Genomic DNA, 144,179 nt, shown 5'->3' on the forward strand with positions numbered 1-144,179 from the left:
TTTAAGCAAGCTGGTCTAGTGGAAGGTGTCCCTGTCCATGGCAGGGATCTTGGAACAAGATAACCTTTCAGATCCCTTCCAACCTGGGCAGTTCTATGACTCTATGATAACACTAGTGAAGCTGCCACTCACAACAGCTTGGGCTGTGTTCTTTGTCCAAAAGCTCCATCCCCCAAACGTAAGACAATTCATAACAATCTTTTGCTAATTACCTGCTGCCAGCAATGTGCAGCAAAAGGCACTGTGCCAGGCTGTGCTGCCAGCTCTGTGAGTGCTGCAGCTGTGGATGCTGGGCCCGTGGGAGAGAGGGAATGGCTGTGGGGAGCTGGTCTGGCAGAACTCAACCAACAGGTCCTCCTCTTGCTGCTGCTGGAGCCACACTGCTGGAGCCACACTGCTGGAGCCACACTGCTGGGCTAAACTGGCCCTTGCTCTGGCACAGAAGGGCACTCCTAAGGTGCTTCTGTCTCCGGGCAGAGTAGCTGGAGCACACCAGCAGTCAAGTGATAACCCTGTTTGCTGCTGACTGCTGCCATTTTTCTCTCTTCTCTCCCTCCCTTCCTAAAAAAGAAATTGTAGAAATTCCTTCTGCCTTCAAAAAAAATCTTTTTGTAGAATTACAACTGTTGGAGGAAAAAAACCAAAAAAAAAAAAAAACAAAAAAACCAAACAAAGAAACAAATGAAACAAAAAAACCCCCAAACAAAACCCCCCAAAAAATAAATGGGGAGAGGAGAGAGGGGAGGGCAGGGGAGGAGAGGAGAAAGCTCTAAAAAGTACTTATTCCAATCATGGGAGAGATGCACTCACCTATATCCCTAACAAGCAGGCGGGTCAAACTCATCCCCCCATTAGCCTGAAATCCTCCTGTATATTTTTTTTCAGCAGCAAATGAACACTTTTTTATTTTTTTAAGTATGCATTTGAAGCTTTCCTTTACAGCAGTTCCATCCAAGCTGCTTTCTCAAAAATTGTGTTTTCATAATCAACTCTTGAGAAGGAGGTTAATTTTTGAAGGCATTATAGTACTGGTGCTTTATATTGACAGCCAAAAAACAGGAAGGAAAAAGCATGGCCTTTTTTTGTTTGGCTTAGCTTTTTTAAAAAAGGTAAGAATTCTCACAGCAGTAACTAACAGGTGGTCATGCCCTCAGAGGAGGCAGTCAGCATGCATTCCCACGAGACACAGGCTGGCCTTCAGAGAGCCTCTGTCAGCATCAGCTGCCTCTAACACTTCACCCTGAGATGAGGGAGATGAGGACGAGTGGAAGGAAGTTGGATCTTTTCCAGCCCCCACCTCACCTCCAAGTTAAGCTGTATTTCTGTGGTTTGAGATAGCTCCATCTGGACCCCAAGAGCTGGGTTTGTGAGCTGTCGGCATGGGACTGGCTCCCTCCTGCCTCTGCTCCCATCAGAGGAGGGCTGACATTGGCCTTGTCCTTGTACTGTCTCACAGCACCCATCGCCTGCCCTTGGGCTCACCAGGGATGGGCCTGGGGGCAAAGAAGAACAGCCTGTACCAAGGGTGTGTTTTTCTGCTGGATCAGTGACCTACAGCAGAGCTGGCAAAAGGCCTTCAGCTCAGCCACAGAGACAAGCTCTCCCTGTTGCTCATGAACAATTGCCATTGTTTTCCTTCATTGTGACAAATGACCAGGGTTGTTGGCTTGTGCTTGTTTTTGTACTTGTTAAAATAACACGGCACTTAAAGAGGAATTCAAGTTTTGGCATATGGGTCAAAGAAAGATGGATCCAAACGGAAAAGAAGACCAGCTATTACTGCCAGTATGCAACAGTGTCCTGCAGTGCCAAAAATATAAAACTAGTCACCAGATGCTTTCATCCATTCTCTTACCCTTGCACCATCCTATTCAACCACAACAAATCTGTTAATTAACTGAATTGATCAAAATGAACTGCCTAATGTTTAAAATAATCATTTTAGTGTTCGATGCTGCATCATGGTTAAGGTAATCTCTTTGCTAGCTCTGGTTTTGTTCTGTATGTTTCTTAACAGATGAGTTTTTCAACATAGGAAAAGTCATAAGACATTTTTACTCAGTAATAGCATTTATGTGTAAATAAACACCTGTATGTCTCTGAATCTTAATCACTAGTGTATTCATTGTTCTGTCTGGCCAACATGCTTTAAAACAGTTCCAGCAGTGACAGTGAGGCACATGATTCAGTGTCATGGAATCACAAAATGGGTTGGGTTAGAAGGAACCTTAAAGCTCATCTCATTCCAACCCTCCCTGCCATGGACACCTTCCAAAAGCCCAGGTCACTCAGTGTCCCATTCAACCTGACTTTGAATGTTTCCAGAGATGGAGCATCTACCACCTCTCTGGACAACCTGTTCCAGTGCCTCAACACCCTAATTGTAAAAAATTTCTTCCTTATATCTACTCTAAATAGAGCTTCTTTTCAGTTTAAAATCATTACTCCTTGTCTTATCGGAACAGGCACAGCTAAAAAGTTTGTCCCCATAGTTTGTCATCTTCAACAAGACCTGAGTAGGCCTTGCAAAGGAGATGACCATGGGGATGTGTTACTTCATGGTGAAGGTCAGCTTTGCCAATTTATCTTTTATTTTCTTCATGTTGTTATCAGACAACATGAAGACTCTGCATAACTAAATGTGAAATGCAGCTTTTTGCCCTGCTAAAAGCACACATCATCATTTATATTATTTCTACTTTGCTGCACCAATTGTTCAGCACACAGTGCTATTTTCCATTGAGCTTTGTGAACATTTCTGTTTTGTTTGCTGATCACGGACTTTTTTTAAGGTGTGACTGAAGCAAGACTAATCTTCTTAAAAACCTTGTTTGTATCTGCATATTATTTCTTGAAAAAAAAACCCCACATTCTACATAGCTGATATAAGCACAGAAAACAGCATTGCCCAGGCAGTTTCCAGACTCCTCTGATCACAGCATGTTCCCTCAGTTGCTCGTTTAGCTGCTGCTGATGCACACTGCTCTAAACAAGGTGTCTGCTTCAGAGGCTGTCCTCTCTCACTGCTGGTAACTGCAGTTCTGATGAACTCCTGTGCACATGTACACTGGCAAAAGGTCATGGAATCATCCCTGGAAGGATGCCTTCTCCTGCCCCTGAGAGTCTGTGTCCAAAGCTGACCAACCTACACACCTTTGAGACACCCCTCGTGCTACATTTGAGGTTGCCCCTCCAAACATGGCTGGCAGGGCTGTCCATGCCAGGCTGAGTCTCCAGCCCAAGCCAGGTGTGCTGTGGGGTTTAACTGACCATGTAGGATTGGCTCACCAGCTGCAAAGGGACCTTCTGGCCACCAAAAGAGTGTGTGAAGGACATCTGTTTCCATCCATACCATAGCTGTCCACAACAGAAACAACCAACACCATAATTCATGGTGTTAAATGAAGTAAAAATTAACCTGGTTCATGTAGCAAGAAAGTGAGTCAGACACCAGCTGAGGCGAGTTGTTGCCCTGCAAAGCTGAGGAGGCTTCAAGGGCCTGACAGTGCCGGAGATGGACTGGGACCAACAGCTGTTTCTTGCTGCTCTCATAAAGCCCCACCAAACCTGCTGTCAGGTCATTACCATCCTTGCAGCACTAGTAGACCACCAGCTGACACCACTGTGTGTGAGTGGGAGCCCTTAGCAGCAGCTCTCATGAGGACACAGCCAACAGATCCAGCTTCCACAAGATGCTCACACTGGAAAAACCCAATCCCTGAGCAGCCAAGTGTGGTGAGCACTGGACTCAGACTGAGCAGGAACCATAGATGGGAATTACCCCAAAATAGGGTTGGAAGCTGGTCAGGATGAACAGAGCCTACTGGTGTGTTCTAGGCCCCCGAGTAGTCTATGTTTTTTCTCAGTACAGGAGCAGATAGACTGGTCAAACACCAAGCAGAGTTAAAAGACCATATCTCTGGTAGCTCATTCAGTAAGTTTCATCTATTGTGGGAACGAGAGTGAGGAGGAGGAAAGCACAGAAAAACCCCATATGTGATGGTCTGAGCAAAGACTGTCTCATCATGACTAACCACAAAGGGACAAACCACACTGCGCTGCTAACTTTAGCTCTGGCGTAGCAAACAAGAATGCTTCATTTTGCAAACTTAACTCCACATGCTGTGTTTCCTACAGTGCTTTATTGCCAGTTTTAAGACACTTTTCAAAATTCTGAACTAAACCAGGAAAAACTAAAGATAATCCCTTCTTGCGTCATATTCAGATGCAAGATCTGACCTATGCAGAAATATGTAACACATTAATACTTTCGCTTACACTTGTGGGAAAGGTAATTTCATGGTCCTCTCACAGAGCCCTCATTGCCAAGCTGTTCTTGAAGCTTTCCCAGCAAACAGACTTAATGACAACCTGGAAATGAGTAGCATGCACTGCAGGCCACTGAGCAGCTCTTGCACTCACTGTTGCTCTCTCACATGGAGACACACACAGACACTCACCATCAGTGATCGGCTGAGGCAGGAATGCACCATGGCTGATGGTCCAAACCCTGCCCAGAGCAGGACCATCCAGAGCAGGTTGCTTAGGGCCATATCTAGATGTGTTTTTCATATCTCAGAGGTTGGAGACTCTACAGCTTCTCTTTCAGAAGTTAAAAACCATTATAGAAGGCAATTGTTTTCTTACATTAAATGAAATTTCCTGTATTTCATTTTCTGCCCATGACCTCATGTCACTGAGAACCACAGATAAGAGCCTGGCTGCCTCTTCTTTACTTTCCCCATCAGGTAAATGATTTTGTGATTTATATGCAGGGTTCAGATCCCCTTGAGCCTTCTCTGCTCCAGGCTGGACAGTCCCAGCTCTTTCAGCCTCTTCTCACAGGACAGATGCTCCACTCCCTGAATCACCTTTGTGGCACCTGACTCTCCAGCACATCTCATGTACTGGGGAGCCCAGCAATGCACTCTTAAGCTAAAGCTCCCTCAGAGTAATAAAGCTACTCACTTCCTGACTACGGGCCTTCATCAGTCTGCCAGGAGGCTGAGGACACACTCAGGGTTTTCACTGTCACCTCTTGCTATGGTTGCACTGCCTTCCATTGCTCTTCGGTTCATTGTAGCCAAATCTGGAGAGAGCAAGGCAGTGAAGCTGTCTTCAAATGTAGTCTCTCTTTCTACCCATGCTACAGGATATTTCTTTTTTTGAGGGGTGACCTTATGCAAATCCAGTAACCCCATCTGTACGTTTCTTCAACTATAAAATGTAGCAATACTGAATTAGATTGGAAAACTTAATTTTTTTGTCTGGGAGCATGTACAGCTGATGACATAGAGCATGATTGGTAAGCAAGCATGGTGCTCTGTCACCCATAACAGGATGGCTGTTTTCCTGCCTTAGAGAAGTAAATCTGCTTGTGTTGCTCTGTAACTTGAAGGTGATGATAACTACCCTCTCTCTCCACCACAACAGCTGCATGAAATTAGCTGTAAATATTCTTGTTATTTTCCCTTTGATATGAATCAGCTGTTTTACATCACAAGTCTATATGCCACTACCAATCAGAACTGCTGCTCTTTGAAGCCAGTTTTTATCTCATGGTATGTCTTGTACTAAGAAATACACTGAAATTGGAAGCCCTGGGCTAAAACACTGATCGAAGAGGAAGAAAAAGTAATATTTCAGTCCCCTGCTTCAAAAATCCGGTATAAACTGTCAGCCTAGCACTGGCTTTTATGAAAGAAGTGCAGAGCAACTTGTCTGTTGTGTCGCTTTCCCTTCATAAACTCTGAAAGGTATAGTTGGAAAGGACAGAGAAGTCATTTGCAGGGAAAAGTTGAGATCTATCAAGACAGATCAGGCACACTGGGGGATGACAGTGTATTTGAAAAGACATCCTGAACACTGGAGGCCCTGTTGTTTTCAGGGCTTTTCTTTCCCACTATCAAATGGAGGACCCTTGACCTCACCAGGATTGCTGCATGCAGCACTTTGGTCCTCAGCACAGGAAAGACATGGACCTGTTGGAACGAGCCCAAGAGGGATGGGGGACCACTCCTATGAGGATAGGCTGATGGAATTAGGATTGTTCAGCCTGGAGAAGGTTTTGGGATGACTAAATTGTGGCCTTCCAGTACCTCAAGGGAGCCTACAAGAAAAATGGAGAGAGACTGTTTACAAGGGCATGGAATGACGTGACAAGGGGAAATGTCTTCAAATTGACAGAGAAGAGGTTTAGATTAGATATTAGGAGAAAATTCTTTGCTGTGAGGGTGGTGAGGCACTGGAACAGGTTTGTCAGTGAAGCTATGGCTGCCCCATCCCTGAAGGTGTTCAAGGCAAGGTTGGATGAAGCTCTGAGCCACCTGGTCTTGTGAAAGCTGTCCCAGCCCATGGCAGGGGATTTGGAATGACATGAACTTTAAGATCCCATCTAATCCAAGCCATTCTGTGATTCTCACCTAGGTCCAGAAGCCTTCAGTCAGCAGTGATGCAAATCCACCCACTCTCTTGGCAAGCCAAGGACCTCCTGGTGCAGCAGCTTTTGAAGTGGACTACCTTCCACTAGCATGGTGCTTCCCCAGTCATCCCCCCTGCCCCATCTCTCCTGCTTCAGCACCGGAGTGCACTGCCTCCCCACTGCTGCCACCAAGCCAGCTCTGGCCTTTTCCGGACCCTTCTGGGAGCTCCTCCTTAAAAAGGTAGAAAACCAGCTGCAGGTTTTGCTGTGTCCTGCTGGATCACAGAGGAGCATCCAAACCCAGGCAGGGCAGAGGAAGGTTGGGCAGAGAGAGGGGTAAGTTGGTGTGTTGATGCAGCTGGTCAGCCCACACTCTGTGCCTGACCAGGGCATGGGAGGGGATGAGGAGCTCTGTGCTGCCAGTTCACATGCTGCTTATCCCACATGAAGAAGAGAAAGAGCTATGATGTGTTCATACTTAGGCACATTATAACCAGAGGCTCCGAGTGTTCTTGCTGGCTTTGTGCCTCCCCAGGTTTCTCCACATCTCCTTCCACTTGCAGCCTCCTCTGCTTTTGCAGGGGGGCAGGCACAACTCCCTGCGGCGCTGTGCTTTGCTGGCTTATTTTTCTGCCAAGTAAGTTCTCTGAGCTGATTCACACTGTGGTCTGACAAGTGGTTGAGTCAATGCTGCTTCAAAGGGTAGCATGGCACAGCTGGCCCTGGGAACATGCACTGCTGGGAAGAGGGAGAGATGGTGTCCCAGGCAATACCCTGCTCCAGTATTACACTTACCCTTCATGTTACAAGAATAGATTGTAGAACAACTGCAAAAGTACTGAACTGCTTCCACAGACATACCCAGGCAGTCAGTTCAAAGTTTTAAAGTCTTGGAATCCTAGAATCATTTAGGTTGGAAAAGACCTTTAAGGTCATTGAGTCCAAACATTAATCCAGCACTGCGAAGTCCACCACTAAATGTGTCCCTCAGTATCACATTTACATGTCTTTAAATACCTCCAAGGATTTTGACTCCAGCGATTCCCTAGGCAGCCTGTTCTGAAGCCTTTAAGGGAGGAAATTTCCCATAATGTCCAAACTAAACCTCCCATGGTGCAACTTGAGGACATTTCCTCTAGTCCTGTCACTTGTTACCTGGGAGAAGAGACTGACCCCAACCTGGCTACAACCTCCTTCCAGGTAGTTGCAGAGAGCAAAAAGGTCTCCCCCGAGCCCCCTTTTCTCCAGGCTAAACACCTCCAGCTCTCTCAGCCACTCCTCAGACTTGTGCTCCAGACCTTTCCCCAGCTCTGCTGCCCTTCTCTCGATGTGCTCCAGCACCTCAATGTCTTTCTTATAGTGAGAGGCCCAGAACTGAAGACAGCATTCTAGGTGCGGCTTCACCAGTTCTGAGTACAGTGAGGATAATCAATGCCCTCGTCCTGCTGGCCACACTTTCTTATACAAGCCAGGATGTCATCAGCATTCCTGGCCACCTGGGAACATGCTGGGTCTTGTTCAGCTGCTCTCAACCAGCTTTCCACTGGCAAACCATTTTCTCAACCCTTTTCCACTGGGCCACTCTCCAGCGACTCTTCCCTCAGCGTGTAGCACTGCAAGGGGTTGTTGTGACCCAAGTGCAGGATCCAGCACTTGGCCTTGTTGAACGTCACACAATTGTCCTCGGCCTGTGTATACAGTCTGTCTGGATCCCTCTGCAGAGCCTTCCTGTCCTCCAGCAGATCAATGCTCCCACACAATTTGGTGTCTCTGCAAACTGACTAAGGGTCCACTCAATCCCTTAATCCAGATTGTGGTTAAAGATATTAAATATTGATGTAGATATTAAATAAATGTTTTATTTCACACCCCTACATAGTTAAATAAGCAGGTGTTCTCAGGAGAGGTCAGCACACCTTGAGCTGTGTACACATCTCCTAAACCCAGCTGTGTGTTGTTGAGTCTAAGCACATTCTGGAGACTTTCCTAGCAAGGGATCCACTGGGCCATGTGCTTTCGCAGCTGCAAACTCAGTGGCATGACAGAAGGAAAGATTTGTGCTTTGTCAATATGCTGAGCCCTCCTTGAAATACTTGCAAAGAGTGCAGAACACTGCAGAGACAGACTGATGTCAGGAGTAAAGATTTATTGTACCATCCTTAATTCTGAAGGCTGAAGGTGGTTAAGAGGAGAATTTCTCATAATACCAAAGGTGCTCGATGTCTTGCAGGGTAAAATCCTGTATTATTTATTACAACTTTTCACCTTTTCTCTAAAGAACAGTCTTGAATTGCAGCAACTTTAAAACTTCACTTGGAGCTTATGAATTTTTAATATGATCAGCCCTGATTATGTACCTGGTCAATTAAGTGGTGCAGCAATGTGTCTGACCTTATTGATGTCAAGGCCTGGAATACCACAGGATTCACAGCAAGCAGCTAGTGCAATGATCACAAATAAAGAGCTCACTCTGGGTTGAAAACTAGGTTGGAATACATTTAGGAGGCCCATTTCTGCTAAAATAAATTTTTGAAAGCTACATTGGAGTACCTCTACTGCCACAATGGTGTTTTTTAGCACACAAAACAACTGTTTCTGTATTAGGATACCTGAGAATAGACACCCATTCCTAGGAGGAACTGCTGAAGTTTGAAGCCTTGTTTATATGAATCCCAAATTGAAATTAATTAATAACTTGGTTTCTTTAAGGACTTCACAGAAGTTGTTGACTGTCAGTATTGCTATTTATTTAGTGACACACACACAAAATAAAAACGTGGAGCACAGCATTAAAGACAACATATAATAAAGTTCGCTTGATGTAACATGCCAGAATAATTCAAGTGACATGTGGTAGGGCCATTTTCTTCAGTTTTTCTTGGATGTCCAGGAGTGCTTACAATTAGGTTGTGTGGAGTTCTGTCATGTGTTTGGTTCACTTAGAGGATATGTGTTGCTTTGGTGGCTATTAATAAGCTGTTTGATCCTTTTCCACCAAAAAAAAATACTGAGTAAACCGAGACATTGCAATGAGGAGTATTTAAATCATACTAAGAAATTCCTAGGTCAGGCATTCCTAGGACTAGACGGTTTCTGGAAGAGTACAGAGGCAGCTGCAATTATTTTCCCTGCAGTGAGAAGTGCTTATTTACAGGTCTGAACATGCCTATTCCCCAGCAGTCCCTGATGTTTTAGTGTGGGAAGGACCAGTTTGGGTCAGTTAACTGAAAGAACTGAATGATAACAATCATCTTCCTAATGAGAACTAAGGACATCATTGCCTCAGTGAAGGTTGCCATCCATTTCCACATAGGTCTCACTCATAGGAGTCACAGGAGGCTCACATGATGATGGTATTGCTCAGCAGTGTAGAAAGGATATTGGAGGTGGGGAGGGCAAAGAGGGGGCTGCTTCATCTGTAACCACAGTGTTGGTGGAGATGCTGGATCACGGTTATGCTCCATTTTGCCAGGTGTCCTCTTTGCAACACTGAATGCCCAGGAAAGAAGCCAAAAGCCTGCAAACATGTTGTGACACTTCCCAGAAATAGCTTCAGAGCTTTCACCCACCTGATGTTGTTCCTGAGACAACACTGGTGCTTTGCCACAAACAATGAGACATGAGATAAAATACATTCCAAGCTCTACCACACAGACAAACAAAGAGCAAAATAAAAGTTTCTATGAGGTTGTATTCTTTTCAAGGAAACTGGTTTTTTCTATTTAAGAAATCCAGACTGGTCAAAAAGAGCATTTCAAATCTTAATGACAAGATTGCATACATTTGAGAAATATATTGCAAAAGTGTAACATGCCAGTGGTGAAAACCAAATGCAATATTCACAAAGAAAAATTATGCCTGAGATTATTGGGTCAAAAGGTTGGACTCAATGATCTTGGAGAATTTTTCCAACCTAAATGATTCTATGATTTCATGGCAAAGGACAGATGTGCAGTGCAGGTCCCCACTCAGCCAGCTCCTCCCCAGGGGCAGTTCCACCCTTCCCAAAGTGACCCATCCTCTCTAGGCCATACCAGGACACCTGGCCAAAATCTGAGGAACCAGTGCCAGACCAGGACCTCTGTAGATGTGAGTCATTCAGTTCATACCAGGTCTCCTCCAAGTGACATGAGTTCCTCCAGCTGTCCTGATCACTGTCACAGGGCCAAGTGTCCAATCAAAATGTTTTGTACTCCTGCACACACCAAGCATTTATATTTCCTATCAGTGCTGCGAATCTTGATTCTTACTCTTCTCCTGATACCTACAGAGGAACAATTTAACACTTAGAGAAACCCCTGGGAGCCAAGAGCTGCAGTGCAGCTGTGTGTGCAGTGTGCCTAACACTTGTCAGCAGGACAAAAGCTCTCTCTGGTGGTACATTTCAGTAGTTGCATTTTTCCTTTGCGCCCCTTCCGAGCATGCTCAGCAGCCTGGTGCTGTCACTCCCCTACTTGATGAACCCACGCCAAGGTGCACCTTCATTAGTGACAGAGCTGGAGGAAACAGAACGCGGAGGATCGTCCTGTTTGAACACAGCAGCACACACTTTGGATAAGACACAGTACAGATGGTGAACAGGAAACTACATCTAAAGCTGTGAAGTCAGAAAAATCCCATGTTATTCCCATGTATGCGTCATACATATCATTAAGATCAAACACATCCAGGAGTTCAAGAAACATAAACTACCACAGGTTTTAATGATGTACTTATTCCTACAGGTACAGTTTCTTACCATAGCAAAATATAAGTTGGTTGCCTTTTCAGCCACAGGAGGAAGCTTGAAGCAAACAGACATGTCCAAATCCGATTTCTATATGTTGCACTGAGTGCTAAGCAGCTATCACTCCAAATTCACTTGCCACTTCCAAGGGGAAACATAACAAGTAAGTTAATGCCCTAGGAAAGAAGGGGGACAGAGATATCCATAGCTTGTAAAAATTGTTGCTGATTTGAGTACAGTTCATATCAGTAGATTTATCTTTAATAAGAATAGTGTTAGTGCAGCTACCAATAAATTATAAGACATTATGTCTTCCTGTCCTTTCACACAATATCAATATCATTATGTTTCTTCTTTTGGAGAATATGTTCTAAAATATCTTCTACAAGATCAGAAATACATGATACCAAGGAATCCTCCTAAATCAAAAGCTAAGCCTCAGAATGTGTTGTTCCTTCACAAGCATATACTATTCACCTGTCTGTCAACCACAACTCAGTTACATTCAAACACCGAAAAAAGAATCAGATGTTACACAGGGAGTCATATTATGGCTATCTCCTTACTAGGCATTTATCTGTATTGAGCACAGGTTTGCCATTCATCATATCATGTGAATGATAGATTTCACAAACTGCCTTCTAATTCCAGTGACCTATTTGTGCCTTTTATTGCATACATCTAAGGAAGTAAGGAGAGACTGGAGTCAAAAACACCTGGCCAAAGCTCAAAAGTTCATGTGATTGCTAGTAGGTTGTCCCATACATCATAGTCTTTTGCACGGAGATATATATGTACGTATATGTATGTACATATCCATATGTATACATATACTGGATTTTTGCTGTCTATATCATGAACTAACTGGGAAATATCACTATATGACTGGGAAAATCACATGCAGAACTTCAGATATGTGACTTCAGTAGAACTGTTCCTAAGGACAAATGAAACACAGAGTTCAAGAGGTGTTTGGATGATACTCTTTGGCCCATGGTGTGACTCTTGGGGGTGGTCCTGTGCAGGGCTAAGGGTTGGACTTGATGATCCTTATGGGTCTCTTCCATTTAAGCATATTCTGTGATTCTGCAAAATATTTGCTTAGGTATTTGGTTAGGGCTAAAGTCAGGGTAAGAGTTATACTGGTACCCAGGAATCTTGGAATGATGTGCAGGGACAGGAAGATTTTATAAGCAAATATATTTACTTCAAATCAAATGATTGTACATGCCATGATTAAAGTGCCTTTAGCACCTTGTCATGTCTTAGAGGAATTTTAAAACAAACAAATATATTTGATAAGAATCTGGTGTTGATTCATTCCCTGTCACAGGCACCTTATACAGGTTGCCAGTCTGTCACAAGAGGGAAACTCATTAAACCTTATTTGTTATTTTTCTAAACTTTGCCCTTCATCTTCAGTAACAATGCATTCCAAAAACAGGTGGGCTTGCAACACTCCTAAAGCAACCAAGAAGCTTGGGTCCTGTCTCACAATCCTATCAATTCTCACAAGCCTGAATTTCCATGCCCTTGAAGAAGCATTTCTTTATTAAAAGGATAGATTCTGATGTTTTCTTTACAACAGAGGATAATGGGTGTGCTCGAGGAGCAGCATGCTGTAGATGAGTGAGAACACACAGAGGTGTATTGCAAATATAAATAAAAGACAATAGGTATTTATACTGCTTCTTGCAGAAACATACCTGAGCATCTTTGTCACAGCCCTAGTGGATAAAGAGGCTTTCAGTGGTGGTTTTGAACAGGCAGGGTAGAACATATATCTGGCATGGCCAGCAAAGGCTGTCTTTTAAAGGAGGTCCCAAACTACAACAGGAGGATTTCTCCAGCTGATGTAATGCACTTTGCCAAACTTGACCTCATTCCATCCCAGCAGTTTAGAGGTGTAAGTCTCCCTGTCACTTTTCATATTACTTTGTTCATGGCTGAAACCACTGCCTCACCTAGGACAGTGGGCACCAGGGAGACAACCTTTTTGCCCAATTCAAAAGGAGCTTCAAGAGAAATTGTGGTTTTTTCTTCCGCTTACTTGCTTTTAGCCTGCTGCAGAGCCCCAAGCAGAGAGCAAGGTGCTAAGGGAAGGAAACTTCTGACAAAACAACCTGTTTGGGATGAAATCAGAAGCAACTGACTGACCTTTGTCTGGAGCAGGGATCAAGCTTCCCAGCACTTGTTCAGTCCTGCTCTGAACACAGAAATAATGGTGCAAACTCACTCTTCACCAGTGCACACCTCTCCCCGTGTGTCAAGGGATGAGGGCAGAGCCGGGACTATGGTCTGGAGCTGGACTGTCTGAACAGAAAAGAAAATGGTGCTGCTAGATCTGGACTTGCCTTCATGTAAGCTGCCTGGATCCTGAGCTTCAGTTTGCTTACTTCTGCTGTCACAGTAACAGCTGGCTACTTCAGCTCTTCTTCCCCAGGGATTTTATATTGCCCAGGAAACTTGAGCTCTCCATCAAAGACTGCTTCCTGAAACTGATGCCATTTCACACCCAGAATATGCACAACTTTCCTCCTTTTAGTGCATGATGTCCAAGTGAGTTCTTGTTCTTCACTCCTCTTCCAATCCCTTCACAGCTCCCCAGAGACTGGTTCTGGATAGATGGTGCTTCTTAAGTTAGCAAGCCAATATTTTGAGGTGGGAAATGTAGTGAGTAATAGTTTCATCTTTACTAATAAAAGGCCAGAACCCAGGTCAACGGGGAATCGGCAAACCAATTTATTGTGTACAATAGTGACCTCACAGATACAGACATGATGGACTAAAACATTAAATGGAAGAAACAGGACATTGCTGTCTATATAAATGGATAAATGGTCTTTATAATCACCTTGTTCCTAAACTGAAAGGCAGATTAATTTAGCAATGTATACTATCAGTAAAATGGTATTAAAGCTCTTCTTTGAGAGCAGCCCTGCTGAGAAGGATTTGGGGTGCTGGTGGATAAGGCTGAACATGCCCCAGCCATGTGCACTGGGAGCACAGAAACCACCCATGTCCTGGGGTGCATCCAAAGCAGTGTGGGCAGCAGGGGAGGGAGGGGATTCTGCCCCTCTGCTCTGCTCTGGTGAGACCCCACCTGCAGTGCTGCCTCCAGCTCTGGGGTCCCAGCACAGGAAGGACATGGACCTGTTGGAGGAAGTCCAGAGGAGGCCACCAACGTGATTAGAGAGATGGAGCACCTCTGTTATGAGGAAAGGCTGAGAGAACTGGGATTGTTCAGCCTGGAAAAGAGAGGGCTTTGTTTGGTGTGAGTCAATTGTGGCCTTCCAGTACCTAAAGGGAGTCTACAGGAAAGATGGAGACTACTTACACAGGCATGAAGCAACAGGAAAAGAGAGAATTGGCTTCACACTGAGAGTAGGTTTAGATTAGATGTGAAGAAGAAATTCTTTACTGTAAGGGTGGTGAGGCCCTGGAACAGGTTTGCCAGAGGAATTGTGGCTGCCTCATCCCTGGAAGTGTTCAAGGCCAGGCTGGATAGAGCTCTGTGCAACCTGGTCTAGTGGAAGGTGTCCATGCCCATGGCAGGAGTTTGGGACTAGGTGGCCTTTAAGGACTCTTCCAACTCTGGCCATTGTGTGAGTCAAGCATCACTAAAACAGGACAAACTAGAGAAGCAGTGGGACTGAACTGTAGCCAGACAGCACTGTCTTCTTCCTGTCTCACAAATCAAGCTGTAAACTGAAATGAAAATTCAAGACAGAATCTTCAAAGTAGGGTTTAAATCCTCAAGCACCTGCTGTCAATGAAAATGCAGTTTGGTCTGCTTCCTACCACACCTCCCTCTCCTGAAAGCCTGGCCTTTATTTTTCAGTTGTTTAGTAGTATGTCACATAATCTGTCTTCTAGACACAAATGTTGCCAAAATACTGTTAATTAGTGTATGAGAATACATTTGATAACCTAATGTTCTTTAAAAAACCCCAAACAAATCACAAAATAAGCAATGTGTTGGCTCTCATTGGAGCTGTCTGCTGCATTGTACAAAGTGCCTGCTTCACTGAACAACTAATCCAACATAATCCTCTTTTGAGATCACCAATTCACCATCTGATTTGTACTCTGATTTGCACTGGGAATGCCTGTTGCTGCAAATTATTCCAAAGTGGTATATTAGATTATTTTTGACTGCCTACACTTTGATCTCCAGAAACTGGGAGACAGCACAGCCTTTTCAACAGCTGATGAAATGAAACTGAAAAAAAATAAGATCCACACATTTTTATAAAGTCTCCTACTGGGAATAAACCTAAAATAAAAATTTTATTTTGCCAGTCATACCTCAACTATTTATGACAGGAAAGTTCATATTAAAAGCTTTGCTTTTACCTTTTCCATAATCCTATCCCCCAGCTCCCCATTTCCTCTTTTTACCTAATGACTCACAATTCTGTCAGCCTCTTTACTAATGCCTAAGTATACTTTCTCTTCTTTTATTCCTACAGCTCTCATTGCTGGAAGAATGCTGACTTGGTGAATGGACTGGACTTTGATACAGGAAACTCGGTTTATCTTTCTGTTGCAGGGCACCTCTTTGATCTGTGGTGTCTCAGTTAACTAATTTCTGGCTTGGTTTCCCCTCATAAAGACAACAATCTGCCCACTCCTTCATCTCTTAACATTTGGTTGTACTTATTAATTAGACTACAAGGTCTGTGTGATAGAACAGGTTTCTTACTGTCTGCCTGTAGTTTCTAATACAGTGAGGCCAGTCTGCTTCACAACATTTAGACACAACACTACCACAAGAACAGTAATTTCACATTATTTGCTGGTGATAAGAGTAAGCATATTTACTATTTTAACCAAGTTGACATCTGAAAAAAGATTAGTAGGTTTCTGCATTACTACGTTCCTAACTACACCATAAACTGTAACAACATGTGGATATGTGCGTATAGTGGGGTTTGCATATAAAATGTTATGGGGTTAGGTTTTTTTCACTTTTTATACTTGCTTCATGTTCTTAATAAAATTTTTTCCCCAAAAAATTGCCCTTTCATTAAATAATTCCAGCAGTTAGAGACTAAGGTGAGAAAAATACCAAGTATCTTGAGTTATAATAAGACTTCAGAATCTAGCACTTCACAGTTGTATATGCCACTTCAAAATCAAGAATGTATAGCATCAAACTAAGTTATTATAAAAGGAAGTTTTGCCATGTGCTTTTTCTCTTTTTCCTCATCAGTTACATAGATTAAATTAACATTAAATGAGTCCATAAAATAAATCAGAATTATTATTTGGGAACAGAGAAGTACAGAGGAGATAAGAGGACAGAAGTATGTTCAGATTTCAGAAAGCTTTAGATTCAAGGCTATGACATTTTGCCGTATCTAGTGAACACACCAAGTGCTGGTCCCCACTTGCATTTCTGGATGATGTACAGTAATAATATTAACATTCATTTGAAAAACATTGACATTAGTGACTAGCTTGAGGCTGATTTTATGAAGGCTGTCAGATTCCTTAGATAGCTGTACCATATACCCAGCAAAACTGATTATTGATAAGAGGCTATTAACCACATTTCTGTCTTTGGTGCCTGCCAAAATATATTGTAGCTTACAAATAGCAACAGTGTTCCTATGCATATAAACAAATGCAAACTCACTTCCCATCACAGGCTCAGCTGCTTCTGTAGCGAATCTGACTGAAATGGATGGTTTCGTAATGCACCCAGGTCTGATCAACACAGACTTCCACAGGCAACCACAGCATACCCTGTGCAATGCTTTTAATGAAGCTGCAGTTTTCATTCTTGGCTACATCTCACTGCCTGATCAACAATTATTTGGATTTGGTTTCCTTTGGTTTTCAATTTGTTTTTCAATTCTACTCAAATTAAAAGGGGAAAAGAAATATCAGCATGGAGCTCAGCAAAAAGTGCCATGCTTTTCTGGCCCCATCTCCCTTCGGTTCACTGCCTACCAAACTGTGCCTTAACAAAAATCAGTAAGAAATGAAATGGCACTTCCTGCACAAGTTCAAAGGCACAGGGCACAGGGCTTCATTTTCAGCATCCATAACTTATGGCATATGTTGCTTCTAACATAAGGAAGTTACTTGACAGGAAAACTGAAAAAAAATGAGGAAGGCAGGAAGGTAAAGAGGAGAATGTGCCCAGCAGGGAGGCTCTGTCCCATGCAGCAGTTGGCAATGACAAAGACAACAATGCCTTGTTTGCCATACTCCTCCTTTAATTCTATATCCCAGTTCTTGCTGGCCTACCCCTTGCGACCAACAGTAACATCGAGGGATCTGCAGTGGTTGGAAGAAGAAACCTCTCTGGTGATGTTACCTGGCCCTTGGGAACCGAAATGATCGGTATAAACAAGACTCACATAGGTTTCCAAGCAGTTCTCCAGTGGCACAAGTCTTTCATCCACTTAGACAGAAGTCAAACTGAGAAGCTAAAGACAACCACAGTCTGAGATGTGGTTTTGTTTTGTAAATCTTATTTTTCAGGGCTTGTATACCAGAACCATGTTGTCATGCCTGGGTTGTTCACAATGAAGATAGGAGCTGAAATCTGAGAAGAGCTGTTTCTTTCTTGTGGTTGTTTTTTTTTTTTCTTTTTTTTCCCCCCTTTTTTTTAATTTTTTCTCTTTTTCCAGGGAGAGAGTTCAAATGCAGATTTTCTGAAAGTGTCTATTTGACATAACATGCTGTTTGGAAAGTAGGCACTTATATCCCAATTAAAATCTTTCAGAAAAAGCTTTCTCCTGAGAAATATGTTAAGCTTGATGTTTCCTTTCCCATCAGATTAAATTAATTGTACAGAAAGTAAATCAGCCAACTCAAGTGCACAGCTTGTTATATCCTATGAATTTCCACTGTGCCTTAAAAGCAAGTAACAAGCACAAAGTACATTTCCTACAGTGCTCTTTGCTGGACAGAATTCATGCCAATTACAGGGTTATGTTAACATCTCTGGGAAAGCATGAATGATATCAAAGTTGAGAAACACTTTCATTTTGCTAAATATTAGGTCACATCTTTCACACTTTAGATAAAGGAAATAACAGTTTGACATCTAATTGCTGTTACATTAATTTCATCCAGCCCTATTCTAGTATTATAAGTGCTGACATGGTACTAAAGCAAAATCATCTAATAAAATTAGAAAAACATCTCAAAGAGTACATATTATAAAAATACATACACATAAATAAATATACATAAATATGTACAGAATGCCTAAAAACAAAGAATAAACTATATCTAAAAGCATTTAAAAATAGAATGAAGAGCAGCAACTTTAGCAGACATGGTCAGACAAGAAATAACTTCCTAAGATTTCAACATTAGATTAAATTTCTTGTATTAAATACATTTTCCCCTGTTTGGTTATTGGTTTATTGCTGATTTTTATTACAATTCTCTCTTCAATGATGCACTCTTGAAATCTCATTGCTTCTGAACATGCACATTCCCCTTAAATGAATCATCTCCCAGCAGGACAAATCTAATCCTTATTCTTCTGCATGAAAGCACACTGCCAAGCCAGTACATTCAGGGGACACAATGGAAGAGAAGCCACCACCAATATCAGCATCTGATATACTGTTTATCTTCTTCCATACATTTTATTGCTTCAAGCACTCACTGACATGCCAAAATTTGGCATTATAGTGTAATACAAGACAACAACTTACTTGTGCACAATGCATTTTATGAATAGTAATAGCATTGGTTTAGGCCACATAACAGTTTTGCTTACTCTCCAACTAAAGGGATCAGTGGGGTTGATTCTGAATTGATGCTGACCCCTAGGAGTCAGGGAAAGTGTCTCTGAAGCCCACTTTCCCCTTGGTCCCCTGGAGCTCCATGCTGTGTCATCCACTCTCCTGCTACTAAAAGCAAAAAAAAAGGATAAAAAAAAAAAAAAAGAAAAACATGAGTTATCCATCTACCACAGTGGTAGCCAGGGAGTTTGAGAAAAGTAAAAAACTCTCACTTTTGCAGTGGACTGACACTAGATTGCATTCAAAACACTCCAGCCCAGCTTGGCACACAAGGGTCAATGGGATTCAGAAAGTAGGGGACTGCTGCTGCAAGCATATGTTAAAAAAACTCCAATTCTTCACCAAATAAACAGATAAAACCTTACTGAAAGAAATAATCACAGAATCATAGAAGATGCTGAGTTGGATGGGACCGATCATAAAGTCCATGACCTGGCCTTGCACAGAACCATCCCCAAGAATCACACCATGGGCCTGAGAGCACTGTCCAAATGTTTCTTGAACTCTGTCAGGCTTGGTGCTGTGACCAGTTCACTGAGGAGCCTGTTCCAGTGCCCAGCCACCTTCTGGGTGAAAATCCTTTTCCTGATATCTAACCTAAGCCTTCCCTGACTCAGCTTCATGCCAGTCCCTTGGGACCTATTGCTGCACACCAGACAGAAGACATTGGTACCTGCCCCTCTTCCTTTCAGGAGGAAGTTGTAACTGCAGTGAGATCTCCCTTGAGTCTCCTCAGGCTGAACACACCAAGTGTCCTCAGCTGCTTCTCATACAGCTGCCCCTCCAGGCCCTTCACCACCCTCACAGCCCTCCTTTGGACACTTAATGTCTTTTTTATATTGTGATGCCCAAAACTACATACAGTAATAAAGGCAGTTTCTTTCTCACATAGGTCAAAACTTTTATAAATAAAGAATAAATTAATACAATTTTCTTTTATCAGCTATGTAGAAAAGCATGTGCAACTCTTCATACCACAAACACAGACTTTTTTTTTTATGTTAGTGCTTCCTTTGCTTATTACCATATAAAATAGGCCAAGATAGGCTCTGCAGAGATCTGCACAACAGTCATTAAAATCCGTCTGGTGACACTAAGTCAGACCCATTGCTTTAGCACACCGTTGTTGCACACAAGTGCTTCCCAACAGCATCTTGTCATCTGCACCTAGATGGAGCAGCTGAAGACATTACCCACCAACCCTTTTTGCTGCCAGATAGTTCTGCTGGCATAGTAGAGGCTGTACACACACATATCAAATTAATTCTAGCAAAAACCTACCCGAGCTAATTTGATCCATCCTCCTTAGCTTACTGCAAGAAGCCAAAGCAGAAGCCCTAGAATGATAAACAGTCATTGGGCAGTGTTAACTGGTCAGTGAAATATGACACTGAGAGATGGCAAAAGATCCCTCTTTCTTTAAGAAAAAAACAAGCAAAAAACAACAAAACCAAAAAAAAAAAAAAAAACTAGAACAAAACATAGGACACCTGCTATGTCCTAGGAAAGTAACCACTCCAACTCCCCAGCACATAGTCCAGGGCAAGAGACCAAGTGTTGAGAACTGTGTGGAAACTCAAACTTCTCACAAAAGACCAAGATTTTTATTTGAAAGAGACAGAGAACGGCAGAGAAAAGAAGTCTATCCCTCATCTCTGGTTTCTAGAGAGCCCTAGAGCTCTCAAACCACTCCACCTTCACCTCTGGGAATAAAATGTCCCGGGATGGCAGCCAGCACTTAGAACTCCAGGGCATCAGGTCTGTGGTTTGGCTAATCCAGGGTACAGCTGCTGTGGACTAACACTGCATACATAGGGATTATGACTGGCAATGCTTAAAGACAGTCTGGTAAAATTTAAAATTTTGCTCTAAGGTTTGAAACTAGCTTAGCTACTTCTAAGCACACTCATCACAGAAAGTTCCTAATTGAAATTACAAAAACATACATAGAGATTTGGATTTGAAGGTATGAAACTTTTTTCTGTCATAGGACAGGCTTTGGTGTGTTAGCACTCCCTTTCCCAGTTCAGCAACTCACTCCTTCAAGGAGTCCAACATGGTTTGCATGCACCTCATTTCCATGTTAGTGCATCACATGAGATTTATTAGAATTACCACCTTCTTTTCTGTGAACCTCAGAGGTAGGACTATTGGAGCCTTTGAAAAAGTTTGATTTCTAATAAGAGGACTGCAAGAAAAATGGTTCAAAGCTGAGAAAAACATAAATGAAGGGAACATGATTTTTCTGTAAGGACAGCAAATTCTTGTGTTAATGATGACTCAGTAATGAAGACAGAGATAAGACATTGGCAAGGTAGATACTCAAAGATGGTAAAATGTAGAATGGCCCAGAGTTACTGAAAAAGGCAGTAATTCTATTATAATATTTTTGTCAGACAAAAGTTTCATGGCTTATGTTGTGAATTACATTGTAATTAATGTCACTTAACAAATACAATTTACTTTGTAATGGACAAATTATTTATAAAGATCATGGTACATACAGTGCATTGTAAACATTTTTGCATATTCAGTGTCAGCTCAGGCTCCTGCTCATGTCTAGCTGCCTCCTTGAACATCAAGGCAGCCTGCATTATATTATCTAAGTGATTCAAAATTACTTGAGAGTCTTAATGTATCACATGTTCCTGTAAACAATGAAAGTCACATGAAGCATACAAATGAACTGGAATGAACCACACTGAAGTTGTAGCTAAGTCATGTTAACAGCCTCCTTAAAATCCAGTGAGCTGGGTCTCCGGTGGGCAGATTTCAGTAAGCAATCTCTGAATGTGGCATCACATTGTAGTGGTGGGATGCTGAGGTTTCCTTTCAAGTAATGATTTCCCTCTTTACCTTCCATGTTACTGGAGTTGAGATTGAAGTAAGCTCTTCCTCTTTGCTTGTATTTGACTCATCTATATTTTGTAAGTAACACAGGAGACCTGGAGCCTGCAAAGAGAACTGCAGTGCCAGTGACCCATCTGCACAGCTGCTGAAGACAAAGGTGATTTGTTCACGTGAATGTTCCACAAAATGCCTTAGGGAGAGACTCGGAATTACTTCAGTCACATGAAATAACTGCATGCATTTTTTTGCAAGCTCATAGTTGATGACAACATCAGCATTATCAACTACCATCTCCTTTAAGTCTTAAAAGAAAAGTGGCAACAGCTGCCAGTATGCTTTGTCCCCAAACTGACTGCAGCAGGATGCCCAGGGAACATGCTTTGGATACCTATGAATACTCCTGAAGGCTCATATGTGCAGCAGACAATGGGATGAACGTGCAATGCAGTGCAAGCTGTGCATTCTACTCAGAGTAAAGGGTTTCTGTGCATGGTAGGAGGTTAGAGGTGTCTGGAAACTTCAGTGCCAAAAGCTGACGAGTCTGTAGCCTTCTGGCACCTTCAGTTTCACATGGCAGTTGAGGATTATAATTTTCTGAATGCAGAGAGAATTTGGCTACATGAATCTTTTTTACAGATCACAGAGCACTGAAGTTGGAAAGCACTTCTGGATTTTGCCTGGAACAAGCACCTGCTCAGAGCAGGGCACTTCAGTGCCTTGAGCCCTTTAAGCTGAAAGCCGTTTGTTGTCTGCCTTTGACTTGTACTTTGATCCTTCTTCCACTTTCACCCTGCCTCCTTCCCCTGTTGTCAGCACAAATACAAGGGCAGCTGCCTGCTCACTGAAATGATGAACGTACTGGAGTTAAAACTACACTTCACCATATGTAAGCGATTTTAAACTCTATCGTGTCTCTGATGTGGCTTATGGCAGCTGCACCAATGCTTATGCTGACAAGACAAGGAGGTAGCCCAAGGCCAGGAAAGAAAAGTCAAGAGCAAGACAGGCTGGGCTAAATCTTTCTGTAGTGTAGTTTCTGTCATTCAAAATGCATATGCCAGAGTCATGGTTTAAGGTTTCTTAATTTTATGCAAATAGGCACAATGATATGAATTCAGGCAAGGCTACAGCTGTGAAACTGCCTTGCACTGGCATAGATTTTCCCACTTCTGAGCCTGTTGCAACCATATTGCCTGCAGGGCAATGTTTGAATCCGAATCAGTCCCTTGACCATAGTAAAGTTCATCTGGCAAACTCCCAGGCTCCGGCTATATCCTGGAGAGACACCACCAAGGCAATCTGAGCCCACATAACCAACCTTGGGAACAGCTTGCAACATATATTTTTCAAAGCCTACACCAAACCTACAGATCTGCACGACTGCAGGGCTTGATCACCACAGAGAAGATTTGGGTAAACGCAGGAATGGCCAAGCACGGTGCTGCTCCTCAGACACCCGTAATTACAATGGCTTTTAGAGAAATGAAACTGAAGTGGCATGAACTAAAGGGATAAAGTATCGTATGCAGGGGTAGTGGGAAAGCACAAGTTAGTTTATCTTCTTTACAGAAAAGATGGAGGTTGCCATAGGCGACATTTAGGTTTGTCTGACTCTCCAAATCTGTGCCAGTAGCTTGCATATAAAACATCAGGTGAGAGGGTTTTGGGTGTGGACAAGAGCATAGCTACCAAACAAACATGTGCTTCAACTCCCCTGTAACAGGCAAGCCCTGGCAAGAAGCAAAGTATGTGAAATGCATTACTTGTTCTCATTTAGAGTGTTGGCAAAAGAGTAAGGGAGTTTTCCTCTTGCTGATGACCAAGCTGCTCAATGCATTACAAAGGGATAAATGGTTTAAAAATTCATCTGTACCAATTGAAAATGCCACCAGACATTGACAATCAATCCTAAAGCCAGCTTGCAAGACCCTCAGGATTCATCATTGGATCTTCCAAGTCTGCAAAAGGTGGCAGATAGCAGACAGAGTGAGAAATAATCTTCAGGCTTTCTGTGTGGCATCAGGCAAGCTTCAAACCTGTATCGTGCTTACACCACAACATAAAGTTAACTACACTTATTTGGTGACCTCACTGGGGGTTGACTTATGGACTAAAGGCCCAACACACAATACCTTTCAAAAGACTCAGTATTGGTCCTTGGACATGTAACAATGTGGGGATTAGCCAAGAAAGTCCCTAGACAGGTGACAAGGAAGTTGTACGGTTACCAGTTTCTTGGAAAAAAAATCCAACGCAAATTTCTTTTCAAATTGGACACATAACTTCAATGACAGCAACTGTACATTCTTCTTTACTTAAAATATATACCTATTAATTTAAATAGGAATTTAAGCACAAAAACGTTTATTTCACTTATTCCTTCAGAACATACTTGCATCAAGTTTTGGAGATTTTTCTGGAAAAAAAGCAGTTCTACAAAATTCACTTTCTGAACAGAACTGTAAGCTTGTACAGTTATCCCTGCCTTTCTCCTACCTTCCTAAAACACTAACAATTAAGCACTCAGATGATGGTGATCACTGAGGTGGGGAAAGACACTTGTCTTATATGGAGCACACTGTAGCAAAAAAAGCAAGTTCTGTCTATAAATCATTATATTACAGAAGATACACTAAACAGGCAGTTGCTGCTTCTTGACAAGGCATGGAATTTTACCCTGATTAATTACTTGCCAGATTCACTCACAGACAAGTTTAGGCAGCATGGAGTCAAAGGAGAGAGTGAGGAATGTAACATTTTGGCATTAAAAAAACGTGCTTCTTAAAGGCTAAGTATCTTTTCTGCAATTATAACCCTGAAATTGTTACATTTGAAATTATTTTTTTTAATTGGCTACTTAAACCTGTGATTTTTAGAAACCCTCTACGCTTTCATTTTTCTCATGAAGATATTCCTGCTTTCTCAGTTTCACTTGACTTTTCATGTGCAGTGACAAAACTACTTACATGGAACTTTTGCTCAAAAGCTTCTGAGTTTGAGTTTACTCTAGAACTATATCAAAAACAGAAGGAAAAATAATAAGTAATGTATTTTTCAGCATTATAACCACCTGTTTCACCACGGATGATATGGTTGCTTTCAGACCACAGCACAACATATACCACCGGATTAAGATTTAAATTAGTATCTACATGTTGACAATAGTAAAAAACCAGCATGTGCATATGCACCCAGTATTTCTTAAGAGCACAGAATGATGTAGTTGAGCAAAGACAGTTTGACTCTGCATATAGTCACTGCCACTGGCTGAGTGCTGGGGTGTCTTTCTGTGTGCTCAGATTAATGTGGCCTGTGACAGGTAATGAGTTACCAAAAATGTTATTGGGGTACCAGGCTCCAAAAACTAATTTCCTAAGTTCCATCCACTAGATCAGTTTGCAGTGGTATCATCCTTACATGGTTGGGTAGATTAATATTTTCATGATGAAATTAATACCCAAAGTCTCCAAGTCACAGGAGACAATGAGGGTCCCATAACCAGCCTGTATTAGAGGGCACCTTCATCTTCCCTCTGGTCTCCTGCACACTAAGTTGTGGAGCAGGAGGAATAAGTCAGTGTCCAGACATGAATTACCACAAAATCTGCTTTAAGAAATCATGCTGAAGCATGTATGAACGGTAACATTCAAGTATATTTTATTAACTGTTATAAAATATATACAATCTTGAAACACAGTGCATTTCACACACAAGTTGTAAGACCTCATTGGTATCACTACAGAATTGAATAGATGATACACTTCCTATCAAATGAGCAGACCAGAGAGCTAGGAAAACCCAAAACTATTCTACTTCAGATTACAGTCTCTTTCAACACCCTGCTGCTTAGGGCTATATTTCTGCTACCTGAGTTGATTTGTGTTGTAGTTTGGGATTATTATGTAAATTCTCTCCCCTGCCACTTAACTGCCCAGGCCAGTGGTTAACAAAAGAAGCAGTTAACTGTGATCGCTGGGGTGGGGGCAGGTTTGTCTCTTTTGGGTTTTTTTTTGGATATTCTCCTCAGTCTTGGCTCGGCGGAACGGGGGAGTGGGGGCTCCAAGGAGGCAGGCTGCCCTGCTGGTTACTGCTGGGGTTTTCCCTGGCTGTCTTGCCGCTGCCTACTTCGGATTACTTTTTTCCTGCCGTGCTGCTACCTGCCTTGGATTTGCTGCTGGTTGCTCGTACCTTTCTGCTTCTTGGACGGGGAACACAGGGGGAAGAGACTGAGTCCATCTGAAAGCCCACTGCTCGTCTGTTTCGCTGGAGAGGGACTAAAACTCACTCTGCAGCCAGCCGGGTTGTGACAAGGACACTTAAGTATAACCTTTTCTCCCGGAGGAAAACCTGCTGGGTTTTGTTGTTGTTGTTTTTTTTTTTTTTTTTTTCTCTTATGGTGTTGGGGAAGTGGGTTGCACTAGTCTGTTTACATATATATATATATATATAGCAGTTATCCTTCTTGTATTAAAATTCCTTTTCTTAAATTTGATAAAGAGTGGTGTGATTATTGTGGAGGAGGCCCCTCCCCTGCTTGTGGGTAAAACATTTTGGTTTTTCCCCTCAAACCGAGACATTTCTTGGCGCCCAACGTGTGGGGCTTGTAAACAAAGAAGGATAACTGCTATTTTGTGGCACCATGTGGGTCTTGAGCTTAGGGTTCATCAAGACCATCCTGTATAATATATTGGCTTTTTGTTGGTACAAATTCATGCCAAAAGGAGCGGCAGGTTTAAGTCTTATCAACAAATCAATGAGCAAAACTCAAATAGCCGCAATTATTATTGAGTTCTTACTCTGGATTTATGGTGCCATGAATTCGATGCCTTTGGATGTCATGTGGGTGGTGCTCTCCAGGCTGTTTTCCTGCCACAACCTAAGCTGCTACCTCTGGGGATTCAGTGATAATAGTACGGACCCTTGGGAAGGAACAAAGGGGAATCTCTTCTCCCAACCCTTTGTCCATTCCCCATTCAAGTCTGCTACAACAGCTTTTGAGATGTTTAAATTCTCCCTGGATGCCAGAGATATCTTGCTCTTTATGGTTTTTCTGCAGGGTTGTATCCCTGCAGCTTACAGAATGTTTGAAGGTAGGGCCAGGGTTTTTCCAGAATGCATTCAGAAACCTAGCCCAGTGAAGGGGGAAAAGCGAGAGAATAAAACCCCTGATGCCACAGTGAAGGGAGAAAAGGATGAGGCTAAACCAGGAGGACAGGCCAAGCCTATGGAAGTTGCCCCTATTCAGAAAAGGAAATATAAGACCAAATTAGACCATCCAGCAGACGATGAGGGGGCTGCTGCACCTCCACAGCAAGCAGACCCAGAGCCTGAGATCATCACTGAGTCATTGTCATTTGATAATCTCCGTAGTTTGCGGAAAGACATTGCTCGACACCCGGGTGAGCCCATCCTGACTTGGTTGATCCGAGTTTGGGACCTTATGGGTGAAACCTTACAACTGGATGGTGCTGAAGCCAGGTTTTTGGGGGCTCTGGCCCAGGACGTGGCTATTGAACAGGTGTTCGTGAGGGAATCAAAGCCCCTTTCACTCTGGGCACGACTTCTAACGAGTGTAAGAGAGAAGTTTGTCTATAGAGAAATCCTGCAGGAACATCATATTAGGAAGACTTGGAAGACGATGGAAGAAGGAATTTTACGTCTGAGGGAGATGGCAATGATGGACGTGCTTTTTGGAAGAGGTGGGCAAGCCAATAATGACCCTGACAAGGTCAGATGCACACCACATATGTGGTGGGACCTTTCACGCTCGGGGCCAGCTGAATACACCGATTTCCTGGCATCCATGTATAGGGAAGAGAACCATGAAACAGTGGGCGCAGTAGCAAATAAGCTCCGGATATATGAGAGCATGACCCACAGCCCAATGCAGGCCCGTATTTCTGCTGTAGAGACATTGGTTGAGAGTCTCAAGACGCTGCCTGCAGAGGTAAAAGCGATCAGAGAGGAAATTAGGGAAAGTCTCCAAGTGGCACCAGTGCGAATGAGAACCTCTGAAGTCAGAGCCAGACGCCCCCCAGCCAGAGGAAGTGGACAGACCTCACGAACTGAGATGTGGTACTTCCTGGCCAAACATGGAGAAGACATGGGACGGTGGGATGGGAAACCCACCCGTGCCCTTGCAGCCCGAGTACAAGAACTGAAGGAGAATGGAAGAAGGTCAGTGAGAGTAAGTGCAGTCCCAGTTTCCCACGGGCAAGAATCTGACCCACAGGAGGGCACCTCCCAGGTGTACTCATCGAGAAAAGGTTCTGACCGCTATGACCAGGATCAGTGTTAGAGGGGCCCTGCCTCTAGCCAGGTAGAGGCACGGGACAACCGTGTCTATTGGACTGTGTGGATTCGATGGCCTGGTACATCAGACCCACAAAAGTATAAGGCTTTGGTTGATACTGGCGCTCAATGCACATTAATGCCATCAGGACATGTGGGCTCAGAAACTATTTCTATTTCTGGGGTGACAGGGGGATCTCAAGAGTTGACTGTGCTAGAAGCTGAAGTGAGCTTGACAGGGAGAGATTGGCAGAAACACCCCATTGTGACTGGTCCAGCTGCCCCATGTATCCTGGGCATTGACTACCTCAGGAATGGATATTTTAAGGACCCAAAGGGGCATAGATGGGCTTTTGGAATAGCCACTGTACAGACAGAAGGGATTGAACAATTGAACTCATTGCCAGGTCTCTCAGAAAGTCCTTCTGCTGTTGGACTGTTGAAAGTTGAGGAACAGCAAGTGCCAATTGCCACCACGACAGTGCACCGTCGGCAATACCGAACGAACCGTGATGCTGTGATCCCCATCCATAAGATGATCCGTGAACTGGAGAGCCAAGGGGTGGTCAGCAAAACCCACTCACCCTTCAACAGCCCCATCTGGCCTGTGCATAAGTCTGATGGAGAATGGAGATTGACTGTGGACTATCGTGGCTTGAATGAAGTTACCCCACCGCTGAGTGCCGCTGTGCCGGACATGCTGGAGCTCCAGTATGAACTGGAGTCCAGGGCAGCAAAGTGGTATGCCACTATTGACATTGCTAATGCGTTCTTCTCCATTCCTCTGGCACCAGAGTGCAGGCCACAGTTTGCTTTTACCTGGAGGGGCGTGCAGTACACCTGGAACCGACTACCCCAGGGGTGGAAACACAGTCCCACCATCTGTCATGGACTGATCCAGACTGCACTGGAGAAGGGTGAGGCTCCAGAACACCTGCAATACATTGATGACATCATTGTGTGGGGGGACACAGCAGAAGAGGTTTTTCAGAAAGGAGAGAAAATCATCCAGATCCTTTTGGGAGCTGGCTTTGCCATCAAACGGAGTAAGGTTAAGGGACCAGCCCAAGAGATCCAGTTCCTGGGAGTGAAGTGGCAGGATGGACGCCGTCAGATTCCAACAGAAGTCATCAATAAGATCACAGCAATGTCTCCACCCACCAGCAAAAAGGAAACACAAGCCTTCCTGGGTGCCATAGGGTTCTGGAGGATGCATATCCCAGCATACAGTCAGATCGTAAGCCCTCTCTACTTGGTAACCCGTAAGAAGAATGATTTCCACTGGGGCCCTGAGCAGCAACAAGCCTTTGACCAGATTAAGCATGAGATTGCTCAGGCTGTAGCCCTTGGACCAGTCAGGACAGGACCAGACATACAGAACATGCTCTACTCCGCTGCCGGGAATAATGGCCTGTCTTGGAGCCTTTGGCAGAAGGTGCCTGGTGAGACTCGAGGCCGACCACTTGGATTCTGGAGCCGAGGCTACAGAGGATCTGAAGCCAACTATACCCCCACAGAGAAAGAGATCCTAGCCGCCTATGAAGGAGTTCAAGCCGCCTCAGAGGTGATTGGCACAGAAGCACAGCTGTTTCTGGCACCTCGACTACCAGTGCTGAAGTGGATGTTGTCAGGACAGGCTGCCTCTACACATCACGCCACTGATGCTACCTGGAGCAAGTGGATTGCCCTGATTACGCAGCGCGCCCGTATAGGAAAATCAAATCGCCCTGGGATCCTGGAAATCATCACAAACTGGCCTGAAGGTGAAAATTTTGGTCTAGCAGATGAAGAGGAAGAGCAGGTGACACGTGCGGAAGAAGCTCCACCATACAATCAATTGCCAAAAGAGGAAATACGCTACGCCCTCTTCACCGATGGCTCCTGTCGCATTGTAGGGACTAATCGCAAATGGAAAGCAGCTGTATGGAGTCCCACACGACAAGTTGCAGAAGCTACTGAAGGAGAAGGTGGGTCGAGTCAGTTTGCAGAGCTTAAAGCCGTGCAGTTGGCCCTGGACATTGCTGAACGAGAGAAATGGCCAAAGCTTTACCTCTACACCGACTCATGGATGGTGGCCAATGCTCTCTGGGGATGGTTAGACCGATGGAAGAAAACCAATTGGAAACGCAGAGGGAAACCCATCTGGGCTGCCGATATATGGCAAGATATTGCCACCCGAGTAGAGAAGCTGATTGTGAGAGTCCGCCACGTAGATGCACACGTGCCCAAAAATCGGGCCAATGAGGAACATCTCAACAACCAACAGGCAGACCGAGCTGCGCAAGTGAAAGTATCACAGACAGATCTGGACTGGCAGCACAAGGGAGAGCTGTTCTTGGCTCGATGGGCCCATGATGCCTCGGGCCATCAGGGCAGAGATGCCACTTATAAATGGGCACGAGACCGAGGGGTGGATTTAACCATGGACATTATCTCTCAGGTTATCCACGACTGCGAGACATGTGCTGCCATTAAGCAGGCTAAGAGAGTGAAGCCCCTGTGGTATGGTGGGCGCTGGGATAAGTATAAGTACGGGGAGGCCTGGCAGGTTGACTACATCACACTGCCACAGACCCGCCAAGGCAAGCGCTATGTGCTCACCATGGTGGAAGCAACCACAGGGTGGCTGGAGACACACCCAGTGCCTCACGCCACTGCTCGGAACACCATCCTAGGCCTGGAAAAACAAGTGCTGTGGCGACATGGCACCCCAGAACGAATTGAGTCAGATAATGGAACTCATTTCAAAAACAGCTTAGTTGCTACCTGGGCGAGAGAACATGGCATTGAGTGGGTGTATCATATCCCCTACCATGCACCAGCTGCCGGGAAAGTTGAGCGGTGTAATGGACTGTTGAAAACCACTTTGAAGGCGTTGGGTGGAGGGACTTTCAAACACTGGGATCAACACTTAGCAAAAGCTACATGGCTAGTCAACACTAGAGGCTCTGTCAATCGAGCCGGCCCTGCCCAATCAGAACCCCTTCACACTGTAGATGGAGACAAAGTCCCTGTAATACACCTGAGAGGTATGCTAGGGAAAACAGTCTGGATCAACCCTGCCTCAGGCAAAGGCAAACCCATTCGTGGGGTTGTCTTTGCTCAAGGATCTGGTTCCACCTGGTGGGTGATGCAGGAAGATGGAGAGACACGATGTGTACCTCAAGGGGAACTTATCTCTGGGTAAACGACTCATATTACTGTATTTGTAAACACTTAATTATTTGAAAGAAAATTTAAGTTTAATGTAGAGTATCGGCATGGAAGAGAATTTAGGGGTGGATAATGTTGTAGTTTGGGATTATTATGTAAATTCTCTCCCCTGCCACTTAACTGCCCAGGCCAGTGGTTAACAAAAGAAGCAGTTAACTGTGATCGCTGGGGTGGGGGCAGGTTTGTCTCTTTTGGTTTTTTTTTTTGGATATTCTCCTCAGTCTTGGCTCGGCGGAACGGGGGAGTGGGGGCTCCAAGGAGGCAGGCTGCCCTGCTGGTTACTGCTGGGGTTTTCCCTGGCTGTCTTGCCGCTGCCTACTTCGGATTACTTTTTCCTGCCGTGCTGCTACCTGCCTTGGATTTGCTGCTGGTTGCTCGTACCTTTCTGCTTCTTGGACGGGGAACACAGGGGGAAGAGACTGAGTCCATCTGAAAGCCCACTGCTCGTCTGTTTCGCTGGAGAGGGACTAAAACTCACTCTGCAGCCAGCCGGGTTGTGACAAGGACACTTAAGTATAACCTTTTCTCCCGGAGGGAAACCTGCTGGGTTTTGTTGTTGTTTTTTTTTTCTCTTATGGTGTTGGGGAAGTGGGTTGCACTAGTCTGTTTACATATATATATATATATATATATATAGCAGTTATCCTTCTTGTATTAAAATTCCTTTTTCCTAAATTTGATAAAGAGTGGTGCGATTATTGTGGAGGAGGCCCCTCCCCTGCTTGTGGGTAAAACATTTTGGTTTTTCCCCTCAAACCGAGACAATTTGCTAACTTCACAATTTTTTGCATCTCCAGGAATGCAGTGGGGGAAACAAAAAGAAGTGATGGTGCACACTTTTCAAAATACAAAAGTAACAACAAAAACATCAGTAGTCAGTTTGTAAACTTTGCATTAAAAATATGAAAAAGAAAAATTTGGTACTTACAAAACCAAATAGAGCCTACTTAACAATCGTGAATCTAAAGCAAGATCAAGTAAAAAACAAATAAACAAAAAAAACCCCCAAAAACAAACCAGCACTTCATTTCACAGTGTACTTCAGTTTCACCATTCTGGAAAGTCATGCAAAAACTGATGCCTGTTTCTTCATGTTTATACCACTGTTATGTCACCAATCTTGTGTGCGATGTCATACTACAAAAAGAAAGAATATCATTAATCTATATTAACAAGAGGTTAGATACTGTCATATACAGCAATTAAATACACTGTTCAGATCATCACCCAACTTGTGGTCATTCAGATTAGGGTTTATATTAATATTTCATAGCAAACTGGTGCAGTGGTGCAGCAAATTGATGCTACATTTATTAGTGGACTAGAAATGACTGTAAGTTTAACTTGATAGCAAGATTTCAGTGTCTTCATATACGTTATTTAACAATCCTCATGGATTTCCCAGTGCATACCTACTACATGGCATTTTTAAAGTACCTGTCAAAATCAGCCAAGATGTCTCTTTCCTCAGTTGAATATCAGTAATCTGAATTATCAAAGAACACATTTTTATGTTTACTGCTATAGACACTCTGTTTTTTCAAAGAATCCAGTGACTCATCCAAATCTGCATATTGACTCATTTCACCATTTCCTTAGAAGTCAGTTCTAGTTCCTTGACTATTTTTATTGACTTTTCTGGGGATACCTTTTTGCACAAAGATAATAAAAAATAATTCTTTGTAACAGTTCTTTATCAGCTCTGTACTCTTTGACTTCATATTCTAAGACTGATAATGTAAGAAAAATGGTAACTCAGCATTCTTATCACCACTCCATGCTACAAAATGCCCTTTCTATGTGCTGCCTGTACTCAAACACTGCTGACAGTCAGCAGCATTAATTTTGCAAACATGATATTCCACCAGAAAACAACTCCTCCTAATTAATAATCCACAAATGAATATGGATGTATCGCATTTACTGGAAACATCTCATTTTCTTACTCTCCCATTAAAGCTTATTACAGGCCTTTGTATAATTATACCAGTCCTCACAGATTTTTAAAACATGCCTCAATGCCACAATAGTTTCTCCATATGACCAGTAATTAAAACAACTGACTCAGGCTACCTCTGAAACAGCTCACTTTCTTTCTTGAAAACTGTCACACTGCCATTAGAATTACACATCAAATAAAATCTTCCAGTTGCAAGCAATAGTAAAATTAACCGATTAACTTCACAAACTCTTGCTTGCAAGAGTAACTTGAATCAGCACCAAGTGCTGCTCGGCATGAAACCAGGACCTTTGGCTTCTTTCTATTTAAGGCTATTACCTAGCAGGAGAACCTGTGCTACAACTTCATTCTGGCTATTTCTTATGCAATTATTCTTTTAAGGAATATTAGGAGGCATATTAATTAGGACTGAACGCTGAGGTGAGAAGTTTCCTTTCTGTCTGTATTCCTGTATTTGTAGCATGGATAACACTCCTCTTTCCTACCTCTCATGTTAAAAGCACTCAAACAGATAACAAGTTAATAATTAGCAAATATATGCTTTCTAAAAAAATATTAGGCTGCTCCCCACACAGTTCATCATGTCCAATTCTGTTGGAAAAGCTGGAAGAAACAGCGTTCTTACATGCCAAAACATTTGTAAATCCAGCTTTTCTCAGGGATAAGGTAGGTGTGCAGGTAGAGGCTCATGTAATGATGTGTGTCTCCATCAAGCCCATCCTCTTTGCTCCCTTTCATGAATGAGTCAAGAGACAATTAACACACCATGCTTATGAAGAAAATTCTGCCACATGGCACACAGATGAGCTGGGATGGGGGGAGAGCTTTTGATATCGCAGTTGTTTGGAAAAGCAAATGCTTTTTAAAATCTGATACTTAAATGAGCTAGAAAGGCAAAATGGAATAAATACAGCATAATCTGTCCTCCTTTGCCTGTGCTGCCCTGATACTTTCAGTCTTGATTTTCTTTTCCTTTCCTTCTCATCTAAGTAAAACTCTAGCAATAAAAAAAGAAAACAAAAACCAAAATAAAGGAAGATGCAGTCTGGCAAGTGAACTCTAGCATGCAGCTAGAGGCTATTCCTGCAGCTGTGATAAAGAGAAGAATAAATAAATAATAATAATTAAAAATTAAAATCCACCCCCCAGTGTTGTAACTTATAAACAAGATGTGGGAAGTCCTTTGGATCGTGCAAGGAAAACTATCAGTTAATAAGAAACTACTGTCTAGCCAGGTATTTGCAATCATAACCTCATTACATTTAAACTGAAAAAACAGAGGACCATTTGAAAAACACTCTACCTAACGCAGTTTAAAGTGCCTAATGCCTAAAACAGAGGCAAGGGAGTGAAATTGGTTAGTAACAAGAAACATGATAGGACTCTTCACAAAAGCATGATCAATAGCAACATACCATACTTAAAAAAAAGGGAAAACCTGTCTAAAACTCCATCTTGCTTCAGTAGTGAAATCCATCCTGCAATCAGAAATAAAAAGGCAGCATGGGATAGAAAAAGAAAGGTCAGGCACCAATTTAAGTAGAAAGCTGTAGGCAGAGGAAAGTTGTATAAAACACCAAACACAGAGTAATTTATTGCTGACAGGGATCTTGATTCGGTATTTTCATTACCTTACTCTCAGAATACCTTCCAAGTTACCAGCAGTGAGCAGCATGGAAAGGGTGGGGAGGGAGGATGAAGTGACCCACCAGACCAATGAGGACACCAGCCCAGGCAAACACTTTGTCCCACACACTACTGAGTGGGAGGAGAGAGGAGCTGCCTCCTTCCAAGGTGATGTCAAGCAGACATCCAAGCTGGGATCTCCGACCAAAACTCTGGAGGAAAAGCATTGGCAACATATTTGGGGGATCTTTCACCCTCAAAAAGCTGCATAATGAGATCTGCCCTACTCGTTTTTTTTTTACTACAACTTGAAAAACCCAAGGAGGGCTGTTAAATACTCAAAGAGCAACTGCTGTCAGGGTAGAATTAAAAACCAGCAACCAGCAGGGGACAGAGACAACAGAGATGGTCTGACCAAGACAAATATCTTTAAATATATCTATTTCAATATTTTCTAAGATTATGAAAGAGGTGAAAACAAGCACTATGATGGGCATCTGGTGAAGGCTGAAAAGATTCACCAAGGATAACTTAAAAAAAATGACAGTGGGATTAGAAACTCTAGTTCCAAAAGTCACTAAGAGTCAACAGAACTACGTCCACTCTAACAGTTATGAAAGATGATGAACAAGGAGAAAATGTCAACATTCACATAAAATAAAAATCACACAACCAGCCAGGACACCAGTCATAATCCTCCATTAATCAGATTCCTCTGGCTTAGGGTCCTTTTGTTATTGTTTTTATTACTGGTGAGTGAACTTCTCTTAGCACTAAGGATGTCCTCAGCTTCCTTGCATGTTCAGCAATTTCCTCCACGATGTAGAAACCATAAAGCCAGCAGCAAATTAACTAGTTAATACAGCTGGCACATGCACGAGATGTCAGAATAAAATCTACATGTATAACACAATGACCCAATTCTCAGTCAGTTGGATACCCCACTCAGAGGGCTGATTAAAATCCCAGTTTGCTCAGGTAACACTAGGGGCAGGGAAATTATGCTGCTTTCTAACAGGCAAAAAAAGCACTGTTAACCATAACAGGCCTTTCATCTAGGAATAAAGGATTGTAGTGGGTTGTCTGAGATTCCTGCCTGCCCACCCAGTTCAGATATGTGTATACCATATTTTAAATAATACACTTAAAATACTTCAAGTAGAAACAAAACCTTGATTTTAAAGACATATAATTGATGTCTAGAACTTCAATGCCTTTCAAGTAAGCAAGTCTGGCATGACCAGAATGGTAGGTTATCTGTACAAGAATCACAATTTCATTGTCTTGCTCCTAAAAGAACAGGCACAATTATGATTTGTCTGAGGAATTTTTTTTCCCTGAATGAGGTGCAAATGAAGAAGCATTGTTGGTGACCTTAACTTCAGTCTGAAGAATACTAACATTTTATTGACTAATTCTAAGATCTGGTCCATACTAATCAATTAGGTGTTGGATACACCTTTTTTTTGTTTTTGTAAATAAAAGAGATGTAGAAGTCTGCACTTCCATCAGAGTGACAGTGTGTGTACAGATAATATAGTGTTTCTCACCACAACTGTTAAAACCTATGAAAAACTACAGTCATATCTCAGCTGTACATTTATACAGTTTACATTTTTTTGTTAGAGCTCATAAAAGAAAAGTCTTCATTGATGCAGATTACAAGGAACCATTTTCTCATCTAAACTTATTTCCTGAGTAAACAAGAAAATAACCATCTGGCACCTAAGAAGGTTCCTTAGCTTTCTGCTGGGAAACATATTGTTAGCAAGTCACTGCAAAGTACCGTACGGTTGGTTGTGTTTAGGCACAGAGGGATGGGGAGAGAGGCTGCCAAAGCATCAGCCAGGAGGAATGTTCGTAATTCCCAAACACAACATTTATTACTTGGTTTCAATATCAAGCACTCATGTTTCGCCATAAAATGTTTTTGGTTGTTTGGGTTTTTTTTCCCCCAAGTGGGCTGGAGACAGTATGGAAAACCACAGCATACTTTTTTTTTTTAAGTTCTGTTTTAAACAGAGTGAGTTTTCCCATCTTAAACAGGGATACAAGGTCATTAAACAGATTACCTAATGAGGTCACCCAAACTACTACTTAAGTCTGAAGTGAAAATAAAAGAACATTGCAATGCCTAAGCAACTTCATATTGAATTACAAAATACAAGAATGAAACCAGGGCAAGACCAAACAGTTCATTTCAAGCTGTGTCTTTTTAGTAAGTTTCAATTTTTCTCATGTACCAACATGAAACAGGAAAGAATATGTGAAAATAAAGTAATTGCAAGCTTTATTTTCTATTTTACCACTGAGATGAACTGTTTCTGGTCTTGACAGTTACAGGATTGGAAGTGACACGGAAGGGCATTTTATTTATCTAGATAAGAAGTGCAGTGCTAACAGCCACAACATAAGCTTTTTGACATGTTCCACAAAACACCAGCTGTGCCCCAGAGCTGGCACTTTCTTTGGCAGTCACAAGCAATCCAGTAGTTTTATGCATTACCACCATTTGCCTTCATTCCTGGTCTAAGGGTATCAGTTTCCCTCCCACCTGAGCTATTCTACTGGTAAACAGAAATCTTATGTAATAATTTTATCTTGATCTCCTACAGCTAAGGGCACAGCACAAGTGTTTTGACTTCAGCAAAGTTTCTTAGACACACCACCCACTCAGCTGCCTGACGAATTGTTAGCAAGTGGCTGCTGCTGAGAGCTCTTTAATCAGAGACTTTAAACATCAAGAACAGACACTCTGCTGCAACTTTAACTTCCGTGAAATCTGACTAATCCCCACTGCTGTTCCCCAGGTAAAATATTACCAAGTGACACAAAGTAGGGAGATTCAGAGTCCTGTATGGGATAATACACGTACAAATCACAAAGCAGGCCAAGTTGCAAGCTATAAAAAGGTGTTACTTCACTTGTACAGCAGCAAGTGGCCACAGGAAACATCAGCTCAAGTTTCTATCCCATTCACACAGAACACAAGTTGCAAAATTAAAATAATTGAAGCTATTTTACTAATGGTACTAAATTACTTTTATAGCTCTTTACCATCTGTTACAATCAAATAATCACAGAGGAGCAAAGAGAGCTCTCTGTGGATTGTGGAAGGAACTTTAGGTTCAAATATTGCTGGAAACAAGATTAAAACTGAAACAGTTATATGCTGATACCAAAACTTGATAGTTTTATTTTATTAATTGCAAAAGAGGCAAAGAGAAAGGAAAGAAAAAATAGAGAAAAGTTGGGAAAAACTTAGGTTAGGTTACTTTAAAAGTATTGGACAGTTTACCACCATGTTCTATACCTTTCTGCTGAGATGGAGTGGAGGGGGCAAAGCAGTTCTGCCTTTTTATTTTTTTTTTTTGTTCCCTCTGCTGCTCATGTTGGTTATCTCTGGCTCTGGGGGTCTGGCAGCTTGTTAGAATGCAGTCTCTGGAATGCAGCTGTGATGCCTGGTCCCAGCAGCTCACATTTGAGCATGTTCTAGTCAGGCAGCCTCTGGGCAGCACAAAGTCCGACTTCAGCTCTCACATGGTAGGGATGCAGGAACAGGGTTTTTCACAACTCACATGTGCATCACAGCTGGTTTCTGTTCTCCCCAAGCTGGCAGCACCTCAGGTCCAAGTCGCAGGCTTTGCAGGTGGTGGTGAAAAGAGGTGTGGGGGCAAGGGAGGCCAGCTCCAGTCTTCCCAGGCAGAGAGTCTTGCACAGCAGAGTCCTCTCCTCCCCTCTTCTCCCGGTTTTGCAGTTTTTCTTCACTTTATAAAGGGTTTAAGACATTTTTGCCAAGGTTCATTTTGCACATAGCCTTCGGGTGTCCAAAAAGATAATGGTAAACAGACATATTGATAGAGCATTTTTTGAAACATTTTTCTTATTATCAGTTTTCCACATCCTACCCCATGATCTGTCACTGTTTCGCAGAACATCAATGTACTTTTCTTCAGTGGTGGTAATATGGATATAGCGAACAGAGGGAGAGAGAAAAACAAGCAAGCATGTTATCACGCATTTAACTAGGCTAATGCCAACAATTAGGAAAATAATTCCAATGACAATTGCTATTCCAACTTGAGTTAACCACCTCCTCCATCCTGAGAGCCCTAAGGACTCTAGGATGGTAGTGGCCCATGATCTATCAAACACTTCTTCTGGTTGCAATGCATAAAACAGATTTTTAGTATGGTTACTTAATTCTTCCATCTTAGTCTGTGCCTCCTCAGTGGAGGTTGAAGCATTATGAATTGTTAACACAGTATTAAGTTTCTGATAAATTTAACATTCCATAGACTCCTTGTTCTTTCAGTAATATCATATCTAAGGCTAACTTATTTTGCAAAGTCATTTTAGTAGTTTGCTGTACTTGAGTGTTTAATTCTCCAAATGTATGTTGTGTCCAATTACTTAATACACTTAATTGCCAAGTAGTATCTTCTAATATAAATTGGTGTCCTTTTAAGGTGACAGAGGGACTAAAGAAGTTTTCAATGAACAAGGACGTTTTTTGTCTGGTGGCATAGTAATCAGGAAAGTCGATTTCCTTTGGGTGCCCATTCTGGTTTTTGTGTTTCCTCTGAAGAGGGAACAACACTGCAATGGGTATTGTGCTTTAGATACTTCAGTGAAAGTAAAGACACATCTGACACATATGGGGCAGAGCAAGGGAATTCCAATTCCACACTGAAGTCCAGCAGGCTACTCTAATGATAAATGAGATTAAAACTTCCCATAAGAGAAACCCCAAGCTATTCCAAGAGGGGCTATATACCTTGCAGTTTTATAATCAGTTTTATCTGCATGATCAAGGATGGTGATTTTTGGCTTAGTATTTACTGGGGTACTGCAGACTGGGTAGTGGGTATAGGGAACTCCACAGTGGTTGAGAAGATATTTGTTACAGGTTTCATATTGATTTCTCCAGCCTTTTGAAGGGTATCCCCAACAAGTACACGTATCTCTTATTAATGTTTGAATTTTAAGTGAAAATCACAATTCTGTAGGATCTCCAGGTCCTTCTTTGCATGTTATAACCTCTGAGCAATTGAATAGAGAACTCTCTTCTACTTAAGGCATGGTAAATTTTGGGTTTTTTTAAATTTTGAGTAAAGAAATGTTTGTACAGACCATGCCCATATTAAGATTTTTGGCTGACTGGAACCATATTTGTTATTTTAGGAAGTTGTACACACCAGGAAGGGCTAAAAACTGTGGCATAATTACTTTCATACAGGTCTAGTGTGTATAATGGGTCAAATAGTGGATTCCCTGAATAAATAAGGCAGGACTGTCTAGCATTACATTCATGAAAGGTTTCAGTCTCAGGTCCAAGTTTACCTTTACTCGATTCAATGGCTGGATGACAGGGTTCAATTTGAGTTAAGATAGTCACATTTATCTTTGGATGCACAAGTTTGATGAACATTATAGGAGTATCTTTCCAGAGTATCTGGGCTCCACTCATCTTGGACAATGCTGACTGTGAAATGTGACCCATCGTCTGATTGGATAGATACAGGCTTGGGGAAAAAACTGAACCACATTTTAAGAGCCTCTAATACATCTCCATTTGTTGCCCAAGCAAAATCTTCTGCTTACACTAGTCTTGATCTAACTTCCACTCCTACTAACACATATTGATTTCCCTCAGACTTTGGAAAGGGTCCAATATAGTCCAATTGCCATGTGTCCCACAGTCCTTTTCTGTCTCTTATATGTAATGGGGGTTGTTCTAAAGGGTGATGCTCTAATCAGGTTCTGCACTGTTCACATGAAGATATGCAGGTGTGGCACATTTCCTGAATTACTGGCCATCCCCTGCTTACTGCTTCTTTTTACAGCTCTCATGCCCCTGTGCGCTGTTGCTTTAAGTGCAACCACTCTAATAATTGGTCCCAGTTTTCCGCTGGAGTTTTGACATTTAGTGGGGCTAATCTGTCCAGTTCATCTGCTTTGTTATTCCAGCAACTAGATGGAGTTTCATCTTCTTGGTGAGAGGCTACCCATCTGAACAAGAAATTCCCTTTTTTATTTTTTGCTATAGGAAGATTTTCTTGCCATTTCTCTTTTTGCCAAACAGGGACTGTATTTATTTCCCAGTCATTTTTGTCCCAGAAGAGGAGCCACTCTCTGAACCATAGGAAAAGAATCAGTTAAAACATATATGGAGCCAGAAAATTTCAGATTCATGGTTAAACACACTCATTGCTACCAGTTCTCCTCCTATCTGTGCACTCCCTTGTCCTTCTGTTACTATTTTTGCTCCTGTATTTACTTGCAAAGCTACAGCATGGTATTTCCAAACTTTACCTTCTCACTTTGCAAATGCATCAGTAAACCACACATTTTGCATTTTTTCTGAATATGGAGGAGCAACTTGAATCACAGAAGGTAGAAGGTCAGTGGTGCTACTTAAGATTACCTCATCTTTTAGGGGGAGGATTTTGGGAGCTCCTTCTGTTACCTGAAAAATGATGCAGTAATGTTCAATTTGAGCATACCATTTCCAAACACAGGCTTGTTGGGACACCCTGTCAGGAGGTGGTGTTCCTGCCAAAACTGGCTTGATGACTTTAAAAGGTCCTCTTAAAATCAGAGGCTGTTAGTGGATAGTTTTCTCTGCTTCCTGAAAACCAGCAGGAACCACAAATAAGCCCTTTTCCAGGTAGAAAATTGTTTTTCTGCATCCTTGAAACTGCAGGAATAAAACCTTATGGGTCTGGCAGGACCATCAGGTCCTTTCTGCTGTAAGTGTATGGATAGTCTGGAGCTTGCAAATCCCCATTTGATTTGTACTGGATCAGTGGGGTGTATAGGGCCTAATGATTGGTGTGTATTGGCCTGAAAAATTAGGAGTTGTAGGGCCTCATAGTAGAGGGGGTCCAATACCACTTTGGTTTTTTTTCAGTAACAATTATATAAGGGTCTTGCAATTATTGAAAAATCAGGAATGTGTTCCCTCAAAAAAAATCAGCAGGTCTAAAGCATGCTGCAGGTCTTTCTTAGTCTGTGGCACTTTACTTTGGTCTAGATGGGTGAGCATGTCTGGGAGAATACAGGTCATTCCACCCTTCCACCAAATTCCCAGGAATTTTACTTCTTGTGAAGGGTGTTGTACTTTTTCACGAGGCGTATGTAAGTCAAAAGCCTCTAGATGCTTAATAATGTCTGTTTGGATTTACTACAGGTGTAATTTTATCTGCTGTTACACCAAAATGTCACCAGTGTATTGGTATGCTTTTGCTCCTGGTGCAGGAGGAATGAGTGACAATTCTTGTGCCAGTGCATGATGTGCTAAAGTGGGTGAGTGTTTAAATCCTTGTGTGAGGAAGGTAAAAGGGTATTGCTGACTCTCCCACGTGAAAGCAGAATGCTCCTGATCCTGGTCCTGCAGTGGGACCATAAAAAAGCATGTCCTTGACTTCAATAGTGGCCATACTAGTGGGTCGTTCTTGTATTGTAGCTATCAGCTCAGCAGTACTGGGGACTGCTGCAGTAAGGGGTCCTGTAGTGGAGTAAAGACATCAGTCTCCAATTGCCATTTGGCTTCTGGACTGGCCACACAAGAGCATTGTAAGGAAAATGTGTGGCAATCACTATTCCTCTTTCTTTTAAATCTCCAGTAAGCAATGTGATTCCTTCCCTGGCTTCAAAGGGTAAGGGGTAAGGTTTGACATTGCTTACTAGGGAGGGAGGAAGAGCAGGGGCAGAACCTAATAAACACAGATGTTTGGTTTCCATACCAAAAGTAAATATTTTTCCTTTTTCATCAGCCCAAGACCTTCCCTTTAGGACGTCCAGCCTCAATACATTAGTGGGAATTTCACCCAAAATCATTAGGGTTTCAACTGCTTTCTCCTCTCCCAGTAACCAGCATCTTACCTTTGCTGTCATCTGAGGTTGTATGTTTTCCAAAAGCATCCACAACAAATATACCTTTACATAAGGGAGCGATTCCACATGAAGAGGCATCTTCAATTTTAAGGGCAGACACTTGAAGCACCAGTATCTAACAAAAGTTACAGGGATTTTGTGGGGATCAGTAAGACATGTTATTAATAAGTCTCCTTTGGAGTTTTTGGTAAGCTGTCTATAAATCCACCCTTCATCCCTCAGCTCACCTACTGAGGACAAAGAGAGGAGTTTCCCATCACCTCCCCTTTCTATGATCCCTCTAGAGAAGGGGTTATAGCAGGGACAGCTTTTAATGATCTCTCCTTTGCTGCCCATTCTTGAATTAATATTTCTAAGTTATTAGTGGGTTGGCCATCCATTATGGTTTTTGTGATTCTTTTTTTAAGCCCTCAGTCCACAGGGTGTTTCTTTTTTCCCTGTGTTCTTCCCATGTTAGCTCATCCTCCTTGCTCAGAGGAGAACATTAACTTTTGGAATCTTACCAGAGGCACAGGTATTTTGTGCTCTGTGCACTGAATTGAGTTAGAATCAGTTGTAATTGAAGGTATTGGACCACAGTTTCTTCCATAATTAATTATTTTTTGTGCCACCTCCCCCCAGGTCCAAACTTTACTTTCTCCATGGTTACGATTGGGGGTTATAGCTACTTCTAAGGTGGCTATAGCTCTCTGCCCCTTTGTGAGCCATTCTACTTGTGCTTTTAGCTGGATGTCTACGGGTTTTATAGCTTCAGGAGGCCTCCGATAAGGGGAGTCATTCTTTCGGGGTCTACAGGCATCATCATAGGGGATTCACATCATGGTGTTAAACTCCCTATCACGCATCCTTTGTAAACAAGCAGCTTTTTGAACTTTCCACAATTTGATTAACATTCCCCACTGCCCCCAGCAGGTCTTCCCTCTCCAGGGGACTAAGACTGACAGCACAATAAGCAACTCTTTGGGTAAAAGACCAGACAGCACAGTTATCTCCTGTGGTCAGGAAGACACCGGCGTCCCAAATCCCCTCACATTCTTTCTCTGATAACAAAATTTAGTCAACTCCAGTAGAGACACCCTCCAAAAATACGCAGTCTCAGATTCTTTATGAGTTCAACTATATTTCTTTTTTTAAAATTTAGTCAATTCAGTAGCTGTATATGGAATTTCTTTCATGGTTATCTGAGGTGTATCCTTGTCTGAGCCCTCATTTGTGTATTCTGTTTTAAGTAAGGGACAAAGCAATACTGGCAGCTTCTCCAATGGGTCACGTAAAGATTCTAAGTCAGAGAGGGAATATGTTTCTTTAGACAGTCCCAGTTCTAACTCCTTTTTCCCTTCTTTCACTAATCTTCCATAAAGCTCTTCTCAGAGCACATGGGCAGTAGCCCTTTCATTTCTTATTTCTTCCTGGAGGAGATGGGGGTAGCCCTCTGCTCCTCCAGATGTGTCTGGAGAGCTTTGACAAGATCTTGCAGCAAGGCTATAATCTCCATGTCTGTTTGTTGCTTTTCTTTATTTTCAACTGCAGTTACCACGACAGAATCTAAGACAGAACAAACTGTGGGTCTACCCTTACCTGTTTTGACTTTTGCCACTAACCACACGGTAGAGATTTGATCAACAATTGCTTGGATATTATGCCAGTTATTCCATGCTCATTCCATTCCTGGTGGAGATGGCTTGGCACCAAATTCATCTAATAAATTGGTAAGAGTTTGTGCAATATGCTTCATACTGCTACAAAACGAGAGTGGACTTTTCCAGGAGATATCTTGTGTGAGTTAATTTCCAAATTCCATCCCTTATCCTCAGAAAGCACAGTTACTTAAAAAAAGTGGAGTGATCATCTCCAAGGGGTACTGTACATAAATTACAGCTAATTTTCAAAATCCACTCCTTCACCATGTGTTATGGGTTTGGCCAGGTGGGCCTAAATTTAGGTTTTAAAGTTCAGACTAGGTCTGAAAGGCACTTTGTACATATTCTACAACTACCACACAGAAGTGATTTTTCCTGAGGAGCACCTTGTGTAAGATTACTTTCCAATATTTCATTTCTTACTTCCCAGGAAATACATTATTTTAAACCATAGTAATACACCTCACTTTTGAGGGGCACCTTGCATTAATTTCATCAAAAAGCAAACAGTTACAATGTGGACTTTACTTCAGGGGAAAAAAAAACATATGGGTACCTTATTTTGCTTCCCTATCACAAAAAGGATCAATCACAAAAATTAGCAACTATCGATTTTTGGAATCAGCACTCTCATTTTAAGGGAATCGTGTCCTTGCGACAGCAATTAAAATTTTATGATCTGATAATCATAGAGGAGCAAAGAAAGCTGTCCCTGGATAGCAGAAAGAACTTCAGGTTCAAATATTCCTGGAAACAAGATTAAAACTCAAAGTTGTGTTGATTCCAAAAATCGGCATTTTTATTAATTGTAAAAGAGGCAAAGAGAAAGGAAAAATAAGAGAAAAGCCAGAAAAATCTTAGGTTACTTTAAAAGCATAGGGCAGTTTTACCACCATGTTCTACCTTTCTGCTGAGATGGAGTGGAGGGGGCAAAGCAGTTTCTGACTACTTTTTTCTTCTCTCTGCCACTTGTGATGGTTATCTCTGACCCCAGGAGTCCGGCAGCTTGTTAGAATGCAGTCTCTGGAATGCAGCTGTGATGCCTGGTCCCAGCAGCTCACATTTGAGCGTGTTCCAGTCAGGCAGCCACTGGGCAGTGCAAAGTCCGACTTTGGCTCTGAGGAATATGGTAGGGATGCAGGAACAGGGTTTTTCACAACTCACACATGCAGCACGGCTGGTTTCTGTTCACCCCAGGCTGGCAGTACCTCAGCTCCACGTCACAGGCTTTGTAGGTGGTGGTGAGGAGAGGTGTGGGGGCAAGAGTGGCCAGCTCCAGCCTCGCCCCACACAGAGTCTTCCAGAGCAGGGGTCTCTGTCCCCTCTTCTCCTGGTTTTGCACAGTTTTTGCTTCTCTTTATAAAGGGTTTAAGATGGTTTTTGCTACAGTTCTTTTTCATGTAGCCTTCAGGTGTCCAAAGAGATAATGGTAAACAGACATAACGATAAAGCAATTTCTGAAATATTTTTCTTATTTTCAGTTTTCTACACCATCTGATTTACTATTTCTTGATATCAAATTTTGAGCAAGTTCCTACTAACCTGAGTGACATGAGATGTTTGTGTCATGAGGACCAAGAAGCCGAGCTATCCACCATTTGCCCTGTCTGGGATGTTCAGGAGAGTCCACAGTTTCTTCTTTTTCTTTACACAGTACTGTTAATAATGTAACCAAAGAGAATGTGCAGAAATTTTGTATGGCAGAAAGAGTACAAGGCTCTGCAACTAAAGCAATGAAGGTGTGCTGACTATGTAAGCAACACTGAATGCAAAAAAGTTTTGCAGACTCTGAAAACCTCTAAATCAGATGCTCCCAGAAACCAGAGCAAGGGAAAGGCTTTAAGAAGTTGGCCAGTTTATTTATGTGTCCTTTCAGAATCCACATCTCTGGTACAAAGCTCACAGAGACACACTGTTTTTCTCTCCCCATTTTGCAATTAGGAAAAAGGAAAAAATACTCTGGGAAAGAGAGTACAATACCCTTCAGGTACAGCACTCGACTTTGGTCCTGCCTGCAGCTCTCAGAGCAGCAACATCCAGCCCTGAGAAGTGGGACAACTGTCAATGCATCACACAGCTTTCTGCACTTCCCAGCGGACACACTGCCTCCACAGGCTTTTTCCCCTAAGAAAAAAATTAGATAAGCAAAGATAAAATGATGTGCTTTCTGATGTTAATGTCTCTTCTAATACTGCCACTTTTTAAAACTGTTACATAATCCAGTTGTGTAACCAACATGCTCAACTTCTCTGTAAAGCTGCTCCCCTTCCGCCACCCATCAACCCCGGCATCATGGAGGATTCCTGTATGAGTTGCACAACCTTCTTCATTTCCTGAACAATACAGTACAACTGTCCTCCATCTATTTCTCCAGATAACAATGACCAAAAGAAATTTTCATGATTGTGCTAATCCACTAAACACGAGGACCCAGACAGCACCTCCTGCCACTAAACAACTACTGACTCTGCATATTCAAAGCAACCTGATCAGTAGTTCAACAGCTGAAAGCTGTAGTCTTCAAAATGCCAACTTACAAGGGTGAAACTAACATTGACTTAAAACAATATGAAAATCAAAGCAACCTTAAAGGATCCCTATTTTCAGAAACTTGACTTTGAATGGAAGTCAGAAGGAGGGACAACACAACCCTCCAGGCCAGTTTTCTGCCAGAGTGGTTATTTTAAAAAATTAAAGGTTCATACTCTTCTGCTGTTAGCTGAGCCTGCACCATTCTGCAAAAAGCCTAAAGCAAATTAAAAGAGCAACAGAATCATTGTAACTCAAGTGCACATATTATTTTTATATTAAGATGCAAGTCTTCATGTTGTGAGCAATCACCTACAGTAATACATAAGTGAAAGGTAATTTCAGAATAATATGAGGTAGGAAACATTTATAGTTTTTTTCCATCCTACTTTTGCTCCTTAATCAGCTGTTGTCTTTATAACCTCTTTTGTTCTATGAATTTTACAGACCAAAAATAAGACTAAGTTGCTGTCACTAACCACTTTCTAAAACAGCTTTTCAGCATTATCACAGAGCTTGCAAGAACTGAAATTTCTCCACCCAAAAAGTAAATTTTTGAGATAATAAATTCAAAGGACACAGCCAAAGGTATTCAAAGACACAGCCATACAGACCTTTTAACGAACTTTATCCAAGGCATTGTCTAATCCATATGCAAGGACCACAAAGGTTCTGTAGAACTAGTATGTGATGAGTGCCCTCTGTTCTTTCAGGACACTCAGGAAAGCTCAAGCAGGTTTGTTGGAATTCCACAGAGAAGCTGGAGGTACTCAGCTTCTGGTTCACGGTCATCTATTCTCCAAAAAAAACCCCAACACCTGGAGCAGCTGAGGCATGCAAGAGCCATCTGTGACAAAACTGCCAGCTTCAGTTCAAGACTTCCATCCTTCCCTAACTCTTGACCTTGATGGTAAAAAGGGTGTAGGAAAAGTTTCTTAGAACTCTACAAAAAGGCACAAATCTGAACCTTCATTTTTATTAGGTTTCCTTTTGTATTTAAGCACGAGACTTAATTTGAAATAGAAAAAACTCTTAAAAGGTTTTCCCACCAGTACTCCATTTAACTATATATGTTTGTGCACTTAGGTATCAGATTTTTTATGTATACACAAAGACATGACTGGAACATCTGGCACAGCACTGGTACACAGTAACATATGAAGATATGCATGCATTATAACATACAAACATGGCTACATTATGAGCAACTATAAGCTAATTACGTTACGAATAATATAAACATAATACATGTCGTCAGCACAAACGAAGCTCATGCCAGACTTTGTTTTCTAAAACTAAGTATGTGCCCAGGACAACACTGGAGAAATCACACTAATCTCAGGTAAAATTACAAGGACAGCGATCAGTTGGTTTGCAAAGCCAAGGGGTGCACAGTATGCCAAGTCAACTTACTCTGAGAATTGAAAAATATGCACATTAACTGGCAACATAAAACAGCATTTTATCAACATGCTTTGAGTTGTAAACCTGCTTTTTTTGAACTTAAAAAGACAAAAAATAATCAGCTGCAGGGATTTTTGGTTCTACTGAAAATAAAGAGGGATGAAATGTAATCTAAAGTTCCCTTCCAGCCTTGTGTTTTAGAGTAACTATTGATATCTACAATTAGAAACCCCAAATAAGTACATGTTTTAAAATATCTAGAGTTTTATTTTTCTTAGGAATTAATGAGGGGGAAAAGCAATAAATAAAATGATTAATGCCAGCATGGTATACACAGCCATATTTATTAGTCCACTTCCAATTACATAAAAGAGAAAGCTGAAGCCATACACAACTGCTGCTTTAAAATAAAGACAGACTACTGTTTTCTCCAACAGTTTTATTTCAAAAAGTACACAAGTCTGTCATGGAGCTACAGCATTTTTAAATTTTTGATTTTGTTTTTTTACAAATTCACTCACAATACTCGTATTTTAAAATACCATTCCCCCAAAAGTGTGAATATAAAACCTCATACTGAAATTCATATCAATATTCAAAGTCTATGCTTTGTGCATGAGAAGTGTAACATAACATCGTAACATTTGGGATTGCAGGAAGTTTTATTGCTCCGATTTCAACTGAGCTGTACCTCAATGTTAGAGGACTTATAATGAAAGGGTCCCCTAACAGCACCTACCACGTGTATAAAACAAGCTTTAAGTGACACATCTTTAGACTGGAACAGAGGCCTAAAGTGATCCAGAATATACAGTGCTCACAACAAAACTAAAAGCCTGTCATGGAAGCCAGTAATATACAATATTCAGCCTTACAGAAAAACTTGCAATTAAGAAGTCTTACTTGCACTATATCAAACAGGAAGCATACACCTAATATGAACGCAACTAGTAAGAGTTGATTAAGATGTATGCAATGTACATTTCTCTCAAAAGTCATGTTTTACCCCTCCAACAAGGCATTTCTGTGCACTACACGGTTTTGGAAGAAGTATTCGGTTTTTTAGGGAAGGAAGTTTCACACAAATATCTTTAAATATCCAATGCAGGAAGTTTATGAAAATGCTTGGACTGTATGGACAAGTGTTACATAACCTCTACATTATTACAAGTCTAACACTTTATTCACACCATGCTAAAATTGAGGGGTTTCTTTCTATATATAGTAGTCCTCAACAGGCAAGTTTACAGTTATGACATTAACTAGAGGTTTCTTCAGCTCACTTAAGAATATTTACACAGTGCTACCACCCTCCCTACTCCCTTCCCCACCTTTTTTTTTAATACAACAAGACATTAAAAATGCCACCTCCTAACTGGTATATCAGCTGACATTACTTCCTAAAAGTGTTCTGTTCGCACAGCTATCTGTAAGATTGAACAACTTACATGTTTAACCAGTTCATCTCCCTACACAGCTACAAATCATGTTAGACTACAGTAGCTGCTTTTGAGAATCATAATCCAGTGTAAGTGAACAATCTAGAGACAAAAGAAATAATTTACAATAGCAATATTATGTTCTTAGTGTTGTATCCATCCAAAAAGGCATGATGATAGCAACTTGAGGCAAAGTTTACCCCAAGTCAGGGATTCTTTTTGTTTCAGATAAGGACTATGTCAGATTCTATTTCTCCTCCTTTTCCATGCAATTACATAAATAGACACTGTCAAGGCTGCTAAGCCTAGCAGCCAGGCTCTGAGGGCACATCATGCTGTCCTTCTGTCCATTTATTATTTTGCACAAGCTGATAGAGCATCAAGCATGTGTAAACTCTGCTCTGTGTGCTTTACTGAGATAGGTTTCTGGGTTTGAGTGTCCCAGGGCTTAACTGACTGTAAGTACAGGGTCTCAGGCCAAACCAAAAAAACCAAACCAAAACAAAACAAAAAAAGAAAAAACACACACCAATACCCCCCCTCCCCCCAACCAACACAAAACCAAAAGAAACCAAAACAAAATCCACCAAAAACCACATATGTCCACAGATGGCTAAGAACCAAATTTAGTAGGTTTGCTGCCTGGTTGCTTAGGTTTATAGCTATCTCTCAGTCTGTGATTCAGCTTAGTTTTGTACTCCATTTGTACTTAGAACTATACTCTTTTAATTAAGGAAGGCCTTAGTTTCAAGGTAAACAATCAGTGTACAATTAACATCTTGGAAGTCTCTTCTATCACGATAATTGGATGCAAGAAGATGTCTCCTCACCTATTGTTCTTCAGAAGCTATGTTTGGCACACTTACCACAGAAATAAAAGTCAATCATCCATTTCATTGGTACAAGTGAACAGTTTTCAGGAATATAAACACTTAGATCATAATTAGAAATTGAAGGAGTAAGTGACATTTTGAAATACAGAACAATACAGAGAGACACTGAAGTCACATCCAAAAATAGGCATGAAGAGGTATAAATAGTACATAAGAATCAAGAAATCGGATCACAGTGTCAAGTTAAAACTTGTACCATCATCTAAGCACCTGTTCAAACAGTATGTTTAGGCACCAGAAATTTCATAAAAACTGAATTTACAATCAGGAAAAGTTTATTGACAAGGCACACATGAAAGATAAAAAAATCTGATCTCTAACAGTATCAGTTTACAATCTAAAAAAGTCCAAAATGTGTAAAACTAAGTCTAGAACACTTAATAGCCATTCAAGTTTCTAAATTCAGTATGAAGGGTATGTTAGCATCATAAAATGGTTTGGGTTGGAAGATGATGTTGTACCAACCACCCTGCCATGGGCAGGGAAATTTCTTTACATTAATAGTGCCAGCCAAAAATTGTGCACCTAATCACAGATAGGACAAATGTCTAGTAGTAAGCTAAAGAATTCATCACAGATCTATAAGCAGCTACAAAAAAGCAGACACTAAACCTAGAAGTTTGGGGAAATGTTTTCTCTCACACTGTTGCTATACACAAATAATTCTAACATCTTTCAACAGGCTGTTCAGATATTTCCTTCATCAACATCAGTGCCACATACTATATGCTTTTAGAGTTTTCCAAAATACCTTGCAGTTCAACACCTATAGCTAGAATAAGCTAAAGGGACTCTCCTCCACCTGCCTCCCAGCACAGGATGAAGAAGGCAGAAAACAGGAAGATAAACTCCACAAAGGTCCAAACTGCACTAAGTTGTAAATTCAGCTTTCACAGATATATAGTATCAGTCATCAAAAGCTATCGGAAGTCCTGAAATACATGTGAAAGTAAGAACAAGAATTGTTCTGTTTCTCCTGTATTGCTTTAAGCTTGCAAAATTGGGAAAAAGCATTTTTAATTTTGAAAGATGGAATTTGTATCAATTCTGGATAACCATCCTCTCAGCTGCACAAAACTCTCTCTTAAGAAGTCTGAACACTGGTTCAGAATATTTAGTGCTATTGAAGAGGCAAGGAGAAATGAGCTTAAAACTCCTTGCAAATTCATACAGGAAGACATTAACATCTGGAGTAAAGGCTAACTACTTACTTACATGTATGTATATGGAAAAGTTGTTTCCATGATGATGTTAGAGGACAGATACCCAATACCAGTTACTTAACAGCTCTCATTAAATCCCCATGGAGCTTCTAGGTAATCGGTTTGGAAAAAAGTAGGAGCACTGCCTTAGTATCTAAACAGGCATTGGAAAATGCAAGGTACAATGAACTTAAAGACCTGTATAGAAATACATAATTCATTCTTACTGTGACAGTAACAGTTGATCTATAGATTTTAAAGCTTAGACATCATCATCAACAACCTGATAGGACCTTTTGCATCAAATAAGTATTAAGTTATCTGGCATAATTAGACCTAGTTATTACAGAAAAATTCATGTTTCAAAGAGCTTGCCATGTGTTCTGTCACACTTCCACTCACATTTTAAATTCAGAGCACATTAATTAAATTAATTGAACCAATTAAATAACTGGCTGCCCCTTAAATAAGAGCGCAAGTGCTCTAAACAAACATTACTAGATCAAAGAACCACATAAATACTCAGAACAGAATTCAAAGTCATCCTCAGTATTTCAGTGCCCTGTAACTACATCACAGTTCAAAATCAAATTCAAACATTTCTGTTATTCCACAATTCAGGATAAAGTTTCAGGAACTGTGAGAAACTCCGGGGTCTACATATAAAATGCTTTTGTTAATTCTCATTTGTCTCACTGTTACACAATCAGAACTGCCCATTAGCTGACAGTGTCAATGTCTCTTCAGCAACCTACCAGAGGTCCAAATATCTTTAGGATCCAGTATCTATTTAGGAACTTAAATGCTTTTAGCAAATAGTTCAACTGTCATATACTAATAAGCTGAAAATTAAATATGAGAATTGGTGGCTATTCAAACTAATTTGTTCATTTTCTTCACAGAAAATCTCATGCCAGTGTTTAAATGAGGAATGGAACACAGTAGTTCTCTAATACTTACAATGAACACTTTAAAAAAACAGATTTTAAATTAATAGTATTTTATACTATTGACCCATCTTTGCTTTGTGCTGGAATCATCACAGGAACAGCTCCCATTCTACTTAAATTAGGTGCAGCTACCTTTGAAGGTGCAAAGGTTGGGTTTTGACCAGGAGCACGTTCGAAGTCCTCGCTTGGGACTTGGCTATATGGAGTTTTGGTATATCCTTCCATGTTTGAGGGAGACATTGAACCCAGAGAAGAACGATTGCTGCCGATGTAGCTGCGAGCTGTTGAACTGCGGCTTTTTGGAGGTGGAACATCTTCTCTGAAATAAACAAAAAGAAATAAAAAAGTTGCAAAACAAAAGTTTGGCCACCATTACTATGTGGGAGTCTAAAAAAAACATTTTCAGTTTGTTTCTTTTTATTCTGATGCAGTAACCACAAAAAACCCCCCCCATCCTTAAGTCTTCTTTTAAAATAACAAAAAATTTATATATTCATTGCCTTCAAAGTGTTTACTGAAATTTATGTCTATAAAAAAAGTTCTCTGACAAGCCCTTAGTATGTTAATAAGCTTTCCAGATTAAGACAGAAATCTCAACTGTTAAGTATCTTACTTGTAGAAATACACATTTAAAAGTTAATCTTACAATAATACTGCTCAGAAACCAGAGACGTGTTGCTACCTGATATCATGATGTACTTCTTTCTCATATTTCTTTTCTCTGTGCTTCTTACGCCAACAGCAGATGAGAAAAGTCAGTACAGAAAGAGCGAGCAGAGTTCCTATAATAGCTCCAACAATTATACCAGCTGTATTTACCGCTAGAACAGATAAATAACAATACTGTTTGTCAAGTGTCAAAGTTACAGGACCAGCTTTTAACATTAAACCCAATAGGTTTCCCATGATCCACATTAGTATCACATCACTGAAGCAGAGAGCATAAGCTCAATCACATGCATTTAAAAAAACACTAAGACTTTAACGGGCATCCACCAGTTACAAAGTGTCGTATTTGAACATAGAGAAAAAGTCTTTTCAGTTTTAATACACAAAACACTATGTGACCACTACACAGCCAACACTTACGAGGGGTGACATGGAGCTCAACAGAACATTCATCTGTGCCAACTCTGTTGGAGGCAACACAGTGGTATACACCAGAATATTCCTGAGAGGCATTTTTCAAAACAAGTTCCCCTGTATCTTTGTCTACAAACAACAAAAGGGAAAGTTTTACCATTTTTCAAAGTGTAACTTCATATACAATACTAAATCATTATTAATCCAGCAAAAACATGAAATCTTAACTTAAAAATGGCATAATAAAGAGATCCAAATATGATGCTGTAAAATACTATTATTTGTAAAAGTCTCATACCCTGTTAGAAAGTTATTCCATGGGATTTGACATAATGTTAAGCCTACTGTCTAATTGCTCTGTCAATGGATAGAAACAGTGGCTACTCTCAATGCTCTACAGACAATAATGTAATCATTAAGTTATCTGGCATGACTAAAACTAGTTCTCATAGAAAAAAAATCACATTTTAAAGAGCTTGCAAGGTCTCCTGTCCCACTCACTAACATGTTAAGATAAGAATAGAGTCATGTTACTCTCAGGTGCTATGGCCAATTCTCTCATCCACATGCACAATTCTACAATGCGAAAGATGAACTGCACTCCCAAGCAGAGAGCTTAAGAGATGGCAAAAATAGAGTATTTCCCCAAGGCTTTCAAAGCCATTGACAGCTACCTTTGTAAGATTCCTCTAGATGGAACTTCAACTGGCCTGCATAATTGTGAATAGATCTGCCTTCAGCACTGCAAGAGGCTCCACCACAAAAACAAAGCACCAGGCAAATACTTTGCTCTACCTGCTGATCAGCTTGTCTAGGTTCTTGAGGACATGTTCAGTGTCCCCACTTACATTCACGAGCCCAAAACTGACATTATTTTATTGCATTACATGCCACTTTTGCACAATTCCTCATTCATTCTTGTCCAGCACTGTTATCTGTCAACTGATTTTTCTGTTATCACCAGCCAAATTGGGAATGTAGAGAAAAAGGGGACATAACAACAATAGCCCAAAGTTTTGACTGGTACAGAGAAGGACATTAATGGTCAATTATTCACTGTCAAAACAAAAAATAAGAGATATCAAAGAGCACTATCAGGACACAAGTTCAAAAGGAAGTTTCTCCCTTCGCAGCTGATTTTCACGATCTATGTTCTAAGAGATTACAGACTCTAACAGACTACAAAGGCCTATGCAACACTGGAGATGTTCACAGAAATCAGGTTTTACATATTTTAAATCAAACTGAAGCCACATCTGAATTTCCCGAGGCATACACTACAGCAGTATAGGAGACCCCCTATAAGAAAGAACTACACAATTTCTTATTCTCTCTCCTAGAAATCCACTGCGGCTACTCTTAGACACATGATGTCCCTTTTTCCTTTATATCTGGTTATACCTGAGTTAAAATATGCCTATTGGCAAGCAGATTCTTTAACTGCTACATTTGCAATGAAATCTTACCATCTCAAGGTTTAATGCTTTTGTAACTACAAAGATTAAAGGCAGCAGGCATTGAGCAGTACAATGCCACAAAAACAGTCTAGAGTAACTTGCACAAAACTCACAAATTAACATTTTACAACAAAGTTCTCACAATAAAAATATTTTGGAATCCATCAGTCAAAATTCAGAATATCTTAACTCTATCCTTGTAACACTACAGCACAGGTGACCAAGATCCTGCACCCTAATGTTAAGAATCTCAACACATAAAGCTTGAAACATTTCCCAGAATCAATTAAAAAAGCAAGATAAACCCCCAATTTGTTTCAAAGTCAGTTTTGTTGCCCAGTGAGACGACAAAAGAGACATTTATCTTGACTACTCCTTATTAATACTAAATAGAAGATGCTCACAAGTCAAAATAAGCCACAAATACTACTATGTTCTTTTTAAGTAATTCAGAATAATAAATTAAGTTTAACAGTACTCAGCATGGAAGTGGCAGGAAGTTCCTGTGTGCCAGATACTCTCCTCCAGTTGTAAGACAAAAGCGGGGATCCTTCTTGTGATGCACATTTCAAGGTAACGTCTTTTCCAATCTCCTGTGATCCTTCAATGGAACATTTAGTCCTTGCTGGCTTTACTAATAAAAAAAATATCATTGAATTAATAACAGCCATAATCAAAATGCTTCCTAGCTGTATTCTACTAGGTCAGTCCATTTTGCTAAAGACAAAGCTTGTGCAACAAACCATTTTAATGCATGGGAAGACTTTCTATGAAATATGAGGCAGGCACAGAATTTTTTAAAGTGCTCATTATTACTCCTTTCTTCTCCCAGAACAGAATTGTGTCCATTCTTCCCAAAGCCTCAGTAACAAATGCATCATCATAAATTCAATATGACTTCACTCAGCAGAAATTTTCATTTTAGACATCAAAGATAGAAAGCACAATAAGAACAGTAAAAATGTCCCTGAAAATTCAAAAAAAAGAAATTATCTTACCAAGTACAGTCAACTGTATTTTTTGGCTTTGAACTCCAGGAGCTTTCTTCACTTTGCACTGGTATGTGCCAGTGTCTGCTGCCTTTAAGTTCTGTATATCCAATGAACCATCACCAGATCTGGGATCAGAATGAGTAAATTGCATCCGCCCGGTCAGAGCAGCATAATAATGATTATAGACCCTGTCTACAGCGTACATAATTATCTATAAAAAAAAAAGAAATATGGTTCAAAAATCCACTTGGCTTGCAAACATTTAAAATAATTTGACCTCTTCAGATTCGTAACAGATTTTTTTCAATAGTTCTTTTCCCAGAAGTATGACATGGTCAAATATCTCCATCTGCAAAATATCATTCTACACCTGCCCAAGTATCAAAATATCAGTATTGACTTCTAGCCGAAAGAAAACTGTTTAGAACTGCTCTAATTTCATTCTGTACAACCCATCTAATAAAACAAATCTATCATCTCATTGATAAGGCTTCCAATTCAAGGAAAGTGAGACACCAAAAGAGTGAATATATTTAACATTAAATCCTCATAAACACATTTTCAATCAGGAAGATAAGGCAGGGACAAATGCAAACTTTGCTTTCTGGAACTCAAGTGGATTTAAATTTGAGAGCACTTCATTAGAAGCCAAGCTTAGAGTGAAAAATTTCGAGACATTTCATACTTAACCTGCTATTCCAAAACTCCCACTCTATTTCATCTGACTGAGGCTTCAAAGTAATTTAAGATCACAGGCACACCACCCAAAAAGATGGAAACTTAAAAAGTCAGTAACAAAACTCATACATTGACCTACTCAAACAACTGAAATACCATTCTCCAAAACAAAGTTTCTACTTACTATTTGTTCCTTCTTTTGATTATCTGCTGGTATCAATACCCATTCAATATCTAGTGGGCCTTCATCTTCCTCAGAGAGTTGAAAAGTACATGGCAACGTAACTTTCTCTCCTTGTGCTTTTTCAAACATTGATTGGTCAAGTGAAGTTATAGTTAAGCTTCTTGTTAGACCTATAAAAATAATTTTTTCTGCTTTAGAAACAAGTCACAAGCAGTTTTCACCATAAGTCTTCTGTTACATATGAGTAGATATTCAAAGTCATCATATACTTTCCTGTACAGAAATCATGCCATTAGTCAGACTTGTCACTGCTGCAGAGATCCAGTGCAGATCCTGTTACTTAGCACAAACTACAGTCATGTGTTGTTCATTTCGAATCACATCCAACAGGCATCTACATCTTTCAAGCCATACCATTTTTTTGTACAAATCAATTTCCATACAAAGTAAACCCCAACATTCTCAGCAGCAGGTTTTCAATTATTAGATTGAAACCTTACCACTACTCCCTCAGCATAAAATCAAAGTTTGGAACAGCCACAAAATTTGCCAGGATAGACAAAATTGTTGTGAACTCCCAGTTTAGATCAAGTGAATTTACTTTATGTTGAGTTATAAGGACTCCTTTATCTATAGGGAGAAGATAAATTAATCCTTTTCAAAAATCTCAATGGGATTTTTACATTTGTTTGTTCTTTCTGCTTTTCTTACTCCTCTAAAAAGGCTGTGTATGCCCTATCTACATGCCTCTAGGCAAAACATGTTTCCAAACAACAAATTTTCCTCAATTCAGCCCTGAAAAAGGATCCATATAATGATACAGAACTACTCAAAAGGCCTGAAGCAAGATTCCACCTATTTCACAATAAACTCAGGGTTCCCTTCCATCAAGTGCAGGGACTTGCACATCACAGTCAGCAAGTGGAAATGCTCACTATGGAAACAGGTTTGGCATTGGTACATCCACTGGTTTGTCCACCTTGCTGGGAACCAAGTTTAAAATCATTATAAACAGCGCATTTATGCTATAACTTGCACTTCTTCATAGAACAGAGAAATTGTAGAGTATTTCTGCAGTAGACCACAGCATATGCTGAGTTGAAAGGGACCAACAGCTCTCCTACCTTACTAAAATTTTGCTCTCTGTCAAGACTTTAGATTCTCTTCCTAATGTCAAAACAATGAGATCTTTTAACAGCTATTTTTAAAAAATCCTTTAGAAAGAGGAATCACCTGAGGTACTAAGTTCCAGACAACAGCCTGAAAGCAAAGACCTTTACAATTACTAATTACAAACACACAGTTACAAATTAACTAAGATTATTTTCTTTCATACCATTCTTGTATTAGTTTGCAGGATATTACCTTCAGAGCAGGAAGGGAAAAAAAAAAGAAACAGCAAATTGAGGCAGGACAGAGATTTAGGTGCAATGCCTCTTACCAACATATGTACACCTTGTCAATGATAATTCTAGAAGGTTTGTGGCACCCCTTTTTTGCCCACAGTAAACTGATCTGAGCAACTAATTCTCTGCCACTAGGTTGAATCAATAGTGTTCCCTAAATGATGCTGATCTCCATGAATACTGTGCTACAACTGCTATCTCCTAAGGCATCTTTCCAGACTTCCAAGTGTAAAAGTAGCCACTCTAAACCACTTAAAAAGGTCGCTTGACTAGTGAATACATTACACTGCAATCCTTACATTTGGTTAGCTTTGCATAAATAAAGACAACACTACTAGTCATCATTTCTATAAATGGGTAGTTTCAGGTTTCCATAAAGCACAGTAGTAAATAATGCAAATTACTAAGTTGTTTTTCAGTGACTTCCATACTCTTCTGTTCCGTTTTCCCCCACGACATCATTAGGGAACTGTAATACAGTATTCTTAAGTTCATCTCCAAATCGCATTTCTGCATTTTCAATTTTACTACACTGAAGAAATGAGATGGGATGTCAAGTACAGTTTAGTGACTGATGATGAAATACATTATGATGTTACTTCCTTAATAGCCTCAAACCTGTAACTCAGGAAATTAAAAGCTTTCATTCTGAAGTAAATCCCTGGAGCAGAGCTTCTGCTCTGTGAGGGCATCTCCAGCAACAGTCACTTTCCCATCTTAAGTTCCACAACAAAGGATCACAGAACACACATTTCCTTCCCCCTCCCCATGACGGGACCTGCTGAGGACTTCACAAACTGTTCAGGAATTCAGGTTAAGAGCAACACAATGACATTTGCCTCTTCACAGTGGATTGGGGTGACAGAATTCCTACTCTGGAGATGCTATGACACATCCCTACTACCAAAAGGCGTAAAATCTCTGATTTTCAGTTGATAACCTGCTGAAACACAGCTGAAACAAACTTGACAGCTGAGTATTCATATGTTGATTTTTTGACTACTTTTCTAAACAAATGGGACTCCTACAATCAATGTTTTACTTCTCTCTCTCTCTTCCACCATTACTTGTTCATCTCTTTGACAAGTTCAAACAAATACAAAAGCAGAAATAACAGTCCAGTGCAACCAGAAGTCCCTACATTTGTTCTGACATAGCTAAGAAGCATTAGATTCTTCAACTATCTCTTGCCTCTTCATTGCCAGACAACTCCATTTGAGTATAATTTCCGAGTGGATGTTACATTAACTGTTTCTTGTTCAGATGGCACAACACTGAGAAAGGGACACTGGGAATGGGGAAGAAAAATTATGTTAAAAACTGGAAGTATTACATTTCAGAGACACACTCCTAGGAAACTAGACTCCAATAATCCTGCCTACAACAGGGCAACTCGCTTAAAGTACTTGAAAAGCCAGAAGGAGCAAACATTAGTCTCAGTTTCTACTGTAGCACTCATTTCTCTGATCCAAAATACCTCATCACCTCATCACTGTCTATAACTAACTGAAGGGAAGTTCTAGCCAAGTGGGGGGCTGGTCTCTTCACCCAGGCACTCAGCAGTAGGACAAGGGGGCACAGGTTCAAGCTCTGCCAGGGGAAATTTAAGTTGGAGATCAGAAGAAAATTCTTTCCAGAGAGAGTAATCAGGCATTGGAATGGCCTGCTCAGAGAGGGGGTGGATTCACCATCCCTGGAGGTTTCTAAACTGAGATTGGACGTGGCACTGAGTGCCATGATCTGGTAAATGAACTGGAGTTCGACCAAGGGTTAGACTTGATGAACTCGGAGGTCTTTTTCAACCCAATCCATTCTATGATTCTATATGAATCAACATAGTAACAATGTGCCAAATAACCGCAGAACCCAACAGCCTAAAGTACCCAACACTTACACCATATACACAGTTGTAACAAAACTTTTGAAAATTGTGAAGTCCAAGTAATATTTTCATGCACACTAACTGCAGGCAAACATGTCAGTGAAAGTAAAAGCACACAAACCTCAGAATAGCAGTCAAAAATCACTCCTGCACCAGAAGCTTGCAGCACACCTTAGCTGTTAAGAGAGGTACTCAATCATAAGTCTGAGCCTTCTAATTCTCAGTAATTTTTTATAAATCTCAATTCCTTTCTTACTGCACATCTCCCAGAACCTCATTTTTACTATACTGGCCTCCACAGCCTCTTTCTTACACTAAGCACACACTTTTCCGCTTTCTTTTGGTCAACGTTAGCATGCAGAGACAGCAAGCACCTCAATTACGGTAAGTGCCAGAGCAAGCTGGGTTTGAACTGAGCATTAGCAACACAAGGGAGTGGCAGGTAATACTAGCTGGAGATACCCTTCTGCAAAGAAGAGACACACACATCTGCTGCCAGATGTGCTGGTGAAGGAGGTTTGGCCAGATTCAACACGTCAGAGATTGTCAAGGGTCCTCCAAGCCTTCTTATCATCACCACTACTGTTTTATTTTTTTTTTAATCCTTTTTCCCCCTAACCTGCTCACACAGGCATCCATCATGCCAAAGGAGACCTGGAACAAATCATGAGTACTAGGAAAGTCCAGGAGCAAAGAAGGACATGGGTCCATGGGTGATGTTTGTTCTCCTTGCTCTTTTCATCTGAGGACTAATAGGCTTATAGAGACATTCTTCAAGTTAAGGACACTCCTTTCAGGATTGGCACTGCAAGAAGGATTTTATTTTTATGGCTACAAGTGCCCCTTAGAAATGAGGGCTGCAAAGTTGAGATGGACTCCACTTGATGAAGGGGGTTATGAACAACCTCATCAAATTTGGTGATAAGTCCTGTTAAGTGAGAGATTTACCAAGAAATGGTAATTGAAGCTTGAAGTTAAGGGAGGGAATAGAGATTGAGACACATTAATACATGGGTCAGGCTGGTGGGAGGAAAAGAGACCTTGGTGAGGATAAAGCATGTTGAAAGAGGAATCACCTAAAGCACAGAACTGTGACACCACAGTAAATAAGACATGCAGGATAGCTTGCATGACTGGAGCTTTGTCACTGATGCATATATACTTTTTAACAAAGGAGAGTACAGCAGGTGAATTACTCTCTACCTGAAAGAGCAGCTGGAACACAGAAAGCTGTTCTACAGGATGGACAACAGGCTGACTAAGTGCTTGTGGTTCAGGATTAAAGGAGAGAACCATATGGACAACATTGCACTTCATTACAGATCACCTGACTGGGGTAAGAAAGCTGATGAAGTATATTTCAGCAATTCCACAAAGCCTCTAAAAACCACAGAGACTGGTTATTGTAGGGCACTTCAATGTCCCTGGAAGGGTAACTAACACAGCAGGACACAATCCGGAAGCTTCTGGAAGATTTGGTGGAAAACAGTACTAAATTAGTCAATCCTCCTTTAATATTTTCTTTAAATTGCTTTCACGGAAAAATAAGAACTTGGGGATGGCATCAACAGCAGCCTTGAGTATAGTGACCATGTAATAGTGAAATTTAAAATCCTGAGAAGAGGGAGGAAGGCAAATCCCCAGCACAGGCTCTACAACTTCAGAAGGGTGGGCTGACTCATTCAATAGCTGGAATTCTGGGGGATCCGAAAATCAGAGGAGATCAAAAAAGCTGGGAGGTATTGAAGGAGAACTGCTTCTAACCACACCAGAAATACATCCCAACACTCAGGAAAATAAACAGATCAGTTACCAGCTTGGCCTAAGGAGGAAGAAGCAAGAACAGGCTATCAAGGCAGGAACTGTCCAGGCATACACAGCATCCCTGACAGGGAAGTCAAAATACAACCAAAACTGAAAGCAGCACAGGACTTCAGGGCCTCATGAAAAGCTTCCACCATTATAGGAAGAGTAAAGAAAGAAAAAGAAAAACAGGACAGAGGATGGCTGACACAGAGAAGACCAATGTACTGAGTGCAATCACTGTTTGAAGCGGAAGGTTGGACGTGACCTCAGTCATGTCCAACACAAACAATTCTGTAACTGCATTAACAATCCATACAAAGCCAGCGCACACAGTGACAAGATGACATTTTCTCCAGTTTCCACTCAAATTAGGGAGATTCCACTTCTTTTAACTTTCCTAGAATGTTCCTCAAAACATGAGCAGATCAACTGCACTAGCATGTGACTGCTAGTACATGACAGGCAGACATTTTATCAAGCTGAAGGAAGATCTGCATTTGTTTTGGTTAGCACGGTTTCATGGATAAAATTTCAGATCTTTTTCAGACATGTTTTAACACACCCCAAAGATCAGGGTTTCTCAAGTCACTTATCCCACTTATTCAAAGATGATTAGAATTAAATACCTAATTTCTGATTGCAGCAAATAAATCATTGCAAAGTTTAGACTCACAAGCATGCAACACACTCCCAAAAAACCAGCTGAAAGCCTACATGGAAGTGCACTTGATCCAAATGTATACTGTTCCCATTTTTTGCAAGAAGAATATGTGCCATACTAGGTTGGGGCAAGCAAAAGAATGAACCTTTGTGCCAGGGTGCAAAGAGACAAGCGCCTTTCCTCAATGTTGAAGAGTAAGTACTATCTCTCATAAAAGTTTGTATCAGAAGAAGGCAAGAGGTCAATACAGATCTGAGTTTCCTAATGTGGAATAAAATACTCCTTCTCTGGAAATCTGACCCTAAAGAGTATTGCAAACTACATCTTTATGACTGAACAGGTTTTCCACATGATTTCTGAAGGGGTCGAAACCAGTGCATTATCTTTAGAAAAACTCTTTCCTTCTGAACTTACTTTTAAATACCACTCAAATGGAACAGATCTTAGCAAACTACATTATTATTAAGAATAATATAAGGAAAAAGAAGTATTTGACAGAATTTGATGGAAGCTGTTTTCTAGTAAAAAGAATCTTCAAAACAGAAAGCAGACTTCTTCCATTAAAAAAAATAAAATGGAAAAAAGTTTTCTTCATTCATGATATATACTAACAAATAAGCAAATCAAATTTTTATTAAATTAATTACTTAAGCATTTAAGTATTTTCTTATTTAATTGGGATACACTCAAATTCTTGATTGCTGGCTTACAGAAATTTCAGTGTACATGTAAATTTGGTGTATTTCTGGCACCAGATAAGGCTATGTCACAAAAGGGTTATATAACTCCACAAAGTCTCTCATGAAATGGGTAACAGGACTGTTTCTACATAGGGTAAGAGTCGATTTCAAAGATGCTGTTGCACTTAAAGCCATATCTGATTCCTTTGCAACTGCATCTGCAGAGTACTTTACTACCAGGCTCTCCAAAATATCTTGTTTGCAAGTATCTGCTTGCAAACAAGGAGAGCCTGTAAATACAGAAATGCTTTTCTTCAAAGAATGAGGCCTTAAGTAGCAAGTAATGATCACAACCAGAAACACACCTCAGTGCTTTTAGAGACACAAGCTATAAAACTCACTTAAGAGACACTTCACCTTAGACTTTTCTTTCAAATAGATTACAGATGTACCTGTGATCAAATCTTTACATTGGGCAGACTTCAATCTCAAAAACTACTTCCTAACCATCCACATTTTACTTCCGAATATGCTTCTTATCCACACTTTATCTCTGACATTTTCCAGCTACCTATAGTGATTTTATAAAGCAAAATTCCCCAACTCCCTCCTTTCCCACCTTCACTCAGACAGAATTTCTACAATATTTCATTTGAAACCTGCATTTCTAAAATAAGGTCCCATAGGACTAAGTGAGGCAATCTAAATTTACACATTTAGCAAGCTCAGAGTGCACACAGAGGTAGGTACACAGGGAGGAGTGCCGTGCTGAGAGGACTTCCTGGTGTTCACTGGCACAATCCAACACAAACACGAGTCTCCTTTATGGCTGACAGCCCCAGGAGCAGCCACCATCTCGCAATCGCTTCCTTACAACACAAAAACATCAGCATCCTCAATTGCCCAAGGGAGCCTCTGCAAGGCAGGGTGCTGCTAGTCAACTACCTGGATTAAAAGTTGCCTTCGCAAAAGAATAAAGGGAAAACAGTATTTGACACTGCTCATTTTAGTGATTTTTGCAGCACCCAGGAGCTGGGTCACGTCAGCACAGCCAGCACGGCCATAAACTGCAGTTACCTCCTGCTGTTTTGCCACAGTTTATAACAAGTGAGTGCACCACAAACCAAATCCTAGATTTAGCAGGGAGACCTCCTCTCTCCCCAAAAGGCCAGAAAAGCCTCAAAAAAAGAAAAAAGCCTATACTCAGATTTGGGTAACCACAGTTTCTACATCCCAAGACACTACGAAGCTTCTCCACGTCACAAACGCTACAGCTTCTGGCAAGCATCAATGCATCACAAAACATTCCAAAAGACATTGTGTCCCTGGGCCTGATGCAGTCTAACATTAAGGCAGAGTTAGCCCCATTTCAGTTGCTGTTGAAGTTGCATCAGACTGAGGAAATTTAGGCTGAGCAGCCTGGGGGTACCAAAAAGACAAAGGGAAAAGAGTAAATTCCAGTTTTTCAAACAGCTTTGTCATTTTCTCAACTTCACTGTTTTTCCACGGGTCCCATGACATGGAACAACACAAAGAACAGTCCCTGAAGAGTCTTCAGGGACTTAAACTTAAACATTAAAGCAATTATGTCAATCAAAGAACAGAAGTTTAATAGCACAATAAAAAAAATCAGTTGTCTTCGGTTTAAAAAGCGAATCCAACAGATTTGGACACTTCTGATGTGAGAATGAAATGCAAAAATGTTTCAGAACAGAATCCAAAATACTGTTATCTCAATACACATCCTGTTAATTTAGCCAGACACCCTGGTACCAAAGAACAACAAACCTTCACAGTAACCTCACCTGAGGTAAAAACAAGCAAGAGATGAGAGACAGGAACAAGTAAGCATTACTAACGAACTAACAAAAGCTAGATAAGCACGCAGCAGTAAATAAAAAGAGAGTGGCACAGCATTACTGCACCTAAATCTATGTATCCAAAGAGGATTCGTTTTACTACATTACAATTTTAGCACTCTACAGAGAATTCAGATTTTTAGGATAATTCAGTGCTGATAAAGGCAAATCACAAAGCTTTTTCTGACAAAGAAAGTACTGTCCTGCTAATATCAAGTGTTAAACAGTTACTGTTTAACATACTTCAAAGCCCACGTTTTTTCCATGCTGGACACTCTACAGCTTGTTACCATACAATGCAACCCTACAATTTTCATAGATAAGCATAATTCACTCTAAGTTGTAAAAATAAATAAATAAATAAATCCCCCAACATCTTAGCAAAAACAAGCCTGCCTAAACCTATCATTCCCAGAGCTAGTGACAGTCACATACTACATATTCCTCTACTTAAACCTCAAAAAGGCCCAATCCAAAATGATTAGAGAGAAAAACTTGTGTCTCTATACTAACCTAAGTCCACTAGGCAGAAAACTGCTTAATCCTCCAAGACAGAGATTTAATACTCAGGCAAAAGATGTTCAACATCTGCATTTCAGACCTCCCAGGACAGTGCTCTCTAAACCAGTTATAGATCTTAGTGAAACTCTCCTGTGCAGAACAGATACAGTTTATGGAGCCAGAGAAAGTAAAAACAACCCAGGAATAAAAACACTTGCTTAGAATAGAAGAGATTGGGCTCCCGTCCTTGCTCCAAACAGTGTCTCCTCCTTCCTAGTATATTTAGTCTCAAATTAAATATAAAATATAAAAAATATAAAATATTAAAATAGATCATGAAACTCAGTCCACAAAGAAATTTCTGTAGAAAAAAGCTTGACACTTTAAATCCCTCTCTTGTACATTTTATCTCAGCTACCTCTACCAAGAGCTCAAAAAGTTGAGTGACCAAACTCCCAGAACTCTGGTTAACTTTTCAGGGCACTTTTTCCACAGATGGTGCAGCTAAAAGGCTTATGTGCATGGAATAAGGTTCTGCCATAAGCTACAAAGAGAAGGCTGATGAAAGAGCAGGGGAACTTAGTGCAAAAATACAAAAGAAAACAAAAAGAACCCCACAACCAAAAAAGTCTACCATGCCTGGGAAAGTTCTACCATCTGGACAGTCACCTCTACTGCTGTGTCTCTAAGCAGTGGGCTTGTCTTTCTGAACTTCACTTCCTCTAAGCAAAAGAAAAAGTGGGGAAGCAATCACTTCTGAGGTACATTTACTTGAATCTACAACTCCTATATCAACTCACACAAGAGAAAAAATACTAGAAGGACATTAAATAGGCTAAGCACACTCCTTCAAAGACAGAAAAGAAATAACATTTTCTTTCAGTCTGCATGTCTTTAGACAGCATTAAATTAATAACTATCTCCAATTCATGCAGTGCTGCATACGTGTGCCCCAGTTTAAAAGGTACTGCACAATCAAGTCAGAAGCTACTCATCCTCACAATTTAATTAAAAAAAATTCTTAACTTTAAGACTCACAAATAGAACTACTAACGCCAATGCTACAAATACACAGCATGAGCTTCATTTCATTCCTTACCACAGTTCACCAACATCAGGTGGAGTAAGTCACACAGCTGTGAAAATGTAAAAATCAGAGGCTAAAGTTTTAATTATCTTCTTCTTATTTCCCCACAACTTCCATTTCTTTCCCAACATCCCCCGTGCCTTCAGATTCTAACATCCCTTTCCTTTTACAACTGTCCTTGTGCTCCTTACTTGTTCAGCACATTCTTGACGCTTTTTGGTTGCTACACCCAAAGGCACAAGCCTGTATCCTAGCAACTGCTGGCTGATGACCTTCCTCGAGTGGTACGTGCTTATCAAGTGGAGAGAGGGGACATTTGGATCTCCTTACTGAAGCAAAGGATAAGCTTTCGGAGAGCAACCGAAAGGGGGAGGGGATACTGTAACACAAACCGGGATAAAGATTAGTTTTAAACATGTGAATACTGTCTAGCCCAGTAGCTACAGAGGATCACGAGGAGTTCCAAGTTTTGATACTTGGACACATTTAAATGATCCAGCATGGCCCTAATTCAACTTGCAGTATTAAGAAAATGACAATTAGCATAGTTCGGATTTACTGAGGTCCTGCCTTCTCATCCTTAGGTTTTATCCCGTCCCCTCTCTTTATGCCAGTCTAACACTTTATGAGAAAAGGCTTTATGACGAAAGCCAGAAAAAAGAGTTGACTCCCCTAAAAATTGACCCTGCGCAACAAGTTTTCCTTTTTTTTGGCCTGGTGAAGTTCCCCAAACACAGCTACACTGAACACATGGTAAGTGGGGCAGGAGCACAAAGCCAGAGAGAGAAGGGCTGTGAGGCTGCCTGATCCTTGATCCAGGTTTGCTTACCCTGCAAACCATTACACCAACTCCAGCCATGGTGTGACCAACTCTGAGCAAGCACTGCTGTGCAATCATGAAGTGGTGTGAGTCAGTGAAATCACCCAGCAGAAAAATAACATTATTAAAAAATAACTTTTCTTTGGTATCAGCTGAATGGACTCGAGCAGCAGTTGCACAAGGTTGCTCTGACATGAGGGAGGGAAGAATGAACAAAACAACCACCTCGAGAGACATGCAAAATTACACCAAGATGTAACTGCATCACATCTGTAATGGGGCCAGGTGGAGTTTGAAATTGTGCCTCCAAACTGCACTTTAGAGCCATAAGGAACCACTTAGAAATAGTATTATAAAGTGTAAAATGAAATGAAGGATAACTGCTACAAATACTTTTGAGCAAAAAAGAAAGCAAAGAAGATCAGAATGCAAATCCTGACACAACTTACACAAAAACCTGCCTCTCCCCAACCAAGTCTACATCAACTGCACGGGGTGTTTTGCTTTAGCTCTGCAAGTCACTTTCGTGTTACAAACTGATATTGAAAGCTTAAACAGTCACTAAGCAATCTCATCACATGATTCGATCTTTTTCCTGCCAATTTGATGGCATTTAAAAGGGAACTGAATGAAGCAGATCACTTGCAGTGTGAGTGCGTTGTGCACATCTGTCAGTCAATGCATCAGGGAGCTCAGTACAATCAAACACTTAACTGAGCAGCCGTATTATTTTCACTTGAGTAAAGGGGTTTTGGCTTTTCCGAGCTACTGAACAAGCAATGCTTTTTTCCCAGCACATGCAAGTTTTGCATTAAGACTGACAACTATTTCAGTAGTAGAGTTGTTTTTTTCCTTTTTTTTTTATTTTAGGTTATTTTCTTGTTGTTGGTGGGATTTTTCTAATAAAGAGGTGAGGCATCACAGTGACAGAAGAAAGTATCTGTCTGCCCACTCCTGCTTCCTTCCCTGTCCCACTCCCATCATGTAAGAGGGAAAGTAATTAGCTCAAAGAATCTGCCCTAAACTGACACAAAGTTAAGTACTCATTTAAAAAATTAGGAAGATTTTAAAATATGTACTTACACACACATTATTTTTACACACCTTAAAACAATTGAGGTGAAACAGTCCTTGCGGCTTATACTGTTAATACATGTAAAACAAAGAACTGAAGACGCAGAACACATGACATTTCAATTCCCTACGCAAACCAACTCTGCAAAAGTTCAAACAGTTGTGAATTTATCAAGTTCCCATCCTTCCTCCAACAACAAACAGTTCTCATTGATTAATCACTTTTTCAGTATTCTAAGCAGAGGCTTTAACTACAGGACATTAAAAATACATCTATTAAAAAAATTTAACAGCAAGTGGAACTGCAAAGCTTGTGACCATCATGTATCTCAGATGCTTAACAGTAACTAAAAGATATCACAGTAACAGTGAATGGCTCCGCTATCAGGCAATAAAGCTCCAAATCTTGCCTGTATCACATGATCCAGTAAGTAGGTGGCACAGGAAAAAGTCAATAGTAAAAATATACTCCACCCACATGTGCTTGAGGTTCCAGTTGACACTCCTTAGTTACACTTTATCTCATTGAGCTGAATCAGGAAAAGGAACAGGTAGAAAACTGACCTCACAAAAATTTAATCGTTTTCTGTCTCTGAAACTCCTTTAACTGGCTTACTATGGAGCCAGATGAATGCCAAGTACAACTTCAAATAGGATGCAAAAATAATCTTTGAGGTCATATCTAGCCATCTGACTGACTGCCTGATTTAGTGATGTAGTCTGACTTCCCAGCTAAGCTCCCCCCAGTCCAGGGTTTTACAGTCATTTTTCTCCTATGGGAAGATGCTGATCAAACAGAATGGGTTTTCCTCCTAATGCTCCTCCACTGTGCTTCCTGCCCTGTAGCAGTACAGGCTGATGGCACAACTGTTTCTTGTTTCAAATCATGTGATCTAACCAATTAAAAAATTCACATTTCAGCAATTGAGACCCATTTTCCACACACTCACACCATCAAGACATTTGTGCAGTAAAGGAAAGGACCAGCAAGGAAGCAGGGGCTGCTTCTGTTCCAGCTGCTACTGAAACACATTTCACAGAACTATGGCTTCACTGCCACTTACTCCCATGGCAACAGGCTTAAGTGGCCCTTCTTTCAGTCATCCTCTGAAAGATGCAAATGAGTAAAAACAGGAATTCCATAAAAAGAAAAAAAAAAAGAGGAAAAAAAAGGAAGAGTAACTACAAGCTCTTACAAGCTGGTGAGCCACATAATTGTCCTCATTTATAATCACAGAATTGTTAGGATTGGAAGGGACCTCTGGAGATGATCTACTCCAAGTCCCCTGCCAAGGCAGGGTCGCGTATAATATTTCACACAGCATTTAAAAGCTCCATGAAATCAACCAGAAGTTGCAACAAGAGCAAAAAGAATCCCTGTCATTAAAAGCTTATGAATGCATGCAATCAACAAATGATTAGTTAATATGTTGAAACAATACTGACCTCAAAAACAAGTATTCCAGTCTGTACAAATCTCTCTATGCACTGTGGCAAAAAAGTTTTGAAAATTCCCAATACTGAGGCAGATTTCAAGATATTCAGAATTAATTCTTTGAAGCATGAATGGCATCAGTAGCAAAGTGTCTGCTCATATAAGAATATATTTCTTGTAAAGCGGCAATAGACATTTAAAGCAGACATTTGGGAGTGGGAGTTTCATCTCTCTATTAAGTGGACTTGGCTGTGGATGAGGCTGTGATAAGAACTGAATTGAAGACAGAGAGGCAGCCGAAGTTTGATGCAACACAGACGAAGCTAGCATGGGGAGGGTGGGCAGTCAGAGGAGACCAAAGTGAGGAGCTATAATAATCTCTACAGCAGCATTCTGAATGCATAAAATACCTTCTGATAAACACAGATCAGTCAAGGTAAAACCACTAATTCAAATGTCACGGTCGATGTCACAGCAGTTGACTAATAGTTGATTACATCATTTCTAGTTAAAGTCTATCAGACTTCTTAAAATACTTTAAATCTGGGAAACCTAACAATTCCTGAGCTTCAGAAAACTTTTATTGTTAATGGACACTTTAGAACAACTTGAACCCTGCAAGTTGTTTGTAACTACTGCCCAACAGATGCAGCACACCAGGTTTAGCAACTAAAAGACTGGGATAAGAATGATCATTAAACTCCTGTGGTAGTCAACTTTCTCCTAATTTAAGCTTCTGTAAGATCCTGTTGCATGCATAAAAACATGAACAGGCTTAAGTTCTTTATTATACTTATTTGACAATGTGCATTAGCCACCAAATGCTGACTTGCCATGCCTGCATCAGGTTCTACTCCTGCATGCACACTATTGGAATTACTTCTGCAAGCCTAATAATAGTCCAGAACCCACAAGCTTTTCCTGAAGCTTACCAGAACTCCAATTCTATTTAAAAGCCTACTATTCTATTAATAAAGCATCACATATTGCAGAATTTCAACAGAGTACAAAATTACCTACTACTACCACTGCAAACAAAAAAACCCAAAATGCACACAAACCCAGAAAACTCACTACATGAACAACAATAAGAGATATTCCTATAGGCTAAAGAAATTCCTGCCTAGTCATTTACCTTAAAACTCTATTCAAACTCTTATCCACAGTTTGGGCATTTAGATGCCCAGCATTACTGTTTTGTAAAACATATCTTCCAAAGATTAAATGGATTGCAATGTACGTAATCACTTTTTTATACCTATACAAAGATAGATACTGATCTGTTAATATTTTAGTAATTGAAAATTTGTGTTCTGACATTACACATTTTTCCAAATTTAACAGTTGTAGGTCAGTACCTTATTTGTTAAATCAGGATCATGAGTTTGGCACCTATATTTATTCTTGGTCTTATAAAACTCTACCTAAATCTGAATTTCCAACAAATGGAATGAGATTATTTCCACAACACTATAAAACCAGGAAGCTGGTACCACACCACAGGATGTCACACTTAACATAGAGAGCTGGATGAAGGAGGAAGTGGGGACACTCAGAGTGATGGCCATTTATTTGTCTTCCTAAGTCACCTGTGGATGTGACAGAGACCTGCCCTTCTGAAGATGGCTGAATACCGGTCTGACCATGGAAGTAGTGAATGAATTCCTTATTTTGATTTGCTTGCATGCATGGAATTTGCTTTCCCTATTAAACTGTCTTCATCTCCACCCACAAGTGTCCTCACTTTTACCCTTCTGATTCCCTCCCCCATCCCAGCACAAGGGGAGCGAATGACCATCTGGGTGGTCCTTAGTTGCTTGCTAGAGTTAAACCACAACAGCCATAAACCCAAGTAAAGACTTCAGCACCTAGACAATCCTTCACTGCCAACAGCTTTCACTCAACTGCACAAAAACTAGCCTCCTCTAACTCTGGTCCATATGGAGAACAGCAGCTCACTGGCATCCACTCCCTCAGGGAAGGAAGTCATGTCTACCTGGAGCAGAGACCCAGAAGTATTAACTCAATCTGATGGGAAAAAAACACAAGCAAGCTCAGAGGACATATCAGCTCAAATGATTTACATATTATTCAATTATTTCCTTCAGAGGAATGTGAAATATATGTCTTTTAGAGTAGAGTCATCCAACAAGAGACGAATCTGTGTTTTGACTAGGAGTACTACTTCAGTTACAAAGTTACCCAATTTCACACTGAAGTCTGAAGACACCTGTATCCTTCAGTAGAACTAAATCATACAGTTTTGTTCTGTTTGACATTTCCTCATATACTAATAATTCCTAGCATTTTGGTACCATAGCCTTCAATATCCTACCAGTGATTCAGCTCAATCCACTACATACAGTTCTAGTCACAAAAAGCTATTTTCAAAGCTTTTGTTACATCTAGTGTTTTAATATAAATGCAGATTACTAACATTGTCAACTAAATACTAGTAGTACTCATAGCTTTTACATAGCATCTATCTTCAAACTCTGCTTAGGGAAACAGAATTAAAGCAGAACTACCTCGTCCCTTTCATGCAGGAGATCAGAGGTCACCATTCCATGATGGATACAGAATTTTGATCCTATGAGTAATTTCCCAAAACAGCAGTGACATCAACGTAGGCACTAACATTACAAAAGGAAATAAAAACTGGCCCCCTGACACCACTGATACACATTTTACCGTGACCCTGAACCTCTCCATGGGTGTATTGTAACCTTACGTAGTTTCACACAAGTTTGGGTCAACTTTAGTGGAAACTTCCTCTTTTTCAAAGATATGCTTAGGAAACATTCACATGGCAGCCAAGTTCATTACAGGAACGTAGTAACACCTAATATTTGAGGCATAGAACACTCACATAAATTTTAGTAGCCCTAGCACGCTCGGTTTGGTTTGTGTGCTTTTGGGGTTTGGTCGGTAGCTTTTTTTTTTTTCTCCTCAGAGAATATCTACTCCTTTGTTTTCTTTCATTACAGCAAACCAAACGAGCTTAGGTCCATCCAATTCAACTCCTTCCTTTCTGCCCTCAAATCCTAACTCCTTTCGCCCACAGGGTTCAACCACGGCCATCGGGTCTGGACAACTGGGGTCCGAGGGTTCTCTGGGAGCCACCCAGAGGGCAAACACAGAACCAGCGTAGGGGCTGGAGGCATTTTGTACGCTTTTTACTCCGGTGTCCCCGCGTGGCGCTCGCTCCGCCGCCGCTCTGCGGGGAGCGATGTGGGGCGGGCACCGCCGCAAAGCGGCCCCGGCCCCGCCGAGGGACCCCCGGGGGGGCGGCGGAGGAAGGGGAGGGGGCGGTAGGAGATGAGATGAGATCAGATAAGGGGCGGCAAAAGATAAGGGGCTGCAGAAGACGGAGCTCGACAGCGGCGGCAGTGCGGGCATCGTGTGAACAAAGCCCAGGTCGGCTCCGCGATGCGGCCGCGCCGCCAGCGCCCGCACCGAGCACACACCGCGCCCCGGGAAGGGCACGGCACAGGGGCTGCCGGAGACGAAAGAATACACACAGAGTGAAGATCGCACATTCATTCACACATGGGTCAGACCTCACCACACACACACACACGGAGGTGCGGCGCACACCGGCCACCGGGGCGGACACCGGCGGGGCAGCAGCGTTGGCCGCCCCGCCGCGCTTTCTCCCATCCCGACAGAGCTGTCGCTGTCGCCTCCCTGATTCCCTCTCTCCCTCTCTCTCTCCCTTCATCTAGTCCTTTCCCTTCCCTTCTCCTCCCTTCCCTCCAGTCCAGTCCCGTCCCCTCCACCTGCGCCCACCTGCGGAGTAGAGCAGCAGGAAGCTCAGCCCGAGCAGCAGCCGCGGTGGCTCCATGGCGCGGGTCGGACCGGCGGGCACCTCCCCGCTCCGTGGGCTCAGTCCCCGGCTCCTGGCGGGCACCTCCCCCCGCCGCCCAGCAGGTGAATCACACCCGCCCGTCACTTCCGGCCGGTCCCCGCCCCGCCGCGCCCCCCGCCTGGTCCCCGCCCCGCGGGCGGCACCTGCGGCCGCAGCGGAGCCTCACGGAGCCGACCACGACCTGTGCCCGCTCCCCGCCGGGCCGGCCGGGGCTGCCGCGACTCTCCCCGCCCGCCCCGCGGCACGGACGGGGCGCCACTGTGGCTCGAACAGCGGCCGCGGTGCGCCGGGTCCCGTCGGCGGTGCCGTCCCCTGCGAGCGCCCAAGTGCCTTGTCCCGGTCCCCATGGCAACGCCGCGGGAGCCCCTTGTGCTCCCCTTGTGCTGCGCACACGCCTTTCCACTGAAAGATCTGCAACTGCGGAAATCTGGCAAAGGAGACAAAAGGGAGGCGAGAGGCTTTGCGCAAGGGGGCAAGTCGGGCTCGGGACTGTAGCTGGGCGCCCAAAACGACAGCCCCATCCCATCCCAGAAAACGCGGTTTGTGCTCCACGTGTACAGCAAATCCATCACTCGCGTTTATCAGAACACAAAGCCGACTTGACCAGATTTATTTTCCATGAATCTGCTGCCATGCACGTGTTACTGTATACTGCAGTAGCACAGCTGTTAACTCCCACAGATGTGTTTCTGGCACCTGTAATGGGATAAAGTTGTGTTGGTACCCTGTCCTTTGTTAAGTCCATGCTCTGTCTGTATTGAGAACTGCCCATAACCAAATACTTACACAAATGCAAAAGCTGTGCAGTCCAGATGGGCATTCCAAACACATTTTGGAAAGTGTTACTGATTTTCCTTTTTCTATGATGTCCATAATAAATCAAGTTCAAATATATTTTTATCTGATTATGCTCTGTATGTAAGAGGTGAGGGCTTAAACCCCAAATTTCCTCCTGGTCTTGTTGAAAACATTAGGTTAAGTGGGTATCATATACTCATAGGGGCTTTTTCTGAAACACTTTGCTAAAGAGGAGGTGCTGTACCTTTCATTCAAGGGTTCCTAATGCTGAAATCAGCAGTGTCACCATTTCTGCTGGAATTATGAATATATGAATGTGCACTGACAGTTTTTCAAAAGCATTGGTTTCTCTGAGTAAGGCAGCAGCTTTTACCTGCCAGTTCTGAATTAGTTTTGTGATAAGTAGGACAAATCCATTGTCATTTTCCATGAAGGTTTAGATAAGTAGCACTTACATCTGGTAAGGACTGACAATTCCTAGTAACTCTTAGATCTCCTTTTCAAAACAAAGCTACCCAGTAAGATGCTGAATACTATCGATAAAGCATAGAATTTTATTTTGGCAGACTTTAAGCATTTCATGTAATGACAGAACATAACTGCCTTTCCCTTCTATGAGTAGAAAGAAAATATTAATGTAATCTGAAGCTAAAGGAACCAGGATCTCAAAGCAGGGGTATTAAGAAGTTGTTTGCTTCTCTTATTTTCTGTGTGCTGCAGCCTTGTGCTTTAAAGGGTAATCTGACTCGAGTATCCCAGGCTGACTGGATGAGTAAGGTTTTTTGCTGTACATCCACTTGTGTCAACACAGAAATTATATACCATGGAAAGTATAATGAGGCAATCACAGTCATTACAGAAAGAGAAAATGATTGGTCATTAGAATGGAGATGCTCATTCTTCTGTGAAATAAATCCTAGCTGAAATTAAAATTAATACTGTAGTGCATCTAGAAAACACGAGCTCCAGATTTTGTCTAGCCTAGACAGACCTATTCATGGTCTCATTTAAATCAAAAGCAACACTGATGCAGTCATGTTCACACTCCTGAAAATTGTTCACACTCCTGCAAATGAAAAGTACAGTGTTTAACAACTATTTTTAAAAAGCAAAGAATCCCTTCTTCCACACCACAAACATTTGTCCAAGCTAAAAAGACATAAAGTTACCAGATTTATTTAAGGATATAGCAGCTTTTGAGTGACCTGTAGTTCCTGGTACACTAAACACAATGAGGGAATGAGACACTTGTGAAAATGACCACTTACAAAAGGAAAGTTCAGGTTCAAAACTTTTTGAACTGATCTCTACTAGTGCCAGCATATGGGATCAAGACCAGAAAAGGCTTCAGGCTGAAAGCAGAATCCAGTCAACAAGGAAAATACATACTACAGAGCAGAAGTGTGCAGTCCAGACCCACAGTCTGAAAATGAATAATTATTTAGCATTTCTCTTATGAAGAATACTGTCTCATGCTCAGGAATCTTAGGGGTTTTTGTTAAATATAAAAAATCTATTTCATGTGCTTAAGAAAAACTTCAGTACTACCCCTACATCAGTCTCAGCCTAAACTTAGAGATAGCTTGAAATAAAACATAAAATGAATATAGTATTTTCTAAATTTTTACTTTTTTTTTCCACATGAAAAGCACAAATTTAGAAGTCATTTTAAAATGAGTTTACAAAGTGGTGTGGTGGGACTGTTTGATATATCTGGAATGAAACTTTTCAGAACCTGAATAAAATGGTTCGCAGAATTCTGCAACTTACCCCTCCTTTTTGAAGAGGAATTATCTACCAACTTCAACCTCAGGTGTTGAAGAATTTATGTTCCCTGCTTTGGAAATCTTTCCTTATCTGCCTGATCTTCCACGAAGTGGAATTACTATTGGTTTAGTTGTTTGAGGGGAAGGGTGAAAGAGTATGAAGTGAAGTTACTCATGGACTAAACCTGCAGAAGCAGTGAAATAGAAATCATTCACGCTTGTGTTACACAGATCGTGCAGGACATGACTGTGCCATAAAGACAAACAGGCTGATTTTGTGTTTCAGTTTCTGTCCTATACTGGAGGGATCAGATGTGCTTAGTCACTACAATTCCTGAGAGAATATTCCTCACAGTACTGCGCAGTTCCTAGCATGGGTAACAACATGTCTCAAGAAGGGCAAAAGAAAAAAATAGGGAAGATAAACAGAAGTAGTAAACACCATCCTTAGTAGTTTAGGTCTGGAATTCTACTTGTAGGAGGGAGTGATTGCATTTTTTTTCTGGACACATTTTCCTCTTGATCAGCAAACTATACTGCTTTACTCTATAATTTAGGTCAGAGCCAGCGTAAGCGAAGACACAGGTATATTTGGCCAGGAGAAGAAGAGTGGAGTAGGAGAGTGGGACCATTTCTGTTCCACAGTTGCAGGATGCTGATGTTCATGAGAATCTACCTGGAGTTTGGTCATTTAAATTGGAGGTGCCACAATCCTGCTGTCCCCGAACCCAAAACCTCCTGTGTGTGTGCTTGAGCTCAGGACACTAGTGGATGAGATAGTTTGGGAAGCCAGGCTGGCCAAAGATGAAGACCTTTTGTTTTCAGCTGTCTGGGCTTCTTGAACTGTTTTCCTCCTTATTTACCTGAGTGCCAGCTGGCATGAAAAAAAAAAAAAAACAAAAAACAAAAAAACCCCCAAACCAACCAAAACAAACAAATGAAGGCTGGGTGGCAGGGAAAGGGCAGGACTGTGAATCAGCTGTGGATCAGATTAGGTTGGCATCACATCCAGAGCTATGTGAAGGGGAAGGTCTAGCCTGTGCAACCATTTTTTCCAAAATAATTTTGGCATTGCTTATACTGGCATCCATGCCCTGATAAGGAATGGGCACTTGCTGTACTAAGCTTTTTGGTGCTATCTGTTCTCATCAGCATTATTTAGCCTAGCCTCGGGCAAATTAGGCTGATATGATAAAATAACTGCCAAAACCAAGAGATAATCTGCATTAAGGTCTCATCACCTTGGGCAGATTACAGCAAAGGATTTTAGAAGGAAAAATTACAATGTGAAGAGTATTTCATAATAAAGCTTTGAGTGAAGACTCTTAACATTATGTCCCAACTGGCAGACCATGGAGTAGCATCCAACTCCTGCGAGCAGCCTTCCAACCTCCTGCCTGGCACAGGTCCAGTGAAGGATCACCACCCTCTTCCTCATCCCACCTTCCCCAGGGAGCACACCCCGGCAATGCCTTGGAGGAGTCAGGGAGATACAAGCCCAGGGTGATGGGATGACCGGGTTCCACCTTTTCTTTACAAATCCTGGGCCCTTTCCAATGAAGCTTTCATGTAACTTACAACCTTTTTATAATGATAAGTAACCACAATTCATCACTGGGGAATATCAGAAGTAAAGAAAAATTGATCCAGCAATACCGGGGATTTAGTTGTCTTTAATTCAGGTTAGTGTTTTGCAGAGATGTTTTGTTCAAGAGTTAAAATAACAGCTTTCACATATAGCACCTCAATCAAGTGACAATTGCTCTCTGGGTAAAACACACACCTTGCCATGCTCTTCTTTTTGGAGAGAAAGTTTATAGCAAAGATGGTTTAAGAGACCAGAAATTTACACTTTTGTCTCCCTGTGATATTAATGCTCAGAAATATAATTTGCTTTGAATAATTTTCTTTCAGGGGTTACATGGATGTTTGCATCATTTTGACACAGAAACAGCAGAAAGAGGAAAGAAGAGTAGTCCCCTGTCAGTGGTGGTTAGAGTTAACCCAGACTTAGAGCTTTATATTTACACTGTGAAAAGGAAGCAAGATCCATAAAAAATAAAGTAGATTTGGTTTGTTTGAAGTCCAGAGGAGGAGTACATAGTATAGAAATATGTGTGCTACACATCTTTTGTTAGTTATACATTGGAGATTTATTTGTATTCCAACTTGCATTGTATATGTACGTGGCAGTAAAAATGCAATGTCTGCTGGCTGAACATTAATACAATAGACAAGACAGACCTGTCCTGTTGCAAACTATTTTTCTGAGCTTATATTCATCACAGTGACAGCTCGATTGAAGAAATTTTCCCTTAAAGGGAGAAAGATGTGATGAGAAAGTGCAACATTAGCAGCTGATCTGAAGGTCTCCAGTTTGAACCCATTACTCCTTTTCCTATCACTACAGTTCCTGATGAAGAGTACCTTTCCAGATTCCTTTTAGGTCCCCTTCTACTGGAAGGAATCCTTCAGGGAGTACAGTTGAACAGGAAGAAAATCACAGATATGCCAAAGGCAATGGATTTTCATACTTAATCCCACAATTAAGTCAGATTTAATATTGCAGAACTAGTAGCTAACAGTGGCTTGGACAGCATTATGAACTCCCAGATTATTTTGTTTTTTTCAAGGCTTTATAAATGGTGCTTCAGCACTTACCATCCTCTTTGGTGTCTCTATCTGCCACTTAAGACACCAGTGACATTTTCTGAACTGCTACTCATCTGCCACTATCCCATCGGCAGCCAAGTTTCTCCTGGTTGGCACTGCTGACATTGCCCAGTCACTAACAAACTGCTCAAAGTACTTTCCTGAGATGTAATCCCAGAACCCCTGAAACAAGATTCTCCATAATCTTTGGAAACTATCCTTTCATGCCAATCCTGAATCATATTTTTAAGTGCTACAAGGGACTGCCATTGTCCTGGAGAGCACAAGCTGACTATGCAGTATTTGCACCAACAACTGTGTTACAACTGTGTTTGTAGAGCTTAAGAACAGGTAGGTAGGTGCCATTTCAGATCCATCAGCTCTTCTGTGGAGTCAGTAGCTTAGATGCCTATGCTCCACTCCTTGTCCCACACTTCACCTTTCACTTTCACCAATGTGAGACACTCTGTGCTCAGCTGGCTGCTTTCTGTCATGTTTCTTGGGTAGGTGTCTGACACTCTCCTTCCCCAGGGAAGCCTGGATGGTTACCTCAGGGCTGTAAAACCTGCTTGTCACAGGAATTTAGATGTTTTAGGGTAACTGCAACAGTTCTTACAGCCATGATTCTCAAACAGATCTGTCTTAACTGCCTTTTTTTTTTTTAAAAAAAAAGTTGTTAATAACACTGAGGAGCTGTATGTTGGGGCCCCCAGTTCCAGAGATTCTGACAGTACTTCCATTGAATACCTGTTAGCACTATACATGAGGTCATTGAAGAATGTCAACTTTCTCCAATTTGTTGAAGCCTTCTGCTGCTCAATCTTCTAAAGCATCAACTTCTACTGTCATGAAAAAACAGAACTTATATTAAAAATTAACAAATATCAGAACCTGTTTGCAGCTGATAGACTGTGAAAAAGACATGGAAAAATCACAAAAACAACCCAAATATAACTACTCTTAAATTTATATTTTTCAAGAGGGTGTGTGTGTGTGTGTGTGTGTGTGTGTGTTTGTTTGTTTGTTTGTTTTAATGTAGTCTCAGTATTTGGGGATGTGTGGCAAAAGAAATTGCTCACAAGTTTTTTTGTTGACATTACTGCATAATCATATTTCCTACCCCTTTTTGAGATGGATACCACTTCTTCCTTGTCATCTTCATTTCCATACATTCTCCTGCTTAACCTTCTACTTTGCCTCTCCTTGTTTCCATTTCTTAAATTTCATTTTATCTTAGGTGGATATGTATGCATGATATACTATGGCAATACCTAAAATCCCAAAATTCTGTACATCAGTGCCTCAGAGTTTGAGAATACTGAAATATCTGTTGTGTGTCACTTATAGATGCCCCTGCTATAAATAATGCTATGTATTGAGGGGATACTGCACAGGCAAAAGAATGGATGTGACTGCCTAAACAGCAGTAAAAGAGTAAAAGTAGTCATACTCTTGGCCCTGTTGTGGCAGTCAAGTACTTGTAATAGTAAAATGTTGTAGTAGTAAAATAGTCATACTCTTGGCCCCATGTTTCTTCCACAGCCATTATGTTGTTCCCCACTTCCCTTACCTATATACTGGTCATGAACAGGTCCCCCTGACTGCTACATACGCAAATGTGACAGAAACCACCCTTTGCCCTCCATTGATTCCCTCATTACAGCCACACCCACCGGGTACAGCAGGGACCTTGGCCCAGAGAATCCACATGTTTTGTTCAAGGTAATGTTTCTGGTTGTCCAAGCTTCAAGTTCCGGAGGAGCCTTCTCCTGTGGAGGCAAAAATAAAGGTCTAAAAAGATTCAGTGCAGAACTCTACCAGTTTCTGGGGGAGAGTGTATGATGGAGCTTCTTGAGATAGCAGTGAATGTTGCTCACTGACCCAAAGAGAAGCCCTCTCAGAGGCGCAGGTGACCCTTGTTGAGATTTTTCTTCCCTACCCAGTGTATTTAAATAGTGTCCGGTCATAAGGGAGAGTTCCGCTTCATGTTCCAGGTTGGCTTGGATGCATTTCTAGTTGCTGGATCTGTTAATATCACACCATTGTAAAAATCTCACTTGGTGTGGGTTTTGGGTTTTGTTGGTTTGGGTTTTTTTTTTGTTTTGGTTTGGTTTTTTTTAGGAAGGGTTATGTAATTTTCCTTCCTACTGTATAAACAGGTTGGGTTGGTTTCAATAGTGCTTTGTAATTACATGAGGTCAGGAAAAAAATGCTGACAGTGTAAGGGTAACATATTTTTACTGATAACAACCTTTGTAATGTCTTGCATAACTATTTACCATAAAACCTGTTTGAAATGGCTTCCCAGACAGCCTGTGAAAAGTATTTGCCCAGGAGAAGTAGCACCCAGCTGGAAGTCTAGCACTGTTAACCTAATGGCAAAGTAGAACAATGCCACTGCTTACTGCATGTGGTGCTTACTGCAGAGTTGTAGTGTATCTAGGGACATTCTGAGAGTAGTCTTCTAGCAAGACATTAAACTACTTTTCAAATTATATACTTTGTTGGTTTTTTTTTTCTGAAAGCATTTTTCTGCTTTTTTACATGCTTTCAGCTTATTGCCTCTTGTTAAGTCAGATTTCAGTGATGAATGTCATCCAGAATTATATTTTAATCTTTCATCAATTAGTGAAATACTCCAGAAGGATGAGCAAAATGTATTCAGGAGTTCAAAGCTAAGTGGCCTGACATGGAGAGGAGAGTGAGGAGGCAGGACAGCCAGAGTCTTAGTTTTGGAGTTTGTTGAAATCTCTGGACAATTTGCTTCATCTGTCTGTTCCCCATTTGCTTCATATGAATAATTATATGATTAAATATTTGCTTATCTGAAAAGGAAAGTATAAAAAACTAAAATCAGTAATTTATGCTTGACAAAGTGCTTTGTCCTGCCCCCCTCATACAGGAAATACTGAAGTGTAAAAAACATTACAGGAGCTGGGACGTTTGTTTTGCAGGACAATGTAATGCATTTTATGACTTCTCCCTGGGAGTTCAGAGATCTGTTTACAGTACACGGTGGCAAAGGCTGGGTCTGCAGTGGCATGAAAAGAAGTCCTGGCACTTCCCTTCCCTTGTACTGTCACTGCTCCCTGCTACTCCTTTGTGCTTGGGAAGTGTTCAGTGCCTTGCAGCTGCTGGGGATATGGGACCCACAATTGAGGAGAAGGATCATCAGCCCAGGATAGATGAGGGTTGGGGCACCTCTTTCAGCTGCAGAAGCAAACTTTTGTGTCAGCTGGGCACATTTTGATGGTGGCTATTGATACTTCATCTAAGCATAAGCTGGGTCAGAGCTTCCCCTGCCAGTGTGGCTTCCTATCAGCCCCCAGGCAGCAGCTTGGGGTGGCTCAGGGTACAAGTTGGCAACCACCGTCTGTACCCACTTGCTGAATGAGCTCCTGAATCATTCCTTGCATCTAGTATTGGCTGTGAGTCTATGTATGAGTATGCATGTTAGGATCAACAGATGCATTCCTAAGGCCATCAGCACAGGACAATTATTTTCGCAAAAAGGCAAGGACGATTGTTGTGATTATTACATCAGCTAAAGAGATTGTCATTGTCCCCAGTACTCAGCACTGGTGAGGCTGCACCTTGAATCCTGTGTTCAATTCTCAGCCCCTCACTGCAAGAGAGACATTGAAGGACTGGAGGGTGTCCAGTGAAGGGCAGTGGAGCTGGGGAAGGGTCTAGAGGAGTGGCCGAGAGACAGATGGGGTTGCTTGGACTGGAGAAAAGGAGGCTCAGGGGAAATGTTACTGCTCTCTACAACTGCCTGAAAGAAAGGAGGTTGTAGCCAGGTGAGGGGGGATGTCTTTTCCCAGGTAAAACAAACAACTGGACAAGAGGAAATGGCCGCCAGTTACACCAGGGGAGGTTTATATTGGACATTAGGAAAAATATCTTCACAAGCATTGTCAAACACTGGAACAGGCTGGCCAGGGAAGTGGTAGTCACCATCCTGCAAGCGTTCAAGAAACATGTGGATATGGCACTCAAGGACACGTTTTAAGAGTGGTGGTAGGTCAATGGTTGATGAACTTAGAGCTCTTCTCCAACCATAACAATTCTGATTTTAGATAAATCCACTATTAAAGGACTGTCAGAATTATATATACTATATATATGTCTGTGCTACAGTGGGGTCTAGAGGATCCAGTTACAAGCTGTGACTCTTATCAAGTGTGCTATGTACATAACAAAATGTTGAACAATTTACTAATTCACTAAGAACACTCTGTTCTATGAAGATTGTGTTTTCTTTTAGTGCTCCTAAAGATGTGCAGTTAAACTCTCATCATCAACCTAACTAGATAAACTATTCAAGATAAATGCTCCGTGGAGATATGGCAAATTAATTTTACCACAAAGTAACATTAATCCCATGATAATTGAACTGGCATTGTAACCTAAAACCAGGTAAAACACAATTAATTTCAAATGTGACTTTATTTCATAATAAGCCATTCTTAACGGTGTAGCCTCCTAGTATATTTTTGTCTGTCATTTGTTACTCTTCTAATTGGTTTTCTTTTCCCTCTGTTGGAGATTATTATTCCAGTAGCAGAATCAGCAAAACAACAAGTGTATCCACATCTCAGCTCCTCTGGTTTCCTCTTTGGAAATCTGCAAAATCAAAGTGCTCTCATTCCCTCACCTTCAGGATGAACAGAAGGGACCAGAAAAGGAAGGGATGGAGAAAAGCTTTCTTTTTGTTCCTGCTTTTTCTGTGTGTTGTAATTTTTGGTGGCTGGAGGCTGGGGACGGGGTATCTTAGCAGAGTGAGTAGGGCAGGATGGTCTATAAACCATTCCTTGTTTTTGTAAGCAAGTAATTTGTAATTTTTGTAATTTGCTTTAGCTGGCTTTGCTTTAGCTGAGTATTTTATACACACTATCCTTTAGCAGCGCAGACAAATGAGAACTACACCCAAATACCTAAGAGTCTTGATCAGAACTATAGAAAATAGACTTGTCCCTGCAAGTGCAGAATACCTTTTCTTTGTGTAAATAAAGCCAACCAAACATACAATACAACCCAGGGCACTGTGCAGACTTGTAATTTAGGCAATGTATGGCAAAAACTGAAAGATGTCTAGTGAAGAAAAATACTAAGTGCCCTTAAAGTGAGTAAAAAATGATGCCACCTGAAAAAGCAGAGGCCGAGAAGGTGACCAGGTTGAAAAGGTGCAAGAAAATATAGACAGAGTAAGTGTCAACCAGCACAGGACCAAAACAAGTAGTATTTGGTAACAAAAAGGAAATAATGGAGAAATGAGGAAGCAAATGTGTTGTGGTCTAAATGGTGAGACTAGAAGAATGACGTGTTTATATTAGAATTTAGAAGACAAGATTGCATCTGCTGAACAGGGGGAAAAAGTGATGACAGCAGATTTTCTATAGCAAAATTTGGCTATAGCATAAGAATAAAACCCTTTGCAAGTTAAAGTCTTACAGTGAATTCCACAACAATTATTTGAAATGCAGATGTAATTTGCAACTAGTTGAAAACAGTGAATAAACTGAGCTTCAGGTGTGTCTTGAGCTGTGAAAACTCTCATGATGCTCTCAGGACCAGGGCAAAGCCTTGTGAGATCCTTTCCAGATGCCTTACACTTTCTTCTAATAAAATCAATTGCCTTTCTCTGTAGGTGTATATTCCTCATAGAATTTCAGAAGTGAATAGTGTCTCTTCAGACAATCAAAACACAGTCCCCGTGTTTTGATGGACTTACATGGTTTATATGCATAGATTTAAAGGGAAGATTACAAAGTCTTCCCTTCACCAATCCATGTTCAGGTATCCTTGCCCCTATCAGGTTCTGCTCTCACTTTGCTCACATAACAAATGGGAACTGGGTGGTCTATTTTGAGTATTTTCATATTTTCCATGTCTCAGAACACAGCAGTAACTCTCAGCAGCCTTCAGTTACTCCACTGCCACTAGGAAGAACCTGTTGCTGTTACAGGGAGTGTTACATTTGTGCAGGAGAAAGGTGTTTTGGTTTTTTTCCTCGGGATATAGTTCAAAAAGTTCTACCAGTAATCTAGTTCACCAGAAATACTTCAAAACTGCCCACACTGGCACGAATTTAAAACTCTTTTTTTCAATTGTTTATTTTTTCAGTGTCACAGATGAGATCTATTCCAAAAATACCCAAACCAAACAGAAACCCTCACATGCTATCCTTTTCCACCAGCAAGGAAAAAGATTGAGCCAGATGCTGACCTTTATGTTTCCACTGCTTATCTCATCTCCTATATTTGTCAATGGTTATAAAATTATCAAGCACCTTAGAGCTGAGCAGAACACAGACATGCTATAAGGATCAAAGGCTGATCAAGCTGGACACAGGGACTAGGGGATTTTGACACGTATTTTATGTTCATTGGAAACACACTATGACCCTGAGAAACTTTCTGATGGAAAAAGCTGCCCATGTGGCTGCAGCACTACCAGCTGAGGACATCCCAGTGAGAGAGCAGGCTGAAGAGCCACACCAAAGGCTTGTCCCAGAATTGCCAAGACTCCCAGTGATCGTTATCCCTCACATTCTCCCCCTCTGGCCATACAGCTACAGGTGCAGGATTCAGGAAGATATTTTAGAAGAGATTGCAGGTTTACTCTCTGCAGGTTTTTCACTACAGGACTGAAAGGGAAGGTGCAGCTCAGTGATGCTGAAGAAATGCTCCAGACCCCTCTGGTCTTCCCCTGCACCACGTCTCCCTCTTGTTTAGCTCTGGTCTTTTAAGGCAAGTTGGTCACAAAACAACCCCTCAAAACCTTGTTGGCACCGCCATGGGGACATTGGCAGAAGCAAACAGCAAGAGAAAAGGAGGCAGATCAACAAGGAGGTTCTTCGGGCTCAGCTTAGGAGCAAAGCGTGCCTTCCCATTGCTCCCAGGAGAAGGAGGAGGTCTGAGCACGGGAACTACGGAGAGGGAAGGAGAAAACACAGGCTGGAAGATGGGCTTGTCCTCGTTCATCAAAGTGTCAGTAACATACTCTAATAGATGTGGAGCTAAGGTACCCAGTTATAAGCTCTTGTATTTGGAAATGCTGACTGCAGGCGATACAAATGAAGGATATATTAATAGGAGCAAGTAAAGCTCAACAAATAATGTTTGACACTTCCCTACATCCTCTGCTCAGCTAACTCGGTGCATTTCTCCATTCAAGGAGCTTATTGTTAGGGATACATGGGGAACAATCACAGCACAAAATGCTTCAGGTGAAATAGAGTGATAAAGGCAACTGTTCAACAATTTGAGTGCATTTTAGGCATCAATAAATTCTTAAGCACGGGGGAATTCATAATCTTTTAACAAAGTGAGGCAAGTAAACAAATACAAGAGCTAGGTTTGTAGTCACCCTACGGGAAGAAATAAGAAACAATGAAATGAATAAAATAACTGTTTGAGTTAAAAAGCCTGCAGGGACCGTTTAAATTCAAGCCAACACAGAAGCCAGCTTCTGTTTTTAAAGAACAGGAAGGATTTTTTTTTAATAAGTTATAACATTTTGAATAATTAATTTAAATAACAGCTTTTCTGAAGGTCTTCAGGGTCTTAATTGTAACTCTGAAAGGAGTGAGGGCATTTAAGGAAAAAGTAAGGTACAGAAGCAAAGAAAAAGAAGATAAAAAAAGGACAGCCTTTAAAAATGTCAAAGAAGCCCAACCCTCCAAGGGAAAAAACCCCTAACTCCCCCCAAAAAACAGCTCACACAAATATCCTATTGCACCCAAAACAAATCCGATTTTCAAATGTATGTCAGGAGTTCACATCAAACATTATTTTAAAGACTGTTTTCTACTAACAATTAGTCAACGTTTTTGTGGCTTTATAGTGACACTCTAATTATAATCTCCTGTGCCAGTGTAACTTCATTCAGACAAAAAGCTACAGTGATGCAAATGGTCCTCCTCCCCTGCAGGTGCCTAAGTTCAAAAATTACCTTTCAGAAAAAGACAACTACAGACAAGACCAAAGGCAGGGGGAAGGGAGCTTTCAAAATAAAAGATATATCTAAAAATGCAGCCCTTAGCTCTACATTATAGAAGAAACTGAAATAAATAAATATACAAATCCAGAGCGCTTTTAAGATTCTCAAATTGTTTGAGCACTGTTTCTGGCATAAGCCAGTTCTCTCATGAACTACAGTAAGAAGCAAAAGTGAAAGTTACAGTTGTCTTTCAATGTAACATACATATATACATATATATATAAATATGTCCTTCTTGAATTTCAAAAGCCTAGAAAAGTGTTTTCCTCAGTTAAACTAGAAGAAGTAAAACGAAACCTGAAATAAAGGTAGAATAAAAGGGCAGTAGCAACAATAAAAGAATGAAAATTATTATAATACATGGAGAAATGGAATCAAGAATGAAAAAAATAGCTGAAATTCTTAACTCTTTTTTTTTCCCATGGTTTCTTTTTTTGTTTGTTTTGTTTCTGTTTTTTTCTGAATGGGATTAGTCTTTCTAAGTATTCCATCTATTTTACCAGACAAAAACAAACACAAAGAGAATGCAGGGCAGTCAGGAATGTAGCACTTTCACACTGAAATCTGATACCACCAAGATAGATGTAGCCTCGGTAAAGCAGGTTTTGGTCAAAGGAGGACTGATTAGCAAAATGAGCTGTGAATCCCATTTCATTGTATAGGGTCCAGGAAAAAAAAATAAAAAAACAAAGAAGGAAAACCGACCAGGAGCAACAAAATAAACCACAAGAGCGACTAACTAACAGCTTGGTGGAGAAGAAAAACAGAATGAAGATAAAATTGTCGTGTTGACCTTGGGAATTTATTAAGGAGTTGTCCACATTTTTCCAGGTTTCTTTTTTTTTTTTACATGAACAAAACGAGCTCGTTGAGAGCTCAACGTGCAGTGGCTACACGGGACTCAATACACAGAGCTCTGGCCAGACACAAAGCTGCAAGGGCCTGCCAAAGTACTATCTGTCATCCTTTAGGAAAACAAATTAACAGCCTGAAACCAAAGGGCCTTCCTTCTCCCCCGCACCCCCTGCCCCTGTACACCCAGACACAGCCTCGGGCTGGCAATTCAGCCATTGAAAAGGTGCAATGCATGAAATAACAATGCCCCAGTTTGCCTCTGGTGCTGATAATGAGATGGGAGGCTTTCTGGGCATTCTGATTTCCGATTAGGGAAAACGATGTATTCCTACCTCAGTGATTCATTAACGAACTAGTTCCTTTAAAAGAGAATCCTTGTCTGTGCTTTTATAAATACATTAAGGAACTAGTTTCTTTAAAGCGAAATTCTTGTCTGTGCTTTTATAATATATATGGGTTTAAAATAATGTGTTAAAACCGCGTTGAGTGGTTACCCCATCACGTGTCACAGGAAACCGGAGCAGAATAAGGACATGAGGGGTAACCCGGCATCTGATTGCCATCCCTGAGCTCTCAGTCCCTCCTCCCGATCCTGGGCAAAGGAGGTTAGCGGCGTGACTCAAGGGGTAACAAATGCAGCCGCCTTGTGCTCCCAAGGGGAACACGCGAGGACCTGCCGCGCATTATTTACCACGTCTTGATGGGGATCACCGCGCTTTCAGACTGTCACTCGAGGTTTGTCTCTGCTAGATATTTTTGGGCCTCTCGCTGTCATTGGTAGGAGCTATACCGGCTTTCCCACTCAGGTTCCCGTTCCCGCGGTTCGGCTAAAATAAGCATCATCACAAGAGGGACTGCTCTTATCAGCCTCTCTCCGAACCAGGAACTCCAGGCATTTGCTCTTTACGGCATCATTAGCACCAGCTAACACAGCAGAGCTCGGGTTGGGATGTTTTTGTGGTTCCTCACTCCTCCCTCCTTTTATTGCTGTTGTTGTTGGGGGTTTTTTGTTTGGTTATTTTTCTTTGTTCTTTGAGGTGGCACTGTCAAGAACAAGCACAACCTCGAAAACTAAAAAGAGGTCGGCAATCAAAATGTACAGGAACAAAAGAGGAAAGAGGCAGAGAAGGAGGTGCTGTAAGAAAGTAAAACTTGAAAACAATTTGCACTTCATTCCTAGCCCATGGAGTGTTTCTCTAGAAAGCTTAAATATATTGCATGCATGCATCATACACCCATGTCTCCTAGCATCTGGTAAATTGCTGCACTGGAAAATATTAATGTCAAAAATAATTATGAAGTTGTCTTATTAGTTAGATTCGTATTTCACAGTGCTATTATACCCATTTAGGTTATGTATTACTATATAAATGCTGAAAGTAACCCAGGCTGGGTGTGCCTACCTGGATTTCATTTAACTGCTTCATCGTACTTGTTTGCTTACCAGTTGCCACTGCCTGGGTGGAGTCTTATGAGAACTGTTTCCTTCACAAACTTCTCAGCGTTGCTGCTTGTGAAATGTATGTAAGTCATCATACATATGAATTTACTTTTTAAATATAGCTCTATGCCCTTTGTTATTCATTCTAACCCAGCAAGAGCTTCCTTGATTTGCCAGAATGATAACATGATCCTTCTGTCCAATGGCTATTTCTCACATTTACAAACTTTCCCAGACAACCTTTATGACTCAAAACCAGGGATGAAATACAGACAAGGGCAGATTAGTGGAGCTGCTGGTCCTAGTCCTTCTAGCCAAAGGTACCGATTGTGATGAAGAAGTTAGAAAACAAATCAAAAGGAACGTGGAACTTTACTGAGTAGTGGCAACACAACATCCCTGAGGTTGTCTATTAAGAGAGTGCTCTTGAGTGGTCAAGTAGTTCTGCATAAATACATCTTATTAATCAAGGAATATTTAACTTTTTTGAGGGGTACAGTTGAAAATACTGAAAAACAGCTCTTAAAAATGCAGGTTCTGCATGCTGAAGGACTAGAAAGGGATTAGGTGATAGGATGACACTGAATCTTACCGGCTTGTTTGCTTCACACAAAACAGTCTTTAATGTTGGGAAAAAATGCTGGAGGAGAGATTGCTCTTGCCGATGTTTCACAGCTCCTTGTTTGTTGTGGTTTGTCTGGACACTAGATCAACAAGGAACCTTGCTCTCTATTGTTAAAGTAACTTCAATTAGAAAAGGACTTGCTATGAGGAAATGAGTGCTAGTGTTTGGGCAGAGATTGCTGAAACTGCTCGTTGGCTACACACCAATTAAAATCATCTTTGTGCAAAAGCCCCTGTTGTTCCTGAGTTCCAGGACCTGGAGAATTCCTACTCATCAGAAGGCTAAGAATTCATCTTGTATCAGGAAAATGTACCAACTTAGTGACTGACATTTAGATATGCCCAGTGTAGCTTCTGTTCTGTGTCAGAAAAGTGGGAATAACACCTAACTGAACTTCAGGTGCAAGGGAAAGGAATGTGTCTCCCTGAGCTGACAGTAGAACTTGTTCTCCAACATTCATTCTGGTATTAAGAGCCTCAAAAATAGCTAAGACACTGAGGAGCTAAAGCTTTTATTTGATTAAAAGGGAGAGTTCACTGGACAATCCCCGAGGAGGTCTCTCAGCTTGACAGAGGTTGCAGCCTCTCCTAAGGCCTTTGCTGGAAAGGCAGGCCTCCCACCCCCGTTTCTCCACTCACTAAGGTACTCCGGGGTTACAGACTTGCAGACACACCATATATTACTCAACATTTTCAAAATGGAGGTTACTGTATTATTGTATGCTGGGCAACTATGTAACTAATAGCTTTTCAATCCCCTACTACTTAAGCTAACCGTGGCTATTACAATCTTTGCAAGAACATTGTACTTCTTCCTAATACCCTTCAATGCATAGGAGAGTAATGCAGCACCTCTCCTGTTACGAAAGACTAAGAGAATTGGGGCTGCCCAACATGGTGAAGAGCAGCTCTGGGATGACCTAATCACAGCTGTCCAGTGCCTGAAGAGAACCTACAAGAAAGATGAGGAGAGACTACGAGGGCCTGGAGTGTCAGGACAAAGCGAAATGTCTTCAATCTGAAAAAGAGAAGATTAGATATTAGGGAAAAATCCTTTACTCTGAGGGTGATGAGACACTGGAACAGGTTGTCCAGAAAAGTTGTAGATATCCTATCCCTGGAAATATTCAAGGTTGAATGGAGCTCAGAGCAACTGGGTCCAGTGAAAGGCATCCCTGCCCAGGGCAGAGGATTAGAACTAAGAGGATTAGAACTATAGATTAGATCTATACAGTCCCTTTGAACCCAAACCATTCTATGATTCTATGACCAATACAGAAAAAAAAACCCCATAAGACACTTTGCAGGAATTCTGAAATTTTTTTAACAGTTGTCTACAAGTTTCCAAATAATCAGAAATCTTTATTAGGCAAAAATCAAATCTTAATTCAGGTGATAGCTGACTGATTTCAAGTAGAATCAGCAAACCTGGGCAGTAGCAGCTAGTACTGATAGGACTGGAGAAATAGGGACACAGTTAAAAAACACTTATTGGAAAAACTTTTCCATAAAACTTCACTACTTTGGTAACGTTCAGTTAAACACTTTGTAGCTGTGTTCTAACAAATAGGTTAGTCCATTTTGCTCAAGACAAAGCTTATGCAACAAACCATTTTTGTGCATGGGAAGATTTTCTACAAAAAACAAGCCAGGCACAGAATTTTTTAAGTGCTCAATATTGTGAAAGTTATTCCCTTCTTCTCCCAGAGCAGAATTATGTCCATCCTTCCCAAAGCCTCAATAACAAATGCATCATCATAGATTCAATATGACTTTACTTAGCAGAAATTTTCAATTTAGACAGCAAAGATAGAAGGCAGAATAAGCACATTAAAAATGGCACTGAAAATTCAAGAAAAGAAATTATCTTACCAAGTACAGTCAACTGTATTTTTATCCTTTGAACTCCAGGAGCTTTTTTCACTTGGCACTGGTATGTGCCAGTGTCCATTGTCTTTAAATTCAAGATATCCAATGAAGCATCACCAGAGCTGGGATCAGGATTAGTAAACTGCATCCGGTCAGACTCATAAAAATTATAAATCCTGTCTACAATGTACACAATTATCCATAAAAAAACAGAAATACTATTCAGAAATCTACTTTGCTTGCAAACATTTAAAATAATTTGACCTCTTCAAGATTCTTAAAAGTTTTTTTCAATAGTTCTTTTCTCAGAAGTATGACCTGGCCAAATATCTCCATCTGCAAAATATCATTCTACACCTGCCCAAGTATCAAAATATCAGTATTGACTTCTAGCTGAAAGAAAACTGTTTAGAATTGCTCTAATTTCATTGTCTACAACCCGTCTAGTAAAACAAATCTGTTATCTTAGTCATAAGGCTTCCAATTCAAGGAAAATGTTAATAACCAAACGTTGCAGTTTTGATATAAATTCTCTCCCCATGCCATTTAGTTAACAAAAGAAGTAGCTAACTACTACCAATTCCTTCTTGATTGTTTTGCGTGGGGGAGACACTGGGGAAAGATGGGTTGGGAAACAGGTTTGGACTGTCTCTTTTGTTCTTGGGGACCACACATGGCTCTGGCGGTGTGTGTGCTACTGTGGGAGAGAGGCCGTTGCTGCTCCTCCTTGCTGCTAGTGTGGAGTAAGCCAGCTTTCCCCCAGCCACTGCTGTTGCTCCTGGTTTCGGCACTGGGGTCCCGGTCTCCGCTCCAGTCTCACCGCCACCTGCACTGTTGTGACCAGCCTGCCCTGGCTGCAACAACTGCCTGGGAGAGAGGTCACGGCTGCTTCCTGGGACATGCTGCGTTTCTCCGTTTTCCAGCTTTCCTTCTTCATTCGGGACACGGGACGCGGGGGAGAGACAGAGTTCATCTGAGTGCTCACTGCTCATCTGTCTTGCTGGAGAGGGACTGGGAGCTCACCCTGCAGCCAGCCGAGCTGTGACACAGACATTGCCCGTAAGTATAACTTTTCTCCAGGAGGAAACCTGCTGGTTTTGGGGTTGCTGTGTTTCAAGTTTTTTTCTTTTCTTGGGGAAGCAGTTTGTTCTAGTCTGTTTACAGTCATACCTATACCTACGCATATCTATCTATATCTGTATCTATCTATCTATCTATCTATCTATCTATCTATCTATCTATCTATCTATCTATCTATCTATATATCTCAGTTAAGAACAGTTATCCTTCTTATATCCATTTTCTGATTAAAGTTCCCTTTCTTAAATTTGATAAAAGGTGATGTGATTATTGTGGAGGAATCCCCTCCCCCGCCTGTGGGTAAACATTTTGGTTCTAGCCCTCAAAACTGAGACACCAAAAGAGTGAATATATTTAACATTAAATCCTCATAAACACGTTTTCAATCAGGAAGATAAGGCAGGGACAAATGCAAACTTTGCTTTCTGGAACTCAAGTGGATTTAAATTTGAGAGCACTTCATTAGAAGCCAAGTTCAGAGTGAAAAATTTCAAGACATTTCATACTTAACCTGCTATTCCAAAACTCCCACTCTATTTCATCTGACTGAGGCTTCAAAGTAATTTAAGATCACAGGCACACCACCCAAAAAGATGGAAACTTAAAAAGTCAGTAACAAAACTCATACATTGACCTACTCAAACAACTGAAATACCATTCTCCAAAACAAAGTTTCTACTTACTATTTGTTCCTTCTTTTGATTATCTGCTGGTATCAATATCTAGTGGTCCTTCATCTTCCTTGGAGAGTTCAAAAGTACATGGCAACGCAATGTTCTCTCCTTGTGCCTTTTCAAACACTGATTGGTCAGGTGAAGTTACAGTTAAGCTGTTTGTTAGACCTATAAAATAATTTTTTTCTGCTTTAGAAACAAGTCACAAGCAGCTTTCACCATAAGTCTTCTGTTACAGATGAGTAGATATTCAAAGTCAGCATATACTTTCCTGTACAGAAATCATGCTATTAGTCAGACTTGTCACTGCTGCAGAGATCCAGTGCAGATCCTGTTACTTAGCACAAACTACAGTCATGTGTTGTTCATTTCGAATCACATCCAACAGGCATCTACATCTTTCAAGCCATACCATTTTTTTTTGTACACATCAATTTCCATACAAAGCAAACCCCAACATTCTCAGCAGTAAGTTTTCAATTATTAGATAATCTCCTTGCCACTACTCCCTTAGTGTAAAAATGAAAGCTTGGAAGTGTCATGAAGTTTGTCAGGACAGACAAAATTGTTGTGAACTCCCAGTTTAGATCAAGTGAATTTACTTTATGTTGAGTTATAAGGACTCCTTTATCCATAGGGAACAGACAACTGAATCCTTTCCAAAAATCTCAATGAGATTTTTACATTTGGTTGTCCTTTCTGCTTGTCTTACTCCTCTAAAAGTATACAGACTTGTACATCACAGTCAGCAAGTGGAAAATGCACCCTTTGCTCACTATGGAAACAGGTTTGCCATTGGAACATCCACTGTTTTGTTCACCTTGCTGGGAACCTATCTCAGATTTTCAGTCATTTCATGTGCGCAGGTTGCCAGACAGCCACACAGATACGACCGCTGCCACAAGAAATGCAAGGCCACAAGGAGAGTGGACAGTGTGAAGAAGTTAGATTGTTTTTTAGTGCATCTGTAAAATAACAGCCTCCAATGAAATAAAGTTTAAAATTATTATTAACAGTCCATTTATGCTCTAACTTGCACTTCTCCATAGAGCAGAAGAGTTGTAGAGCATTTCTGCAGTAGATCACACAACCATGGAATATGCTGAGTTGGAAGGCACCGAACAGCTCTCCTACCTTACTAGCATTTTGCTCTGTATCAAGTCCTTGGATTCTTCACCTGATGTCAAAACAATGGGATCTTTAACAGCTATGGAAACAAAAAGTTCCTTTAGAAAGAGAAATCACTTGATGTACTAAATTCCAGACAACAAACTGCAAGAAAAGATTTGTTCACAATTGTTAATTACAAACATACAGTTATAAATTAGGTAGGATTATTTTCTTTCCTACCATTCTTAGTATTAGTTTGCAGGATATTACCTTCACATCAAGGGGAAAAATATCCCAAAAAACATCAGCTTGAGGCAGGAAAGAGATTTAGGTGCAATGTCTCTTACCAACTAATGTACACCTTATCAAAGATAATTCTAACAGGTTTGTAGCACCCCCTTTTTGCCCACAATAAACAAATATGAGCAACTAATTCTCTGCTACTATGTTGAAGTAATACAGCAGTAAATAAACAATAAAGAATGTCACAGCATTACTGCACCTAAATCTATGTATCCAAAGAGGCTTGGGTTTAGTCTATTATAATTTTAGAGCTACAGAGAATTCAGATTTTTAGAATAATTCAGTGCTAATAAAGGCAAATCACAAAGCTTTTCCTAACAAAGAAAATACTGTCCTGCTAATATCAAGTGTTAAACAGTTACTGTTTAACATGCTTCACAGACAACATTTTTTCCATCTGGACACTCTACAGCTTGTTACCATACAATGCAATGGTACAGTTTACATAGATAAGCACAGTTCATTCTATGTCATAAAAATAAATAAATAAATAAATCCACAAACACCTTAGCAAAAACAAGCCTACCTAAACCTATCATTCCCAGAGCTAGTGACAGTCACATACTACATATTCCTCTACTTAAACCTCAAAAAGGCCCAATCCAAAAAGATTAGAGAGAAGAGAGAAACTTGTGTCTCTATACTAACCTAAGTCCACTAGGCAGAAAACTGCTTAATCCTCCAAGACAGAGATTTAATACTCAGGCAAAAGATGTTCAGCATCTGCATTTCAGACCTCCCAGGACAATGCTCTCTAAACCAGTTATAGATCTTAGTGAAACTCTCCGGTGCAGAACAGATACAGTTTATGGAGCCAGAGAAAGTAAAAACAACCCAGGAATAAAAGCATTCACCTAGAAAGAGGAGATTTGGCTCCAGTCCTTGCTCCAAACAGTATAGAATAGAATCATCATGGCTAGACTTCATGAATGAAGATTTTTTTGGGAAGAGCCCTATCCATGTGGGTGTGTCCTTCGAGCCTGCACAGTGGATTTTTTAGGTGAGGCACAGCATGCGCGAAACTGGCCCCACCCCTGAACTCATAAGGTTCATCTGCCGTGACTGAGAGAGCTTGGACGGTGACAATGAAGTCCTCAGGACTAGAACCTACAGCCCTCGGTATTCCCAGGAGGTCTCCCATCCAAGTAGTAACCAGGCCCGACCCTGCTTAGCTTCCGAGATCAGACGAGATCTGGCATCTGGGTGGCATGGCCATAGTTTTCAGAATAGAATCAATGAGGTTGGAAAAGACCTCCGAGATCATCAAGCCCATCCTTTGACATAACATCACCCTGCCTACTAGACCATGGCACTAAGTGTCATATCCAGTCTCTTCTTAAACATGTCCAGAAAAAATACTCCACCAACTCCTTGGGAAGCCCATTCCAATGCCCTATCACTCTGTCTATATAGAACTTCTTTTCAATGGCTAACCTGAACCTTCCCTGGTGGAGCTTAAGACTGACTGTTACCTCTTGTCCTACTGCTTGTCATTCTGGGAGAAGAGACCGATCCACACCTGCTGGCTGCAACCTCCTTTCAGGCAGTTGTACAGAGCAATGAGTTCCCCTTGGTCTTCTTTTCTCCAGGCTAAACACCCCCAGGTCACTCAGCCACTCCTCAATGCACTTGTTCTCCAGTCTCACCAGCCTCATTGCCCTTCTCTGAACATGCTCCAACACCTCAATATCCTTTCTAAACTGAGGGGCCCAGAAGCGGACACAGCACTCCAGTTGCGGCCTCACCAGTGCTGAGTACAGGGAAAGAATCACTGCCCTGGTCCTGCTAATCACACTATTGCTGATCCAGGCCAGGATGCCACTGGCCTTCTTGGCCACCTGAGCACACAGCTGGCTCATGTTCATCTGCTGTCAATCAGAACTCCCAGGTCCCTTTCTGCCTGGCCACTCTCCAGCCACTCTGTCCCCAGCCTGTGCTGTTGTGGGGGGTTGTTGTGGCCAAAGTGCAGGACCTGGCACTTGGTCTTGTTAAACCTCATCCCATTGGATTCAGCCCATCTATCCAGCCTGTCCAGGTCCCTCTGCAGAGCCCTCCTACCCTCCAGCAGATTTGCTAATGGCGGACTCAAGCCCCTCTTCCAGAACATCACTAAAGCTATTAAACAGAACTGGGCCCAACACTGATCCCTGGGGAACACCACTAGTGATAGGCCACCAACTGGATGCAGCCCCATCCACCACCACTCTCTTGGACCGGCCATCCAACCAGTTCTTAACCCAGAGGAGACCTCCACCATGAGCCAGGACTGTTGATAAATGATGGACACCAGCTTAGTGAGTTGTTCTGCCAGCTTCCTCAACACCCTAGGATGGATCCCATCTGGTCCCATGACTTGTGAGTGGTTCACCAGGGCACTAACTGCTTCCTCCTGGATTACAAACTTTTTTCATGAGTGTCCTCTGCCTGATCCTGTAGATCCAGGGCCTCCTAACTATTCTTTAGGGGCACCTGGGGAGGTGCTGGGGATTCTTTTACCTCTGTGATCAGGGACACCTTTCAGTTCCCCCCCATCTAATTGATCTGCTCCTTCTGCCTGATGGCAAGAGGGGCAGGGCTTCTCTGACTCATGCTGAGCTTCTTTTGGGGTAGAAAGGTTGAGACTCCACCAGTCAATATCCCTTTCACTCTCCTTAATACTCTGCAGCCTCTCCACTTCCTCCCGAAGTTCTGTCACTAAACAGAGCAGATCATTCACCTGATTGCATCCAGTAATGCCAGGCTCAGACATTCCCAGCAGCTGGTCCTTCTTGGGGGTTCTGTCTGGGTTAGCACACTTCTGCTGGCAGTGGCAGCAGCAATGCCTTTTCATCCTTTGAAAACCATTGCTGGATATACTCGAATTAAAGGAAAAAAAATAGAGAAAATCTTCAGGTTGCTGTGCTCCCTAGAGCTGATTAAACAGCCTACAAAGGATCCTGGTGCTGCCCCTTGGTTGCTGGATAGGGTCCCAAAAGCAGCCAGGTGTCTCATCCTTCCTAGTCCATTTAGGAATAAATATAAAAAATATAAAATATTAAAGAAGATCAGGAAACTCAATCCACAAAGAATTTTCTATAAAAAAGAGCTTGAGTTTTACATGGACACTTAGTAGAAGCAAGACTTTTAAATCCCTCTCGCACATTTTATCTCAGCTACCTCACCAAGAGCTGAAAGAAGTTGAGTGACCAAACTCGTGGAACTCTGGTTAACTTTTCAGGGCACTTTTTCCACAGATGGTGCAGCTAAAAGGCTTATGTGCATGGAATAAGGTTCTGCCATAAGCTACAAAGAGAAGGCTGATGAAGCAGCAAGGGAACTTGAAGCAAAACACAAAAGAAAACAAGAAAAAAAACCCAAACACCCCCCCACCCCCCACCCCCCGCACATGACAGAATAAGCCTGAGAAAGATCTACCACCTGAACAGTCAACTCTGCTGCTGGATCCAAAAGCAGTGGGCTTGTATTTCCAAGCTTCTCTTCCTCTAAGCAAAAAGGGCAGTGGGGAAGCAATCACTTCTGAACTACACTTAATTGAATCTACAAATCCTCTGTCAAATCACACAAGAAAAAAAATACTAAAACGACAGCAAATAGGCTTCTTCAAAGACAGAAAAGAAATAACATTTTCTTTAAGTCTGGATGTCTTCAGATAGCATTAAATTATTAACTTTCTCCAATACACGCAGTTTTGCAAACGCGTGCCCCAATCTAAAAGGTACTGCACAATTAAGTCAGGGGCTGCTCATCCTCACCCGCGGCCATAGGGTCTGGACAACTGGGGTCCGAGGGCTCTTTGCGTGCCACCCAGAGAGCAAACAGAGAGCCAGCCTGGGTGCTACAGTTACTTTGCGCTTTTCACAGCCATGTTCCCAGCGTGGCGTCCGCTGCGGCGGGGAAAGGGCGGCAGGAGATAAGAAAGAATGAGATGAGATGAAATTAGAAGAGATGAGATTAGCAGAGATGAGGGGCAGCAGCAGATGAGATGAGGGGCAGCAGCAGATGGAGCTCGGGGGTGGCGAACAAAGCCCAGGTGGGCTCCGCGGCGCACACCTCGCGTCCCGGGCACCGCCGCGAGTGGGCAGGGTAAAGGGGCTGCCGGTGACGGAGAAACACACACACAGTGGAGACCCGCTACTCACACACATGGGTCAGACGCCCCCATGCACACTGGTCAGATACCCCCCCACACACACACACGGAGGTGCGGCTCACTCCAGCCATCGGGGCGGACACCGGCCGGGCAGCAGCGCCGGCCGCCCCGCCGCGCTTTCTGCCATCCCGACAGAGCTCCCGCCGCCTCCCAGCTTCTCTCTCTCCCTCCTTCACTCCGTCTCTCCGTCCTGTCTTTTCCTTTCCCTTCCCGACCCCTCTACCTGTGCCCACCTGCGGAGCAGAGCAGCACGAAGCTCAGCCCTAGCAGCAGCCGCGGTGGCTCCATGGCGCGGGTCGGACCGGCGGGCACCTCCCAGCTTCGTGGGCTCCATCCCCAGCTCCCGGCGGGCACCTCCCCGCACCGCCCAGCAGGTGAATCACACACGCCCGTCACTTCCGGCCGGTCCCCTCCCCGCCGCGCCCCCCGCCCGGTCCCCGCCCCGCGGGCGGCACCTGCGGCCGCAGCGGAGCCTCCCGGGGCCGCCCGCGACGTGTGCCCGCTCCCCGCCGGGCCGGCCGGGACTGCCGCGACTCTCCCCGTCCGCCCCGCGGCACGGACGGGGCGTCACGGTGGCCCGAACGGCGGCCGCGGTGCGCCGGGTCCCGTCGGCGGTGCCGTCCACTGCGAGCGCTGCGAGCGCCCAAGTGCCTTGTCCGGTCCCCATGGCAACGCCGCGGGAGCCCCTTGTGCTCCCCTTGTGCTGCGCACACGCCTTTCCACTGAAAGATCTGCAACTGCGGAAATCTGGCAAAGGAGACAAAAGGGAGGCGAGAGGCTTTGCGCAAGGAGGCAAGTCGGGCTCGGGACTGTAGCTGGGCGCCCAAAACGACAGCCCCATCCCATCCCAGAAAACGCGGTTTGTGCTCCACGTGTACAGCAAATCCATCACTCGCGTTTATCAGAACACAAAGCCGACTTGACCATGTTTATTCTCCCTGAATCTGCTGCCATGCACGTGTTACTGTATACTGCAGTAGCACAGCTGTTAACTCCCACAGATGTGTTTCTGGCACCTGTAATGGGATAAAGTTGTGTTGGTACCCTGTCCTTTGTTAAGTCCATGCTCTTTCCGTATTGAGAAGTGCCTATAACCAAATACTTACACAAATGCAAAAGCTGTGCAGTCCAGATGGGCATTCCAAACACATTTTGGAAAGTGTTACTGATTTTCCTTTTTCTATGATGTCCATAATAAATCAAGTTCAAATATATTTTTATCTGATTATGCTCTGTATATAAGAGGTGAGGGCTTAAACCCCAAATTTCCTTCTGGCCTTGTTGAAAACATTAGTTTAAGTGGGTATCATATACTGATGGGCTTTTTCTGAAACACTTTGCTAAAGAGGAGGTGCTGTACCTTTCAGTCAACATAGGGTTCCTAATGCTGAAATCAGCAGTGTCACCATTTCTGCTGGAATTATGAATATATGAATGTGCACTGACAGTTTTTCAAAAGCATTGGTTTCTCTGAGTAAGGCAGCAGCTTTTACCTGCCAGTTCTGAATTAGTTTTGTGATAAGTAGGGCAAATCCATTGTCATTTTCCATGAAGGTTTGGATAAGTAGCACTTACATCTGGTAAGGACATGACAATTCCTAGTAACTCTTAGATCTCCTTTTCAAAACAAAGCTACCCAGTAAGATGCTGAATACTATCGATAAAGCATAGAATTTTATTTTGTGAGACTTTAAGCATTTCATGTAATGACAGAACATAACTGCCTTTCCCTTCTATGAGTAGAAAGAAAATATTAATGTAATCTGAAGCTAAAGGAACCAGGATCTCAAAGCAGGGGTATTAAGAAGTTGTTTGCTTCTCTTATTTTCTGTGTGCTGCAGCCTTGTGCTTTAAAGGGTAATCTGACTCGAGTATCCCAGGCTGACTGGATGAGAGAAGTAGCCTGAGGTATCAGGTGTGCCCTGGGCAGCTGCTGCAATTGGTCCGTTTTTAACAGTTCATGAGAAATTATATAGGAGGTGTACAGTACACAGTTTTGGATACAACTACATAAACTGGTCCCAGCCCCTGTAACTAGGACACAGGCACTGAACAAAACAAGCCTAAAACCAGCTAATCTCACAAAGTCCAAGAAAACATAAATCAGCACAAATTCCTTAGCTAATTAGAGCACAGTTTTTATGAGGTCCAGAAGCCCACAGGACTCTTCAGGTACATGGAGAAAGTCCCTTTTCAGAACCATGGGAGCCTTCACAGCTCAAGACACACTTGAGACTCAGTTTATTCTCAGTTTTCAACTAGTGGCAAATTGCATCTGCATTTCAAATAATTGTTGTGGAACTTCAAAGTAAGGCTTTAACTTGCAAAGTGTTTTCTTCTTATGCTATAGCAAAATCTTGCTATAGAGAAGCTACTGTCATCACTTTCCCCCCCCGTTCAGCAGATACAATCTTGTTTTCTAAATTCTAATATAAACACATCCTTCTTTCAGCCTCATCCCTTTGACCATAACACATTTGCTTTTATGTTTCTCCATTTTTTTCCTTTTAGTTACCAAGTAGTACTTGTTTTGGTCCTGTGCTGGTTGACGTTTACTCTGTCTATATTTTCTTACACCTTTTCAACCTGGTCAATTTCTTGGCCTCTGCTTTTTTCAGGTGGCATATCTTTTAGCATACATAACATCTTTTTGCTTTCTCTTTTAGTCATCAGTGGTATCAACGGATACCCCAACCTCCACCAAAGGGAAAAAAAATGTAAGGCCACTTAGTTAATTTATTCTAAATCCTTGCTAAAAGCCTCTCTCTCACAGGAATCGTGTCAGTTTTCAAGCAGATAGGCAGATAGGTGTTAATACTCCTGTCATAGCCACCATCTTCTGTCTCATACTCACTTTAAAGGCACTTAGTATATCCTCACTTACTATATCCTCACTAGACATCTTTCAATTTTTGCCATACATTGCCTAAATTACAAATCTGTGCAGTATGCTGGCTTGTGAAGTATGTTTGGTTGGCTTTATTCACACAAAGAAAAGGTATTCTGCACTTGCAGGGACAAGTGTGTTGTCCATAGTTCTGGTCAAGACTCTTAAGTATTTGGGTGTAGTTCTCATTTGTCTGTGCTGCTAAAGGATAGTGTGTATAAAATACTCAGCTCCAGGCCAGCTAAAGCAAATGACAAACAGTTGCTTACATAAACAAGGGATGGCTTATAGACCATCCTGCCCTACTCACTCTGCTAAGATACCCCATCCCCAGCCTCCAGCCACCAAAAATTACAACACACAGAAAAAGCAGGAACAAAAAGAAAGCTTTTCTCCATCCCTTCCTTTTCTGGTCCCTTCTGTTCATCCTGAAGGTGAGGGAATGAGAGCACTTTGATTTTGCAGATTTCCAAAGAGGAAACCAGAGGAGCTGAGGTGTGGATACACTTGCTATTTTGCTGATTCTGCTACTGGAATAGTAATCTCCAAAAGAGGGAAAAGAAAACCAATTAGAATAGTAACATCTTAAATGACAGACAAAAATATATTAGAAGGCTACACCATTAAGAACAGCCCATTACAAAATAAAATTAACTGTATTTGACCTAGTTTTAGGTTACAATGCCAGTTCAATTATCATGGGATTAATGTTACTTTGTGGTAAAATTAATTTGCTGTATCTCCACTGAGAATTTATCTTGAATGTAGTTTTATCTTTTCCTAGTTAGGTTGATGATGAGAGTTTAGTTGCACACCTTTAGGTGCGCTAAAGGGAATCACAATCTTCAGAGAACAGAGTGTTTTTAGTTACTTATTCAGCTGTTCATTTCTCCCACTGGTTTACCTTTAAACCAGCACAGCCAGTAGCAAAGATAAACGAACCTTGAAGAAGATTAGCTCCATATCTGTAGGGAATAAATCAAATGACCTATCCACCCAAGAGAATTGCATCAGTTTTAAAACACTGAGGTTATCGTTTGGCTAAAGAGTACCCTCAGGACCAGGACAAGGCTTTGTGCCACCTCTGCCTTGTGAGATCCTTTCCAGATGCCTTACACTTCTTCTAATAAAATCAATTGACTTTCTCTGTAGGTGTATGTTTCTCAGAGCATTTTAGAAGTGATTAGTGTCTCTTTAGACAGTCAACCCCCCCCCCCCCCCGTTTTGATGGACTTACATGGTTTATATGCATGGATTTAAAGGGAAGATCACAAAGTCGTCCCTTCACCAATTCATGTTCAGGTATCCTTGCCCCTATGACGTTCGGCTCTCTCTTTGCTCAGAGACAAATGGGAACTGGGTGGTCTATTTTGAATATTATCATATTTTGCACGTTTCAGCACACAGCAGTTACTCTCAGCAGCCTTCAGTTCCTCCACTGCCACTGTTGCAACTACAGAGACTGATACTTATGCAGAAGAAATATGAACCTCTTTGGGTTTTTTTTCCAGTTATTTCTTTTTATTTTTCAATATCACAGATGAGATATGTATTTTCTAAAAATACCTAAACCAAACAGAAACCCTCACATGCTATCCTTTTCCACCAGCAAGGAAAAAGATTGAGCCAGATGCTGACCTTTATGTTTCCACTGCTTATCTCATCTCCTATATTTGTTAATGGTTATAAAATTATCAAGGACTTTAGAGCTGAACAGAACACAGCCATGTTATAATCATGAAGGGCTGGTCAAGCTGGAAACAGGCACTAGGGGATTTTGACACATGTTTTATGTTCATTGGAAACACACTATGACCCTGAGAAACTTTCTGATGGAAAAAGCTGCCCATGTGGCTGCAGCACCACAAGCTGAGGACATCCCAGTGAGAGAGCAGGCTGAAGAGCCACACCAGAGGCTTGTCCCAGAATTTCCAAGACTCCCAGTGATCGTTATCCCTCACATTCTCCCCCTCTGGCCACTGCAGCTACAGGTGCAGAATTCAGGAAGATATTTTAGAAGAGATTGCAGGTTTACTCTCTACAGGTTTTTCACTACAGGACTGAAAGGGGAGGTGCAGCTCAGTGATGCTGAACAAATGCTCCAGGCCTCTCTGGTCTTCCCCTGCACCACATCTCCCTCTTGTTTAGCTCTGGTCTTTTAAAGCAAGTTGGTCACAAAACAACCCCTCAAAACCTTGTTGGCACCACCATGGGGACGAGTTGCTGGACATTGGCAGAAGCAAACAGTAAGAGGGAAGGGGGCAGATCAACAAGGAGGTTCTTGGATCTTAGTTTAGGAGCAAAGCGTGCCCTCCCATGTCTCCCAGGAGGAGGAGGAGATCTTAGCACGGGAACTACGGAGAGGGCAGGAGGAACCACAGGCTGGGAGATGGGCTTGTCCTCGTTCATCAAAGTGTCAGTAACATACTCTAATAGATGTGGAGCTAAGGTACCCAGTTATAAGCTCTTGTATTTGGAAATGCTGACTGCAGGCGATACAAATGAAGGATATATTAATAGGAGCAAGTAAAGCTCAACAAATAATGTTTGACACTTCCCTACATCCTCTGCTCAGCTAACTCGGTGCATTTCTCCATTCAAGGAGCTTATTTTTTGGGATACATGGGGAACAATCACAGCACAAAATGCTTCAGGTGAAATAGAGTGATAAAGGCAACTGTTCAACAATTTGAGTGCATTTTAGGCATTAATAAATTCTTAAGCATGGGGGAATTCATAATCTTTTAACAAAGTGAGGCAAGTAAACAAATACTTTGTAGTCACCCTACGGGAAGAAATAAGAAATAACGAAATGAATAAAATAACTGTTTGAGTTAAAAAGCCTGCAGGGACCGTTTAAATTCAAGCCAACACAGAAGCCAGCTTCTGTTTTTAAAGACCAGGAAGGATGCTTAAAAGGCAATCCCTTCCCTCCTTCCCCTTCTGACCCCCAATAAATTATAATAGTCTGAGTAATTAATTTCAAGAGCTCCTTTTCTGAAGGTCTTCAGGGTCTTAATTGTAACTCTGAAAGGAGTGATGGTATTTAAGGAAAAAGTAAGGTACAGAAGCAAAGAAAAAGAAGAAAAAAATAGCCTTTAAAAATGTAAAAGAAGCCCGATCTTGTGAGAGAAAAAAAACCCCAACCAACCAACCAACCAACCAAAAACTCAAAATCCCCATATCATGCAAATATTCTATTGCACCCAAAACAAATCCGATTTTCAAATGTATGTCAGGAGTTCACGGCAAACACTGTTTTAAAGACTGTTTTCTACTAAGAATTAGTTAACTTTTTTGTGGCTTTATAGTGACACTCTAATTACAATCTCCTGTGCCAGTGTAACTTCATTCAGACAAAAAGCTACAGTGATGCAAATGGTCCTCCTCCCCTGCAGGTGCCTAAGTTCAAAAATTGCCTTTCAGAAAAAGACAACTAGAGACAAGACCAAAGGCAGGGGGAAAGGAGCTTTCAAAATAAAAATGCAGCCCTTAGCTCTACATGATAGAAGAAACCAAAATAAATAAATATACAAATCCAGAGTGTTTATAAGATGCTCAAATGGCTTTAAGTATTGTTTTCAGCATAAGCCAGTTCTCTCATGAAGTACAGCAAGAAGCAAAGGGTGAAATTTACAGTTGTCTTCCTGTCTTCCAAAGTAATTTTTATATGTATATATAAAAATGTGCTTTTTGAATTTCAGAAGCCTAGAGAAGTGTTTTCCTCAGTAAAACCAGAAGTCAAGAAGTAAGACAAAACCTGAAATAAAGGTAGAAAAAAACTAGAGCAGCAGCAACAATAAGAGTGAAAATTATTATAATGCATGGAGAAGTGGAATCAAGAATGAAAAAATAGCTGAAATTCTTAACTCTTATTTTTTTCCGTGGTTTCTTTTTTTGTTTGTTTTATTTCTGTTTTTTTTTTTTGTGAATGGGATTAGTCTTTCTAGGTATTCCATCTATTTTACCAGACAAAAACAAACACAAAGAGAATGCAGGGCAGTCAGGAATGTAGCACTTTCACACTGAAATCTGATACCACTAAGATAGATGTAGCCTCCCTAAAGCAGTTTTTGATCAAAGGAGGACTGATTAGAAAAATGAACTCTGAATCCCATTTCATTGTGCAGAGTCCAGGAAAAAAAACAAAAAAGAAAGAAAGAAAGAAAACCGACCACCAGCACATCACCAGCAGCAAAAGACACCACAAGAGCGACTAACTAACAGCTTGGTGGAGAAGAAAAACAGAATGAAAATAAAATTGTCGTGTTGACCTTGGGAATTTATTAAGGAGTTGTCTACATTTTTCCAGGTTTCTTTTTTTTTTTTTTTACATGAACAAAACGAGCTCGTTGAGAGCTCAACGTGCAGTGGCTACACGGGACTCAATACACAAAGCTCTGGCCAGACACAAAGCTGCAAGAGCCTGCCAAAGTACTATCTGTCATCCTTTAGGAAAACAAATTAACAGCCTGAAACCAAAGGGCCTTCCTTCTCCCCCGCACCCCCTGCCCCTGTACACCCAGACACAGCCTCGGGCTGGCAATTCAGCCATGGAAAAGGTGCAATGCATGAAATAACAATGCCCCAGTTTGCCTCTGGTGCTGATAATGAGATGGGAGGCTTTCTGGGCATTCTGATTTCTGATTGGGGAAAACGATGTATTCCTACCTCAGTGATTCATTAACGAACTAGTTCATTTAAAAGAGAATCCTTGTCTGTGCTTTTATAAATATACATGTGTTTAAAATAATGTGTTAAAACCGCGTTGAGTGGTTACTCCACCACGTGTCACAGGAAACCGGAGCAGAATAAGGACATGAGGGGTAACCCGGCATCTGATTGCCATCCCTGAGCTCCCAGTCCCTCCTCCCGATCCTGGGCAAAGGAGGTTAGCAGCGTGACTCAAGGGGTAACAAATGCAGCCGCCTTCTGCTGCCAAGGGGAACACGCGAGGACCTGCCGCGCATTATTTACCACGTCTTGATGGGGATCACCGCGCTTTCAGACTGTCACTCGAGGTTTGTCTCTGCTAGATATTTTTGGGCCTCTCGCTGTCATTGGTAGGAGCTATACCGGCTTTCCCACTCAGGTTCCCGTTCCCGCGGTTCGGCTAAAATAAGCATCATCACAAGAGGGGCTGCTCCTATCAGCCTCTTGCCAAAACAGGAACTCCAGACATTTGCTCTTTACGGCATCATTATCACCAGCTAACACAGCAGAGCTAGGGTTGAGTTGTTTTTGTGCTTTCCCACTCCTCCCTATTTGGGTTTGTTGTTTGTTTGTTTGTTTGTTTCTTTGAGGCAGTACTGCCTAGAACATCAGAAAGAGGAGAAAGAAGCAAAACGTGGAAAAGTAAAGAGGTCGGCAATCAAAACGTACAAGAAGAAATCAGAAGAGAATGCTCTTGAGTGGTCATGTAGTTCTGCATAAATACATCTTATTATTCAAGGAATATTTAACTTCTTTGTGGGGTGTAGTTGAAAACACTAGAAAACAGCTCTACAAAAGGTGGGGAAATTACAGTTCTGCAGGTTCTGCATTCTGAAGGAGGACTACAAAGGTATTAGGTGATGGGATGACACGGAATCCTACAGGCTTATTTGCTTCACACAAAACAGTCTTCTAATGTCGGGAAAAAATGCTGGAGAAGAGATTGCTGTTGCTGATGTTTCACAGTTCCTTGTTTGTTGTGGTTTGTTTGGACACTAGATCAACAAGGAACCTTGCTCTCTATTGTCAAAGTAACTTCAATTACAAAAGGACTTGCTATGAGGAAATGAGTGCTGGTGTTTGGGCAGAGGTTATTGAAACTGCCCTTTGGCTACACACCAATTAAAATCATCTTTGTGCAAAAGCCTCTGCTGTTCCTGAGTTCCAGGACCTGGAGAATTTCCACTCATCAGAAGGCTAAAAGAATTCATCTTGTATCAGGAAAATGTACCAACTTAGTGACTGACATTTAGATATGCCCAGTGTAGCTTCTGTTCTGTGTCAGAAAAGTGGGAATAACACCTAACTGACCTTCAGGTGCAAAGGAATGTGTCTCCCTTAGCTGAAAGTGGAACTTGTTCTCCAGCATTCAGTTTAGTTTATTCAATTTATGCATCAATGGGTAGAAGAGAGATGGAGCATCTCTCCTATGAGGAAAGTCTGAGAGAATTGGGATTGTTCTGCCTGAAGAAGAGAAGGCTTTGGGCTGATCTAATTGTGGCCTTTGATCATCTGAATGGAGCCTATAGGAAGTATGGAGAATATCTGTTTACAGGGGCATGTAGTGACAGGAGAAGAGAGAATGGCTTCAAACTGAAACAGAATATGTTTGGGTTAGATTTTAGAAGAAATTCTTCCCTATGAGGGTGGTGAGACACTGGCACAGGTTGCCCAGAGAAGCTGTAGATGCCCCATCCCTGGAAATGTTCAAGGGCAGATTGAATGGAACTCTGAGCCAATTTGTCTAGTGAAAGATGTCTCTGTCCATGTCAGGGGGTTGGAACTAGATGACCCATACAGTCGCTTCAAATGCAAACCATTCTATGTTACTATGAGCAATACAGAAAAAAATGAATTAGACACTTTGCAGGAATTCTGAATTTTTTAACAGTTTTGTCTATGAGTTTCCAAATAATTAGGAATTTCAGGGTGAGAAAGTTAGGTGTGTGTGGACTTGAGATTTTGAGTGTTCAGTGCCAAAGTACAAAGCTAGGGAAGGAGATCTGTAGGGACCTGTGATGGATTTGAAACCTGATGTATTGTGAAACAGCAGGAGTGCAAATGAACATTTTGTGTCAGTGGAGAGCACAGTTTCCGAGATAGTCTGCTGTAGGCACCTATGGTTCATAACATGTCTGATGTTGGTATCATCTGCTCCTGATTTTCATAGTTTGTTTCCCAACTATTATAAAGGCAATTTGGGCTGGCAGTTCTTTTCAACCACTAAGTCTCTGGTTAGAGCAGTATTTGTTGGTGTGGACAGTTCATGAGAGGGAACAAGTTAAATTAATCATGCAGCAAAATGTGTAACAGTGCAGAAGTCAATAGAGGCACTTTGCATGTACAGACGTGCTGCTGAGAGCACATCTCTCACCATTATTTATAAATGACGTGGAAGATTCCCCTGCAGCAGCCTATTGATTTAACAGCCTATAAACACACACAGTATGATACATTCTGTTGTCCTCAGCCCACCATCAGAGCAAGTTCAAGGATGTAGATCCCAGGTATTACCAGCTGCGTTACTCCAGTGAACTTTGTTCTACTCAGCTCTGTGTGAGCTCCAAGAATCACTTGGAGAAGTCCATGAAAGAATCGCATAGAAAGGAAGTGTCATGGCAGAGTTATGCTCTAGAAATGTGATCACTGGCCACAGCCACCAAACAAGAGTTAAGCAAAGTCAGACCAGATAGTTCAGTATTTAATCCTATTTGATAGGCACTGGTTTCTAGACAGTATTACTGGGACCAGGAAGAGTATCATGTACACCTAGAGGCCACTCAAGGAGCACCACAACTAGGGGAACTTGTTTTCCTGCATATTTGTCCTATGTATGACTGACTTAGGGTGCTTCTCCTGCTGCTGGAGGGTCCTGCTCTTGATCTCTCTGCTTCCTTTCAGGTTGCTCAGGTAAACTCAAGTGTATTGCAATGTATGAGCTCACACAGCAGCCTCAGAAGGTAATTATTGGAGTCTCCATACTTCATAATGACACTTAAAGTACATGCATTGTTTTTGAGACCTCTGTGTGCATCTGTGAAGTTAAACTGGCCAGCATGTCCTGAGCTACTGAGGAACATGGAGAACACACAGAGACATACAGATATTGTAAGTATGACCATAAAAGGCTTATCTCTGTAGGAAAGCAGCTAAAAATAGGCAAGTTAAGCCAGTAAGTCATTGAACCCAAGTCCATTTTTATGGTAAAAAGATGTCAAAACTTCCAAGTTGTCACAATGTTCATGATGGTGATGCTAAATGGAGGGAATTATGTTTTTGGTGATTTTAAGAACTTCCCATGACATCGATGCAATAACAAATGAATCTTCATTCTGAAATTATACTAGAATAACTTTACAAAAAACACACACAAAAATTTGAGGAAAAAAGTGGAATAATATAATTTCATATTTTATGCGCACAAACATGCTGATGAATGTATTACTATGAAATTCATTGTCTTGTGATTAGTTTTGAGGAATTAATTTATCTTTGCTTACAGGTGGCAATGTGATTATCAAATTAAAAGCAAGGCAAATGAAATATTTTTTACTATCATTCCATTTGTCAAATAGATTTAGAAAACATTTCACCTCAAATCCATTCTTCTGGATGAACCCATCTCTTTTGATTAAAATAGTGTTTCTTATTTTTCTTTTTTTACAGGAATAAAGTGTAAGGATGGTGTTATTTCAGCTGTTAATAGCTTCTCCCCACTCCATACCAATCCCCAGTAAAGTGATATACAGGGATATAAGTGATATTAACTGATCCTAGAAAGTCGGTCTCCCAAAGCAGCTGTAGCAGTACCAATGCTATGTTTATTTTGTTATGGCACAGATGTCACAAGCTTTCACAAAATTACTCAGAGCTGATTGTTTCTGTAAATAAATCAAACTTTGCTCGTTGCAGCACAGAGGCAGAAAGGGCTTAAATATGAGATGTAAAATTTAATTTACACAGGTTAAAAAAAAAAAAAAGAAGCCACAATGTGGAAATAGAGCATAACTGAAGATGGCTGTTGGGAAAGCATGTGTAGATATTTCTGGTTCCTTAAAGCAGATGAGTCTTCGTGGTGGGTTTGACATCAGGCTAACTTGTACCTCTTTTGGTGAATAAGGTCCTATGGCTGCAGAGAAGTGGCATTTTGGCTCTCGAGGAACCTCACCTCACTCAGAGTGGCAGCAGCCTCCCCTGTCAGCTAATAGCTGAATGAGATTTCTGAATAGAAGGTTTTAGTCTCCAGTTTCAGATTTAGATGCTTGACTTATGCTACTTGAGAGTCTTCTGTTACATATATCTTCTCAGCTCTTTAGCTGGGGATAGTATTTATGCACCATTTTTTTTAATACACAAAGTCTCAGGGGATACACATGAATAGTTGCAAAGCCAAAATGAACTTGGCACAGTTCTGCTGCTGTCAATTACATTATCTGGATCTATACCCTTAGCCTGTACCCTTTGGCACAATGCACGCTCTGCACAGCCTTCTTACAGAAGATTATTAAATGCAATTAATAAGAGCCTGCTAGCAAATCTTTTTGGCTGTAAAATATTGGAAAATAAATCAGTTTGCGTACAAAATGGTGCAATTGTAAATTTGAGAATTCCCAGATGGGAATTTAAAAGCATATATCTCATTTATTTTTTAACTATTCCTTTTTAGTGTTGACCACAGTGAGAACTGGTCCATTCCTAAAGGCAGATAACAGATGGTAAACCTCCCCTGCCATATGACTCTGCTATTATTCCATTCCTCTGCGTACTTAATCTAATAAATTGAGTGTAATTGACTGTAAATGTACACCCAACATGTGAACACATCCTAATATGTTACAGCTTTAACAAGAAGACTGAGCAGACTCCTGGACCTGATGCTGCCCTTCCCGTGTCTATTTACTTACACATCTGGAGTAGCCTGGATAATTTAGATGTGAGGTTCAATAAGGTTCTCAAAGCACTGGCAAAACTTCTTTTGCATCATCTCCTACAATCCAAAATAAAACAGCTTATCAGACTTATCCAGTTATCTGGTTAAAAACACCACAAACAGCAAACAAACTGTATTATCCAAAAACACCTTGGGTTTAATTCATATAATGCCATTGTCATTGAACAGATCTCTGTGATATGACTTTGTTGTCCCTCAAAGAGGGGTCAGGTCTGAGCCCAGGGCACAGGAGCCAGTGAGCACACATTGCTGAGATCCACCCTCTAACCTGTAATGCCAGTCTGCAGAGTGCTGGGCCATGGTTCCCAAAGCTAGCACTCCTTTTTGGAGTTTGTAGGCTTTTATACAATTTACAACACAGTAGTTGCACAATAACTTGTTCATTAGTCAACTTTCAGTTATATAATCAATTCATTTCTGCATATGCTCTGATTAGTGACTAGTCCATCATAGGAAAGCAGTCTCAGTATGTACAGTCCTCTCCCAGAGGTGTGATTTTTACCACGCTAATTAGCCCTACGTTACATTTAGGCAATCCTACCCCTTCTCCCCCACCCCCCTGGTCCAGAGGTGATTAATCTTTGGTGACATTAGAGGGTTTTGTCATTCTTGTGTTACCTGGCTGTCATTCTGCACTCTGAGTATCACAATTTTCAAATTGAAACATAATATCCCGAATACTTCCTTAGCTTTTGAAGTTTTATTTCCTTCTTCAACACTACCTTTGTAGCTTTCAAAAGAGTTTAACTTGCATGGTTTTCCATCTATAAATCAGGATGACCAAGCAGGAAAACATGGAGGTGTATGTTTAGTTTTAAGCTCAAACTTGAATCCTAGTGCTTATGGTGAAATTCAAGTACATGCTGAAGTGTATTCCCAAATGAGGGCACTTTCCTCAACCAAAAATCATCTTTCTCTGCATTAAAGTGAAAGATTCACATGGGCATTAAGGAACACAGCTGCATTCCAGGCTGATCATAAGCTGTATCCTAACCAGTACTGATTCTCTTTAGAGTTCTCATTTATTTGAGCATTATTTAGTACTCACTGTTTAATATTCTCTTGCAGGCCTAGTCTAGATGCTGGTGCTGCTATTTTGTAAAACATATCCTTATACTATCACAGCTACAGTGCCATTATTGCAGTACTCTGAAACATTTCCCTTCAAGCTCAAATTCGTAACCGAATCATCATGGCTTAACAAGTTACTGCGGACCAAGTGAGCCATGAAAACAATCCACATGAATGCTTTTTGTCCATAGTAAATCTGAAGTGATATGACTTGGTGTAGCTTTAAACACAAGACAGTACCTTCCATTTGCTGCAATCAGACCAGAGTTACTCAGCTGACATCATGGAATGTATGTATGAAGCTGATGGTCTTTTTCTGCTAGAAAAATGCAAATCTTTAAGTCTATCAATACAATTAAAATAGTGATTTTTTTCCAGTTATGGTATATATAGTACAATATCTATTTAGCACAAATATATATAGCATGATTCTAATCTGAATTTGCAATTAGTATAAAAAAAATTATACCAGAATAGCTGTTTTCAGAGCAAAGGCTAAAGACCACCTCATGCACTTTCATCTGAAAGTGCAGCTACAGTCAGTCTAAAGGTTTTTCCTCACTAACTATTCCAGTGTTTTAAACTTGTAAAGAAAAGCTAGTTTACTAAAAAACTATCAAAGAAGAATGTTACTACATGTAGAAGCAGTCATGGTAACTTTAGTTAAGGTTATTCATGATTACTCTCTAAGTTCATGATTATTGTTGTTTCTAACTTTACCAAATATTTGCTATCCAAGCTCTGATTTTTCCATTCCTAATTTTTCCATATTGGATGTATACTTCAGGTTGAATTACCAACAAATTAATAAAAATATGCTAACAAATATAACTGTCACAAGAACAATATTAGAAGAAAATAAGCCTGGTTTTCTATGTAGGAACATAATAGATTTGTTGAAAAGTCCTGTTCTTTCTTTGCCCAGACAGCTGAATATTCTCTTCACCTCTCCCACCTCTCTATCCACTGCTCTGAAGTTGGACCTGTGAACCTGGGATTTTATTTAAAGGAGTGTGTCCAGGCACAGCTTTCCTCCTCCAGCAGTTTGCAGACATTTCTATTGCAGATTTGGCTGTCTTTGCTCTGGTGGTGGCGCAAGCCCAACCTTGGAATATTCTGTATTTGTTTGTTATTTGGGAGCCTGCCAGTGTGTTTCTCTGGCATGCAAGTGAAACCAGAATGGAGCTTTATGAAATTAAGTGAGGTAATTAAATTGTGTGCATTCAATCCAAGTTTATTAGCAGTGAGGAACACTTTTCTAGCCTATGGGCTTTCTCTTTGTTGAATTGTAAAGTGCTGTTATACTGATGGCAACACAATTTTATGAAATAGTCATACATATTTTTTAAAATTGAAAGTATTTTATGTAAGTCATTACCAGCCCATACTTGGCACAGGAAAGAGAACTCACCAACAACCACCTCTGTCATACTGAACACACTGATGTTTGTAAGCTATCACAAACAGATAAAGTATACCTTCCTCTCCTCTTCTCAGCATTTCATTTTACAGAGGTGTATTAGCAAAGATGAGTCCTTAGGAATGATCTGAATGGCCTTAAAAATCAGGTCAGGGAGGATTTTCTCTTTATGTGAGCAATCTTTTCTAAGTTAATATATGTCATTGGTGAGGGCAGCCACTCCACAAGCTGCTGTACATGAGTATCCATGTCAGCACTTGCTGGGATTTTTAGAGATACATCCCATGGCTCTTTCACACCATTAAAATGAATTACTCTGTGATCCTGATGTACTGTGGGAAGCTGTTTCCTTCTGAACAACACTACACTGAAGTTTTTTCGTGCTCTTCCAAATCCCAGAAGGGTATGTTACTGTGCTGATTAAGGGTTTTTTGTCTTGCCTAGACCTCAGGGCAGGTTACTGAGCTGTGGCTGAGAGCTTCAGGTGATAGAATACTCCTTGGGAAAAGGCAGTTTAGGGAGAACACCTGAGTGAGTCTCATGTTATTTCAGTGTAACTCATCTAAGTAATGTTTGCATTAGAATTTCTGTGAGGACATATCCTACTGGGCCTTGTCACTGAGGGATGAACAGGTGAGGATGGCATCTGTGACAGGAGTGCAGAGGCTGCAGGGCATGGGATGGGAGGAAGTAGGCAATAAGAACAACAAAAGGAGGGAAACACAGCTGCTGCTTTTCTGAATCAGAAACTAAATGCATGCCAATGTTGGGCAGGTTGATAGCTGCACCAACCAAACAATGTTCAACTAATTATGTATTTGGGTTAATCTCTCCTTGAAAGTCAGTGTATTGCCTATCTTTTCCCAGCATCTTCTTGTTCCTGTCTTTACATGTGATCAGAGGCCACAAATATGAACAGAAATAAAACATGGACAATGTAATTATTTAAAGTTGTGTAAGTTAGCAAGCCAAAGCACTGTATTCTTTGCACCCATGCATGCCTTTGATGTCAGCTGAATGTATACATAAGTCCAGTTTTGACTTGAGTGGTAACAGACACTGCTTTCCAAGGAGGATGCAGGGCTAAGATCAAGCTAGTGTTGCTTAGTAACCTCTAATCAAAAGCCAGGGCACAAATCAGAAACCCTTCTGCCTGTTTGGTTTTTTTGCCTCACATGATAGCAAGTGAACAGACTTTTTTTCCTAATATAAAAAAGCTAGTCCTCATATTTTTATTTATCTAGTATTCTGCAGTGCTGGTGCTCACAACACTTTGCAAGGAGACCAGGATAAATTAATCCAATTAATAAAAAAAAAACTTACTAAAACATTCTTTTTATCAGAGAAGGAGGGATAAAGGAATTCTCATCACTAGTTTCAAGAGAGTGAAGGACAACTCTGGACTTTTAACCACAAGAGAAAATATTCATCCTCTCATTCCCATCTAGGTTGATCCTAATCTGTTTCCCATACCTGTGCACAGCATCTTATTTTATCTGTGCTGGGATGAGTGTCAGTTGACCTGGTAGCTTCAACTAAACACCTAGTCTAATTGGTTTTTGTTTTGTTCTGTTGGTTTTTTTTTCTAATATTAATGGATTTTTTAAAGTTTTTTTTTAAAGTTAATACTTGTCACCTGTCTGCCAAGAGGATACAGAGAACACTCTTTGTGAATCTTGTATTTCTAGAGTAGTAAAATAAATGTAAGAATTTTGCAATGGAAACGAGGTATTAAATCTTGGCCACCTGGAGGAAGATGCTTTATTTCTGATCTGCAAATAAGTGCAGAAATAGAGAAGAAAGCTAGAAGAGCCTTTCTTTTCATTATAACAGTGCCAGAATCTTGTGTCTGTGACAGTTAAAATTTTAAACCATGTAGATAAGAAGGCTTATTCTACCTAATCCGTGTGTAACCAACCTCTGTACAGAACAGGACACAAAAATGGTCAAAAAATGATCAATTGTGACCCCAAAACCTCATATGGTGCAGCTGTGCTGGATGTCAATTCAGCTGCATGTGCTAGGTCTGTACTCTACAGCTTTCCCATCACCCAAGCCTCCTCAAGAGTTAGCCAATGAAAATTAAAGAGAGAAGTGGGCATCCTTCATAGCAGAAAAAGAAATGACACAGGCTGTACTTCATAATATTATTTCCCAATCTCTTTGTCTCCTTTGGACTCTATGTATGTGTAAGTTGTGAGGAGAGAAAGGAAGATTTTTATTTGTTCTTATCTTTAAGACAATCTTTTGAAATTAATGTGAAAACACATACCTCAGCTGCACATAATGATGAATTCCCACTAATTCCCAGATGTACAATGAGTTCTTCTAGCTGGGGTAGGAGATAAATTGCCTAAATACTTTAGCATGTTTAAACTTTAGAAGACATTCTATCTAAATAAGAAAAAGAAAAACAACATAAAACTTCATTGATCAAAACTGTTTTTGCCATCAATGGAGTCTGAGTTATGAAACTCATAGGATTTATGACTTGTCAATGGATGATAGAAAGAGGCCAGGAAGGACTTTGAGAGAGTCTGTTGCCACCCTACTAGCCAAAGCAGGATTCAATATGCCACCATTCCCATGAAACATTTGCCTAACCTGTTTTTTTTTTTCAGACTGAGCTCTGCATTTTTTATAGCCCTTCAATATATCCAAACACATCTCCTTGCTTTCCATGAGAAACTTTTTTCTAGTACTCAACTTTCAGTTATGGTTCAAGCCTATTACTGAGTCCATGCAGAGGGAAAGATTCATTTCCTCCTTTGCAGCAGTTTCTCTCTTCACAGATCTCTCCAGATCAAATAAGCCAATTCTTTCAGCCTTGCTCTTTTTGGCCTCTTCCTTTTCCTCTGGGCTCTCCATGTGCTTTTGAGAGTTTACATGCCTTCAGTGCAGCTGCCTCCAAGTGGGCAGTCAGGCCCTGCTGGCAGTTGCATTTACAGATTTTAGTATCCTGTTGTGTATCTTTGAGGAGAAAACTTGAACTTGTAGTGTGTACAAAACACAGAACCTTTCTACCTTTGGCCCAAAATTCACGTGAAACTGAAAGTCCAGCTCTTCTGGGAGCCAGCCCTGGCATTTCTGATACTCCACACACAAACAGGCACAGGAGAAATGGAACAACTCTTGACAGGCATTAACCAGAATAAAAAAATAGGTTTTAACCATGTGTGATTGTCCCTCCTCATCAAAGATATGGGTTTCTGGCTTGGTTTCAGTGTTAGAACATGCCCTTGCTTTTAAAAAGTGGTCTGGCTTTTGGTGGAGACTTAAAACATACAGTCTTTGCCTAAAGGTTACCATGCAAAGGAGCTTATCTTTGTTGCATTCACACGGAATGAGGGACATATAGTTAACCTGAAAGCCACATTCATGTGCTGCCTGACTCTGGAGACACCTGGAATCTCCCTTTGATCCTAGAGGTGCTGGAAAGTTTTGTCCTTGGTCAGATCCAGCAGCACATCTATTGTGACAAGGCAGAATATCAGGATGAACAGCTCATGCTCACGTCCCCGAAACTATGGGGAGAAACTAAACGAAACTAAGCGGGGAGAGCCAGGGACGGGGAAGCCGCGGGGAGCTGTTTAAGCAGAGCCGGCAGTGGCTGAAATAGGCGCCGCTGTGCAGCGGGGACGGGAGAGCCTGACTTTGTGAGACACTGACCTCCGCCGGCGCCTTCCCCAATTACAAGCTTGAATTTCCACACTCCTGCCTACAGTTGCATCAACCATTTCAATAGGGTTGGGATTCCCAATTCTCTCCCAAAGTTTGACTTGAAATGCTAGAAGATCTTGGGGTACCACAGAGCGGTAATTGATGTATCCTTAGACAGTCCAAGGCTTGTCACAGTGCCATAGGGTTGCTTTCACAAAAGCAGCCTTGGGAAAAAAGTAGTAATCACAAACTATTACAAGTTCAGACCCAAACATGCTTCTTTGCTGTTAACTGTGACATTAATAGTAAAACTCCCATGATATTAATAGTAAAAAATTACGGCCACAACAAACAAACATTTGGACAATGTTGTGTGATTCTTGGGGCTATCCTGTTCAGGGCCAGGAGCTAAACTTTGATGATCCTTGTGGGTCCCTTCCAGCTCAGGGTATTCTATGATTCTGTAAACTTATATCTTACTTATTAGGCAGGAAACATACTTGTATTTCATAAAAAATAAGTCTTTCTGCAGTATGTTGATTAAGGCTGAGGAGTGTGATGCTTTATCCCTGAGGATTTCAGAGCACTTTATGAACATATAAAACCACTGTGCAGAGCTGCCTTCTCCCTTTCCCACATTTTTCATGTGTACCCCTTTAGCTGAACCCGTGTTCAAGACAGGCAAAAAAGTTACATGTGCTTTCACTGCTACTATTCCCAAGTTCGTGAAAATAAAACTTTTCAAGGTAATATTATCTGGGTGAGGTAGAGAATAGCTCTTTGCTGAAAAGCTTTTCAGGTTTACAAAGTTTATAGATGCACACCAGTATAGGGATGCTTACTAATTTATAACACTACTTAATTATCATAACTAAAGATTACATCCAACCCAGGAACCATCCACCCTCAAACCCATCTTGGTTCCACCCTGAGAACCTCCTCCAGATATGCCCCTTGGCATGCCTCCTTGGAATTGAGTCAGGGGTCTCAAGACCCTTTACTTCTTCACCTTCATCATCTTCACAAAACTTTTCCCTTCTTGGAGCTTCACCAGGGTTCCTGGGTCTTCTATCTTGCTTTGACTAAAATGGTATTTTACTACTCTAGTCCTAGTACATGGGTCCCAGACATGATGTTCTGGCAGGTCTCTTGCCCTTAACATAGAAATTCAGGAATGCAGCACAGAGGTAGAAACTGCTAGTTGCTAAATGTAAGAAACTTATACAGCTATATAAGGATCTACAAATCTACAAATATATACAAATATATAAAGTCCTAAGGCATCACTATCTCTTACATAGTAGACTGTCTCTTGCATAGTAGAAGCCACATTCTGCAGAGAACTGGCATAGGAACTCATGAGCTATGTGGGGTTTAGTGGCACATTACCAACAGAACAAGTCAAGTGATACTGTTTGAGTGGTTTGGTGATAAGCATGGATGAAAATGGGTATTGACTGACCTGTGCCTGAGAACTGCTGGCAGGTACAGTTTGTGATCTGCCTCTCTTGCCACTAAATGTCTTTGCCTTTCTGTTGTGTGTAAGGGAATAGCTGGTCTGGAAAGGCAGGAGTTTTCAGGGCTAACCTGGGAGAGAGAAAAGACCCTGAAACATCCATGGATTTCAAAGAGTCTTCAATGGAAAACTACAGTGTTTAAGCACACTTCTGGTTTTGCCCCTACCAGTGTCTGCTGTGCCATGGCTGTAGGAGTATAAAGTGTGTTGCCCTGTGGCCTTGCTATCCTCCCATGGGAGTAAAGGAAGAGATGGAGTAGCAGAAATTGCCTATATGTGTCAGAGTGGACAATAGGCTGATCAGAAATACAGGCACTATATGCTGACAGGGAGTGTCTCTTGCTGATTTTACCTGCTTTCTCTGAGCTCTTCTTCTTTTTTCTCTTTTTTTTTTTCAATCTTTCCCAAAGCCAGTATCCTTGCTAAATGCAATCTTTGCAAAAAACATCATTCTATCTATAAGAAGCAGAGCTGGCTCCTGGCACAAGTAAATAGAGAGCTGCTAAGGAACGCATAGATGGGCACAGGACATGAAGTATGTTCTATGGTTACATTACCTAAGCTTGCTAGCTTTTGTAACTACAGGGGAAAAAGGGGTGTGCGGGAATAGCAGCGGTAAAGGGCTTTCTCTGCCTCAGCAGACACCTCCTTCCCAGCAGCTGAAACCACAACTCTGCTACACCCATCTCTGACACTACCTCCCACTTCCCCAGAACCCAGTCCAGGTCTCTTTTCTGTACTGCTGTGAGACCTTGAGGTTGCTCTGACAGAAGGTACATACATGGAATGTAAAGGCTGAATTAGTGCAGCCCAATTAAAAGTCTGTTAACAAATAATTTTGGAGCATTTCCTACATTAGAGGCAGTGGTCATTCTCTTGTTCTGTTTATTAGGCTAGAGGATAATTCTGGTATATGTCTTAGAATAAGTCCATGCACTGGATATATGGCAATCATAAGATCATAGAATGGCCTGGGCTGGAAAAGACTTTAAAGATTATTAAGTTTCATCTCCCCTGCTGTGGGCAGGGTCATCTTCCACTAGACCAGGTTCCTGAAAGTTCCATCCAACCTGGCCTTGAATACTTCCAGGGATGGGGCAGCCACAAGATCTCTGGAAAACCTGTTCCAGTGCCTCATCACAGTTACAGTAAATAATTTGTTCCAAATATCTAATCTAAACCTACTCTGTTTCAGTTTGAAGCCTTTCCCCCTTGTTCTGGCACTACAGGCCCTTGCAAATAGCCTCACTCCATCTTTCTTGTAGGGTCTCTTTAGGTACTGGAAGGCTGCAATTAGGTCACCTTGGAGTCTTCTTTTTTCTATGCTGAACAATCCCAATTCTCTCAGACTTTCCTCATAGGAGAGATGTGTCCTAGTTCAGCAGGTGGGACCAGTTTATCACTGTGTGGGTGTGACCAAAGCTATGTATTCTACACCTTCTATTCATTTCCCATGAACTGTTAACAATGGGCCTTTTGCAGTAGCTGCCCAGGGCACACCTGACCCCTCAGGATGTGAGTTAGGTATGAAAGACACCTATGAGATAAGAGCTGTGATAACTCTCTTCCAGGAAGTTGTTAGCACCTCCACACCCAGCCTGAGGTGTCATGTCTGCTAATGGGCCATCAATGATTCCAAAATACCCTATGACTCACAGAGTGACATTACTCATTGTGTAATTCCCCTCCCTGGAGGAGGTACTGGGTGGTCCCATCTGGACCTGAGTGGATATAATTTTGGGGGTTCTGGGACTTGGGGACCACTTGTCGGATCCAGAGGAGGACCAGAACCTCAACAGGACTGTGACCACCACTCTTCACCAGACTGTGACCATCATCTGCATCAACAGAGGACAAGGAGACAGAGAGTCTGCTCTTCGTTACACACCACCCCCCCACACACACACACTGAAAAGGCTCCATCCTGCACCACGTGAGTCACACACTCCCTTGTCTCTGCCTTGCTGGGAAAAGATTGACAATTCACTTGGCAGCCAGCCAAGGTGTTACACTGACACTGTCCATAGATATAACTGCACCAGGAGGAACCTACAGGGTTTTTTGAGGGGAGGGGTGGGGTGTGTTGGTGCTGGGGGAGTACTTTTCTCTGGTCTGTTCATAGTTATATCTATATATAGTAGTTAAGAACAGTTATCCTTCTTATATACATTTTCTAATTAAAGTTTTTTTTCCCCTAAATTTAAAAAGGGGTGGTGTGGTTATTGAGGAGGAATCCTCTCCTCTGTCTTGGTAAACATTTCGGTTTCCCTCAAACTAAGACAGATGCTTCTTCCATCTAATCAACTTGTTGGCTCTTAGAGACCTCCAGTTCAATCCTACACAGGCTTTGTGTCTACATGAGACAGGGCAGTGCCATGTCCCTGTATTAGTTCAATTCTCAGAAGCAGTGTGGACTAATTAGCCCTCTTTCTCATCAGATACCATTATGGTATTTATGTTGCAGCACTTAAAAAAATTCACAAAAGAGACACTTCTTCAGGAGTCTCTCTTAGCACCCATGTTCTCCTCCTGTGCTCCATTTCAAAGGCATCCCTATGCCTGCATTTAGTGGTCAGAGCAAAGAGGCACTCCATCATGATGAAGTGGAAGACAAAAAAGGGTTCCTACAGAATATGTCGATAGGACACTGATACCCTTGAACTCTTGCTTTGCATTGTGATGTTCCTCAAGCAGGACAGCATTTCTTTCTGCAGTGACTGTCGTAGTAAAGGTGGCAATATAAATGAAAATGATAAAGGAAGTAGATCACCTGCATAAAAACCATAGCAACCAAATATCTCTTAAGACTTCATTTACACAAGTGAGCACTGTCTATGCTTAGCATCTAGGGACACTCCTGCTCCTCTGAGATGTACTCCACTGTTTTCCTTTAGAGCAGTTAATAGTCTGTTCTTTGGCACATGATCAGGTATACCCACAGGATTTTTAAGTGCCTTACTGATATCCAGTTACAGGGGATATGCATGAGGTAGTAGTTCTGTAAGTAGCAAGACATAGAAAGCCTGCCCTCTTCCAGGTTTTTTCCCTATATTTTATGGATCTTCTGTGGTAGCATATTGATTTCCTCCTCTTGTCCCACACAGCCAATGTTTCAATGCATCCAGGTTCTCTTTTTCCCCATCACAAACCATCTCTATACTTCATTTTCACCTATGCGCTTCTAAGTCAACGAAGATACATAGCTACCTCCGGTGTTGCCTGAAGCCTCCTGTTACACTCAGCTTTTATGCCTTCCTGCAGCTGTCTTGCAATGTCCTATTCCAAGTGTTTCACATGATAGCGAGGCAAGATACACTGGATATTGTGTGTGATTCAAAGTCTAGGCATGCTCCTCACTCATGCCTGGCACATTTACCAGAAAGAGGAACAGCTGGGCTTTGCTAAGTGGTAAAGCACTGTCTGCCCACCAGTTTTCAGGAAATGTGTGGGACATAAGATTTTTTAAGATGTAACTCTGTCTGTGACATTTCTCTATTATGATTTGAAGGGTTTGAAAAGGTGCTGATGACAGTGTGGCTGCACAAGCCTTGTTTCTGTGTGGAATCTGACTGAAAACCATAAGCCATTTTCCAGCAGTGATAATGGAGGCATCAAATCACAGCTGATAGAAGGGAGGCTCTGTAGCTGTCATTCCTGCTGGTGCCTGCTGCTCTTTATGTATGGACATCCTACTACAGCAAAGCTGAAATTACAAGGCTGTTGGGAAGTTCTACCTTGAAAACCCTCCTATTAACAGAATGGAAGTCTTAATAACGAAAAGGTACCAGGAATTAGTCAAAAATGCCCAAAGCACCTCAGAGAACTTGATGCTCCCCTTCCCAGCACTGAGTGAATCCACACATGACATACTATTCCTGAACCTGGATAATGGGATGTGCCTTATCCCTGAGACCTGGAGAAAAGGACTTTCCCTTTGCCCCGAAGCACAGGAGAACTCTCCTCTCTCTGAAAAGGTCTGGAATCCACATGGCATGAGGGCCTGAATTCTCAAAGCATAAGTGTTTCTGCCATTCGGTTAGACCTGGGGTCAGAAAGACTGAAGTTGTGTTTTAAAAACAAATTTCAAGACAGTTAAAACCTAAAAAAAATTATCCTTGTGCCTAGCTCTGTCTTGCCTAAGTACAGGAAGTCATGAAAAACTATGTAGTGTTTTGAGGGCTTCTGTCCCCCCTTCATATTTTGATACATTCCATACAATTATTTATATTTAATATTGATTTTATGTATTATTAAATTATTTAATCTTTAATTTCTTTAATATTACATTTTTAATTTTCTAAATCTTTCTCATTATTGTCACTTAGGACACAAGAAGGAAGATTACTGGAACTGAACATAATGCCTACATAGAGAAATGAATAATCTAACAGCTAATTTAGCTTCCCTTTAGAGCCATAGACAGAACTACACATTTTTAATATATGATCCATCTAAGTGAGGGGAATCACACACAGCCTTTTTTGAGACCACCTTTCTGAGCTGTATCACTTTTCCTGGCTCAGAGATAGCAGTCTTTGACAACAGGCAAGATACAAAATATTTTCCTCTTGTTTAGTTCCTCTTGTGTTTCTGAGCTAAATTGTCTCCTGCCTTGCTTAGTTCAGGTTTTGTCTGGAGTCAGCTTTTGATGTGGAGGTGACCATAAGAGTCATAGTGCCCTTCTGACATGATTTTTTTCCTAAATAGTTGAGTTAAAAGTTTTCAAGGTCTTCCATAGATGAAAAGTAGGAAAAACAACCAAATAATATTGATGAGAAGGGCAGGATCAATGCAGCCTGGTTTTCTATGGATTAACTAGATTAACTTTGAAAGGTGTAGGTTCTCTGTTGTGTAATAAGAGAGTATGGGGACAGCAGCTGCAGACTTTTCCTGAGCTGTAGACTAGTGCAGCCTCTTTCTGTGTGAGACTGCCTATCTCCACAAAACATGCCTAAAATGGTTAACATTGACAACTCTGACCTATTACTTGAATTGGTCAGAATTAGACAGAGGGTGGAAGAGACAGACAGGTGTTTATATATATGAACACACATATGCATGCAGCCCTATCACTAACTCTAATTTGCTTAGACAATCAAGCCAAAAGCTGCAAGGCCTGAGTTACACCAAAGGCATATCACAGATCATTTGGCTGTGATTATCAAGGTCAGCTGCATTCACATAATTTTTTGCGATCATGCCTATGAAAGGATTTTGCACTTGTCTGAATCAACAAACTAGATTGAACACTACAGATTGCAAGCTGAAATTATCCACTGAAGTTAGAGTTTTAATTTAAACTGGGGCAGCTTTATGGAGATAGAAAGCCTGAGAAGCTGCCCAAAGATCATAGAATCATAGAATCGATTGGGTTGGAAAAGACCTCCAAGATCATTAAGTCCAACCCTAGTCCAACCCTTGGTCCAAATCCAGTCAATTTCCTAGATCATGGCACTCAGTGCCATGTCCAATCTCAGTTTAAAAATCTTCAGGGATGGGGAATCCACCACCTCTCTGGGCAGGCCATTCCAATGCCTGATTACTCTATCTGTAAAGAATTTTTTTGTGATATCCAACTTAAATTTCCCCTGGCAGAGCTTAAGCCCGTGCCCCCTTGTCCTATTGCTGAGTGCCTGGGAGAAGAGACCAACCCCCACCTGGCTAGAACTTCTCTTCAGGTAGTTCTAGACAGTGATGAGGTCACCTGTGAGCCTCCTCTTCTCCAGGCTAAACAACCTCAACGGCTGCTGTTCCTGAGGCAGACAGACAACCTGCTCCCTCTTACAAGGCAGTGTAGCTACAGTCTCATCACCAATATCTGCCCTTAAACACACTCTCTTAAACCCGGGAATAGGCTGGGCTAAGGTCTGTCTCCTTGGGAAAAACAGAGGTCTGCAGGCAGAGGTATGATTACAGCAGCTAGCAGCCTTAAGAAAAGCAAAAACTTTCAGCACGCAAATGACTTTCCAGCTTTGAAACAAAAGCACTAAAACCTCGGAGATAAATGCAAATTAAGATAAACTGTTTCAGTGTAATAAGACAGCACCGGGGCAGCCAGAAAGAGCGGCAGTACCTGTAGGACGTGTGTGTGAGTGTCTGCGCGCAGCCCTAGAGGGCAGAAAATCCCTGTCCTGATGTAAGCAGCGGCCGCGGCAGCAGCAGCGACTAACGCAGAGGCGCCGAGCCACGGGCGCTGCTGCCGCCGGAGCTGCAGCGCTCGCAGCGCTCCCCGGCGGCGAAGAGACGGAATGGGAATTCCCCGCGCTCGGCGGGCAGGAGGCGGCGAGCCAGGGGAGGGCGTGGTGGGGATGGTGTGCCAGGGGAGGTGTGGATGGGGATAGCATGGGTGCGGATGGTGCCAGAGGAGGCGTGGGTGGGGATGGTGTGCCCGGGAGGAGGCGTGGATGGGGCGGCGACCATGGAGACGGCGTGAATGAGAATAGTGTGCCGGGGGATTGCGTGGAACGGAGCGGTGTGGCGTGGACAGAGAGCCGGGGGATGATGTGTCAGGGAGCGGTGTGGTTGGAGGCGGTGTGCCAGGGAACAGTGTGGATGGGGATGGTGTGCCGGGGAGCGGTGTGGATGGAGGCGGTGTGCCAGGGGACGGTGTGAATGGAGATGGGGACAGTGTGGATGGAGGCGGTGGTCCGGGAGTTGGTGTGCCAGGGAGCGGTGTGGATGGAGATGGTGTGCCAGGGGGCGGTGTGGATGGAGGCGGTGATCTGGGAGTTGATGTGCCAGGGGGCGGTGTGGATGGAGGCGGTGGCCCGGGCCGCAGTGCGGTGCCGGGGCGCTGTGCGGTGCCGGGGCGCAGTGTGGTGCCGGGGAGCTGCCGGCGCTCACCGCGGGTTCCCGCCGGGTGTCAGCAAGGGATCAGCAGAGAAGCAGTGCCGGGACATGATGTGCAGTGTAGGAGGCGGGCTGCGTGCGCTGCTCGTCTCTGTTGCAGCTCCCGCACAACCTCCCGGGAGCGAGGCGGGTCCCGGTCTTGCGAGTCGGGGACGGAGGGGCCAGGGCAGGAGCAGCGGCAGTGCCAGCGCATCCCTTCCCACCGCGCATCAACTGGGTGCGCATCCACCGGGGGCGAAACACCCGGTGTCGCACTCCTCAGCATCCTTAAAGGACATTTCACAGAATCACAGAATCATTAAGGTTGGAAAGGATCTCTGAGATCATCGAGTCCAGTTTTTGACCGATCTCCACCTTCTCAATTAGATCATGGCACTAAGTATCACGTCCAGGCGTTTCTCGAGCACCTCCAGGTGCACCTCTCTGGGAGGTCCATTCCTATGTTTAACAACTCCTTCGGTGAAAAAATCCCTCGTGATGTCCAACCTGAACCTCTTGTGATGCAGCTTGAGGCTATGCCCACTTGTCACTAGATCCCTGGGAGAAGAGACTGACCGCCATGTGTCTACAACCAAAAAAGATGAGGAATTACTGACTGACATGACACTGACTGTGCTCTTTACGAGCACATGGAAAACTAAGGTTCATATAATTATAGACTACTTCTTTAGAACTCGTTGTTGTTATTTTGGTATTTTGTTTTTGTCATCTCTCTGGACTTCACACATTGCCCTCACAAATATTAGACATTTTTGTCAGTTTCTAAGGGAGTAAATTCTAATATAGCACTCTGAAAGAACACTAAATATTGACCTCTAATGTATTTATATTCATGCATTATTTCTGTGTCCCCCAAAAAACCAAGTACAGCAAAAATAGAAAAAGAGAATTAATATAGGGGAGGAAAAGTCATTAAAGTAAAACAGAGGCATAAGGAGACAGAAAAAGTGCTTATTAAAACTCATAGCCTTATATATGGAACCTATAAAACATAGCAAATATTTAGAAAAATATTGGTTTCTTGAGATAGTCAGAAAAGTAGTATTTTCCTGAATATAACTTTCATTTATATAAACCCCAATGAAATAATTTGGTAAACAAAAACATTTAATTTCCCTTTACTTACACGAGATTATTTGAATTAGTGCTTTAAAATATTTAAATTAATATGAATTAATTTAAGCAGAGCTACCCTTGCAAAATAATAACTCAGGTAAAGCTGTTTTAGATTCTTTATCTGACAAATTTGAGGTTCTATCAGTTATAAAAGTCCCTGCAGTGTCACATTCACTGTTATGCCATTGGGCTTCAACCTGAAAAAAGGTGTTCTGTGATGCAAAGGCAATAAGATCAGTGGTAGGAAAGGCAAAATTAAGGCACAAAACCGATTAGATTGATAAAAACAAAATTCAACTTGACTCCATCAGTATAGAACAAAACAGAGATGGAAGGCAGACAGGATGATGCTACAGAGGCAATCCATACAACATGTTACATAGCCTAATTATGCAAGAGCTTTTCATCAAAATCTAGTGGCATATCCTCATAGATTTGTCCTGCAGTATGTTTTAGTTTAATATTTTACAATGTCCTAGTCCATTATCTGTTGCCATCTATGGTTCAATCATTCTAAATCTCTGGACCAAAACAGCCCATCAGACCTTGGCTCCACTGTCTCTACTTCATTGACTTTTGCTTCATTTTGGTGCCAGGTTTTCCTTTGCTTCAGCTATTCCTCTGACTCCTGAATTAGATTAAATGGCCCTGGGGACATTCTTCAATGTTCATATTGATGTTCTCTGCAGCTATTCATGGTCCTAATCTATCATCTACTAATTAGTAAAATTAACCTTTTGTATTCAGTGTCTTCCACCTAACAAAATCCCTGACACTGCAGCAACATCCCCTGACTGCAGAAACCTGTCATGAATGCTGATATTAATGAATGTATGTTATGGCAAGGACAGAAAACTCTCCGTATTATTCAAGTTGTCCAGCATGTCCTGTTACATGAGTTTGTTTCCAGGCATTTGAGTGGAAATGTTTTCATTTGGGGAAGTTCAGAGTTAGAGTGCAAAACTATTTTAAACAAGAAGATTCATTTTCTGCCTAGTATTTCCAGTTTTTCACACCAGTGTTTTTCCCATTTCCTGTCTGCCTGTTTGACACCTTGAAATCTAACCTTCAGAAACCAAGAGTACATAGCAGTAAAATGAGGTTAGTGAGAGCTAAACTCTAGGTATAATGTTAACTATAGCTCTAGGTGTAATATTTAACTTAATGTTTAATACTCCACAAAATAAAGTCTCAGTGACATCCAAAATTAGAGGAAACTTTCAACTCAGTGACTCAGTTGACCATCTGCAAAATGGACAGAGCCTTTGTCTGTCAGCTCGGAGAGGTATTGTAAATAGGGATTTAAAATTATTGTGAACACTAATGGATGGAAGAACTAATGCATTGAAAAAAAAACACATTAATTTATAAATTAAATTAATTAATTAAAATTAATACTTTGTGTTTTAGGAGAGAGTTTAAAAAGAGTCCATAATGAAGGTCTCATCTTATATACTTAATAAGAAGACCCAGAATCTCAAATAGTAGTGAATTTGGCCAGTTCCAGGTAGCCTGTGAACTGAACAAGGAAGGCCAAGTGCTAACACACGGAAGCAAACCCCCAGTGATTGCAGAAGTTAATATCATGCAGCTTTTCTGGTGTTGAAATTTTGTAGATGATTTCTCAAATGAAGTCTCCTAAGTCGCATGTTTTAAGTATCTACTGTGCATGAGCAGTGAGGCATCATTCTCCTTCACACATACAGAAGCCTCCACTCTTCTTTTCTTACTCTCCAACACCTGCAGACATAAGCACCTACCATTGGTGATAGTGCCCCAGCACATTACATTTTACATTATTTCAGTGTTGTTTCTCCACACCTTTGTTTTTAAGGAGCTTTGCATTAAAGTGCTGACTAAATTGCAGATAACTGATTAAGCCTATCAGTGAGCAATGCCAAAGCAAGTCTTACCAGTTATTAAAATAATAATAAAACTGAACTTGATTTGTAATTTTACATCAGTAAAGATCAACTACAGATTCCCTATTCATTACATTAAATTTCAACTCACATCTAAAATCAATAGTATAGAAGTAAATAGAAAAATAAGGGATCAATAAAGACAATTTTCATTGTTATTAAATTTAGACGTTTGTGCAACTGAATAAAAGTAAACTAAATTTTTATTAAAGACATAATTTTATTTCAGAAGCAAATGTGTCTTTTCAAAAAGTTTTGAAATCCTTACATTTGACACCTTTAACAACCCAATTGTCTAGCCCTTGTGATGGATTTTATCTATATCAGTGCCCACAACCTTCCAGGATCTTGCTAAATGCTACATCTCAGTAGCCTCCCAACAACTAAGGTGTTGAAGTTGGATTTTTTTAACATTGTTTAATGCAAAAAAGCAGAATGGACACATACCAGCTGCACTGATACTATGCACTAATTGAGGTAGAACTGTTTTATCTTTCCCTATGTTGTATTGAATTAACTAGTATGCATTAAATCCAGTAATTAAAAATAATGAAAATTCAGAATTGTAGTGTCAAAAGAAGATAGTCTGTATATGACCCTCCTCAGTCTTTCTGCTACACAGTATCCTTGACTCACTGTACAGTCCTTCCTCTGAATGAATAAATTTTTTGTGCATATTTACTTGTGATCAAGTAAATACACATAAAAAAGGAATTCTTTCTCTTCTGTGCTTTGTAACTATTTGCTCAGTTCATGTTACCAAAGTCCTTTGGTTACACTTGGAAAAATTCTTTGTGAAAACAAAAGTGGCAACATTTCCTGCACCTCCCTGCCAAAAAACAATCAGTCACATAGGGAACCACTGAGTTTTGTTTAAAAATTCTTCATTCTTCAGTTTAAGAAGAAATGGAGAGAGATGCAAATTTGCCTCCAGAAAAGATTTCACAATGGCATCTCTTCCGTGCGCAACCCCGCGACATTATTTAAAGTCGCTTTCAGTCCTTGAGTGCTGAGCAGTGGTAGTGACAGCAGCTTGGAAGAGTTTGCCTGAGCTGGCAGAAATACAAAGAAGTTGGTAAAATCTGGAGATTTGGTTTTTTCTCACAATTATGGAATTTATTTAAGAGTTCTTAATCCAAGCATGTATCCCTCTGGTCAGAAACTAGCTCAAGAAATACACAGCAGCAATCACAGTGAAGAATAAAATTCAGAGCTTGCTCATCCTGAACAGCCTCAAACACAAAGCTGTTGGTTTTCAGTCTCTCTCATTATTGGCATATTTTCTTTTCAGTCATTTTTCAGTATTGCTAGAAAAGTTCTGCTTACCTGAAACCATTTGTGTTGGTTTCACAGTGTTTCCAGCCAAAGCAGATAACAAGGTAATAGATGTTTGAATAACTTGTGTAGCCCCTCTTGGAGACTGTTCACCATCTCATTTTGACTTCTTTCTTCCACTTTCTGCAGGACAGGGTTGAGTTCATGTCCTATTCATCTTATCCAACTTCCTTCTGCAGTCAAAAGCCTTGTGTTGTAAGATGGCCCATCTGCTCCTGTCCTTTCTGTCTTTCTCCCTCGTGCTGCATTTTTGTGTCAAGTAGACCTCCTGCTGCAATCTTCTCCCTCAAAGGCAGGACATGGGGAAAAGTCTCACACCAAAAGGGGTGGAAGGGATTGGGCTCTTCTGCTCTAGAAAGGTGAAATGAGGGTAAGTGAGAAAAATTAACGAAAAGCATTGTGTGAAGCAGAAAAAGAAGACAGAGTCCACGTGTTCTAAGGCATTCAATGGTGCAGTGAGACACTAATATAACCATGAGTTAATGAAACTAGAAGGCCACAAAAGTAAAATTAAGGAAGAAAATAATTTTTCCAGTATTATTGGGCTGTGAAGCATACTGACACTGGAAGCCATTCTGGACAAGGATTTAGAAGGAAGTGAAAGGACCAACCATTTGCAGCAATAATAAAGGTATCCAGAATTATAACAGTTAATGCAGGCAAAGTATTTTAAAGATTTAAAAATCCTTTTACTGTGCCCTGATGTCATGGGAAGACATGAAACGACCTCTGTCAACTGTGTGGTTTTTGCACCTTCTTCTGACATGTCTGGTACTATTTGCTATTGTAGACAGACTACCAGACCAGATGGATCATAAATCTGATCCAATATGGTAACTCCTTATGTTCTTAAGTGAAAATTTTACCAAAAGCATATCAGGAAAGCTTTTGGAAAATCTCAGAAATCTAACACAAAAAATATCTAAAAAATTGCCACCTTCTGTCTGCTAAAAGAATGTCAAAGAATTATCATTTTATTGCTGTCTAATCCAGCATGCTCTCTGCTTTTTCAGGGCAACTACAGTCTTCAAGCTGAACACTTCCTGAACTCTGTTGTTTTTTTAGGAATTACTTCCATCTGTCTTTGAGTAAACTAGCTCTGTTCTGTGATCTGCATCTTAGGTTCTATCTGCAAATGTTTTCTCTGGTCACCTTCTGAAGCCTGGACAAAGCATTTTCAAGGTAGATATATTTCAATACTGGAGCAATATATGAGCAGAATGTTTTGACCCTTCATATAGCAGGTGTTAAATTAATACTTAAAAAAAAAATACAAAAAACCCAGAACAAGGAATGCTTATTTGAAACAGGAGTAAAACAGGGATATTTTCCACGATGTTTTCTAATCTCCTCATCACATCTCTCATTCCAAGATGATAGCATTGATCAAATAACACTTCTCCTGGTAAAACTACTAACAATTTCTCCTCAACTACTGATTACTCTGAGTTCTGCAAGACTCTCATATAGGTTATTTTTCTTCTGTCCTCAGCTCTTTCTGTTTTAATGATGGTGAAATTATTGATCCCCCATAGGAGTGCTGAGTGTGTTACATGTGGACAAGACCTGGCTCAAAAGACATTCTCAGGTACCGAACTTGTAAGTGTGCTCAGACAGCTATTCCTGTCACCCATCCAGTAGTATTTTACACTCATTTTGCACAAAGAAAAGGATGCACTGAAGAATCAAGTCAATTACCTCTCAAAACAGTGTCAAAATATCTTCTGACCACATACATTAAAGCTTAGCCACATCTTCACAGTGGGGTGACAGAGCACAGCATCTGACAGCCCCTAAGAAATATGTTATTTCCCAGTGGATTTTTTTCCCCTAGAGGATGCAGACATTTCCCTATTTGAAACAAGTCTAACAAGAATCCTCATGACATTGTCACCCTTACACTCCACACCAAAGGTCAATCGCACTGGATACAGATTTGCAAAATTTCCAGGGACATCAAATCTCTATTATTTCCCCTCCCACTTTTCCCTGCAACAGAACAGTACAACAGCATTGTTGAGTATGGAACAACTGGCACGTTCTCAGCACACTGGGAAGGTTTTCTTCTTACACTCAGATCCATGGGTCTCAAAATCAGACAAAAGCTGTGACAGCATGCTGTAACTGGAGACTATGTATTTTCAAAAGTCTACAACTATGTTCTGTGACCACATCTTTACCTATGTGCCTTAATAGTTGTGGCATGTCCTGTCTGTGATTTAATGTAGGGGCTGCAGCTCCATTCTGTCCTCTGATAAAGGGACTGCACCCTGGATTGTTTTCTCCTGGTTATCTGTCCTATCCTTATCCTTTGTTAAGGTCTTGCAGTTCAAATTCTATAGACAGAAAGGTATTAAGCATCTCAAATGCCCTTTGTGAAAGAAAGAATGTTATTTAGAATGATTGCTAAGGAAGAAAGCTATTGGATAATAAGATATACGTGAGTTGTCTTTTAAGCACAAATCCTAAATAGGAAGGTTGTTTTATTTTCCTGTTTGATCTTGCCACAGCTCTCTGTTAAAAAAAAAAATCAATACATTGATTCAGAAAAATATAATAACCCAACATACCACAGCTTGACTTTGTGAGCCAGGTCATAGGCATGCTTGATAAAATAACGACGCCTCTAAATTACTAAGTTAGTACACAGCAATCCTAAAAAAGGAAAGAGCTACAGGTTCAGATGTTAAAAATTGAAAAGGGATTTAGGACCAAACTTACAAGGTGGGCTGTGGCTGGGACACCCACTAACTGCTGAATCCAACAGTTAGAACTACCTGGGTAGGGAGGAGTCAGATGCTGAAACAGCAAGCCAAGATCACACATCAAAGAAGGCCAGTTGTACAGAACTAAAGGTCTGGGATAAAAGGATCCCAAGGAAACAAGGCAACTGAAGGGCAAGGCACTGCTTTTACACCTCTGAGTTTGGGAGCAGGAGCTGTGCATGGGAGTGCAGCAGGCAGGAGCCGGGGATGAGGAGCCTGAGGGTGGCAGAAACAGCTGGCTGAGCTGAGCAAGGAAGGAGGCAGATTCAGCATTAAGGGTGGAGCCTGAAGTCTGGCAACTGAGAAGCAGAAGTCTGTAAGACAGGAGAGGCCTCTCTGAGCAGGACAAAATAGCTCACTGGGCTGCTTTAGCCAGATGAGAAGCAGATCAAAAACTCAGAAGTATACCTTTGATGGTTGCACTTTTCAAGGTCTCATGGTCATCAACTGGCCAGCAGCAAATTTCCTGCAGTGGGAGGATGCTGCAAAAGACATTTCCTTTTCTTGTGGACAATAAGATAAACTAAGTAGCCAGATTTGCCAAGAGGAGGTACAAATAGGATTCTATGATTCACCTTGAAAAAAAGGCAGTAGCTACTAGAATGATTTATCTCTATTTGAAAACAAGAATACTATTTATCAATCTATACACATTATTGTGTATGACACGGTAGTTCAAAGAGCAAAGGAGTGATACAGAAATCAGGGAGACCACAAACTAATACAGAGTTTCATCTGCATGGGAATTAAAAATGAGTAAATTAACTGAAGAAGTGATTATCCAAGAAAGATGTGAAATACAGAAGATCAAAGAGTGAATTTAACAGTGAACGAGGGATTATAGGCAGTTGTAGTTAACAGGGTCTACATACTGAATAGCAGTAAGGAAACTGGTTTGAATCACCAGCTGGTGTAAACTACCACCATTTGAGCTGTTTTCTTTCAGTGGCATCAGTTTATACCATACAAGAGACTTACCCCAACTATGAACATACAAGAAGATAAAGCACTATGTGGCACTAATTTATTTTAAGCAGAGGTCAAGAAGGCCACAAATGTTTTAAGCATATCTCCATTTTTGTACGAGGGTAAAGTCCTCAGCCAGCAGTCACAAGAGGAAACCAAACAGGGAGCGAGGAAAGGCCCACTCAGGCATAATGCAAGAAAAGCCCGTGAGCTGTGTGATTTTGGAGGTGGATGCATCTTCCAGAAGGCATGGCTGGATAAAAAAGGCAGTCACACTGCACAGCAGAAATTGAGACCTCTGAGCTGGCACTGAGCCAGATCAGCTCCAGAAAGAATGCACCTGTGTATGTGACATGGCACCCTGTGGGCCAGTCCTGCTGGGAGATAGACGTGGTTGGCCCATTTAGAAGCACCACAGAACTGTGGCTGTGCTTCTGTGAGCTGAGCTTGGTCTCTTTTACAATAGGATTATCTCCACCAGGTACAGGATTGTTCATTAACCAGTTATTTATTAGTCTCTTCATTTTCTGGGGGCAACACCCTCATGTGCAGTTTTTAATTACCAAAATCAGGGTAAAGGCCCCATGAAGTGCCTGGGGAAATTGCTGGGGAAACAAGGGATGTGAAAGGGCCTAAAAGCCTTGCTCTGTTTTTGTCCACCATAGGGAATTGAGGTGTGCAGGGAGGTGGTGGGGTCACTTTCCCTGGAATTGTTAAAGAAATTACTCAGTGTGGCACTTCATGCCATGGTTTAGTTGATATGGTGGTGTTCAGTCAAAGGTTGGTCTCAGTGATCTTGGAGGTCTTTTTCAACCTTAATGATTCTGTGATTTTATGACTTTGTCTGTTGCAGGACTCCTGAGGCACCAGAATGCAGGACTCAGTCCTTAGAGAGAGTTGCAGACTCCCTCCAAAGCAGGTCTGGCAGGATGACACAGATATGCTGTGTCTGAGCACTGTACCCTTTTCATAAGTATTAATTTAATCTCCAGGCTGTTCATGATGCTTCTACTGCTGACAGAACTGTGGTAATCAGGTGCAAATCTGTGCATCAGTTAAGCTCCAACTGCAGATGTTACTGGAAACAATAATCAAATAATAACATTTTAATAATTAAAAATTAGATTAAAAATTAATTATAACAGCTTAAACGAGGAATTAAATAGTGATGATAGTGCTAAAATATGTAAAAATATTAAAAAGAAATAATAATGAAATAATTTATCTACTCTGTTATACAATATGGTTGGATTTTGCCAGCATAAACTGAGATGTACAAAACAAAGTAATGAAGGGGAGGTCTCATCCTTTTTGTCATGTCCTGTCCCTACACCCCAAAACAATTGCTCCTTCACATGAAAACTTCCCATAACACACTGTTGAGGTTTACAGGCACAAAGCCCTGAGAAAAACAGTATGAAAATAATGGCATCAGAAAACTGAAGGGGAAATATTGCAGGGGCTTTGGGAAAACTGCCTCACCAACTTTATCATTATGCTAAGTGCATTAAAAAACTTTCTCTTTGCAGCTTTGAAGTACCCAGTACCTGTCCAGCACAAATACCGGAGATTTGTGATGGGGTGATATGGGGTAATAAAATGTCTAGACCATGGCATAGTGGGAGGTCAAGATCCTGAGTGTCATGGAGAAAGCAAGAGTGGAATACAAACCCTGGAGCTCAGGTGAGCACAATTCCTCATACTGGAAATGGAAAAAGCCCACTTTCCAGGGGAATGATACATGTTACACCTACAGGCAGAAATGGAAGAAGGACAATTTGGGGACCTACAGACATGTCAGCTTCACTTCAGTTGCTGGGAAAATGATGAAGTGTCTTCCTTGGTGCTATTTCTGGGCAAAATGAGTGAAAACAAGATAAGCAAGAGTAGTCAATATGATTTAATTAAGGTTAAATGATGCTTGACCAACCTGATTGGCTTCAGTGCTAAATAAGATAAATTGTGGGAGAAGGTAAGACAACATTGTCTATATAGACATTAGTACGGCCTGTGACATGGTTTCCCACACTAAACTTGTGCTATGAAAAGCACTGCTCTGGCTGTCTGCCTGGCTGGAGAAAGAAGCTCTGGCTGGCAGGACAGGATAGAGGCTCCAGCTGGCTGGCTGGGGTGAGTTGCTCTGGCTGTGTAGTCAGGTAAGATAATCTAACTGGTTGGCTGGGGCAAGGGTGACCACCTGGACAGCAGGGATGGGTGGTCTGACTTGATGACTGAAGCTGGGTGGCTCTGTCTGGCTGAAGAGTCCACAGCTGGTTGACCAGAGGGTCTCTAACTGACTGGCTGGTGTGAGGGTCTCTGGCTGGTCACCTGGAGCTCAGTGGCTCTCTGGTTGGCTGAAGAAGCAGGTTCTGGCTGGCTGGCTGGGGAAAAGGACTCTAGCTATCTGTCTTAGGAGGAGTCACTCAGCCGGGGCTAAGTGACTCTGGATGGCAAGAGTATTTCACTGACAGGCCAGGGAAAGTAGCCCTGCCTGGCTGGGGTTGAGTGGCTGGAAACAGGCTTTGGCTGCCTGGCCCTGGGGCGAGCTGCTTTGGCTGGCCAGGGTGATCCAGTGGGCTGGCTGGGAAGTGAGCCTGGCTGTGGGTTAGCTCTTGATTCTAATCAGAGCAGAGCAGAGCAATACTTGGTTGTTTGAACAGAATTATTTTTTTTTGTGATCTAGCAAGATTATCTAGTAAGATAATTTATCCAAATAAAATGTCAATTCAAACACTGTGTAAAATAAAAATAAATTATTAATTGAATAATTTAAGAAAATAAAAGTATAAAAGTGAAAACTGCCTCTGGTGACCTTTTTTTTTCTTGTCTGTGCTGATTTTTTTGTCATTTTCATGCAATTCTCATAGATAATGTCCCACAATTTAACTGTATATTAATTGGCATTAAATTAACAGCCTTTTTTGTCCAGTAAGAAAATAGTAATGTTTTTGCTATCAGTAATTACTCGCGCATGTTATTGGACTGTCTAATCAGCAATGTTTTAAATATATAAAGTTGAATAAACCAATTGAAGGAGAAGCTGTGAATGATTATCTCTGTAGCTGTGATCTCAGTTCTAGGTAGTACAATTCTGGAAGGTAAAAGACAAAAAACTCTGGACACAGTAATTGCAAGCTGAGGTGGCAGAAGTCCTGCATCACATCTGACACACAGGCAGCTACTTCAATAGTGCTTTATCAGCTGGAGTGAATTGCTTGTCTGAGCTCCTGAGTCCCCTACAGTGGCTGACAGTTTATGAGGATATTCTGCCTGGTGGCCAAGTCCTTCTCCTACCTTGAGTTACCACTATAAAGCCACTGAGCATCTCTTACAGTCTGTTCTTTAAAAAAATAAATTTGTAGCAAGGAAGTTTCTAGAGCTTGTATCTCCATAGCCATTTGGATAACATGGATTTTATTTCCCAAAGTCTTGCTCATTGGAGGCAAGATTTCCATTTCTTCCGCTATGGATAGAAGCATCATTGCTTCCACCAAAATTTTAGGAAACAGAAAATTATGGTCACACACTATGGTGACATCTGCACCATTACTTGCACAGCTTCCATCTATGCTCTTTTCTAGGAATACCTAGTGCAGTTTTGTAGCTCTTCCTTATGAGTTGTGATGATAAAGTAATCCATCGTTCTTGCTGTGCTGTGGTATCTTCTCTGGTTTGCCCACATCAGATCTAATATGTCATACTGAGAACAGTGCTCCATACACAGTTGTAACAAATAGATGCTGATCATCTCCTCCTTCTTACTTGATGCAGGATCTGCTAACAGGGCTATCCTGGGATGAGGTGTTTGGAGAATAAATTGTGTGGCCAGCTTGTGCTGAAAATGTGATCTCCAAATTTTTGTGCTCTTCTGCTCCTTTTTTTTTTCCACTTGTGTGTTTGTATTTCATGTCTTCATACTAGTTCCTCTGAGTGAATATCTCCTTGATTTGAGATAACTTTTGAATTCTAAACCCTTTCTCTAAAATCTCAGTTTCTCCTGTGCTGATTTTGTGCATTTTTCCCTTTTGTCATCCAAAATTGAATGCAACTTTGAACAGAAACCATCCTCTGACAGATTCTCTCAATCTGAGAACTAAGAGCATTTTTTTGCCCAACTGTCCTAACATGGCTGTATGCTCAGTGGTTCCCCAGGTTTCCCCATTTCCCATATTTCAACTCATGTGCTATGGTTATGCTTCCCAAGCCCTCTAGGAAAACTGTGAAGGTGATTCAGAGTTGGTTTGGGCTAGTTTCCAAAGTACTTGAGTGTATTTCATTAGCCTCTGCTAGCTTTAATATGTTTAATTAATCAAAATTTTCTTCAACCTTCTCTGCCCTACTTTGAACTTGTTATTTTTTTCCACCTACATTTTGTTAAAATTCATCCTAAAATCCAGTTAACTGACTGAAAGTGGATAAAGAAAAGGCAGAAAAACACTGCTAGGCACCTCAGCCCCTGGATCCCCTTCCTCTCCCATTGTCCCCTGGCTGCCAATACCTCCAGGAGATGCCTCCCGTGTCTGCCTGCACCCTGTGCCTGATTATGGGATCCTGAACTTTGGTATTGAGGACTGTGTGACTCCTTAGCCTGTGCTTCTCCTTGTAATTGCTCAGAAAACCAGAAGTCTCTGACCTCCAGAGCTGGAGTGATTCCGAAGCCAGTGGAGGATGTGTACTGTGACTATCAGTGCTGCTCTTCCTCACACCAAAGGCTCCAGGGAGCCATCCTACAGGGTCATCCACAGTTTCTCTGGTCAACATGTTATATGAAAATTTTAATTGTCAATTAATTGTCGTTTAACTTGGAATTTCCCCAAAATGAGTCTGTCTGTCCCACAGGAATAACCAGTGAGTGATCTTCCTGTCTTCCTGAGTCACCAGCTTTCTCAGTCTTGTTCTTCCTGTCTTCTCCCCTGCCCCACTCAGGGGAGGGAGTTTGGCTGCTGGCTGGGACCACCCTACCACACTGTGTTAAATACTGTATATTGATCTAAATCTTAGGATCCAAAGAAATCCAAATGGGAAAAAACCCAAACAAACCCACCACAGAAAGGAAGAACATGTTCCTCATCCATCCAGCTGACTGAACTCTTCACATCAATGGACTGGCTTTATTTATCCCAGACATCTGTGCAAGGGATGTCTTCTTCAAATGTTGGCTCTACTGAAGGAAGAACAGGAATGAGCAAAGGAAATAAATATTTGCATCACCAAACTATGTGATCAGTGGTTTGGCACGGCATGTTATATCATTTGTTAGGGATTTTTATACACTTGCTTTAGCTTAAAGGATTGTGTTATACTTTGATTCACACTATCAAAGCAACTTTAGAATTAGCAAGAATTTACAAACTATGTCAACACTGGTAAAGGTTTGGACAGTATCCAGCACACATATGCCATTCTCAATACTCATCTAGTAGTAATTTCAGAGATGGCCATAACAATATTCTGATCAAATAGTTACACAGGGAGTAACACAATTTTCTTTTCAGTGGTCTCCCTCAACCATTTCTTTGCTCCTCTGATTATGACAGTGCTGAACATACCAAACTAATGGAAATAATCAAGAACTTAGGTAGGAATTATTTTGGCCATTTTAGGAAAAATTAATGATAGGTATTGTTGTTCATCCACACCAGTGGGGACAAGCATTTACTCATCACAGTACTCTTCGAAAAAACTACACTGATTTCCTCACATGACCATAAGCACTTTTGCCTTATTAAAAGATTCAGAGTTAACAGCCAAAGTTAAGATAATAGGATAATACAGTTAGTAAATAGTTCCAAATAATAACTCTAGAGCAGCCAAAGGGAAAAAGTTTGGAAGTTCTTTCTATGGTAAGTCAGAATTGCTGCTGAAAAATAGCCCAACTTTTTCAATGGAATTTATCTAATGGCAGAGTGTATTTGATATTCCTACATGTATTGTTGAAGAATAGAAGTAGCAGCATGGAGCAATGTAACTTAAGAACTATTAATGGGCTTGAATCTACTGTTCAAGGTCAAATACTGAGAATAGCTGTTTTTTCTTTCCTCTCAAAGGTATGTGAAGAATGGTGCCTCTAAAAAGATATAAAAGAATCTGTATTATGTTACCTGATTACAAGAATACCTTTTGTAGCTCAACTTCTATATTCTTCAGCTTTACATTCTATACTTTTTGTAAGAAATATGAATTTTCAGCTGTATAGAAAATGAAAAACAAAGGCTGTAAAATTCAGAAACTGTAGGGCTGATGTACTTATGCTTTATTATATATCCAGAGAAATTGCATTAATGAATAGAGTTAAACTATCAAAAAATTTGTGAAGGAGTGGTGAATGGAAGAATAGTCTAAAGGTGAGAAAATTTAGGAGCCTGTTTTTTACTGACCCTATCCATTTTGTCAAGAGCACTTTGAATTCTAACTTTGTTCTAGTATACTTGCAGCCCCTCCTGATTTGGTATTACCAAAAAATTCAATAACCCCCATCCTAGGTTGATGAGAAGATGATGATTCTTTAGAAACTTTCTTAGGATCACCCTGGAACAAAGTGTGACACTTAATGCTGGCTATCCTGTGACCATGATAGTTTCTAGAGTATGACAAAGACATGAAAGAGGCAAAGTAGTAGGAAGAGAGAAAGCCTTCTGTAGACTATGCAAGTGAAACAGAAGCTATGAAGGATCTCTTGAGTTTGCAGGCTCCAGTCCTTATTCATTTTTGCACCGGTTATGTGACAAAATATCTCTTCCCAGAAAGCCTTTCTTCATCCCCCTCTTCCTAAGGCAAGAGTGAGCTTCTTGGTCCAAATTGGGCTCTAAGTTCACTTACAGAAGCATCTTTTTCAGAAGGCACATCCCTTGCCCTCTTCTACAATGGTAGATGAGAGGCCACTCCCTTTCCTACCCATTTCTCACCTCTACAATTCTTGAACTTCTAAGGCCCATTCTGCATATTACATTTTTAGTTTCCTGTCATCCCTTTCCTCTCATTATTTTTTATTGCTTCAGGATTCCCTCAGCACTGTTTTTCACCTTCTGCCACCATCAAGTCAGTCTTCCTGTCACCTTTTTTTCCTCTAAATCTTTCTCCTGCTCCCTCTCTCTTCCTCCTGCACTTTTCAAATTGTCACAGTTTTCTTCCTCTATTTCCATAAAAATATTAGTTGGACATGAAGTATGAGGGAAGTCTGAGAGAACTGTATTTGTTCAACTCAGAGAAGGCCAAGCAGGAGATCTAATTGTTCTCTATAGATATCTAATGGGTTAAGATCAGACTAAAATCTTCTCAGAGGTGCCCAGAGGAAAGGACAGCACGTACTAGCTGGAACATGGGAAACTGAGGTTGGGCATAAAGAAAAAAAGATATTCACAATGACAGTGGTCAGACACTGGTACAAGTGCTCAGGGAGGCTCTGGAATCACCAAATATGGACATATATAAAACCCAGTTGGACAAAGAAAGCTCATAGTAGCCTGGTTTAGCTTTGACTTTAACCCTGCTTTGAACAGAGCTTGGACCTCAAGTCATACAGAGATTTCTTCCAGCTTGAATAACTTCATGATTCTCTGTGACAAAAATCACCTTTATCCAACACATCCTGTTTTCCGCAGTAGGGAAAAGTGATCATCTTGCTCTTTTCAGCTTTAATAGTAATGTGAACTCAAGGTTATTTTGAATAAGAGAAAACTCATCAAATGAAAATATTTCTGTTTACACAGAAACAAACACTTAAAAATCAACAAATTGTAACATATTTAGGTTCCAAATAAAAATAAAAATTTTAGAAACTCATATTGCTCTCAGACCAAATAGCCATAAGTATCTTTGACAGGATTGTGCACTAATGTCTTTTTAAAATGCTTATACCACACACTAGTAGGATTATCCTGCTTGCTGCACATGATGAGGGGAAATTCCAAAGAATTTCCAGCATCTTTGCTGAATCATGCTACCCTTCTTCAACACAACCACGTATAAAACTTTGTTGTAATAATGCCAAAGTCATGGGTTCAATCCCCTATGTGAGACATTGACTTAAGAGTTGGACTCAATGATCCTTGTGGATCCCTTCTAACTCAGAATAGTCTATGATTCTGTGAGTGTGCTTGTCTGAAAGAAAAAAAAAAAGAGAGAAAAGAAGAAAAGAAAAGAAAAGAAAAGAAAAGAAAAGAAAAGAAAAGAAAAGAAAAGAAAAGAAAAGAAAAGAAAAGAAAAGAAAAGAAAAGAAAAGAAAAGAAAAGAAAAGAAAAGGAAAGGAAAAGAAAAGAAAAGAAAAGAAAAGAAAAGAAAAGAAAAGAAAAGAAAAAAGAAAAGAAAAGAAAAGAAAAGAAAAGAAAAGAAAAGAAAAGAAAAGAAAAGAAAAGAAAAGAAAAGAAAAGAAAAAGAAAAGAAAAAAGAAGAGAAAAGAAAAGAAAACAAAAAGAAAAGAAAGAAATGAAAAAGATAGTAAATAGTTTTAAAGGCTAAAGAAAATACTGCTTTAGGAAAACTGTCCCTTTGGAAAGCTTGAACTTTAGTATCATCCCAAAATATACATATATGCTGTGAAAGTATTCTGTGCTTTCTGGCTGCCTCAACTCTTCCCCAATTGCTTCAGCCTGAGAACATAGTTCATTTTTTCCTTCATCTTCTACTTCTTTATATTATCAGAAGCAAACCATGTCTTGAGTAGATGCCTGCAGTTCCTTTTAAGTACTTCTGCTAAAAGGAGACTTTTCAGATTTCAGCTTCTCTGGCCTTTGATATTGTGCCATAATTTTATCCCTCCTTGTAAATTGTATAAAGTTTCCTTGTTCCCAGAAAACAGTATTTAATATTGCAATATTTCCCATACTACTATTTTGTAATCTTCTCAGCTTTACTATCCCAAACTGCTGCTCCAATACAGATAAATAAAGTTTAGATACAATAGCTTTAGATCTAAGGTTTTCCATAGTATTGGATTCAAATCTACAGTGATATTGATCCAGATATTTGCTACTTTCAGTCTCCATTGCTTACATATGTACATTAAACATCCATATGCTTGAAGAAGGTGTTGCTTCAGAAAGTGGCCCATCTAACTGGAGGCAAATTCACCTTGGGTATGCTGTTCTGTTGTCCTGATTCTCCATCATCTGCATCAAACCCCTCTATAATAAATAGCTACTCACTGGCTGGAGAGACACCATCTCTTCCTTTCATGTGGTTTCACATGAGATGAGACTGGCTGAACTAGAGGAAAGAATGTAGTTTCTTTCTACAGGGAAGAGAGAGAACCTTCAAAGAAGATGGGCTCTGGAACTCAGCCCCATAGATTGCACCACTGTCAGGGCTATGGTACACATCACATTCTTTCACTGCATTGGTACTTTTCTATCCCTTCATTTACTCAAATCCTAGCCAAAGTGAAATCCAAGCA

General features: G+C 41.3%; 1 protein-coding gene, 1 long non-coding RNA gene and 2 pseudogenes across 8 annotated transcripts; all 4 read right to left on the reverse strand.

Annotated features, from left to right (window-relative positions):
* Positions 1 to 18,937: 18,937 nt before the first annotated feature.
* Positions 18,938 to 74,347, reverse strand: CXADR (CXADR Ig-like cell adhesion molecule). 4 transcript variants are annotated; one of them, XM_071563087.1, is made up of 8 exons: positions 74,213 to 74,347; positions 57,213 to 57,382; positions 56,357 to 56,561; positions 55,837 to 55,992; positions 53,908 to 54,030; positions 53,501 to 53,639; positions 52,951 to 53,137; positions 18,938 to 20,259 (listed from the first exon to the last, which is right to left on the reverse strand). In XM_071563087.1, the coding sequence occupies exons 1-8, from the start codon at positions 74,265 to 74,267 to the stop codon at positions 20,233 to 20,235; spliced, it is 1,062 nt and encodes a 353-aa protein (XP_071419188.1). In that variant the 5' UTR covers positions 74,268 to 74,347; the 3' UTR covers positions 18,938 to 20,232. The 4 variants fall into 4 exon arrangements, with proteins under 4 accessions (XP_071419188.1, XP_071419177.1, XP_071419197.1 ...); XM_071563076.1 differs by lacking the exon at positions 18,938 to 20,259 and adding an exon at positions 30,615 to 32,413; XM_071563096.1 differs by lacking the exon at positions 18,938 to 20,259 and adding an exon at positions 34,682 to 34,714.
* On the reverse strand, positions 43,220 to 48,180 carry LOC139681001 (uncharacterized; annotated as a pseudogene).
* A 4,169-nt stretch (positions 74,348 to 78,516) lies between the features above and the next one.
* LOC139675463 (uncharacterized) lies at positions 78,517 to 99,986 on the reverse strand. 4 transcript variants are annotated; one of them, XR_011698488.1, is made up of 7 exons: positions 99,851 to 99,986; positions 95,189 to 95,261; positions 94,064 to 94,222; positions 92,304 to 93,339; positions 90,400 to 91,449; positions 81,181 to 81,276; positions 78,517 to 80,346 (listed from the first exon to the last, which is right to left on the reverse strand). It is a non-coding gene; the product is annotated as an uncharacterized lncRNA (long non-coding RNA). The 4 variants fall into 4 exon arrangements; XR_011698489.1 differs by having other exon boundaries at positions 78,517 to 80,349; XR_011698490.1 differs by lacking the exon at positions 90,400 to 91,449.
* On the reverse strand, positions 96,572 to 96,687 carry LOC139681046 (5S ribosomal RNA; annotated as a pseudogene).
* Positions 99,987 to 144,179: the final 44,193 nt, after the last annotated feature.

The sequence above is a fragment of the Pithys albifrons genome, chromosome 1, assembly GCF_047495875.1.
Source record: "Pithys albifrons albifrons isolate INPA30051 chromosome 1, PitAlb_v1, whole genome shotgun sequence".
NCBI lineage: Eukaryota > Metazoa > Chordata > Aves > Passeriformes > Thamnophilidae > Pithys > Pithys albifrons.

Bases quoted from the DNA above. Each gene is read 5' to 3' on its own strand.
- CXADR (XM_071563065.1), bottom strand. From the start codon at position 74,267: ATGGAGCCACCGCGGCTGCTGCTCGGGCTGAGCTTCCTGCTGCTCTAC. The intron at 55,993-56,356 runs GTAAGATAATTT...TTTTTTTATTAG, and splicing joins AATACAGTTGACTGTACTTG to TAAAGCCAGCAAGGACTAAA. The intron at 53,138-53,500 runs GTAGCAACACGT...TGTTTATTTCAG, and splicing joins GAAGTACATCATGATATCAG to AGAAGATGTTCCACCTCCAA.